General features: G+C 34.1%; 1 protein-coding gene across 2 annotated transcripts; it reads right to left on the reverse strand.

Annotated features, from left to right (window-relative positions):
• Positions 1-1,955: 1,955 nt before the first annotated feature.
• On the reverse strand, positions 1,956-120,401 carry LOC133089603 (cadherin-10). 2 transcript variants are annotated; one of them, XM_061187676.1, is made up of 11 exons: positions 120,171-120,401; positions 57,733-58,027; positions 56,074-56,193; positions 55,463-55,630; positions 26,427-26,614; positions 24,857-25,110; positions 20,549-20,685; positions 13,875-13,996; positions 8,694-8,802; positions 4,940-5,191; positions 1,956-2,440 (listed from the first exon to the last, which is right to left on the reverse strand). In XM_061187676.1, exons 1-11 carry the CDS (start codon positions 120,399-120,401, stop codon positions 1,956-1,958), a joined length of 2,361 nt encoding a protein of 786 aa, XP_061043659.1. The 2 variants fall into 2 exon arrangements, with proteins under 2 accessions (XP_061043659.1, XP_061043658.1); XM_061187675.1 differs by having other exon boundaries at positions 1,956-2,446.
• Between the last annotated feature and the right edge of the window lie 23,778 nt (positions 120,402-144,179).

Genomic DNA, 144,179 nt, shown 5'->3' on the forward strand with positions numbered 1-144,179 from the left:
AAATTATCTGAATGAGGATAATTAAAGATATTCAAATAAGAATTCCAATTACTGACATCTAATATTAATAAAAATAACTAATGCTGGAAATTTTTAAACTAATTTTTATTCAAATGAATATTATAGTTTGAATCATAACTAATGTGAAATGCTCGTGAGATATACCTTCTTTTATCTTTTCCATTTGTTGCTGATTTTATTTGAATAAATAAACCTTCTAGCATATTGAGGGTTTTCTCTTCAGTTCAACATATATGAGCAAACTTTTTTTTTCTTAGATGTTGTCCTTCTGACAGTCAACCTTTTGGGTGGGTGAATGGGTTCTTGGAATATAGGAAGTTGACCAAGTTAGGTTTTACTGTGGTCTGATGTGTCAGCCTTGTAACATGACTGTAATTTTAATTAGACCACATGGGTTGTTTTTCTTTCGTGACTAGATTACTATGCAAACTAAAATATCTGTGGTCAGAGGGATATGTGTCTTGCAGTCTGGAAGCTGGGGAAAAAAAAGCATTCAAGAAGATTGAAATAATTAATTCTGCATTAAGGATATGTCAATATTGCCCTCTGACTCACTCCAAACGCATACCATTTTCACTAATTGGAAAGCACACAAATCTTTGGTATTGTTTACGATAAACTCAGCAGGGAATGTGACTTCCTAGTGTAGGCCCAACAAAGTGCTCCATTTATGAATAAATCATGTTTGGATCTTGAGAAAAGAGACATCAGTTAGTGGCAGTTGGCTTCCCTGAATCTCAGGAACTCTGGATAGTTAACTGCCAGTACTTTTTTGTTCCTTTCTATTGAATCATTCATTGACAGAAAAACAGACTTTGTTACCAATACGTAATATGTAATGCATTTTGGGAAACTTTACATAATTACATTGCTGTATCTTAATGGAATATTCAGCATTATTACTGTCATTACTAGGCATTTCAAAGTTACCGTGGGAGGTAAGCATATTTGCCATTAAAAGATTATTTCAGTATGAAATCTGTCTGGACTATTAGTGCCCATAAACCTGAATAGCACAAATGTCATACAAAAAAAGGAAACGTTTTATTCTTTCAGATATTATTTTAGTGAATAAAGACAAAATGAAATTACTGCATTGCTGGTGTTTGGGGATATTTAGCATAAGGCTGGTCATGTTTTACATTTGCTTATATGGTAGATTTTTAGGTGATCTGTAAATGACTATCACTCTTAATGTGAACAGTTTTTCACATATCACAGCATAGCAAGACTCATTGGAAAAATAATTCTTCCCTAAATCATATTAATTTGGTTAGAGCTCTCAATAGTAATGATAATGATTTTGTGTTCTTACCTATATTCAGCATAATTTTGTACCAAGAAATTTAGTCTGTGGAGAAACTTTTTCTCCCTAGAGAAAAAAGAAGCTAGAGACAAGGTAGTTGTAAAAACTGGTTTATTTTTTTTTAAAAATAAATACAAAAATATAAATATAAAACATTAGCAGATAGAATTTGATGAAATGAAATTGCACAAACGTTTGTATACCAGGTTGCATATCACACCTACTAACACCACATGTACATTTGTTTTTTTTTAATTTAACATACAGAACAGGATATACCTTAAAATTTTTCTTCACCTTTAAGAAACGGAAGTGGCTTGTTCGTGAGGCTGCTTAAGGGAGAACTAGCCTGTTCATGTTTCTGAAATTATCTTTTATTTCCTAAGGAGGACAACACTGAATTTCCATAGCTTTGGCTCTTGGAAGTGATTAAATAAAATGTCGTATATATTCCATGAGACATCCTACAGGGAAGAATTAATGTAATTAATGAACAAATTAAAAAGGAAATGGGAAAAAAAAATGGTGCTGAGTGGCAGGAAAATTTTCCTGAATATCAAATATTGTGAAGTGGAGACGGTGTCGGTACAGTTACTTCGTCTTGCTTGAGCAGAACATATATCCTAGGTTAAGAGTCTTTGTCACTTTCCCCGCCACCGTACATTTCCGCCAGCTTATTAAACCGAGGCCCCCATTCTCGGAGGTAATCGTAGTTTTGGTCTCCGTCAGTGGTACCTGATTCTAAAGAACTCAGAGATTCCGCGATGGAATCGTTTCCTTCGTAGGCATACGTTGCAAGTGAGTCGTAGGGCGGTGCGGTGGGATCCAGATCGTGCTCTTTTAGCCTTTCATTAATGAAATCCCGGACATCCGTGTTATCCGGAGCTGTCGGAGTCCTCCGTGGGATAAATAAAGTTTCCGGAATAATATCTCGCCGCAGCTTTTTTTCCTCAATAGCTGCAGGATTCCTCAGGGTGCCGATATCAAAGGCCTGGGTGTCCTCCTCTCCGCCACCTTCATCGTTATAGCTCACAATGTTGTCTCTGATATCTTCTTTAGACAAGATCAGAGGCTCTTTTTTCCGCTGTCTTTTCAGAGCTGCAAACAGTACTACTATAACTTGAAAAAAGAAAAAAGATGCATTAGAGGTCCATCTGAAACACATATTAATAAATAACGAGTGTAAGTACTATAAACGAGTTTGTTATTTAGGTTTTCCGGAACTGGTTAGAATTTAGGGTTAATTTTGTATTTCCATAATTTTTTTTTTTGCGGGGCCTGTGGGGAGGGGGAGGTGTGAGAGGAGAGGGGAGTGTTGAAGGATTTAGCCAGTATGGTTACAGTTTAAGAACAGTGATTCTAATTTACTTTTAAAGCAATGTGAAAGGTTTTTTCAAATACAGTGACTTATTTTATCTATTTTTCTAAGAACTGTTTAAAGATAGTTCCTGATTGTACAGACATTATTTATACTTTGCATTAAATAGTGACATAAGATGTTGTTTAAAAAATAGACACAAATCAAATTCAGCTTCAAATAAAACAATGAAGAAGGGCAAAAATACGCCCATATTTTTACATCCTTATGCAATATTAAAAAGGCAGCTTTCTTCACAAGATATGGAGTATCCATATCTGTTAAATAGCTTTGCTGATGGATTTACATATTTTTTTCCCTTACATGTTACTAGAAGGCCTTAATTACTGGGAAAAAAAGACCACATTATTTAGACATTATTAGTTTAGAAATTTATGAGGTTTTCCATGGAAATATATATCACTCATGAGATCAAAAAAAAAAATTGCTGGATCACATGATGGCAAAGAGTAAATTCAAATTACTACACTGAATTAACCACAAAAATTATGTATGAATTTCAGCTATATGTATCTTAATGAGTATAGATCCACAAGTAGAAATGTGTATCATTCAGACAGGACATTTCCCTACTTCCATGGGAAGGTATCAATAATAATAATAATATACTTATTATTTTAGTAATCATAATAATGGTAATAGCATAAAAGATAGGAGAAAGCTAAAATCATTTTCCCTCTGGTTGTATTAGTTTCCCACCCTCATTCTTTATCCCCAAACATTTTGGTCATAATCCTTTAAAAATGATGATTTAGAGAAACAGATGTGAATTCAGTTAGATGAGGAAAGGAAGGGAAAATATCTTACCAGGTATATGCATGAAGAAATATCTATATTCATTTAGCCTCATTAGAACAAACATTTAAAGGATATGGGATTTATTACTGGTCTTGACTGAACGTGTCCCCTAAAAATTCATATGCTAAAGCCTAAATAAATTCCCAATGTGATGGTGTGTGGAAGTGGAGTCTTGGGGGAAGTAATTAGGTCATGGAGGTGGAACCCTCATGAATGGGATTAGTGCTCTCTTGACATGACACAGGAGAGATGATTGCTTTCTGCCCCTTGAGGATACAAGAGAAGACAGCGGTCTGTGAAATAGGAAGCATGCCCTCCCCAAACATGAAATCCGCCAGTGCCTTGATCTTGGACTTCCCTGTCTCCAGAGGGTGAGAAATAAATTTCTGTGGTTTAAGCTACCAGTCTATGATATTTTGTTATAGCAGCCTGAATGAAGGCAATTATGTTATTATGTAAAGTGGTATTAAGTTATGTTTTCTGTTTTATTAACTTAGAACAGTAAGACTTCTTGCCCTCAAGCTTGTGTGAGAGGGCAGACAAGGGACTTTTCTTAATGCAACAAAAAAGAAAGTTTTAATCCATTGACAACTGTTCTTGACCTTCAAAGTGATTAAAAAATAAATAGGCCACCACCAAGAGAAAGAAAATGTTTATTCTTCAAGTTTTTGAGAAAATGTGACCTTTTATTTTGGCTAAATTCATCATTTGTGCACACACATAAACTTGTGATGTAACGATTTTAAACCTCAGATTGCTTATGATCAACTAAAGGATCTTAGCCAGTAAAAAATGTTTTAATAATGAGGATAATGAAACTTACTAAGATTGGCTTCAAAGTCCCAGTTCATTTCACTGCTTCTTGAAATGTCAGATACAGTGTTTTTGATTAGAGTCACAAGAATACTCACAATAGTTTTAAGATAATGCAACTAGAGAGTAAACAATCTGATTTTTAACTCAAAAGCAGTTAAAAAGCAATTTGTTCTGGGTTATAAAATCAAGTATTGTTGTTTTAGGGACAAGTGAACGAGGTAAAGGGCTATGTTAACATTATATAAGTGAAGAGGTAAGCTAGTGAGGCCATTGTCCAGCTGTAATAAGAACCAAAAACAGTGGAAATAAACTTTAGATTTCCTGAAAAACTACGTATAAAGACTGACGGCAAGGTGCCTTGCCTTAGTTCAGCCACTCAGAAATTGTGTAACCTTGGAAAATGTTTAGAACATCTCTAACTTTCAGTTTCATTATTTAAAAAGGGAAGGTAATGACTCTATCTGATCAGATAAAATATTTTAATACAAACAACATTCCACTGTTAATTGCTGTCTGTCTTAAATGTGGGGGTTGGTTTTAGGGGAAGTATTTTAATAGTAACATTTCTACTTACAAACACAGTGACGTAAGCCATCTAGGAAATAATCACGTTTTCTTACCCAGCAGAATAATGATGCAGAGGAGAATGGCGACCAAGGCGCCTGTGCTGAGACCCGCGGGAAGGAGCAGGGCCTCAGCGCTGCAGGACTGCATGTTGCCTTGGCTGTCACACGCGCACACTCTGATGGTGAGTGTGCCAGTGCTGCTCTGAATCGGGTAGTCGTTGTCCGATATCACCACAGGCAAGAGATAGGTGCTTATGTCATGTCTATTGAATCCATTTTTTCTGGTTAAAATTCTGGCAGTATTATCTAAAATAAATTTTAACATATTACACGTGGCTTGGGACAATACATTTGTCTCATCCTGATCACCGTGGTTTGACACAAAAATAAAAAGTTGTTTGTGTGAAATACAAAATTGATATCAATTTCCCTCTCAAATATATACAAGGCAATTCAAATATAGATAAGATAAATAAGACAGTTTGAGGAATCTAATACCATTATTACTTATTAGATTTTTAACTAATTTTCAGATGTTTTCAAAATGGTGAATTTTTATAAGTGAATCATTTATCAAGACGATAGAGATGGTAGCATATTGTTTATCAGTTTTCAAAAAACATAAATATTATGCATACCAAAGAAAAAATTATAGTAAATGTTTTTTATTTACAAATGTATGTGTGTGCACATACACAAAACACACATTAATCCAATATCCATGAAGAAAAATATGATTGGGTAAATTTTAACTATAGTTGTACTTTTAAAATCAATTAAGCATTCAGAAACCTTCAAGAGTCCCGATGTATGAAGAACAGTCAGCAAGTTACTTAATATTTTTGAACTTTGATTTCCACCCATTAAAATGAATACAGTGTGTAACTCAAGGTATTGGTGGAAGACACTAACGTGGAGTGCCTAACAGACACACAGAAAGAAGTAGGGACTTTATCAAGGCTAGCATCCTACTACCTAGTATATTGCTACTGATATTTCCTTTATCCAATAACTCACCCAGCATCCTTAAATGCGGGTTGTGCATCTATATAATAATATTGAAAAATAAAATCAATATATACTTGGATGATAATTTCCTATGCTGTTTGTCCAATATGCTGGGTCTTGTTTAGCCAATCCCATAAGGCTGCTTAAAATGCCAATGTAGGGAAGGGAGTGAGTTAGGCAATTGCTAAATCAAACCAACAGGATAGCAAAATTTAAAAAAAAGAAAAAAAAGTGACAATCTTTTTGCAGGTATAGTGGTTGAACATAAAGTAATCCTTTCCTAAATTTTAGCAAGAAGTTAAATCTTAGTACATCAGTTAACTACCGCGTAATCTAGGAAAGTAAATTAGCAAAATAGAAGATGTGCATAAGAAAATTTAAAAAATAAAATGTAATCCTGATAATTTTGCAATTCTGACTTTTCTTCCAAGAAGTATTAGGATACAATTCTTCCTTTCTCAAACCTACACTAAAACAAACACTTACATGCATATCGGTATTTTCAGAATCTTCTTGCCTTACACTTTTTTAACTTTTCAAAAATTTCTAAATCTTAATTTTGCCTGCAATAGCTTTGATACATTGAAGAGCCAAAAGAAGTTTTACCCTAAACTAACAATTCTGTTTGAATCATTTTATTAAATATCCAGAAAGTCATCATATAATAATGCTTTTGACCTGTAAGTTAGTGAAAAGTGAGGCATTTTTAATAATGTGATACCAACTGTGGTATCACAGAAGCAGGAAACATATTTTAAGAAAGATGTAGAATTAAAGATTTTTAAGAAGAACATATAGGGCTTCCCTGGTGGCGCAGTGGTTGAGAATCTGCCTGCTAATGCAGGGGACACGGGTTCGAGCCCTGGTCTGGGAAGATCCCACATGTCGCGGAGCAACTGGGCCCGTGAGCCACAACTGCTGAGCCTGCGCGCCTGGAGCCTGTGCTCCTCAACAAGAGAGGCCGCGTAGGTGAGAGGCCCGTGCACCGCGATGAAGAGTGGCCCCCGCTTGCCGCAACTGGAGAAAGCCCTCGCACAGAAACGAAGACCCAACACAGCCATAAATAAATAAATAAATAAATAAAATTTAAAAGTGTTAAAAAAAAACTTTAAAAAAAAGAACATATAGACAAATGCAAGGGTATTGTCTCAAGAAGGTCAACTTTAAGGTGATGTCTATGTCATTGGAATTTCTTTCAAAATTCACCCAATAACAGAAAATAGTGAATTTATGCAAGATTAGATCAAATATTCCATCAGACTTTACTGGTATTCTATTTAGTGTATGTTCAGGTTTGTATTCATATGGTTTCAGCCCTTGCTTTGAGTAACTTATGTAGGATCAGGAACTCTACCCAGTATAGGAAATTGCTACTATTTATCAAAAATTAATTAAGATTAGCCTTGAGTTGTTTCCCCAGTAACTGTGAAGTGCTGTGATAAGATAGTACTATTTCAAGTCTCTATTACTTTTTAAAATTGAGAGGTGGCTTGTTGAGATCCAGGGCTCAGTTTAACAAGAACATAAAACAAATTAAAATACAATTAGAAAGTGGTACAATACAATACAATATTGTCAGCTCAGTACTAAGAACGTCCCGTCTAAATTCTATGTTTAGGTTACCAGATACAGCGAATTAAAATGATGGGTCCTTTTCTGATATTCAGATATTACATCTGATATTGGGCATTTTGTATTTTATTTGCCAATTCTATGTTAATATTTCCAATCACAATTATTTTAGCTGTCCAGAGGGACAGAAAAGATAGACATTTCAGAAGCTCAGATTTAGTAAACAGATGTTACCAACCGATGCCTCTCTTCAGCTGATTTGTGCAAAGATCCTACTATATCAAATATCTCAAGTAGTAGTTGCTCTGTGTAAAACTATCCATTATCTTAAACTGCTTTCTGACATTCTGAAAGCCACCTAGATATGCTATAGCAACCTGGCTCTCCCAGCGTACATACACGGTTAGGAAGGTATTGTAAATATGCCAGTGTAGTTATTAGATTTATTTTAAGAATAGTTATATCTATAGTAGCTCTAAAACAAGTATGCCTTTTTACCAAAAACTACCATATATAATTAGTTTTAACATAAATCTGTTGAAGAGAGAAAACTCTGATTACATACTTTTGTTTAGCCTAGAATAATTACCATACATATTTTCCAAAGAATAAAGCTGTTTGACTTTTTGAAAATACTGACCGTTTTTGTATTTTTCCTCAAAAATATGTTTCTGCTTTTTTTGAGAATGCAAGAAATATGTTTAGTATTTTTTATCACAGAGACATTATAAGATTCATATGTTAAACAGAAGAATAGTGCATCTTGCCATTGAAACTATGTTTTTGCACCCAATCCCCTCATAGGCTAATGTGGCTACTTTTTTTTTTCTTTGTCTTTTCTATGCCTTTTTGGCTTTGGTGAATCTGCTGCTGCTAAATCTCACTGAAGTTTACACAAGAGTCTCATTGAGCCATTCATTTCTCTGTGTGTCCTACTATTTTGTTATAGGAACTGATTATTCCGGCCTTTCTAATGTTTGCAAGATTCAGTCTTTGCATTAGAACCCATATAGAGTCTTCTTTCACATATTTTATAATCTTAAAATTCAAGAAACTAACCATTGTTAAGTAAGAAATTACCATAATAGCTCATTAAAAACATAATGAAACCAAAATTTTGTAACACAGATCTATAAATGAACATATCATGTATATGCTAATTGTTACTTCGGGGAAAATTTCTTGTTAATGTCACCTTAAATCATAATGAACACGTTCTAAAATTTACCTTCATTGTCTTGTACTGTGAAGTTTGGATTGACAGCTGCTAAACTGAAGAAAAATTTTTGTCCACCTAAAGGATCATCTTTGTCTACTGCACTTATAGTCTGTATTAGCTGCAGAAGAGAGAAAAATGTATATTTATCAAACTTCCATGGGTAGAATCTGCTTTATAATATGTAATTTTTTAATATCCAATTTTGTCTAACATTTTTTTAAGGACAATTGATTTTCTTCCTTGTGTATGTACCTTTGTTTGAGTTATTCCATCTTTTTATTATTACTTAGATTTAAACAAAGTCTCTCTCTCTCCCTCCCACTCTGTTTCTGTCTCTGTTTCTCTCTCTAATTTCCCCTAAATACTATTTATTATTTTAATTAAAATAATAAATAGTAATTAATTTAATACTAAATTAATTAAATTTAATTATAATTAAAATACTAAATAGTAACATTGTATTCTTTACAGTTTTATTAGATATAGCATTTGAAATAAGTAGGTATTTCATGTATATTTAAACATTTATCTAGAAGATAAATGTATCTAATGTAGGAAAATTTAGAAAATTATTGTGATTAGGGCTTTCCTCTTCATTAAAAGTAAAGTGAAAACTATTCAAAGAATGTAGAGATTTTATAGACAATTACATATAACTTTATAAAGGAAAGACAAACATTACAGTATTATCTACTTTAACAGTAACTGTTCACTTCATTTGCACTGTCAATAGATTTATATATTTTTTAATTCAACATATACATATAATACTATAGGGATTGGTTATTTTAAAAGGGTCAACTCTGATTTATTTTAGGGTAAGAGAATATAAGAAGCTATCTAGTAACAAAGTAGAAAATTTAACACCTTATACTATAAACAGATGACTGCTTTGAACATATTATACAACTAATTAATATTATACAAATATATATGTAACAGATTACTATGTATTTTTTGCATATATATCCATTTTGTCCTTAACTTATTTATACAACACCATTTTATATATTTTTGCATATTGTAATTTTGCAAGAAGGTTTCAGAAGTTGTTAAATATGTGTTTCAATGCCTAGATAAATGGTCAAATTTATGCTTAACTGAAAGGAATATACTTTTTACTGCATTAACTCAATTTAATATTCTCTGGATATTTGATGTAAATATTTGTTACTGATGTTTTATTAATTTAGAAAGGATTTTTAAGTTTAAAACACTATGTAAAATAATTAGAAAAAAATAAGGAAATATTTTAAGTATTCCATATTAAATTATTTTTCTTTTAAAGTGTTCTATAAAAATTAAAATGTGGTAAAGTTGAGGTACTCCCTAATCATTTATTTCAAAATGATACAAGAAATATAATTGGACCAAAGATAAATGTTTATCGTCTAGAAATAAGTAGCAAAACAATCATTTAAAACTTTAAATAATTTAAAATATATATTTAAAAATCTAACATTATGAAATTTTAGTGGTTATTTAAGATTAAATATAAGCAAGAATTTATGGCTAATGGCTTATCCATTCAATCAAAAACCAAAAGGTGGTACATATATCAAGGAATTCAAGAGAAAAATGTTAAAATAATCTTAACTAATACCCTTTAAGATGTATCTATTCAGTTACAAATATATTTCTTGACTGACTCTTGTTTGTGGAGCAGTCTAAAAGATTTTATTTTCAAATAATGATTTATAGAAATAAGTTGAAGAGGAAAAAAATGGCATAAATGAAATAACATATCAAGAAAGATAGTAGACGAATAGAAATTCTTATGTTTATATATATCAGTATTAATATATTAACTCTCACATACAGATGCATAAAAATTATAGAAATGTGAAAGTAGAGCTAATGGTCTTTTAAAATAAAAACTACAATGTCTCATAATAAATTTACATTTGCAACTGTGATTACAAATTACAATTCCAGTTCATTTTTATGGACAAAATAACACAGTTCAGAGAATGAAATGGCCACATCTTTACATATAACTATAAGAAATTATAAAGGTTTACATAAAAATTCTCAATTAAGATGTATTATTTTAATAAAAGACAGTAGCACTGTATATGGTAACAATACTTCAGCAATTTGCTAATGTATCTTCATTAAATGTTATAAAGGGAATAAGTAAAACTCATTTAACAATGCAGACAAAATAGAATGACATGCTGCAAATCAATATCATATCACAACATACTTTTATGACCAGAAGACTTCTCTATGCAGGTGGAGACACTTACTCCCTTTACAAGATTGATTTTTTTTTCTTTGAGATATAACTTGGCTTCTAGCATCCAACTTCCCCATATTCAGCATTTACCTTTTAATATAGTCTTCCTTTGCATTTCCAGTCATACATTAAAAAGTCACAACATTTTATTTCGGTATTTGTACCATAAAGAGTTGCAATAGAAATCAGAAGATGGCAACAAAAAGGAGGTAAAACTGTTTCTCCTGTCTCTCCCTATAAGACCTCACTATTTTATTTCGACTAGAGACAAATTCATTTTGACCCACTGCCAATAAAAGAAGTTGCCACAGTTAGGAAAAAAAAAAAAAAAGTGATGTCCAGTATCCATTTTGAGCATATGAAAACTAGACACAGACAAGTCATTTATATTTTATCTCCTTAGCAATTATATAATTGGTTTGCATGTTCACTAAGCTATTCTAAAATAATCTTAAATGAACTTGAAGGGTGTTTCAGGGATCATAAGATAATGGAGTGTGGGATGACAAATGGATTTTAAGATGTTTAGTTAGAAAACTGGTCACTGAGTTTTAACATTTTAGTTTTTTCGGTGAAAAGACTAGTAGTTTCCATTGATGCGAAAATTCCCTTTGCTCTGGTAAAAAAGCACCCTTTTTAGTTGTTAGGGAAGTAACTAAACACTGTTCTATGGAAAATATGTAATAGGATTTTGGGGGTTGATAAGGGCCTGGAGCTTAGATACTATCAATGGGTAAATATAAGCAGCCTGTCTCCCCAGAGAGACTCCCTGGGAAATCTCTTGTGAGACTGAAATGCTATTGCCCTCTCATAGAAATTAAAAATTATTAAAATATATTTTATTGACTAAAGGAGTAAAGCCTGTGTGAGGGAAAATGGAAGCAAAGAGAAATAGCCAGTCCTCTCTTCTGCCCTCTCCCAAGGTCCCCTGACTCTGTCTGAGATGGAAAAGATGGGCGTCCAGTTGCCTAGTTCAAGCATAAGACGGGACTATTCATACTACATCACTTGTAAATTGCATCCCTTTCCCCGGGGGAAAATCTTCTACCCTTAGGCCAGGGAATAGGCAAGAAAGGAGGAGAGGGTGGCAATTAGCTTTATTTCTGTCTCATTGAGTCCACACACCAAGTGAATCAGAATTAAGTTCTATGTTGTTCTAAGGGCTGCTCTTAAAGAGCACTTAATTCAGAGGAGTGCTGGGTGGACTAAACTACTCTATAAATAACTAAAGCACACCCAGAAGTTCCAAAAAGCTCCTACTTCCCCGGAAGGAGGGAAGACAGACCTAACAAATTAATTTCAAGAAAGGCTCAGTGAAGAAGGACTTTATCAAATAGCTATTTTGATTTTGCCTGCTAGGATGTCATAACCTAGAATTCCATCAGTGAGTATATTACAGTTCAGTTCAAGCAACAATTTTTCAGCATACGAGACCAAAATGACATCTAACAAACGAGTCTTATTAAAAATAACTACTATGGGAGGCTTTTGCACATGCAGCCAATTAGACAAAAATTATTAATCATGTTCTTCTTGTCAAATTTGTTAAAATAGACTACTTTTTAAATTAAAATCAACTTTGATTTGATTATTTTCCCTCAATATACCAGCTTGTTTTTAAAAGTTCAAAAAATATGAAATTACTGAGCCAGATATAGGTTAAAAGAAAAAAGGCATAAGAAAAATAAACAAACACAATCCCTTATTTTGTGTATTTTGAATACATTTGGGAATGAGTATTTATAATGACACATGCTCTGAAAAGATATCTCTTGAAAATCAAATAGAATAACCATAGAGCGAGCAATGTATGCAGCAGTTGCAAAGTGGGTAATTCATCTCCTAGAGAAAAGGCTTCAACTCATATCATGCTGAGCCTGCCAAGCAGAGGACTATTTGGAATTGTATTTTTAGGGCACACTCTTTCATTAAGAAGTAGGTTGGAAGCAGTTTAGTCCTTTAAATATTCCAAATTAAACATTTCCATAACTCTTTCAAATAAAAACATGAATCCAATTGCAGCAATTTTACCATTTCGAACAATAGACAGGCTATTGAATTCCTGTTAGAATCTTCTGAAGGAAGAATTTGAGTTATTTCACGATGTAATTTGCATAAAAATGTACCAATGACATTGATGTTTATAAAGAGCATCAAATGATGTCAAAACGCAATACAGTTTCACGATGGCTTCTCTTTCTTTAATAAAACACATTTGATTCCCAATTATTATTTATAACATGCAGCTTCCTTCTGTGAAGATGGCATTCAAACCAATTAAGGGCATCTCTTTCAGCCATACAGGCTGGGGCTCTTCAAACAACAAAATGAGTCCACTGAGGAAAAGACTTAAAGAGTTATAAACAAATTTGGTATAGGAAGAATGTTTTAAAGGATGAAAACGAAGTCATTAAGCACTTTATGTGTTGCTACGATGATGAAATGCAAGTATAAGTCTTAAGAGTGAACTCTGCGGCTCTGCTTCAAAATCGTATTTGCATACATTGGAATATTGATGGAATGTTTTGATGATCCCAAGTATTTGTCTCTGTTTTCCCCAACTTTCATTTCCCATCTTGTGAGCTGTTACCAATATTTATCTAATGGCACAGCAGGATTTATTTTTCCTTTTGTTCATTTATTTTTGTTTTTGAAAGTTTAAGAAGTTATTTCTTCTTACACTTTAACTTTTGTGGCTACAGTAAAATCTCATATTTACATTAGAACTTTACGAAGGACATATGAAATGTGTTACACTATTATTTAAAACATTTTCAACCCTAAAAACATCAGCCTTTGGTTTTGTTTTTTGTTTGCTTTTAATCATACTACTGGGACTTTATATGAGTGATTTTATCTCTGTTTACTCATTCCTCTCAAGATTGGGAAAAGAAAATACTTAACGTCCCTGTTAAAATCTTCCTACACTTTAAAATCCTATGGGTGCTTACCTGTCCTGGTCTGGCATTTTCACATACAAAAGTGTCATAGAACACAGCAAATTGTGGGGCATTGTCATTAACATCCAAAATTCTCACAAAAACAGCCACCCGAGTCATCTCTTTGGGATTGTCTAGAAAAAGGAAAGGAAAAAATCTATTTAGGAAGACACATTTGTACACCAGATTTAATTTATATAAGCCTCTTGTGGATATTAAGTGTTCACATACAAATAAGCATCACCTTCATTCTACTAACGTAATGAGCAAATGCGATAAAAAAAATTACTGCAGAGCCTAATTAAGTAGTCATGAATTCAGTTATTAATGGGCTCAAGAGTATTATTAATATTTTGAAAAATCTTTTTAAAAGCACAATCCAGTATAATTGAGTTCTTATTATATTTGTGTCCTTATTCTCCAAATACACAAAATAAGAACAAATATTTATTAAATCTTTATTATATGTCATTATATTTCTTAATTTATACCATTTTTTTGGGATGAAGAGTGGTTTTAAATAAATTAGTAACTTGCCTGAGGTCATCTACGTGGTAGTTGTTATATTACAACCTACCCTTCTGACTACTTTTATCACTAAAATCTATTCTAACAGCTACTCTCATCCCTCCTTTTGGAAATTTTAATATATAGCTACTAATTTTACAAATTGGATGGAAATTTACAATGAAATACAAGATTTTAAATGTTTCATTAATACAATTGTTACTGGTACCATTTCAACAATCCAGGCTCAATTTTGTATAACAAAATTAGTTCAATAGTAACATGTAGTGTAATAATCATTTTTTTTGGCTAAAATCAAGGGCATCAAAGTTTTCACATAAAAATATGTTTTGATTTGTAAATGGAATTTTAAAATATATCTTAGCCTTGGGTAACAACCACATATTAGTCATAATTGCATTATCTCCACCAAGAATTTTTCTAGGCACTTGCACTGATATCTGAGGTGTTTGGGCATCTTAAATTCCGGTTTATATTCATCAGCCTTTGTGATGTCAAAATCTCAGTCTCTGGATATAGTTCAACTTCTTTGTGAACTTCGGTAAAGTCAAGCTCAAGATCGATATAAAAGGAGAAAGGAGATAATTCGCTAAAAATAAAGCAAAAAAAAAAATAGCAGATAAGCTGTGGGACAGTAGTCATCTTACTAAATGGCCTCTACCAACATGGGTTATGAATAATATGATTTACCCTTGTGAAATTTATCTGATTTTCTAATTTTATCTAAATAATTTTCATATACAAGGGTTAAAAAATATTGTCAGGTACAAACAGGGAGTATATCACTACTCAAAAGAATTTATTTCTCCTCCCTTGTCTCCATGTAATTGTAATGTTACTAAAATAATTAAATCAGCATTTTAAAAAAATAACATGTAAGAACTGATTACTTGGCAGGGGCGTTTACAAGGCTGAGTAGTATGAAGCAAGGCAGACACTTCCATCTGAAGTGTATTTACCTTACTTTACTCTTTTCAAGGGAAACTTTAAAGTGCATCTCCTCTTTAACACTCTTGTTTAGTCTTCCTTCAGTCTTCTTAACCCATATGTATTCAGTTCTCAGGTTCTGATTTCATATTTGCTAATCTATTGCTGCATATTATTCACTTCTTAGTATGTCAGGTGGTTAGAGTTTAGATCCTGGAGTCAGAGTTGACCTGATTCCCAGGTCTACCACTTATTCATTGTGCAACTTTGGCCAGTTTACACTCTGTCTCTAATGCCTCAGTTTACTCAAAATGAATCAAAATAGAACTTCTGATCTTACAGTTATTTGAATAATTAGGTGAGCTAATGCATGAAAACTTCTTATCGAAGTATCAGTTTGTTGGTAAACACACAAAACCAATACATGTTGACTATTGTTATTAAGATCATCTTTATTATCACTGTCATATCTTCCTTTTTTGAAATTTATTTATCTATTATTTATTTTTGTCTGCGTTGGGTCTTCGTTGCTGTGCGCAGGTTTTCTCTAGTTGCAGTGAGCAGGGGCTACTCTTCGTTGTGGTGTGTGGGCTTCTCATTGTGGTGGTTTGTCTTTGTTGCGTAGCATGGGCTCTAGGTGTGCAGGCTTCAGTAGTTGTGGCACGTGGGCTCAGTAGTTGTGGTTCACAGGCTCTAGAGCGCAGGCTCAGTAGTTGTGGCGCATGGGCTTAGTTGCTCCGAGGCATGTGGGATCTTCCTGGACCAGGGCTCAAACCTGTGCCCCCTGCATTGGCAGGGAGATTCTTAACCACTGCGCCAACAGGGAAGTACCACTGTCATATCTTATTTCCTTACATTACTTAAAAGCTTAAGCTATCTTTCTCCATGCAAAGCATATACACAATAAAAATGTGTTAACTAGCTTTCCTGCAATTCATGTGGGTCTCAAGAGGAGTACATTTGGGAAAAAGTGAGGAGAGGAGAAAAAAATGAGAAAAATGTTATTCTGCTATTTTCCTGCCTCCCTCACTCCTAAACAACTTGCTAAAACCCAGAGGCATAGTGTTCACCTCCAAATGAATCCTCAACTACCCCAAGTTACTTGATGCTATGGGGAAGAGTGGGAAGGTATGATTCTTCTGTATTTTCTAGAATGTGCTTTTTAACCTACTTTTATAGTTAGTGGACATAAGCTAAATGTTTTCCTTCAATACAAAGTCTTGACATAAAAATAACTCTTTTGTTGGTAGCAATTCAGTTTCTAACTGTGCCACAGAAGCCAAGAAAGACAGAAAGTTTCACATCTAAAAAACTTCATTGTCAGTCCCTTCCCTAACACAATATGGAGATTCTCCAGCTTCTTTACACATAACTCAAGGCTCTTCAGATCAAAAGCTAAATCCACAGGGATAAACACGCTTTGTAAAGCGTCAGGCCTGGAGTCACCTATTCAAAAAACAGTGCTTACACTAATCTTTTTACTGGCAGATGCGGCTGCTTACGTATAAATAAAAATATAAAGCCTTCCAAGGAAGCATCATACTGAATAGGAGCTGGCATATATTTACCACCTGAGACTCTTGGTCATCCAGCAAACTCTACTGTAGTGAGAATGTGTGAGCAACAAAGGATCTTAAAATGTATGTCCTAAGGTAAAACCATGCCACATATTCACAGGCTTTTCCATACCTCCAGGAAGAAGAAAGTATAAATCGTTATCTAGAAATCCCAGGCTTTAGAAAGAGGTATCTTTTCTACCTACTGAGGGCAAGGATTTCTACTAATGAGGAAGCAGGTATAGAAAATGGAGTCCTTCAGTCATAAACTTTGCTCTACTGTTGTCAGAATATATTGCAATGCTTATAATTTAATTTTCAGATGTGGTTATAGGAACTCATTGGTTTCTACAACAATGTGTTTTACAATCCCTGATTGTGACCTTAATTTTAGATTTTATATTCTCCACATGGGATTTAAAAATACTTTTTAAAGAAGAAAAAGAGAAGTTATTCCATGGTATAGTGCATTAAATGATTACCTGGAATAATACTTGCCATACGATGGGATACACTGATATGAATGTAGAATTAAACTGTTAGAGGCAGAGCCTGGAAACATTGGTAAGAAGTACATTTCTAGGCCATTCTGCACTACTCTGGGCTTGGTGTATGGCACGCTTACCACAAGCCCAGTGTTTAAAAATCTAGCGAAAACAATTCCTTACATGATGTTTCCCTCTCACCCTCATTCCACTTGATAATCGGAACAGCATGATGGGCCCCTGACTGTTTGTGGCTTGACAGGTAGGCATTTCCAGCAGTTACTCCATAGATTGATTTTATTTAAGGGCAGAAAGTAGGTTTAGTTCTTAAAAAGAAGAACATAATTGACTTCTTAGCTTTTTACAGAATTGTCATTACTTCAACTAGCTTTAGAAGTTAAATTTCTCAAAGTATCTGAAATAGAAAATGCAATTCCTAGCTCATTAGGCTTGAATAAGGAGTTTGAATCGAGCAGAGAGCACAAACAATCATGATTCTGGAGTAATCAGACTGGATCCTGTTGGGCCCATCTAAACATTGTGATACGGATACAGATAGAGAAATAAAACTTTCCTTAAGAAAAACTCAAAAATTCTTCAGTTCACCCTGAGAGACACAGCTATTTATATCTCATTATGGAAAAACTGGATTGTTTGGATGGTGCGGTTAATCTATATTTCAGAGGCAGATTTAAGAAAAAGTTAAATCTAGTACTTTCTCTTGAGGCATTAAGTTCATTGCTGATGATCAGTCTAGCCCGGTTCCATCCTTCTGAGACTCTTCGTAATTCAGCCCCAATGCCCTGCTTTCCAAATCATGGAATGATTACTTCGAATAACTTGACGTTGATATATGTTTGTGGATTCAGCTTAGTTTTTCAGATCTGAAATGTATAGGCTTAGTTTTTTTTGTTTTTTTTTTACCATGATTCAGTCCCTAATTTATGCTTCTTTTTAAAACAAACAGTTGCTCTATTCCATGCACATATCATAATACAGGAATCAGAAACCATGAACAGGTTTGTGTGTGTAGACAGGGCTGGCTCATGGGCATGTGTAACTGAGCAGGGCCTCACACTCAGAAGGGCCCCACCCACCCTTATTTAATGCTCTGCTGTTGCCATCTTTTTTTTTTTTTTTAACATCTTTATTGGAGTATAATTGCTTTACAATGGTGTGATAGTTTCTGCTTTATAACAAACTGAATCAGCTATACATATACATATATCCCCATATCTCCTCCCTCTTGCATCTCCCTCCCACCCTCCCTATCCCACCCCTATAGGTGGTCACAAAGCACCAAGCTGATCTCCCTGTGCTATGTGGCTGCTTCCCACTAGCTATCTATTTTACATTTGGTAGTGTATATAAGTCCATGCCACTCTCTCAGGTCGTCCCAGCTTACCTTTCCCCCTACCCATGTCCTCAAGTCCATTCTCTACGTCTGCGTCTTTATTCCTGTCCTGCCGCTAAGTTCTTCAGAACCTTTTTTTTTTTTTAGATTCCATATATACGTGTTAGCATACGGTATTTGTTTTTCTCTTTCTGACTTACTTCTCTCTGTATGACAGACTCTAGGTCCATCCACCTCACTACAAATAGTGCAATTTTGTTTCTTTTTATGGCTGAGCAATATTCCATTGTATATATGTACCACATCTTCTTTATCCATTCATCTGTCGATGGACACTTAGGTTGCTTCCATGTCCTGGCTATTGTAAATAGAGCTGCAGTGAACATTGTGGTACATGACTCTTTGAATTATGGTTTTCTCAGGGTATATGCCCAGTAGTGGGACTGCTGGGTCGTATGGTAGTTCTATTTTTAGTTTTTTAAGGAACCTCCATACTGTTCTCCATAGTGGCTGCATCAATTTACATTCCCACCAACAGTGCAAGAGGGTTCCCTTTTCTCCACACCCTCTACAGCATTTATTGTTTGTAGGTTTTTTGATTATGGCCATTCTGACTGGTGTGAGGTGATACCTCATGGTAGTTTTGATTTGCATTTCTCTAATGATTAGTGATGTTGAGCATCCTTTCATGTGTTTGTTGGCAATCTGTATATCTTCTTTGGAGAAATGTCTATTTAGGTCTTCTGCCCATTTTTGGATTGGGTTGTTTGTTTTTTTGATATTGAGCTGCATGACCTGCTTATAAATTTTGGAGATTAATCCTGTGTCAGTTGCTTCATTTGCAGATAATTTTCTCCCATTCTGAGGGTTGTCTTTTCGTCTTGTTTATGTTCTCCTTTGCTGTGCAAAAGCTTTTAGTTTCATTAGGTCCCATTTGTTTATTTTTGTTTTTATTTCCATTTCTCTAGGAGGTGGGTCAAAATGGATCTTGCTGTGATTTATGTCATAGAGTGTTCTGCCTATGTTTTCCTCTAAGAGTTTTATAGTGTTGCCATCTTAAATTTCTTAATCATGTTTTAACATGAGGCTTGATACTTCCATTTTATAATAGGCTCTCAAAATTATGTAGCCAGTCCTGTGTATGGACAAGAACTTTTGCAATTAGAGACAGATATGATTTTGAATGCTGGCTCTGTCTGTTACTAGTTGGATGAAATTTTGTAAATTTGGTCCAGAATTAAGTCATTCTAGAAACAGAATGACTAGTTTCAAATCCCAGTTTTACTACTTCTGGCATTGTGACTTTGGACAAGTTACTAAAATCCCTGGAGTCTTATTTCCTTCTCTGTTAAATAAGGTCAAGAAAAATATTAGGAGGAAAGAATTAATTTAAAATTCTTAGAATAATACCTTCACCGAGTGTTTAATGTTAGCTCTTATTACTAATACCTTTGTTTCTTCACCTGTAAAAAGGAAGTAATACTATCTATCTCTGTGTTTATTGTTAAATAATGGACTCCCAGCATTTTAGCATAGATTTTAATTCATGGCATCCAAGCAACAATTTTAATACATTTCCCTTTCTCCCAAAGAGAATATCTTTAGTTTCCAATTCTAGACCATTTTTATTAGTTAATATTAAATGTAGATTTGTGGATGCCTACAGCTATTTCTCAGTATATATAGAAACTATTGAAAAAAATTATAGGTGTTGAGAAGCCTTTTAAAACCTTAGATTGAAATTACAACTCATGTGTGCAATGAGAAGAATTTATTCTTAATACAAAATAAAACCTAAAATTATGCTAAATATGATATACATAAAATTCATCTTACTGATTTCAGCAGCGATAACAGTAAGATTGTGCCACTGAGATAGTTCACGGTCAAGTGGCTTTGATGTATAAAGGGATCCATTTCCAGAATGTATGTTAAAGATCCTGTCAAGGTCAGTATGGCGATCCAAGGAAAATCTGAACATAGAGGGCAGAGAAAAATACATGGCAGCATTACTGATGGTTTGCAGAAGAAAATGGTGAAATGCAAAGACACATATATAGTGATATATAATAATTTCAGGAAAGTACATAGTACTGATCCAGGATGCAGTCTGTGTCATGGATTTATCACAAACACACACACACACAAACTGACCCTCTCCCATCCCCCCAAAACCTCTTCCCAAGACCTGAAATGACCTTTGTTCTGCATTCAAATGCTGGTCTTCTGAATGTTTGTTTAATTAAATCATTGTCTATTGCATATTCAACTGACCTTGATGTATTTTTCCATAGAACTTGGAATTACAAGTTTTACATTACCAACTGACATTACCTAGTGATTGAGAATTCTGTTGAAGAATTATTACAAGGATCAAATGCAAAATATCATTCCCACTAGTAAAGTCTTTTAGTAAGAATATTGGAGACAACATTAGTTCCCTCAGAGTAGTAGATCATCAATTTATGATGGTGTTCAGCAGCTTCAAAGTATGATACCCAGGTAGCTTTGGTTTCTTACCCACATGTATCATTATAAAATGTATACATTTTAACTAGAAATGTTTTAAAAACAGAAAAGTTGGGGATAGGAGTTTTTACATGTTTGTATCAAATTAAATCTTAGTATATATATTACAAAACCAACTATTCTGCAAATTGATTAAAGGTATTGTGTCGGGTGTCATTCCAAAGCCCAGCTACAGGTTTATCAATCAGGATGATGTAGTTGGGGTAAGTTCCATTATTTTGGGGGTTGTCAGCCAAGGTTTAAAAGAGCTGTACCCCTCATTGGTGGTTCCTGCCACTTCACAATCCTAGTTGTTTACAAATGTTTCGTAATTCTTGAGTTAGCAAGCATAATCCCCCAAGTTATCTTTAATGTTCCCTATTTAAAAATTTAAAAAACAAAGCAAAATAAACACAACAAAACTAGGAGTAATATCTAGTTATGGCATATATTTTCCTAAGCCACAACTGTCATTTATTTGAAGGAACAAAATATGAAATATTATTTTTAAATAGTATTTTGTAAGTAATAACACAAAATAATTTTGAAAGTGCCATAAAACTTTTTTCTTTTAGTGTTCCAAACTTGTATAATATTTCCAAAGATCAACTGAAATTTATGAACTTTTTGTGGGGTTTTTAATAAATTGCGTTAGAAGAATAACTTAACATTTTGATACAGTTAATATGATTTTATTTTTGAGGATTGCTTATTTTAGATTTTTATTTTAAATCAATTCTAAGTAGAATAGACCAGTAATTTACAAATTTCCTTAATAAACCCCAGCCCTCTCTATTAACACAATATGAATTTAGTTTTGTATTCAAACTACATGCTTTAGCCATTCACAAATAAAGCAAAACATTGTATCTCTATATCTGGAATAATTCACAAATTATATCCCAGGTTGACAAAATTCTTTTACTACTGAAAGATTCAACATATATTTTACCTCCTCCTTGGACTGTTCCATGATTACCTGAAGTAGAAGCTATTTGTCCCCTTCCATCCTAAAGCACCTTGTACCATCATCTCTGTCATTTACCACATTGTATTAGGAATTCATTTCATCTCACATCTCAAACAGGAAATCAAACATGAAATCAGCAAGCGTCATACTTGGAATCTAGTAGATACTCAATGAATCTTATTTCTCATACTGAATCTTCTTTCCTAACAGACTGAGAATTCCCTGAGAAACAAATTAGTAACTGACATGGTGACCCACAAATATTTGTTGAATGACTTCTTTGGCATTTTGGCAAATGATAAGTATCCTTATTTCTATAGAAATATGACAGGAAGTTGCATTATGTAAATCAATATAGAGCATCATTGTCTTTTCCAAATCCATTTTATGTGTGTTTTGTCTTTTTTCTTGTAGTTCAGTTTAAAAGCTAGTGACAAAATTTAAAGGATTATGTGAAATTATCTTGAAGATACAGAGAGATCCTGGTTCTTTTTCAAACCTGATATAATTATAGTTGACACTTGAACAACATGGGTTTGAATTTCCTGGGCCTACTTATATGCAGATATTTTCAGAAAATATAAACTAGAGTCTGTGTTTATTGAATAAATAAATCTGAGGTTGAATCCTTGGACGTGGAACCACGGATGCAGAGGGCCAACTATAAATTTACACTCAGATTTTTGACTGTGGGGAGGGGGCGAGGGGAGATTTGCACCCCTAATCCCTGAGTTGTTCAAGGGGCAACCGTTTATTTTTCAATTCTCTATCGGTAAATTATGTTTATTACCTAACATTTTCATTTTAAAAATCAGTTCCAAAAGACCTATTTTAGGTAAATACCTTTGATTATTGCATTAACATCCACAATACATGACATGGACAGTTTATAACATGACCAGTATTATCCGATTATCCATCCCTAAATACATTGCTTTAGTAAAACTACTTTATCTCTTTGATTATATATATACATCTTTTTAATCTGAATGGTCTATCAAGATTAACATCCAAAAATATTCATTTGCTTTTTCTATATCAAGTTAGTATAAATTCAAATATACAACAACGATCTTAGCTAGACTCTGTCATTAATAAACAATGAAGTCATTAATTCTGTTGCTTAGTACACATAAATGGATTCTTTTCTCCTGGTCCTGAAATTTGCATCCTGATGAAAAATTTAACTTAAGAAAGAATCCACAGACATATTTTAACATGTAATAACCATTAGTCTATAAGAATATTTGGAATCTATTTCACTGTGTGGCAAATATATTGCCTCTTAATAATGCCACGATTTAAACTGAACTTTTAAAAAATATTATATTTTATTTTAAGAAGGCCATTTTAAAACCAGGAACACAGAACACAGGCTATTAAAGTCAGTTAGGAGCTCTGCCAAGGGAATGCTTGGTAGTATTCAATGGGGAAGAATAAGAGTGTATGTTCAATAAATGTCTACCGAATGAATGACAAGAAAAAAAAAAAAGCTTTAAAGGAAAAAATCCAAGGAATGCAGCAATATCCATGAAGATAAATGGATGGGAGAGGCATTTATGGGAAAATCATGCTGACAGATGGGAGCTGTACTTGACTACCATATGCATGTTTTGGCTGCCAATATGTAACCTGTCATGCTGTATGTGACTATAAGAAAATATTTAGGTAAAATTATATAAATCAAATAATAATTTTAATATATATGCATGTAAATATATATATAATATGAAGTCACTTGATATGGCAGAACCTACAGAATTTTAAACTTTGAGCTAGAGTCACATGGTGCATAAAAGTAGAGGTTCTGACATTCCACTGCTGCATAGTTAGGAGTCAGAGAAGTGTGTACTTGGAAATTGTACAACCACTTGAACTCCTACTAGACTGGCGCACATTGTAAAAAGGATAAGCAAAATCAGTCTGCTGAGGATAAGGAAACAAATGAAATCCAAAACAACTGATGGACTAACAGTTTAAAGTGAGCAGTAATTTTGAGCCTGAATATTGTATATAGATATTTGTACTTTTTTAAAATGAGAGAACAAATGTCAGTGAAAACTCTGTCTTTCTCATTTGTATGTTTTTATCACATCTTATATGTTTTTAGGTGCCATAAGGAAACAAAGCAAAACAAAAATTTGAAAGGACTCTGATCTTTCTGGAATGTTCTAAACTTTTTGATATAGCCAAAAGAACACCAAAAAAACTTCCCCCTTTGCTGGTAGGAGTATAGAAGTTTCTAAAATCATAACTACATTGTAACATTGTTATGATTATATAATTTTTAATTATTAAAACTCCTCTCAACCTCACATATTATTTAAGAACCCAAAAGCACAGATAAATTGATTTTGTTACATTGCAAATGCACAGCTGAAATAGTCCCCTTTATCTGTGCCAGGCATCAGAACAACAAATATCTTAAAGAGACAGGCAGATGATACAAACCAAGTGTCAGTAACTGGCATGATTAAAACTGAATCAAACTATGAAATTTGTGCATACCCTGCCCCAGAACACAGACAATTTATTTTAAATACTTGTGCTCACCCAACATAGGCACAGCTCTATCTTTTAATGCATTAAACGCTTATATAGAATTTCATGCTCTCTACATTTACTTCAATTCACTTTCTTTTCATCCTAAGCATAAGCATAATTACCTAATGGGGCTAGAAGCAGAATCTGGGTCCCTTGCCATCACAGTACCAATGATTGTACCCACTTCAATATCTTCATGAACCTCAAACAGATAGGAGGATCTGCTGAAAACAGGTGGTTCGTCCACATCTTCGATAGAGATTTTCACAATTGTCGTATCTTTAAATGGTCCTAGGTAATAAAAACGTGGATCCACATGGGTATTTTCTGCTTCAACCTTCAGAGTGTAAAGCCTTCGGCTCTCATAGTCAAGTGGCTGTATTAAAAATAATTAAGTATATAAATCATCAAATTAGATTGAGGGAAATTGAATTATATGTTCCTTCCAAGTTACAGTATGATTTTTAAAGCCTAGTTGAGTTGTCAAGTTGTTTATAAACTGTAAATAATTAAAATTAATAAAAATATATAATCTTTACACATCAGGTAGAATTCAATTTTTACTTCTTATGTACTTAAAATGTAGTACTTCAGAACATAGGAAAATGAGATTTTAAATCTTAGAAAAATTGAAAAGGATATTAAGACCTGTCTCATATAGTGGTAAATCATTACAAAACATGGGCTGGTGGATTGTGTGTGTGTTTGTGTGTACGTATGTGTGCTGAGGTGTTGGCTACTGCTAAGTTTTTCTAAGTAAAAAATTCAGTAATCTTTTAAAATATATGTTGTGATACTTCCATTCCGTTCAACAGGCTCATGGCACTACATAAATTTGATGAAATTTTGAAGACTAATACAAAACTTTTCAGCAGTTATATGAAATATTGAAAATAAGAAAAACCTTGGGTAAAGAGAAAAATTTTGATAGCTAATTGGTAACTAGGTTACATTATGAAACAAAAAGGAACTTAAATATTCAGTAGGTCACTGCTTTGCTGGTCATTGTTTAAAAGTGGTTGTGTACCTTGAACTTCGCAATAGACTCTGAAGGGAGTTCCGTGATTAAGTGATGGTTACTTTATGCAAATAGAGTGTTCAGGACATTTCATTAGGACCTAAATTTTACTGGGCCTTGTTTTTTCTTATAAGGATGGTACTGAATGTACAATAAAAAACTAGTTACCTTTAAATCGTATCACTGAGCATATGTTAGCAGAAAAGTTTAATTTATGTAGCAGAAGGGAAAATGTGAACAATGAAATTATTTTCCAATCCATGCTGTCTCTTTTTATTAGCAACTCTAATTATTGCTTCATACATCTGGATAGATGGCATGCTACTTTTTATGCCTCCAACTGTGATGATATATTACTATTATTAGTTATTAACTATTTTTTTAAGGAAACGATGTTAATAAGGGGCTTTTATTAACGTGGCTCAGAAATACAATCACATGTATATTAACTTGCCTTTTAAATTTTGTAAAATCTCAGGTTTCATGTTTTAATTAACAAAAACATTTGGTCAAAACATTCAAGGAGATCTTTGGCTTTATGTCTCTCATACTTATGCATTTACATTGGAACATGGTAGGGATATTTCTTAATGGACAGAGCATGAGTGGAGAATACATATCAAAATCCCTACTTCCTAAACAGTCAGATGATTATTTCTATTGATGTTCTGCACCTTTTTCACAGTGATGATGCCTTCCTGTGTGTCCTTCTCAGTTCTGATGTCAAACATATCAGTCCCATCACCATCAATAATTCGGTATTCTACTTCAGCATTTTTCCCAGTATCAGCATCAGTTGCTTTTACACTTCCAATGGATGTGCCAACTGGGGAGGATTCAAGAACTCGAAGATGGATGGTGTCTGTAAAGATTACAGGAAAGAAGAGAGAGAGACAGAGATCTCTCAATAGAGTATTCCAAGGTAAAATGTGTATGAGAGAATATTATAAATCTTAAACTCTACATTAGATGTTGACTAATAAGTTGAATACACACAATATGGATAATATAAAGTCTAGGAACAGAAAAAGTGGAAACCTGGGGGATTTGGTCTGTGCCTATTATAAATAGTGAGACCCAATCTCTAATTGTATCAGGAGTGCTGTTTTTAAAATGAGCATGTTGTCTTTTTTTGCATTTGCACAAGTAACTAGATATCAGCTTTGAGTGCACATATGTACATGTGTGTGTTTATACAATCACAACAAATCACAGAATATACTGTGAATATTTATATATTGCAGTGAACATATTTTTAAATTGTTTTTCTTTTGTTGTTTTTAGTTATTTACTGCTCAGTTTATTTCAGCTGCAGGGCAGAACATTACAAAATTCCATGAAATCAGCCATAGTGGGGAAGAATCCCACTTCTATTTGTGACAGGAGACACAAAGGATACTCTGTGGGAGAAATACAAAGATGCCCTTCACAGTGTCAGTGTAAAAACACTAAATTCTGACCAATTCCCTTACATTTCAGAGCAAAACAAGAATTTATCTAAGCCCCTGGTACACCTACTCGTGCTTCAGCATGAACAACCTCTCCTGCTAATGAGATCTATATTTTAGTACCTGATCATAAACTACATGCTACTGACAGATTAATCGACCTGAGGGACACTTCTGGTTAGAGCACCTTCTTGCTCATAAGCCTTAAGTAATTCTCCTTAATATACATAATAAAGTCCAGACCTCTTAGCTAGTCATGCTCTTGCCTGACTATATCTTTCCTAATGTGTCTTTCTGTTAGTCACTTCCAGGAAAGATCTGCACCAAACTGGACTTTTTAAAGCCTTCTTGTCAAAAATTAATTTCTTATATCTCTATAGTTCACATACTATTTCCCTCACATAAAATTCTTCCCCCCCCCCACGACCCTCAAATAATCATAACACAATTTATCAAATCTGAGAAAATGGGTCTATTACGTGCTGAGTGTTTAGGGGGCTATGGCCCTCAAAATTCCTATGTTGAACCCCTAACTCCCATTCACTACCTCAAAATATGACTGTACTAGAAGATAACGTCTTTAGAGAGGTAATTAAGGTTAAATGAGAACATTAGGGTGAGCCCTAATCTAACATGACTAGTGTCCTAATTTGGACACAGACAGGCACAGAGGAAAGCCCATGTGAAGACAGGGAGAAGATGGCCATCTACAAGCCAATGAGAGGCCTCAGAAGAAACCACCTTGATCTTGGGCTTCCAGCTTCCAGAACTGTGAGAAAAGAAATGTCTATTGTTTAAACCATACAGTATGTGGTACGTTGTTATGGCAGCCCTAACAAACTAATACAGGCATCTATATCTGCTCAGTTTGAAAAGTCCTTTTCTAGGAGACATCATTAAGACTCAGTTTCTACCACACCCTGGTTAGTCACTTAATGCGTACTTTTTAATTCTTTTTGTACATTTTTTCTCTCCATTGATCTCTGGTAACACATTGTTGAATGCAACTCTCAATTCATTCCTTAGCTACTGTCTTGTTGGCTCTCTTTGCCTTTGCTATTTCTTCTGCTAGAAACAGCTGTTCCTAGATATTCAGATGGCTCATTCACTTTCTTCCTTCAGGTGACTGCTCAACTCTGACCCCTCAGAAACTTTCACCAATAACCTTACTGAAAACAACTTTATTGAGAAGACCACTCCCAATCACTCTTCATATCCCTTGCCACTGTTAGGCATTATATTATTTACTTGTTTATTTGTATGTACCATAAGGATGTTGTATTGATACAAGACAGGGACGACCTTGTATTTTTTCACCTTTATATTCCCATTGTATTTCTTTGAATGTAGCAGCCTCTACATACTTATTCTTATGTTGGATAACTGAGAAGCTTCCTAACTCGTCTACCAGGTGCTATTCTTGGCCAAATCCACTCAAATCTCAGCTATTCTCAGTACACATTGCATCCATATTATCCCTTTGAAAACAATAATTTAATCAATAATTATTCAGAACTTCAAAACCATTTGATAGCTCTCTTTGTACTTAAAATAAAACATACATAGGCTGGCCCGCCACAGATTGGCTCCTTTTTCTTGTCATTCCCTCCCTTAATCAATAGTCTCCATAACACTCCTTTAGGTTTAGGTCTCCTTTAGGTTTTTAAAATATGCTTTTCTTCTTCAATTTAATACACTTTTCTCCCTCATGAAAGATTTTCTACACAATGCATTGCCTGGCAACCTCTAGCTCTTCCTTTTGATATACATTTATTTTCACTATGCTTCTACCACAGAACACCATCAACTCTAGCCTACTTACTTCAACAACTTTCTTTTAAATATTAAATGTTAGAGAAGTAGCATCTCAATGAATTGATTTACTACACTGGAGCCGAAGTAGCCTTTCTAAAAGACAGAAATGATTTAACTTCTCTACTGAAAGCACTTTTTATTGATGTTAGGATAAATTCTTAATTTCTTCATTTGGTTTATAATGTCTTATAAAATCTGGGTTTTAAAAAAAATCTTCAGTACCATGCTTATCTATTCTCAAACCTAGAGTATATGTGGAATACAGCCAAAAATAATTTTTTTCAATAAATGATCAGTCAACCAGACTAGAAACATTATAAATACATGGAATATTTAACAAAATAAATCAAGTAATATGGATGTTTTGACTGACATTTATATATATAAAACCTGCATGCACCATCTAGAGAATATAGATTCTTTTCAAGCAGGCATGAAACATTGAACCCAATTTGATCAAGTATTAAGTTATTAGACAAGTTTGAATACATTTTAATAAATCAGTATCTACTAAATTCTCTGACCAGTATACAATTAAGATAGAGGTTAAAACAAAAAAGATAATCCCCCAAATACTCATATTCTTGAAAATTTAGAAGAATGAAGAATAACTTCTATGCAACTGATGGTTCAAATAAAATACAAATTGGGAGACAAAAAAATTGAAAAAGAAATTAAAAGAAACTCAAATATGTGGTGAAGAGAAAATGATTCTACTTAAAGAAGGTAACTTACAACTTTATGTGCAAAGTCTTCTGGAGAAAAGAAAAATGAGGACTGTTTTCCAACTCATTATGTGAGATCAGTACTATATGCCCCTGATACCAAAACCAGACAAGAAAAGTCCAGTGGTTATATAGTGTGGGTTAAAACTCAAGCTGCACCATACCTGACTGTATAATATTTAGCAAGTTCATTTTTAATTTTTAATTCATAATCTCCTATATAGTATAAAGCTTAGTATGTGAGAGACACTATTCTAATCACTTTACTATTAACTAAATTCCAGACTTTGTTTTAACTTCACCAGCTATTCCATTAAAGTCTTTTCAGAGATCTTACTTTGTATTTAGTTGTCATGCCTATTTATTTTCCTCCAATCTGTGAGAGTTCTTCAGTATTTCCTTGCTTCCTATGACCTTGACACCTTTAAAGAATACTGGTCAGTTATATTATAAAAATTCTTTAAAATTAGGTCTGTCTCATATTTTCTCATGATTAGATCGAGGTCATGCATTTCTTTTTTTTTTGTCAAGGATATCATAAGAGTGATCTCTTTTTAGTGTAGCATTGGATGCAAATATGTCTTATGACTGATGATATTAACCTTGATCTCTTGGCTAAGAAGGTGTTTCTACCAGTCTTTTTCATTTGTTAAGTAAATATTTTTTCTTTATAATTAGTATATATCTTGGGAAATATACTTCAAGATTATGCAAATATCCTGTTTTTCCTCAAAAGTCTGCTCATTAATTTTATAATCAATCAATGATCTTCCTTGCAATAATTAATGGTGCAATTATTCTAATGCACCATTAATGGTGATCTTCTATTTTCTTCATTATTTCCACATATATTATTTGGAATTCTTCTATAAGGAAAAGCTGCCCTTTCTCCCTTACTTATTTATTTATATCAGTAAGGACATTTATTTTATTCTATGTGTTATAATCTAATAATATGGCTATTTATTATTTTGTGCAAGTTCTTACAGGCTTGGTCATTGGGTGATCTTCTAGGTTGGCTCTGGTGTCTTTTCAACATGCCTCCATCATTCATTTACTTTTTTTGGGGGGGAAGTACTTCCTTAATTCCCAGCATCACAAAATGTTATGGGTTCATCTTATATGGGTTCATCTTCCCTGCCCAAGCCCTGAAATCAACCATGTCTCCAAGTGAGTCCTGACTTCTTTTAGTGAAAAAGAACCATAATTTTTTTAATATAGTGTAGTATTCAAAATTTTAGTAAATGGAGCAACTCTTCTTTCATAACATGCAAATATGTCAAAAAAGGCAAAAGGGGGGCTTCCCTGGTGGCGCAGTGGTTGAGAATCTGCCTGCCAATGCAGGGGACACGGGTTCGAGCCCTGGTCTGGGAAGATCCCACATGCCGCGGAGCAACTAGGCCCGTGATCCACAATTACTGAGCCTGCGCGTCTGAAGCCTGTGCTCCGCAACAACAGAGGCTGCGATAATGAGAGGCCCGCGCACCGCGATGAAGAGTGGCCCCCACTTACCACAACTAGAGAAAGCCCTCGCACAGAAACGAAGACCCAACACAGCCATAAATAAATAAATAAATAAATAAATAAAATTAAAAAAAAAAAAGGCAAAAGGAAGCTATTTGTATTTGAAATGTAAGTCTAATTATGTTTTTGATATAAAAATTTAAATAACAGTAAGTTATTGCCTGTTAACATATTAGTTGATCTTTGTTTTAGAAATAAAATATCTGTACACTTCAAAAGGAATTTAGAGTGTTATGATTTAAAATATTAGTATTTAAGGCTTTTCAGCATAAGAGAAAACCCTGTAGTACAATAGAATAAAAATACTTAAATAGAAACACTGTAATATTAGAACTGAATACACAAATCTTTATTTATAAATTTATACTTGTAAAGTAGTTGCACATTTTTGTTTTAATCATAGTCACTGAAAAAGGCCTAGAATTCCATTCCACTAGAAAAAAACAAAACCCTAATGGCCAAACACTGGTCACTAATACAGTGATTTTCTATAATATAAACAAATTCTTTTGGAGATTTACTGTCTGAGGAATAGAAAGGAAAGTGAGATTAGAATTCCTTGAGATAGAAATTAAATGAGGTATCAGACATTACTGGGATCATAGAAAAGTACAAAGAACCCAATCAACTTGCTTCTACTGTACAGTATTTTGAAAATTTGATCCTTGATAAGTAAATAATTATTTAGTTGATTAAAGCACATAAAATCAGATTAGGTTTCTGGAAATGTAAGTTAGTGAATTCAGTTGAACTTTTTAGCTGAAAAACAATACGTGGATCACAGAGATAGAGATACACATTTGAAGGAGTTAAAAAAGTATAAGCTCCAAATTGAATGGAAAATGAGAACCTAGAGAAGTAAGTAGAAAACTGAAGCCCACTTTTGGTCTGAAGATATTTGCCATTTTCAAAAATTGATCCTTATTTTTATGGCCTCTTGAAGCAAGAAGAATAAATATCAAACTCCAAGCTATCTGCAGGGTAGTTACACAACAGCAAATAGTCTCCACAATAAGTGTTTTGCGTTCAGTGGAAGGGTGATCTAGACACAAGCCACCCTTTATGACATTTTGCATTCATTGTGTGGGTTTGGATGATCCTGAAGAGCTAAATTTTTACAGATATAAGCAACTTTAGCCACTAGGGGAGAAAGATGATAATGTGGCCTTCACAACACAAGGGGTGAAGGCTCACAAGGCAGGCTACAATTATTTGGCCAAAAAGTTCGTTCAGGTTTTTCCCTAAGATCTTACAGAAAAACCCAAACGAAATTTCTGGCCAATCCAATACTTCATGGAGAATCTATGTGGACAAGAAAACCACTGAGATTATGTTACTGGGAGGACCCTTCCTCGCTACCTCTCCTCATACCTTTCTCCCTCACGTGCCTTTTCCAAAAGTGAGAGACATTAATAGCCCTGGAAAGATGTATTACATAGCTCAATGAAAATACAGTTGTAAATACTTGGCTCATAAAGCCACAAAGAAAGAAAAATGATGGAGTCAGGTGCCATAAGATATAGAACAACATGCCAAATGCCTGTTGGAGTATACACACACACGCGTGCACACACACACACACACACATATACATACATACAAATGTATGCATATAAGCTAGTAGAAAATTTAGTCAAGGGTGTAAATGGAAAAGAGTTTACAGTAGAATAAACAAGAAAGACAAATAAACATAGAGAAATATACTGGATCTTAATCAAGCAATGCAAATTAAATTAAGGACATGATGTAATATCGTTTTACACCTACTAAACTAACAAAAATAAAGTCTGACAAAACCAAATGTAAAAAGTATGTGGTCTAAGAGGAACTATTATGCAGAGCTGATTGGTGTTAAATTTGACACAATGATTTTGGGAAATTTTCATTTCCTGGGTTACTATAACAAAGTACCAAAATCTAGGTGGCTTTAAACAGTAGAAATTTACTGTCTTACAGTTTTGAAGGCTAGAAGTCTGAAATCTAGGTATCTGGCAGGGCCATTCTCTCCTTGACAGCTCTAGAGAAGATCTTTCTTTCCCTTTTCTAGGTTCTAGTGTTTGCCAGCAATCCTTAGCATTCCTTGACTTGTAGATGCATCATTCCAGTTATATAGCCATCTTTTCCCTGTATGTTCACATTGTATTCCCTTAGTGCGTGTCTCTCTGTGTATCCAAATTGCCCCTTTTTTTAAGGATATCAGTCATATTGGAAAAGGGTCCCAACCCTAATGATCTCCTTTTAACTTGATCACCTATAAAAACCCTATTTCCACATAAGGTCACATTCTGAAATACTGTGGATTAGGACTTAAAAGTATATTTTTAGGGGACTCAATTCAACCCATAACAGGATTATATGTTGTGATGTTAAATATTAGCATAAATAAAATCCAGCAATGTGCATGAGGAAAATAGCTGCAGAAATGCCATCATTTGTAAAGTTATGTAAAGTTAAACACGCAATTATTGTTTGTAAAGTTAAAAAAAAAAAAAAGAGGAAGGGAACCAAATGTCAAACAGCATGAGAATAGGTAAATAAATTGTTACATTATCAGACATCCCAATGTAATACAAAATTGAAAACCATGAGCTATAGTTACATCAGAAAAAATGTGGATGAATCTTAGTTGCATCATATTAAGTGGAAAAAGGCAAATTTCAGAAAATTATATATGGTGTGATACTATTTTTATAAACCATAAACAGGAACTCAACAATATTTTGTTTAGAAAAACATAAATACTATGTATATATATTTATATATGTGAATAATCTCTCTCGAAAATGTACATATATGAGCACAAAATTCAAGGATCATGCATGTGAATGCAAACTATTTTTAAAGTCCTTGTAATGCATTAAAGTGGTGCTACTTATATTCTCTTGTAGTTATTACATACTGCATGAAAATGTAAAACAAACAAGCAAACCCATATACATCATAAATAATTGTCAAATTAAGCATTGCTTAAAAGTGTTGTTAGTGTTCCTGGTACTTGATGGAAGTAAACATCTTCTATTTAAAATTCAACTTCAGGAGGAACCCTCTAAGATGGCAGTGTGGGAAGACGCCGAGTTAGCATCTCCTCCCAACTAGGGCACCTGCCAGCTGCTGGTGGGGGACCCTGAAGCCCAAGGGGACAGGAGGAACCACCAAGTGAACTGGTAAGACGTGGAGGACTGAGCGGGGAGGAGAGGTGGAGGTCAGACAGGATCAATGCCCCTGAGACCAGGGACATCAGGAGAGGCAGGTGGGAGGGGCCCTCTGGGAGGAGCGGGAGAGGAGCAGAGGGCATTTGCCCTGCCCACTCGAGCCCAGGAAGCCTGCTGGGCTCCCAGGTGAGGTCCCCTGCCCTCTGAGACAGGGGTGGGGGGCACACCTGGGCCCCTTCTGTTCCTTGAGCCTAAGCTCCACCTCCCACAGCCCCCAGGGCCTTTTCCAGCTTGTGGGTCCTAAGCATAGGCCCCACCCACTGCCCAAACCTCACCCTTGCTTAGGCCCCATGCTCCACAGTCAAGGCCTCCCACCTACTTATTTTTTTTCTTTTCCCTCCTCCTCTTTTTTACTATTGTGGTACTGTTGTACCTTCCAGTTGTTGTTTCATCTATATTTTTATTTTTATATTCTTTCTAACATATCTGTTAGTTTCCTAGTCTAATTTTATTTTTTACATTGTTATTGTTCTCTTTTTTTTTTTTTTGCCACCCCACATCGCTTGCGGGATCTTGGTTCATAAGCCAGGGGTCGGGCCAAAGCTCCTGCAGTAGGAGCTCTGAGTCTGAACCACTGGACTAACAGAGAACCTCAGACCACAGGGAATATTCATCGGCGTGAGGTCTCATGGTGGTCCTCATCTCAGTACCATGACCCAGCTCTACCCAACAGCCAACAAACTCCAGTGTTGGAAGCCTCAGACCAAACAACCAGTAAGACAGGAACACATCCCACTCGTAAAAAAAAAAAAAAAAATGACATGGCAAAAAAGTATGTCACAGATGAAGAAGCAAGGTAAAACCTACAAGACTAAATAAATGAAGAGGAAATAGGCAATCTACTTGAAAAAGAATTCAGAGTAATGATAGTAAAGATGATCCAGAATCTCGGAAATAGAATGGAGGCGTGGATTGAGAAAATACAACAAATGTCTAACAAAGATCAAGAAGAAATAAACAACAAATAGAGATGAACAACACAATAACTGAAATGAAAAATACAGTAGAAGGAATCAATAACAGAATAACTGAGGCAGAAGAACGAATAAGTGAGCTGGAAGACAAAATGATGGAAATAACTGCTGAGGAGCAGAATAAAGAAAAAAGAATGGAAAGAATTGAAGATAATCTCAGAGACCTCTGGGACAACACTAAACGCACCAACATTTGAATTATAGGGGTCCCAGAAGAAGAAGAGGGAAAGAAAGGATCTGAGAAAATATTTGAAGAGATTATAGTTGAAAACTTCCCTAATATGGGAAAGGAAATAGTCACCCAAGTCCAGTAAGCACAGGGAGTCCCAAACAGGATAAACCCTAGGAAAAACACACCAAGACACATATTAATCAAACTAACAAAAATTAATTACAAAAGAAAATATTAAAAGCAGCAAGGGAAAAACAAAAAATAACATACAAAGGAATCCCCATAAGGTTATCAGCTGATTTTTCAGCAGAAACTCTGCAGGCCAGAAGGGAGTGGCAGGATAAAGTGATGAAAGAGAAAAACCTACAACCAAGATTACTCTACCCAGCAAGGATATCATTCAGATTTGACAGAGAAATCAAAAGATTTTCAGACAAGCAAAAGCTAAGAGAATTCAGCACCATCAAACCGGCTTTACAACAAATGCTAAAGAAACTTCTCTAGGCAGGAAACACAAGAGAAGAAAAAGACCCCCAAAACAAACCCAAGGCAATTAAGAAAATGGTTAATAGGAACATACATATCAATAATAACCATGAATGTAAATGGATTAAATGTCCCAACCAAAAGACACAGACTGGCTGAATGGATACAGAAACAAGACCCATATATATGCTGTCTACAAGAGACCCACTTCAGACCTAGGGACACATACAGACTGAAAGTGAATGTATGGAAAAAGATTCCAGGCAAATGGAAATCAAAAGAAAGCTGGAGTAGCAATACTCATGTCAGATAAAATAGACGTTAAAATAAAGACTGTTACAAGAGATAAGGAGGGACACTACATAATGATCAAAGGATCAATCCAAGAAGAAGATATAACAATTATAAATATTTATGCACCCAACATAGGAGCACCTCAATACATAAAGCAAGTGCTAACAACCATGAAAGGAGAAATCGACAGCAACACAATAATAGTAGAGGACTTTAACACCCCACTTACACCAATGGACAGATCATCCAAACAGAAAATAAATAAGGAAACACAAGCTTTAAATGATACAATAGACCAGATAGATTTAATTGATATTTATAGAACATTCCACCCAAAAGTGGCAGAATACACTTTCTTCTCAAGTGCACATGGAACATTCTCCAGGACAGATCACATCTTGGGTCACAATCAAGCCTTGGAAAATTTAAGAAAATTGAAATTGTATCAAGCATCTTTTCTGACCACAATGCTATGAGATTGGAAATCAATTACAGTAAAAAAACTGTAGAAAACCCCACAAATATATGGAAGCTAAACAGTGCGCTACTAAATAACCAAGAGATCACTGCAGAAATCAAAGAAGAAATAAAAAAATACATAGAAACACTTGACAACGAAAACACAACAACCCAAAACTTATGGGACTCAGGAAAAGCAGTTCTAAGAGGGTAGTTTGTAGCAATTCAATCTCACATCAAGAAACAAGAAAAATCTCAAATAAACAATCTAACCCTAACTTAAAACAACTAGAGAAAGAGGAACAAAGAAATCCCAAAGTCAGTCAGTAGAAGGAAAGAAATCATAAATGTCAGAGCAGAAATAAATGAAATAGAAATGAAGAAAAAACAATAGCAAAGATCAATAAAATTAAAAGCTGGTTCTTTGAGAAGATAAACAAAATTGATAAACTCTTATTCAGACTCATCAAGAAAAAAAGGGAGAGAATGCAAATCAATAAAATTAGAAGTGAAAAAGGAGAAATCACAACTGACACCACAGAAATGCAAAGGATTATAGGAGACTACTACAAACAACTATATGCCAATAAAATGGACAGTCATGAAGAAGTGGACAAATTCTTGGAAAGGTACAATTTTCCAAGACTGAACCAGGAAGAATTAGAAAATATAAACAGATTTATCACAAGTAATGAAATTGAAACTGTGATTAAAATCTTCTAACAAACAAAAGTCCAGGACCAGATGGCTTCACAGGTGAATTCTATCAAATATTTAGAGAAGATCTAACACCAATCCTTCTCAAACTCTTCCAAAAAATTGCAGAGGGAGAAGCACTCCCAAATTCATTCTACAAAGCCACCATCACCCTGATCCCAAAACCAGAAAAAGAATAACAAAAAAGAAAATTTAGACCAATATCACTGATGAACATAGATGCAAAAATCCTCAACAAAATACTAGCAAACAGAATCCAATAACACATTAAAAGGATCATACACCATGATCAAGTGGGATTTATCCCAGGGATGCAAGGATTCTTCAATATATGCAAATCAATAAATGTGATACACCACATTAACAAATTAAGGAATAAAAACCATATGATCATCTCAATAGATGCAGAAAAAGCTTTTGACAAAATTGAACACCAATTTATGATAAAAACTCTCCAGAATATGGGCCTAGAGGGAACCTGCCTCAACAGAATAAAGGCCATATATTTCAAACCCACAGCAAGCATCATACTCAATGGTGAAAAACTGAAAGCATTTCTACTAAGATCAGGAAGAAGACAAGGATGTCCACTCTTGCCACTCTTATTCAACATAGTTTTTGAAGTCCTAGCCACAGCAATCAGAGAAGAAAAAGAAATAAAAGGAATACAAATTGGAAAAGAAGAAGTAAAACTGTCACTCTTTGCGGATGACATGATACTATACATAGAAAATCCTAAAGATGCCACCAGAAAACTACTAGAACTAATCAATGAATTTGGTAAGGTTGCAGGATACAAAATTAATGCACAGAAATCTCTGGCATTCCTGTACACCAACAATGAAAAATCAGAAAGAGAAATTAAGGAAACACTCCCATTTACCATTGCAACAAAAAGAATAAAATACCTAGGAATAAACCTGCCTAAGGAGGTGAAAGACTTGTACTCAGGAAACTATAAAACACTGATGAAAGAAATCAAAGATGACATAGCAGATGGAGAAATATACCATGTTCTTGGATTGGAAGAATCAATATTGCAAAAATGACTATGCTACCCAAAGAAATCTACAGATTCAGTGCAATCCCTATCAAACTACCAATGGCATTCTTCACAGAATTAGAACAAAAAATTTTACAATTCGTATGGAAACACAAAAGACCCCGAATAGCCAAAGCAATATTGAGAAAGAAAAATGGAGTTGGAGGAATCAGGCTCCCTGACTTCAAACTATACAGTATTCAAGACAGGATGGTACTGGCACAAAAACAGAAATATAGATCAATGGTACAGGATAGAATGCCCAGAGATAAACCCATGCACACATGGTCACCTAATTTATGACAAAGGAGGCAAGAACATACAACGGAGAAAAGACAGCCTTTTCAATAAGTGGTGCTGGGAAAACTGGACAGCTACATGTAAAAGAATTAAATTAGAACACTCCCTAACACCATACACAAAAATAAACTCAAAATGGATTAAAGACCTAAATGTAAGACCAGACACTATAGAACTCTTTGAGGAAAACATAGCAAAAACACTCTTTGACATAAACCACAGCAAGATCTTTTCTGACCCACCTCCTAGAGTAAGGAAAACAAAAACAAAAATAAACAAATGGGACTTAATTAAACTTAAAAGCTTTTGCACAGCAAAGGAAACCATAAACAAGACAAAAAGACAACCCTCAGAATGGGAGAAAATATTTGCAAATGAAATAACGGACAAAGGATTAATCTCCAAAATATACAAACAGCTCATGGAGCTCAATATCAAAAAAACAAACAACCCAATTAAAAAATGGGCGGAAGACCTAAATAGACATTTCACCAAAGAAGACATACAGATGGCCAAGAAGCACATGAAAAGATGCTCAATGTCACTGATTTTTAGAGAAATGCAAATCAAATCTACAATGAGGTATCACCTCGTGCCAGTCCGAATGGCCATTATCGAAATATCTAGAAAGAATAAATGCTGGAAAGTGTGTGGTGAAAAGGGAACCCTCCTGCACTGCTGGTGGGAATGTAAATTGATACAACCACTATGGAAAATAGCATGGATGTTCCTTAAAAAACAAAAATAGAACTACCATATGACACAGCAATCCCACTACTGGGCATATACCCTGAGAAAACCATAATTCAAAAAGAGTCATGTACCACCTTGTTCACTGCAGCTCTTTTTACAATAGCCAGGACATGGAACCAACCTAAATGTCCACCAACAGATGAATGGATAAAGAAGATGTGGCATATATATAATAGAATATTACTCAGCCATAAAAAGATACAAAATGGAGTTATTTGTAGTGAGGTGGATGGACCTAGAGCCTATCATACAGAGTGAAGTAAGTCAGAAAGAGAAAAACAAATACCGTATACTAATGCATATATATGGAATCTAAAAAAAAAAAAAAAAGTATTGATGAACCTAGTTGCAGGGCAGGAATAAAAATGTAGACGTAGAGAATGGACTTGAGGACACGGTGCGGGAGGGGGAACCTGGGGCAAGGTGAGAGTAGCATCGACATATATCCACTATTGAATGTAAAATAGTTAGCTAGTGGGAAGCAGCAGCAGAGCACAGGGAGATCAGCTCGGTGCTTTGCGATGACCTAGAGGGGTGGGATAGGGAGGATGGGAGGGAGGCTCAAGAGGAAGGGGATATGGGGACATGTGTATGCATATGGCTGATTCGCTTTGTTGTGCAACAGAAACTAACACAGTATTGTGAAGCAATTATACTCCAATAAAGATTTATTAAAAAATATAAAGTAAAATTCAACTTCAGGTCTCACAAATTTCAATGATTATTAATTAAAAAACATATATATACATAATAACAACAAAAGGAAACATAAGTGAGTGTCAGCAGGAAAACAAAAACAAAACATTGAAAAGCAACAGTAAAATAAAATTCAAAAGCACAAAACAAAACAAATTAAACACTTTAGCTGAATCATATCAACAAAACAACTAATGTGGAGTCATCACATGAAGAATATTTTTAAAATATATTCATTATGTTTTAAGGAGTAAAAGTTATAATATCTTTACTAGACAATGAAAAGTGGCTGGCTATATTGTTATGAAGCCAAATACAAAACATAGATATTAACAATATAATAGTTGAAGTCAAAACAGTTAAAAAATAATGGATGGGTTAAACAGAAAATTAAAATCACCAAAGGACAGAATTGGTGAGCTAGAGGACAATGGAAGGAAGTACACACAATTAAAAATTAATATATAATTGTGTGGTTGGAAAAAATAAAAGGCACGGATCAAAATGTCAATGGACCTTTCAAGGTAACCTCTGATCCTAGAAAGATATTGAGCAATGTCATCAAAATTTGATGATAAAGTTATTTTGAACCTCGAATATTCACTATAGGCACCATATTAATCAAGTATGATAGCCCAATAAAGATAATTTTAGACTCAGCAAATTTCTCTGCCTTTGGGCTTTTTAAAAGAAACTAATGAATGTATTTCAGGAAAATAATGGGCTAAATCAAGATACAGGAACACAGGAGATCTACAGAGCTACGTATCCAAGTTACAAAAGTGAAAAAGAAATGTCTGGGATGGCAGATTTTCTTGAGCTATAGAGATTAGCCAGCCCATACTGGAAGGGGAATACTGAGGAATCTAGGTTTGCAACTCTGAATGTTGCTAAAATGAAGCTAAGTGCTATAGGGTTTTTCACTAACAAATTTTGAACAGCTGTACCCACTGCACATCTAAAGCACAAACCTGTAACATCTCGGAAAATACAACTTTGCTAAAGAGGATCTTTAATAGTCAGTAGTTGAAATCATTACATGGGAAATAAAATGTCTGGCTTTTTTCCTCTAAGACTTTTGAGAGCCAGTGTATGCTTTTGTATACATTTTTGGACTAAAGATCAAACTTTTACAGGTAATAGTATAGTACTTTGAAAAGTGTATTTTAAAAATTATAGAGCTTTTTTTTAAGACAGTTAAAAGGTTCTTAAATATATTTAGTGCTTCAGTGAGAATGCTGTTGGAACAGAAAGACAGAGAGGAAGGCTGAGAATGGTGGATATTAAAGAAATTTCATAACAATTAAATTTGCTAAGAAAACCAATAGAGAAATTTTAAAAAGTGTTATCATAATTATATTAAGGGGAGCATAGACTGAGATGCTACCGAACTCCATTTTCATGAATAATGAAAAGAAGTCAAAAGGTAATGTAAAAAATATTTTTAAAATAACAGGAAAATATTACTTAAAGAATTACAGCTTAACCTAGATGAACTAAAAAGAGTAACAGTTTAAAGTTGTTTTCTGTGATGATTAGAGCTATGGGTGAGGAAGAATGGAATGGGTGGCTTATTTTTCATTTAAAAATTTTATCTATGAATTTAATACTTTGAAGCAAATTATTTTTATTTTTATTTTTATTTTTGGCCAGGGTACACAGCACATGGGATCTTAGTTTGCTGACTAGGGACTGAACCCACGCCCTCGGCAGTGAAAGCACCGAGTCCTAACCACTGGACCACCAGGGAATTCCCTGAAGCAAATTATTTTTTAAAACATTAAATAGAAAATTGACCTGATATTATCGGAGATTATCAGGTTATGGTAAAAAGTTTCTGTATCATGGATCTTTTTACCATGCAGAGAGAGAGAACAAAAGAAAAAAACCAGTTTTTTGGTTTCATTAATTTTACTGTCACATAGATTTCACTGGGAGTATTCTCTGGGAATTTGTTCTCCCACTTTTTATTTTTAGCTTGGACTTTTTTTGAGATTGCTTGGATTTCTAGGCACAGGCTTAGATTCTGAAAATCTGTCTGCTTTGAAATTGTCATAATAGTTCTGGTCAAGGATCCAAAATCACTTATTACTTCATTTTATTTCTTGGTTGGTGCAGAGACGATCTCCTTCACAAAGTTTATTTCATTTTGATGACAGTAAGCATTATCCATGTTAATTTTCAGTACTTTCTGAGGTTTACCAGGGAAGTGATCATGTTCCATTGATTCATATTATAATAAGCCTAAATCATTTTATATATAAGGGATACACACACCCACACACATAGTGAGTGTGTGTATATACATGCACAAAAGTATATTTATTTATCCTTGAAATACTAATAAAAGTGTTTTCAAGGAGTTCCATACTTTGCAGAAAAGCAATGATTAAGACTGAGGTCATTCATCAAAAATAGCATAGATCTAGCTCTTCTGTTAAATAATTCAGATAGCTATATTAAAGGTATATATGTTGTATACACATATAGAACACACACATTCATGATCGTTTTGATTATATGGTAACTTTAGTAATTAAGTCATTCAATAAATATTTATTCAGTGCCCAAGATAGATAATTGGATAATGCTTTCTCTGGAATTGCGTTTATGCTCAGAAACCTATTCAGGGACGAGATTTATTGGGTTTACTTCAAAGTTTAAAAAGTGCATTTCTATATTTTAAAGGTAAGAAAGAGCTATTCATTCATACTTTTAAATGTTTTTCCAAGACTCATCTGTTGAACACAAGTATCTTAGTTTGTCAAGCAAACTGAAATTGCTTTAATTAAGAGCATGCAAGGGTGTTGACCGTGTAGGGGGTCCAGAAAGGAGACAGATTGTACTGCACACACTGACAAAGGCAAAGTAGCACCTGTCACCCATCGTACGTTTCATGTTTCCTTCAAGACATCTATTTGCATGCTCCTTATTTTTTATCTTACAGTTGATGAAGCTTTAATTATGTGGTACGCTTTCCTATCAATTCCAATTTATAGTTGTTTTAAATTCATTCCCAGGTGTCTGATTGAATCATTTGCTTCTCTTTTAATGTTTAGGGCAGATAAATATTTCTTCCCAGTGAGTATGTTCTTGGTTTGGTTATCGACTTAAGTGCGAGGCACAAATGCAAGGAGGAGAAAGGTAATCGCCATTTCCATATCACCTATGAAAAATTGTATTTAGAAATAAAAATCTAAATGGTAATACCGCAAAGAATACTTCCTAAGGACTGGCCAAAAGATAAGGCTACTTAATTAAGTGTATTCTGAGACTATTAACGACCTCACATAACATCTAAATTTTCATTGTTAAAGACTTAAAACAATTTTAATGCATTTCTGTTTTGTTTTTTTCGTTTGTTTTTTTCATTCAAGATTAAGTATTCCAGGTCACTTTTTCCACCAAAAATTTGATCAATAGGACCTTTGCACTTGAGTATTAAAAACACTGCAGATTTGTGTACTGGAAACAGAAGTAACTGACAGCTCAATGTAAGATACTTTGGAGGAAAGGCATAAGATGGGCACAGTAAGAGATGTGACAGCGTGACTTCCTCAGGAACAACAAAATAGATGCCAGAAAACAAATGGGAGAGCGAAGAGGGCAAACATAGCTTTGGAAGCTTGGCAACAGACAGCTGCCGTTTTGTTTTGTTGATAAAAACCAGTAAGTTTCCAAGAAATACAATTTGACTCTTTCCTTTGTTCCCTGCCCTTGTTTCTATTCACATTTACATTAACTCTCTACTTTTCCAGAGTTGTGAGAAAAAAGCACCACATATGTGAATCAACAAAATAATTTAACATTAGTTTAATTTTTTTATTTGCTTTGTGTGTAATCTTATTGTCACATCTCTTCGCTGCATAATAATCTCAAACAACACTTGCTCTAAGAAAAATGACACAATTATGCACATTTATAAACCATTCCATTGTATAATGCTTAAAAGATGTTTTTTAATGAGCTTAACAGGAAGAAATTAAAAATAAGATAAAGCTCCTGAGAGGAAACTGCAGAGCAGTTAAGGAAATTATGCAATGCTAAATGGGCATTTAGGAAAAGGAGTGGAGAGCTGAAAGTCACACCAGAGACTGACAGAGGATTGAGGGTTTGGAATTGAAGACCCCCACCAGAGGAAAGGCAGAAACCTATTCTGTGAGCACTGGAGACATGATCACCAACTTAGCTTTGGGCATTTAAGTTAAATTAGAGCAAAATGAGATGCTGCAAGATGTCTTAGTTTCCTGTTCATGCCATTGAAGAAAGCAACAGGACAAAGCTTTTAGAGAAGCTGCCATTGATCCCCAGAGATTAGGGAATCCATCTCGATTCATTTCTTTCAAATTGTCTCCAAGTTAACTGGCATCAATAAATACACACAATTGCAATGTGTAGGAACATAAAAAGTATATAGAATCAGGGGAGGTTAAGATAACCTTAGAGTCATTCATAAACATATTACATTGTACTAGGTACTCAGTCTCTTTGCAATGCATCTTCCCTGAAATTGTAGGCTTACTAAAAACTCTGTAGCAGCGGCTTAACTGAGTCTAAATATATTTGCACAGCTAGTTCTGTTTCTATATATCTCTCTCTATACCTACCCAGGGGTATTTTCCAAGTGTGTTCTAGAAGATACCATAACACAGAGGGACTTCGAATCCCATGATGCAAAAATGTCAAATCGTTTAGTCTAAGGCAACTTTCCATGGGAATAACTGGAGAGCTCCAAGTGGATTTTTGTATAATTTCTATTTTTCTTAGAGAAGTATATATTTCATCATACTTGGAAATCGTACATTTCCTCAGTTATGTCACTCTAGACGTTTAGCTTAGCTGAGATCATCACGTCTGTTCTCACTTATATATCGTGTGTGTACATCAGATCAACATAGTTCACTGTCTCCTAGGTATTTAAAACCACTGTCTTTCTGCAGGAATCTTAATTTAAAACGTTCGAATCAAACTGAAATCCCTGTCTCTCTTCAAACAAGCTCTTCTGGTAGAAAACTACAAAGTATCTTTTGCTCTCTTTCTCCCTCGAACCTTTTATCGACCTAATTACTATGTCCTACGGCTCAACTACTTAACTATATCTCAAATCCCTCCTCTCCTCAGCTTCAGTTCAGACTCTCATCAACCTTTGCTCTTCCGATCCAAGCAATGTGCTTCGTTGCTGCCAGAATAATTAGACAAAATGAAGAACTGTGCCTGGTGCTCTCCTAAAAAATACTCCCTTACATAACATATGTTGCATTTTATTTTTGTATCCAACCCTTTTCATGATGCTGACTCTGCTGTATTTCCATTCTCATTTCCCACAACACCTGCTTCAAGCCCTGGGATCCAGCCACACCAAATCACACGCATTTCTCTGAATGTCACCTGTGTTCATTCTGTCCTCCTTAACAAAAACGCTCTCCCCCTCAATGCCTGTTTTCCTGCCTGGAAAATACTTAAATATTTTTCTCTTTCCTGGTCCCCTTACATCTGAAGGGTTGATCATTTTATGATTTAGGCTTTAATTGACAATTATAGCGTGAATGTTATTATATCATTCTCCAGTTATATGTGTGTATATAAGTTTACATGCATATGTGCATATATATGTGTATATGTGCATATATACTTACATTTATGCAACCTATATACAAACTCCACCTATATACACAAGCAAGCAAAAGAATGAAGGAGACTGTGTGTGAGGGAAACTATAATAAAATAAAAGTGTATATATGTTTATTTGTGTGTGTGTATGTGTGTGTGAGAGAGACAGAGAGGTGTTGTGTTTTATAATCTTTCAAAAGGCAAACCATTTATGTATGTATTCTGTTTCTTATTTCTCTCTATAAAATTATTAGTTTATTATTTCCTATCATACATCCTTCCACATAGTATGGCTTCAATCAGTGTTTAATAAATCAAAGGATGCTTCAATAACATTCTTTCTTTGTAATTCTTACAAATTCTAGGTACTAGGACCATGGGGAAAAATCCTACAAATATTTGAGGCTATTTTTGTGATCACGGTAAAAATCAGAGCTATATCTAGCCTATATAAATTGTAGAACAGTGCTTTTGAATATAAGACTATTCATTTTCTTTAGATTAAAAAAGGGAAAAAGAGACATTTTTAATTTCATTCCCTTCTTTCTCAGGCTAAAGCATCTTCCTTGGGACATACCTGACTGTTGCTCTACTTGAAATGTGCTTGATAATTTTAAAATATGCAGATCAGCCTGGGGCCTACATTACCTTAGAATCCCCAGTAGAGGCAAGGTTGACTCTATTTACAAAGCGAAAATCAGCACTTATTAAATCAAACCTCCCTTGTACCAGGCAGGGATAATGGTAGTCTCACAGCTCACTGAAAGTACGTGTCTTAAATCCCTGCGTCTATCATATAGACATTTCCTTGAACGACCTTGTCTCATGTAAACTTGTTTACCTATCCGCCAAGCAGCATAAGGATCCCAGCAAAGCAGTCACTCATGTTTGGTCCTTGGGTAATGCAAAAGCACTAACAAATAAAGGTTTCATTTTCCTGGGTTTGTATGAAAATGCATGGACATTGTAAGAATTCAGTATGTCTTACCTAAAGTTGTTCCTGTAATCTATATACAAGTAGTGAATCACTGAATTAACTAAAGGCAAGATGTACCAGGGAAGATAAAGAGAGTCTTTGATGTACCAATTTCTTTCTTGGTATAGTGGTTAGAAGCACAGATTTTTGAATCATCGAACCTGGATCCTCAACCTGGCTGTTATTTCTTTTCCAGCTGTAGAATCATAAACAAGTGATTTAAGTTTCATGTTTCAGTTTTTCTTGAACTAATAAAAAGGGGTAAATAAATATATTATGTTATATTATAATTATACAGATATGAAGATTGAGTTAATTTTATATTTTACCGTGTTTAGTCTATGCTGTAACACTGTGCCTGTTACTATTATTTTTATACTGTTGCTTTATTTTATTTAAATGTAGGCAAATCAGACAATCCATATTTATGTAATTTAATGAGCTAAATAAAGTCCGTAGCCAATAAAGGTCATGCAGTTAAAACAAACAAACAAACCTAGGTATGAAATCTCTTCTAGGCGCTGAGTGATTCTACAGTTGCATAGTATGGCATCTGAATTAGCTATATTTGTGTATACTCTTTAAATATAATTTGATGGAAATATAAAGTGTTGGCATCAAGATACTCAGGAAATTAGAGTCTCATTAAATTTATTTGTATACCCAAGTGCCCATCATCTATAATTTATCTTAAAAAAAACCTTTCCTATAAGTGAGAAATTCTGTGTTAATTTTCAGAACTGACAACGAAATGATAAAAAACGGATTTTTGTTACCATTCTCAATAAGTCGTGGCAAAAAGATATAGTAAGCAGCAATAACTTCACTTTTTTGAGTGCACTTGGGATAGATCTGTAATCTTGCATAATAAATATCATATCAAATTCTCATAAATTTGATATTGATTACCTATATACATAATATTCTGAAACATCTTAAGAGGTCAAAGATAAATAAATACAAATAAGACCATCACTCAATCATATTATATTTTGTATGCAGTTTATAAATTTTCTCTCCTCATGAAATCCCAGCTCAGCTATTACATAAATGTGTTTGTTACTGCTTCCTGACTTCCACTTTTCCACCTAAGCTGTCTGCAAACATGTTTGTGACTCAGTGCTAAGTAGATCAGGGGCATGGTTCTATGAGAGCTGGATTTCTCTGGAGGCCATACTCACTGTTAAGTAGGATAAGAAAAATAATCTCCTCTCTCTTCTCTGTGATATAATGTGTGGGAAAGCAGCTACATATGAATAATAAGCTGTGGTCTTCTCAAACTATGTTCTAGAGTTGGCTCTTTTTGTGGGTTGGAATTTTTTGCCTGATCTCAGATGTTTAGTTTCTTTCTTTCTTCTTGAGTCCTAGGAACTGTCCCATCCAAGTACCAGAGCCAAGTCCTAGGCACCAGCTGGTTGACTGGAACCCTGACCTTCGACATCATTGCTTTTGTAAACTCTTTTCCTCTAGGCCTGGACCTTCCTTTCCGATGTCTATTTTTCATTTTTTTCTTTTTCTTTTCTTCTTTTTTGGGAATGGATTTGAGAGAGTCTTACCATACAACATTCTCTTCTGTATTAAGGCAAAGATGTTGGGAGCTGCAATTCAGTACTCACCTCTGCAGATCAGCTATTCCTTAATCACTGATTCTGGTCTAGATGAAAATTAGTATCATAGCATTTTTCCAGAGCCGCTTTTTTAAAAGGCCATTTGGGCACAAATCCCATTGTCCTGGGTGTTTTTGCCAAGCCCTACAATGATCAGGTTCCAGTAATTTAATCTCTTCATAGACCTTTTCCATGGAGCCTATTTTGTTTTTCTGATGTTAGGGAAAGAAGGAAGGATGTGAGGTGAAAGAGACTGAAATATTCAAGTGAAAATACCAGGTGGATAGAATACAGGTGATGGAGTATAACTTTTGTCTCTGTTAGCACAATGAAACATAGTGAAATTCAAGGACCATTGAACATTTGACTGCTTGGAGAGCAGGAACATTTGCTCTGGAGTCCTCATCCATGGATGTTCATTTGTTCATATGAGGTACATCGCCGAGATTATAGGTATCTCCTGGCTTAAGGCACTTTTATTTCATCTTTTGTGGGCCATTAATGAATAGCAGCACAGCATCAGAGCAAGAAAAACAAGATTTGAAACACTGGTCATATTCCTTGAGAAGGAAGAAGGAAGGGGAGGAAAATCCTTATGTATGGAGAACCTTTATATGTTAGTTACTATTGAAAACATTTTATATATGACCTTATTTCTTAATTGTAGCACTCTAAGTATTTTCAGTTTTTAAAATTATTCAGGCCTCCTTAAAGAAGTCTCCCCTATTCATGCTTCCTAAAATAGCACCCCTGCCATTCTCTAGTCCTTTATTCTGCTTTCTCTTCTGCACGCACTTACCCCATTGCCAGACACCATATTATGTATTCCTGTGATTATCACTTTATCTTCTACACCTTCCTCCAGTAGTTCATGTCCTCGGTTGGCCACTGAAGGCCTAACTCCTGCTTTGAGCCTGGACAAAGGAGGCTCTCAAAATTATCTACTGAACCACCCTTAATCCAGGATTTATTTTTAACTATTACAATATACTCCTTTTCTATTTAATTTTCTTGTTCACCTCAGCTTCTTAAAGTGCAGGCATTATTTCTTTGATCGTCTTCCTGACTTTCTTTTATTCCTCAATTTACTACCCTCCGGCTTCTTTGAAATGATTTCTACTAAAACCAATTGGGAAAGATCACCCACAATTACCCCCATTATGCTATTCAGCACTCATTTTATCTGACTTCGAAGCAATTGTCACGTTTGTCCTTTTTGTCCTTTTCTATCCTTTGTTATTCTGGTTTTCTTGTATCAAGTTACAAAAATAGATAAAAAATAGAAAAGCAAACATTAAAGGCATCACCAAAGATAACGCTCACCACCGCTTTGAAGCAATCCTTTACCATTTTTTTTTACCTGCACAGAATATGCCCTTTGCTAATATCCTACATTGGTAATTTTGCTAATTTCCAACTTCATGAACTCTCCTTCCTTTCCTGCCCTTGTTGCTTTTAGTAGTCTGAAGAAAGGCTTTATATCAAAAGAGAAATTCTCCAGAAAACCTTTCACTGTAAAGGATGCACTCAATCCTCCTTCCCCATATTTGGAAAAGTGCTGCTCTTCTGTACGTCCATTAAATTCTGTCAGACATATCATTTCATATTGAAATATTCTCTCCCCTCCAGGACAGTAAGCCACTTGTAATCAGGAATCAAGATGTTAGGGAACTGCTGACGGAAACCACCCGCCCTGGCCAGGCACAATAATAACTGCTTGCATGAGTTGTTTCACAACAGGAGATCTCAGTAAGGAACACGGTGCTGCCACTGAAACCTAAATGGGAGAATTCAAGAGGGGCCAAAAGGAGGGAGGAGATGCCAGCCCATAATACGTCCCGCCAACCTCCCAGAAACCCTCATGCTAAAACCCATCTTTGCTGAGATGCGTGCACCACCAGGAAGTACCCTGAGTCAGAGCAAATATGGGCACAAGCAAGATGATTGACCAGAGGCAACCGGGAAAGCTAACCCCATTACCATAAAACCTGAGACAGTGAGCCACATGGCAGAGCACTTCTCCTGGGTTCCCTTACCCTGCTGCTCTCCGCCCGGATGCCCCTTCCCAATAAAGTCTTTTGCTTTGTCGGTATGTGTGTCTCCTCGGACAATTCATTTCAGAGTGTTAGACAAGAGCCCACTCTTGGGCCCTGAAAAGGGTCTCCTTCTGGTAACAAAACTTATTAACCTTCATGGGCTTAATTGCAAGCACAGTGCTTATCAGTGGAAGGTAAGCAATAGACTTTTTTCTTCACTAATTGTTTTTAAAATTAAAGTCACTTGAAATAATCCAGGATTCTGAAATAATTTCAACAGAGATATTGTTTTGGTAGTGAAAATACAATTTAATATCTGGAGCAAAAGAACCTAAAAGACTTTTGGAACTCAGTTTTCAGGTGCACCCCAGCCTTCTAATCCATTGCCTCTCTTTTAGAATCATACTAAGGTGTACATGTCCTTTTAATGTTCACATATTTATATACCTCTAAAACCACAGGAATATAATGGTAACTTAGATCGGGCACACAGTTATGCGTTTGTTAATTCCAACAATAATTCACTATTGCCAATGTTCCTGTGAGTGTAGGGCTCCCTGATCTAATCTCCCACTAACCTCCTTGTTGTTTGGTAAGATCCAACCACACTGGTCTTCATTTCTTAATATTCAGCTTCCATTCAACATCATTCAACTTCCAACTCAGGGTTTTCCATATTCTGTTCCCTCTGCTTGAAGGACTTTCCCATCTCTTTGTATGGTGAGTCTATTCCATCTTGCAGTGTTTGGATGAAATATCACCTCTTGAGCAAGACGTTCCCTTATCCTCTCCCTTGGAACACTTGTGTTCCTCTTTTTAACCAGAACTGAGCCAATACCTTGCATGTATAGAATTGTTTTCTTATGTATCATCTGCCTCCCCTGCTTTAATGAAAGGTCATAGGGACAAAAAAACAGTTTTTTTTAAAACAATATTCATATGTCTTGTTTCTAAAATAATGTTTGGTGCAAGAGTGTTCTCAATAAATAATTTTAGATAAAAAAATTTCTGATTTCACTTGAACAGTTCCTCAGATAATATCAAAGTTTCTCAACCTCACCTCTGATGACATTTTGGGCCAGGTAATATTTTGTCATGTGAATTGTAGGGATGTTGAGCAGCATCCTAGCTTACACCCAATAGATGCCAGTAGTTACCACCAGTTGAGACAAACAAACATGTCTTAAGACCTTGCTAAATGTCCTTTGGGGGACAAAACCGTCCCTGATTGAGAATGATTGTTACAGACCCACACAATAATAAGCTAAACAATGAAGGAGGACATGTGGGCTTTCATTTGTCCTTGTCCCCTCCAAATGATGGAGATTTTTATCTTCCGCAGATGTACCATATTGGGAAATGTGGAATTTGGATCAATCTGTCTGAAAGTTTAAGTTTTGACTCTACTTTTATAATATTGAAAAATAATAATAATACAGCAGTACTTGCACAAATCAATATTACTGAGCACATAAATACACTAGGGCCAGCCACTGAGTCAAGCGTTTCATATGCCTTAAATCAGCGGTCCCCAACCTTTTTGGCACCAGGGACCGGTTTCATGGAAGACAATTTTTCCACGGACGGGGCTGGGGGGATGGCTCAGGCAGTCATGCGAGCGATGGGGAGCTATAGGGAGTGGCAGATGAAGCTTTGCTCGCTCCCCCAATGCTCACCTCTTGCTGTGTGGCCTGGTTCCTAACAGGCCGTGGACTGCTAGGGGGTTGGGGACCCCTGCTTTAAATTATTCGGTCTTCCCACTTCATGGGGTAGGCACTGCTCTCCAGTTTTACTGAAAGGCACTGAAATGGCACCTTTCTACTAAAAGGTCGGTTCAGTGGAGCAAGGTGAAAAAGCTACTAAGTGAAGAAGACAGCATTGGGATTCAAGAGGATGACTCCACAGTCTGTCCTGAACTGTCCCATATGGCAGCCACTAGCCAAGCCGCTAACCCTCATGCAGCTATTGACTGGAAATGTCATTAGTCTGACTTGAGCCTTGATGTAACTGGAAAATACTTAATGAAAGAGGGTATTTCAAAGAATTATGGAACAAGAGAATGTAAAACATCTGAATAAGTTTTATATTGATGATATGTTTAAAGGATAATATTGGGTTAAAATATATGATTAAAATAAATGTCTTTCCTGCTTATTTTATTTTTTTAATATGGCTGATAGAAAATTTACAATTACTATTGTGGCACACATTTTTGGTTTGCATATTTCTATTAGGCAGTACTAGTGTGTCCTCTTTATTATTTCCACTCTGAACCTCCTTTACTTCTTCCGTATATTGGGTATAATGATAATAACAATGAGTCTACACAAGTTAGTTGTGAGTTTCAGTGATATGCTACATATGAAGGTCTTCATAAACTGTGGAACTCCCTCCAAACCTTGGCTATTTAATGAAATGATATGAGAAATTAAAAACTAGTTTTCCGTATGTTAGGTGACTTAGACTATCAAGTAACATTTTAATTGCCATGACTGAGTGTTCCCAGCAGTAAGATATGGTTGCAAATATTCATAGGAGAAAAGATAATTGAGAAAATAAAGATCTGTAAATTATGTTTCCATCTATAATTAAAAAATAATGAGACAAGACACAGGATGCTCTAAAATTTCTCGTAATATATTGTGTTGTACATCTGGAGTTGGTCATGGACTTCAAACCACCTCTGCCATTACTTGCAGTTAGGCCTTAATGTCTATAATGTTCGTTTTCTCATTTGTAGAATGGAGATCAGAATACTGACCTCAATGAGTTGTTTTGATAAAATAAAGTAGGTCAGTAAATAACCTGATACAGGGTGAAATAAAAACGCCATTCAGAAAACATGTTATGCTATTGCTGTTTCTTTTTTTTATTATTATTACTATTATTATTATGTCAGGCTTGTGTAATGTGCCTACCAGATACCAACCACAAATTCTGACTTAACAAAAGAAAAGAAAGTAATTAGTGAATGAATTAATAAAGGTGTTACAGTAGAAGAAAAATGATAAAATGAATTTTTATCAGATATTTTCATCTTTCAAATGTCTAGTTTTTCCATTTAATTAGAATCTATTAATTTGCTTATCAAATGCATAATTTTTAAATGGACTGTATTTTGGACACATGTGTATATATGTTCCTGAGAATTTAAACTATAATAATCCTCTTGATGGTCATTTATGACTCATAAAATACTTTTTTCACAAATATTTTTGCTCATTGTGGATTATGCAACCACTTAACGGTTTGTTCTCCTAGATTTGCATGTCCATTCTCCTGGTAACAGGCTCATGCTAAGAGGTGGTTAGAAATACATATAAAATGTGAAATTTAAATTGTAGTGCAACGAGGCGTGTCTTTAGACCTGTTCTACAAGAACTATAAAGATTTATTATTGGTTTGCTTTTCCCTGCCGATGCTAAAGGTAACCTGAAGTTGAAACCTGATAATTTGAAAACAGCATAAGCGAACACCCTTCTCTGTGTTTTGGGCCAAACACCACAGTAGCAATCCTGAGGAGCATGTACCTTAAATATCCAACAAAATATCATAAAAATACATAAGCATATGCTGAGTCCACTCAAGAATATTCTCTCTGAATTGTATAATCTTTCCACACATGTGATTTTAGACAATTCAACTAAAATCATGTGTAAAATCAAAGTTACATAAAAATAGTACAAGAAAAGAGGTGAAATGCTTTTAAAGAGTCAAAATAATACAGTGAATTCTTAGACTATAATTCTTTCTGTGCAATGGCCTTTAGTATAAAGATATAAATATCACAAAAAGCTATTGCTTTTTACCCTTTAATACTTTATCACAAAGTTATTTAAGGCAAAAAACAAACAAACTAAAATTGGGAGATCAATTTAGAAGTTAATACACAGCAAATGTTAAAAATTAAAAACACAGATCATACTAAAGCCTGTGTTTTAGGCCCCATTTCCTAACAACGTGAGATTCCATCTTGAAGTAAAGGGTCTTTTAGATTAGCAGGAAATTGGCGGAGTCTTGGTGGTGTCCACTGAGACTCAATACCATCCTCTCTAGCTGCATGCCTACCAAATTTGCATAAGAAAGGAGAATAAATAAATGTAATTATATGGTCAGAAGCTAATGGTTCTTAACCTCTTCTTGACCTATTTTGAGAATTTGAAGGTTTCATTCTAAACCACAAAGTAAATCTAAAAATAAATCAGAAATACAAAATGTTTTAGTATGATTGCCATTCCAAACACAGATATTACATGCAAGTCTGACACAGTGATATTAAATGGAAGTCTGATTAGTTTGTAAGGTTCCCCCTATGTAGTTCTTTCTGGCTAAGTTCTTACAATATGGCAAATTAGTTATTTTATTGAAAAATTTTACCCTCAAGTTAGAATCTTCTTTATTAAATTCTAAGTAGAAATAAACACATTCATTGTAGAAGTATAATTTAGTTTTTTTTTAAATAAAACATTTCCTTTGCTGACAGAAATAGTTCTTAGATGATAGAGTATATATATGTATATATATGTATATATATATATATATAGAGAGAGAGAGAGAGAGAGAGAGAGAGAGAGAGAGAGAGACAGTATATATGTAAGCTTGCATGTGTATATGTATATATATGGAGAGGTTTTGTGATCATAGATCCCTCTGTCTCTGAATGAACTATGTTTGAAATATTTAACTTTTATCTTTTGATAACAGTGAATTCATCAGCATATACATCTTTTTTTTTTTTTTCTTCATTTTTGTAGCACATTTTTGGTCTGTTTTAAATGAAATGATTGACAATTGCTTTTTCTCCTCTTTTCTTTTTTTACTCTAAAGCTTTTGCCCTGCAGAAACACCATTAAAGACAGCTTACTCTGGGGGAAGCGCGGTGGATTGTCATTGACGTCTGTCAGCGTGATGTTGACCGTGGTGGTCCCCGATAAGCCTCCCATCTGGCCACCCATGTCTTTGGCCTGGATGACCACTTGATACTGCTCCCTGTTTTCTCTGTTCATGTTTGGTAAAGCAGTCCTGATGATACCTTGAAGAAAATGGAAAAACTTTTATTATGCTCATTAAAATCTCAATTATTAGTTGATTAAGCTCACAAATTGTAAATCCAAAATAGTAGTGATTTTTGAAAGATGAAAATGCTTTTGCTATTAATTTTTATTGTCTAGAAATTGTAAAAGTGATTCTATGTAAATATTTTCCGATTTGTGATGTTTTTCTATTTCCTAAAGAATATCGTATGTGCTGTCTAGTGCCCTAAACCCAGATGCAAAAACATAAAAGCAGGTATATTCCCATTAGCTCGCTCGATCATTCAACTTTGAGTTCTTAAATCTTTAACTGTGGCATCATCACTCTTCTGTGAGTATTAATGTTAGGATTTTGTTCTTATTTTCCCACCTTTTTTTTTTTTTTACTTATAAAGATCATAAAGACTACTAAATGACCAAACACTGATTCATGATTCCTGACCTGTTTCAGGTTCCACAGAGAAATATGGCTGCCCTTGAAGTATGCTGTAAATGACTCTGGCGCTGTTCCCATAGGAAGGGTCATCGGCATCTGTAGCTGTGACTTGCACCACAGAAGTACCTGAAGTATCCAAATTCAGCTTAGTTCTGCACAGTACCAGAAGGAGGAGCAAAAGCACTGGTTTTCATGGAAGACTTCAATGATTTTTGGCTTTAATAATGACCTCTTAAAGAAACATTCATATATAATTTAGATGAAAATAATACATATATAGCGTATTAGAGGTAAACTTTGAATTCAACAACATAGTTTATTTAGCCAACAGGTGTATTTTCATGCATGCAATAGATAATGCTACAGTGTATCAGATTATAATAAATGCAGACACTTTACAAATGCTCGGGTTTGATATTTAAATTCATTTTCACATAATAGATTTGTTTTGTGTAAAGGGCATATCTAATCACAAAGGAGTAAGTACGCTGTTTTTTCTCTCTCTCCACTAATTAACTATAAAAATAATTAACATCTGTTCTAGAATATGATTTTATGAATAGATTAAATTCTAAATTTAGAAACAATCCAAGATGATTCCAAGTCCCAAGAACTATTAGAAGCTATTTAATAAAGTTCAAAATATATAAAAGGTCTTTATATTAAGGTGATTGCCAAAAGTCCTTGGGATTTAGTGAAGTAAATATTAAATAATAATCTCTGAACAATGCTTTTGAGAACTGCAGTTGGATATTTTCTATTAAAATTGTTACAAGGAAAAAATGTATCAGAATTGTTTCATCAGTTTATACTTCTCCCACATTTGAGAAATGATCTATTCTACTAAATCCAAATACATTATCTCTAAAAAATGTTATTGTTTTTTGATGTTTAATTTTCTGTGGTTCTCTATTTAGCAAAAACATGAAATCAATCTTAACTTTCTTTGCCTACAAATACACCTTCTATTTATTTACATTGAAAAAGGAAGTCTATTTTCTTGAATGTTATACTTCCAGTGTTTTCACGCCTTCTGTCTTACTGCTTCTGCAGCCTAACTTTAAATTCTGTATCAGTTTGTGATTAGCTGTTGATTTTCAACTGGTTTATTTGAATAAGAGATTTATATCAGCAGAGTTTTATATATAATGGTTAAATTGAAAGGATGTTTTAAAATATTTAATATGAAGTGATAGAAAATCTAATTAACTCCAATGTTCATAACATCTAGGTAATCCAGACAAACTCTTTAGGCAAATTATGACTAGAGTATATATGTAAAGACTCTAGATTACATTTATGGTGTTCTAAGTGTACTTCTTATAATATATTTGGAGTCAGGACTTTACACAGCTGTTCTCCAAATCCATGTGACAAAAATCTGCATTTTCATAGTTTTCTACTGAAGGTCAATGGTATTTTCTTGGATTTTTGAAGGAAGTGTCTATTTATTGTATTGTAGAAACTTACAAACCCATAGGAAGTGAGAAATGCATTCATCCTTTCTTTTTCCTGACTCATTTCATAATTCAGAAAATTAAACACGTACTCTTAGCAGGGAATCAAATATGATTTCAAGTAATTGATCATAATATTTTAAGAATTTCTTGATAATTATTTTTTATACTTTTTGAATACCATCATAAACACTGTAAATGAACTTACCTACAACAGACATTTCGGGAACACTCGCCGTATAAATTTCCTCTGGGAACGTTGGCTCATTGTCATTGATATCATGGATTTTGATCACAAACTCAGACTCCGGTTCTACTGGCCTCAAAGTTCTTCTGTTAATAGCTTGTGCACGTAGAGTATAAAAGGCCTTTTCTTCCCTATCAATTCTTCTTGTGGCATGAATGTCACCTGTTTTTTCATCAATAATGAAAAGAGTACCAGCTCCATCTCCAGATAAAATATATTTGAGGGATCCATCTCCTTTATCTTGGTCTGAATGAAGCTAGGGGGAATAAAAATGAGCATATCCATGATAATGTCTAAAGATACATAATGCAGAAAGAATTCAAAGAAGGTCTCTCAAGTCACATCTTTGAAAAATGGGGTCAGTTATCTTAGTTCTTGAAATAAGAGTTGAATAAGTATGATCACACTCATCTATATACTGTAAACAATAGGACTAGCCTTTTACATATCAGTGTAATTTTTATTCTAAATGGAAAAAAGTAATAAAAATAAACCAAACACAGCTCCTTTCTTTGCTTTGCTTGGTAAATAACCATTTCTGCAGGCAAATAACTCCTGACAAAGACATAAGTCATTAGTCTTGATATGCTGGTGTAAACATTGCTTCTCTCATCTCTTTCTGTGAGTGGAAAATTCTTTTACTCTCATATTATGCAAGAAATTTATTTCCTGTAAACTTATTATTAATTATTGTATTTCTGTTGGGGAATTAGCAATTATTTTAAGAACTGTAAGACAGGCAAAGTTGCATGAGACATGGCTTCTATGTTAGAAACTCTACCCATCATTCTCTGATTCACACGAATGACAACAACTGCCCCAGAAATATTTGTGGGGTTCAGAGCAAGAGTACGAATAGATGTCTATATAACACCTGCCTATATATTTTAAAGTTATAAATCAAATTAATAAACTATAAAATAAAATTTGCTCTATCTAGTCTCCTTGTCAAATCTATCTTCTTAACAACTGCAAACAACAAGTTCTGTGTAGAAACAATGCAATGTAGGGCAAGCCTTTTTCTTGCCTCCTTGCTTATGCCCACAACACTAATCTTCCACAATCTAGTCATCATGTCAAAGAGCTTGGCATGCATTCATGTGGATATATCAGCCTAGTCCACATCCCATCCCAGTGCTAACGCTTGTCCAGGAGCCCATGTGTCATGGGCAAATTCCATCCACAATTGCCCTGTGGTATCTGCGGGGGATTGGTTCCAGGACCCCCGTGGATGACAAGATCCAAGGATGCTTGAATCCCTTACATAAAATGGCATAATGCAGTCAGCCCTCGGTATCCATGGGTTCAGCATCCATGGACTCAACCACCCATGGATTGTGCACTATGTTTACCACCTGCGGTTGGTTCTATCTACAGACACTGAGCCCACAGATGTGGAAGGGTGATTGTATATCCTTTTTTAACAGATGCACACTAGGCCAGCCCTCAGGATTAAGGGTACATATAACAATGGGTAAACCTGGCCGTTGGTAGACTGACTTGGAGAAGAGACTCTCCAGGATCTAGAAGCAAGTTCAAGGATGTTTGGGCAGGGAATAATGGGTCCCGAGTACTTCAAGGATGGTCTGCAAATGGATGTGCGGGTTCCAGATGTGAATATCCCTTTGCCTGTCATGGAATTCATACCCTGAGGGAGAGACTTAGCCATGCATGGCTTTGTAAAACACAAGGATTGTAAGTTTTTCTCTAATTGTACCACCACACCAATAAATATTTTTTTTAATGCTAAGATCATGTTTCCTTATTTGCAGTAAGAGATTATGCTTTAAAATTTTTATTTTGCTTTTTATCTGCTAAGAAATAGAAAAAGAATGTGTAGATTTTCTAAGTTTTGATAAAGCATATATTATAACTTAGATATCATCATGCACATGTTGTCTTTTTTAAATTGAGGTATAGTTTTACAATATTGTGTTAGTTTCAGGTATACAGCAAAGTGATTTTGTTATATATTCTTTTTTAAATTCTTTTCCATTATAGGTTATTACAAGATATTGAATATAGTTTCCTGTGCTATACAGTAAACCCTCATTGTTTATGTATTTTGTATATAGTAGTGTGTATCTGTTAACCCCATACTCCTAATTTATCCCTCTCCCTCCTTCCCCTTTGGTAATAAGTTTGTTTTCTATGTCTGTAAGTCTGTTTCTGTTTTGTAAATAAGTTCATTTGTAGCATGTTGTCTTTTTTAATATTCATATAAAATATAGTAATAAATTGGAATAGGCATACTGACCTGTAGCCTAGAAAAATAAAAACTGGAGACAACATCCTTCCATTATGCAAAATATTATAGAGTTAGATATTTATCTAAGTAGGTTTGACTTTTGCTCTTTAGATTATTAAATCAACAAAAATTTTTATCTATTTACCTGTAGAAGTATTACACTGATTATATTCTCTTTAAAGTAGAATTTTGTTACTTTATTTGAAAGTTTCTTTTTCTTTGTAGGAGCTTATATCAATGAACTTGGCTGTGAAAACATTTTTATGTGGATATCAAAATTGTTTAAATTAAATAAATATTTAACCCCCTTCCCCAATATATTTTATTACTGGTTAGGTAATACAATATATAGGTAATACAATATATTATATACAACTGCTGGGTTTACAAAAGCAGTCTATATTTTTGTTAATGGTTTGTAATAATCAGCATTTAACCATTAAATATGGATCAAACTCCATTTTTCTGATTTTTGGTTAAATAACTCATTATTACAGATATAATAGGAAAAAAACTCCAAATGGATATGTACTTGGAGAAAAAGATATAGAAGTCAGGTAACAAATAATTTTTTACTGCATTTTTAGCTATTCATAAACAACAAAGTAAGGTTGAGAAACAAGAAATATCTGCTTTTAACTGAACGGCTCTCAGAAGTAACATATGACTGTGTTGTCCAGGGAACTACTCTCAAAAAGTCACAAGACTGAAGCTTTTTAGTAACTGAAAATGCACATAGTTGCTGGGAAACTTTCCAATTATATAAATGTACAATAATGTGGCAATTTTCCAAATGACAGATATAAGCATTGCATATTTCTTATTCTGTCTGGGAATCAAAATAGTTCAAGAAAAGATTATTGATATTATCAATCATCTGATCATATAACTTTGTGATTTGTACTGGACAGTTATGATGTTTATTGTCTATTCATTCAACAATTTTAATTGAGAAATATTTATTTACTCTCATAAGAATCAGGTAGTTCTAAAAGTAAATGAACAATTCCATCCTAGTGCTATGGAAGATTCAAACACAGTGTGTAATGGAAATTCACAGGATAGTCCCTAAACTAGCCTACAGGAATGAGTGAGGATTTCCTTAAGCATATATCACCTAAGTTACGTGATAAAGAATGAGTAGAGGTTAAAACCTGGGAATTATTTTTGCATTTTACAAATTTTACACCTCATAAAGAACACTGGATGAATATACAATGTAGATTCAGAGTGGAGAAGGAAATAAGACAAGATGGGAATCATTAAGACCAGTTCTGCTCTTCTAATTGGTTAGATGTGCAAAAAAAAAAGTTGCTAGTATAGTGAGATTTTAATTTTTATAAAGCTCAGTTTTGGAACGTGAATCACAGCAGGATTTTTACCTTCACTTATACTACAGAGAGTGAAAATTAAATCTTGTAATTGGATCACATAGGGTGGCAGTTTCCGTTGGATTAGAAAATTGAACATGATAGTTGGGAATCAAAGAGATGAGGGTTGGAAGCTGGACTGTTGGTTTCGTGAGTCGGAAATGAAAGGATTTCTACCTTCTCATAATTAAGAGAAATGAATTAGATCTATGAATTTATAAATGTTGCTTTTAAGAGACCAGACATAATAATTTTTTATTGAACTGTGAGAGCCTGAATAAAAGAAAAGAAAAAGCATTTTCTTTTCTTACAGAGGGAAACAATGGAACACTAACACTAGAATAAAAGGACAAAAATGACCATATTTGGGGGCTTGACATTAGTCTGTTTATTGAAATATTATTTAAATAAACATATTTGAGAATTGGACAAGTAAAGAGACTGCAATAGATATGTACTATGAGGCAGAGACATGCATTTCTAGATGTCCTAAGACTTGGGAAGTTGCTTTCTGCCCTAGATGAACCTGATGGCAGACAGAGTTAACTACTAAGGGGTATGATGATGATGTTGATTTTCTAAAAGTTACAGAAAGAGACCAATGGACAAACTTCTTTAATTATAGTCCTCCGCCTAAGCTCCCTCTCTCTTTTTCAAGTTTCTCTTTATTATTGTAATTATTTCTTCTTTTGCATACTCTTCCCTCCTTACCCTGGTATTGTCTCTCTCCGTCATTCCTTGTGTGTGTGATAAAATTTTATTTTACATTCCAACTCATTTACTAAGCAATGATCAGACAGGGGTTAGTCCTTATAACTGTAGCTTTCTCACTACTCTTCCTTTTTTCATTTGGATATTAGTTATCAATACTTGGATTTATTAAATATTTAATTAAACAAAATCAGTTGTTTGTGTTCTTGAGGAGTGGGATTATGGATCAAGTGCTAAATAACTTAAAGTGTCTACTCTGAAATAACTTTTATATTGATTTGACCTTGTGCTATTTTATTATGTGAGATATTAAGGTTTCTTTAAACATAGAAAAAAATATCAGATTATTGTGGCTTTAGTTCCTCAGTAACCCCTGTGTGAAACATTTGTGCCACAAATCCTTAAGAAGAATTTTATGTTAATACTGACCTTTTCTTTCCTTGAGGAAAGCCTATTAAAAATTCACAACCTGCTGTGTTCCTTGTAAATTCACAAGCAGATAAAGGACATGGCAAGGTACATGACAATTAATGAAAACAGAACAACTGGTACTATGCACATTTATAAGTCATTTTCCTATTATTTAACTTTTAAATTTGGATGTGGTTAATTATAACTCATTTGCTTATATTGATTAGTTTAATACTTAAAACTAAACAATCCACTGAATTTAAATAAATATTTTAACAACAAATTATTTAATGAAAGCCTAGTAATTTTAAATGTGGCAGGTTTTTATAACATTTCATGTAAAGCATTCATTTTAATATATTTGTCTAAAACGAAGTTTGTAAGCTAAAAGGGGTCTTGTGGCTTATCTAGTCTAAGGCCATCTTTACTTTTAAGAGGAAGAAACTGAGATCCAATCAGTTTTTTATCACACAGGAGTTAAATTAAGATTACACTTGAGGATCAGTGCTTTGTTGGTGGAACTTTTACTTCTTAATATCAGTTCATTTTTATTTTTCAGTTTCTCACATTAAGTTTGGAAATACTATAAAAGCAATCAAAGTATTGATCTATGAAGTACAGGGAATTTAAGTAATTTGTTACCAAAAGGATAACTGATAAAAGATTTTATACTTTCCTCCTTGGCTGGAAGAAAAATGAACAAGTTTTAAAACGTAAAAAAACGTATCTATCAATACTGCCAGTAAAAGTCTGATTACTAGTTCAGAGGAATTTATGTTGCTGTGTGAGATTCTTTCTCATTCAGAATACTGATACACTTTTAGATATTGGTCATTGTTGGTATTTGGTTTGATCCCCAACACTGGGAAAAGACAGTAGAGAAAATTAGAATTATATTTGTAGAATTATATTAGGATTGTATTTATAATGGTTAGACTAGTTCTTTGAAGGATACATTTTGATAAATGAATCCAAAAGACTATAAGATACACTATCTGAGTTTAACAATTTCTTGTTTGTGTGTGTTCATTAACTTCAGAATATCAGAAATTGTTGAATAGATTTTCTAATGTACAGTGATAATTTTATGCCTGCTGTTCTTTCAAACAGCCAATATAGTCTATATTTGTTTTTTTTTTAAAATCCAGAATGTGGCTAATATGCTATGCTATTCTGGTACCATCATCATTAGCATTTTGCTCTAATTGCTCTAGTGAGTAACATAATATCAAATGGAAAATAAGGCATTGAATCAAGTAACTTTAAGTTTGCATCCAATAAAAAAATACCAGTGAAGATGGTCCAGCACCAGAAAACAGCTGAAAGCATGTTAAAGCAAATAAACACAATCTGCTCAGAAATAAATAAGTAGTTACTCATTTTGTTGAGACTAGGGGGAAAAAGGGAGGGGGGGCAAATCTTGAATTGAAGTGTGTGACATTTACAGAGTAAGATGGAGCATTATTTTAATATTATTGATATAGAAAAATATACATCAATTTTTATGAATCCCAATGAAACAATTTTTTCTTCAAAACTAGAAACGGAGAGGAGAAATAAAGCTTATCTATCAATGGAATGGACTGTAAAAACAACTACAGTAATTTAAAAATACCCCATATATATGACTTAAATTAATAAACAATTTTCTGAACAATTTCTTTCTGGGACCAGAAGCAAGTATAGAGGATTAAATGATTGACGGGCAATGTTGTCTGTTTAATTTAGTGTCTGGCAAAAAAAAATCAAGTGGTTTGTTGTCCACATTTGACAGAGTTCTCTGGAGATCTCCCCCAGGAGTACAAACTCCAGTGGGCGTCCAGATTCAAAAGCTAGAGATTCTTCTTCCTGTTTGGTCTTCTGAGAGTGCAGCCTATTGAAAGTTGGCCTTGTGCTTCTGGGCCACCCTGATTGATGAGTCCAATCTTGGATCATCCTGCAGTTTGGGGGGCTTTCTTCGACGCCGTTAGGAATGACTCAAGACCCTGCAGCAGGTCAGACTTCTTAGCAGAGAGTGCTATAAAATTCTAAAGACATCTCCTGCTAGGACTGCTGCTAATTCACATCTTACAGTGTCTCAACTTGTACATTTCTTTCCTGGTACTGTAAAGATACCAAGACTACATTGAAGGCATTTATTTAAGTTTTCCATAAACACAGTTTTACAGGGCATTATCTGCTTCACGAGCATAAATGGTATGCATAATACACAGTAGACACATTCTTTCTAATTATTGTATTAGTTTTCCTTTCCAAAGAGAGTTATTGGGGAAATATTTTAGAGAAGGTTCATATTCTTTTAGAAGCCTGGCATCTTCCTTCTATAGTTTTGAAGATCACTAAATTATGCAGAGTATTCCCTTGCAGTGTGAAAATGACATTGAACATTTCACACCTTATTTTCCCCACGACTTGAAGTCTTCTTAAGCATCTTAGATTTATAATATGGGAGTATGTGTAAATGCATGTCTAAAAATTGTTAAGTAAATGCAAAATATTTAAAATCAAGAGATTCATTTTTGATTAATAAGGTCTACAGAAATCAGAGAAGAAAAAATAAAGGGTGATCATCTCTTTTTTATGGGCTTCACAGGCAGCTGAGAATCTTTCCTTCCTTCTTTTAGTCAAGAAAGGTATAATGATAGGCGGTATGAAAGGAAGGAGAGGGCTAGGGATACCTATTCACTGAAGGAGTTTATTTAAATAAGTATTTTTTGAATCAGATTGAACTAAACTAAATTGAGGAGGGTAATGAGAATTCTGTGTGCCATTTTAGGACTTAGAAGTTTTGGAGATTTTGCTACAGAGGAAGTATTTGAAGCTGTTGAGTTTCTAAGTCTTATTCATAAAGATGCTTTTATCTTGAAAACTATAGACTGACAAGTACATAATTGGATGCCCAAAGGAGAAGGACTAGGCAGCTGCCTGCTGTCTCTAGGGGTTATGGTCAAGGCGGGGAAAATGAAAAGGGGTTTGGATCTTTACATTTGTTGGATTTTTTTAAGACACTGACTGAAATGGGAATCTGAAAAAGGGCTATGAATGCTATCCCCCCCTCCAAATCGTGTGTGTGTGTAAAATACAAAAAGAATGTTAATATGCGGCATCAGGGAGTACAAATATAGCCCTAGACCACTAAATTAAAAACTTCTATTCTAGGTAGATTTTATATGTTTTTCCACATACTCACACACACACATACGAAAGGAATTAAGAAATCAAGGTAGATGTTCTCCTTATGAAAGGGGATTGCTCATTTGGTGGAGAAACGTTCATATCTTCATCAAATGAGGAAACCTAGCCCCCAAACTTATCTGACAATATCATGCCCCTACAACTTGTGTCCTTCCCCACTACCTTGATTTATCCACCCTGAAAATTCTTACTCATCGATAAAGATCCTATTTATATCTTATCTCCTATATGAGGCATTTTTTCAAACTCCTTTGTAAGGCTGAATTGACCTCTCTTTCCTTAGTGCCCCAATTATCATGTGCGTCTGTTTGTATGAATGTGTATATAGGTATTATATATATGTATATACATATAAAATTTTATAACCACTTCAAATTTTGAACTATTATTTTTTTAAGTGTTTATGGAACTACAAATATATTTTGAGGATGAGAACCGAGTTTTCTATTCTTATGGACTCCTAACATTTCACAGTACATAATAAGGAATTATTTACTTGTAAAAGGAAATGGACATCAGAGTCAAATACCACAGACATGAGGAATAAAGAGTTCATTTTGCGCTACTTCTTTGGAAAGAAGTGAAATTCTTCTGAATGGAGTGAAATGGAATTAGAAGTCCATAATGACAAGTGGGGATCAGTGATTACTCTACATTGAAAGCATAAATGTACATAAATAAAATCTTATTCTTCATATTGAAAAAGATTGGGGCTATAAATTAGCTGGAAATTCCAGTTAACTATGAGATGGTATCAGTGGGATATGATATATACACGGATTACCAGGAGACATATTTACATTTTTCAGTGAAGAGCCAGGGAAAGAAATGCAAATCCAAATTTATCTCTAAAACCATATGGTAAGTCATTGTAGACGTCTGTAATTTAATTAAGAGTAGGATAAGGTAGTTAGGTAATAATAGCAGGATGACATTCCCACTGACAACATATAGAACATCCAGCTGGACTACAAAAAAAGAAAAAAAGTCATATTGCTAAGGCCAAATTGCTGTGTAAACAACAGGAACTGAATGGATTAAAACCTGGGAGGAGAGGATTGTTCAGAGGTGAACAGAGGACTTGCAGCTGCTTTTTCCCCAGGGGGATTTGCCAGTTCCGAGCCTGGGTTTGGAGGTAAGAATCTGTGATTGTCCCAAGAGGAAGGTACTTCTGGAATAAAAGAAGTCAGAAAAGAGTTTAGAGTTCACATGGTAGTGGAGTGAAAATACTGGGGAAGTGAAGGTCCTCAAATGCATTGCCAGTCTTTCCATAAAACAATTGTTGAATTATGAGTCTGTAGATGGCTAAGGGCCAGGCTGAAAGCTTCTGAAGGCCAGAATGTAATTGTCACATTCCCAGAGACTGGTGGTTCTTAGGTTCAAAAAAAAAAAGACTCATGAGGAGGTGAAATTTGAAAGCCCTCCAGGGAATGTCACATTGAACCTGAGGATCTACAGGGACTTTGCACCTAGGAGTGTTCAACAATTCTTAGTGCCTCTATAGGCTAAAAATACAGACTCACAGATTTGGTCCCTTGAAAAATGGTCACTGCCAGAGAGAAAAGAAAGCAAGAAATGTATTGTTCTTCATGCAAAGTGGCAAAACATACAGATTATTCCCTCCTGGAGAATTCTGTCAATTGTTGAAGGAGCATCAAGCAAACGATTAAAGATCTAAACTGAGAATTTCTGAAGGGCAAAACTAAATATCCTGAAGAATTGGGGGGCAAAAGAGACAGGACCCACTTTCATTTGGAGGGTTCACCATCTTGGTAAGGGATAAACAGTGGTAGACGTAGGCTTACCAAATAGCAATTCAATCTGATCTTCCTCAATCCTTGATTGAACTGTAGTGATATATCATTTGCCTTATAACCAAAGAAACAGAACCAATAGGAAATCTATATTTTTATATATATATTATATATATATATCCATCTATTTTTCTATATATCTACGTATTGTTTGGAGAATTTTAAGGAATTGGCTCATGGGATTGTGGAAGATACAAAGTCTGAAATCCATCAGGAAGGACAGCAATCTCAAAATTTGTAAGAGTAGATGTTGCAATTTTGAGTCATAAATCCACAGGCCAGACCAGTAAGCTAGAAACTCAGGCTGGGTTTCTTTGTTACAGTTTTGAGGCAGAAGCCATTTTTCTTTGGGAAACTTCATGTTTTGCTCTTAAGGTCTTCAGTTGATTGGATGAGGCCCACCCACGTTATGGAAAGCAATCTGCTTTAATTATAGTTTACTGATTATAAAGGTTAATCACATTAAAAAAAAAAAGCCTCCATAGCAACATCTAGATTAGTGTTTGACCAAACAACTGGTCACCATGTCCTAGTTGACACATAAAATTAATGATCACAGATGATAAGCAAATAATCCAAAAAACAATCAAAAAATTCTTTCCAGTGAAAAATAACCCATTATACATAATGTATGGTAAGAAAAGTTACTATTCATGCAAAAAGGCAAGATCATATAACCAATACAAGGGTAAAAACAGAATAGAAAAAGACTGTATATGATTAACATATTGTATTTAGCAGACAAAATTGAAAGATAACTATGCATAATATATTTGAAAATGTAAGGAAAAAGTGGAAAGAGCAGATGAAAAATGGAGATTGAGAAAAGAATCAAAAGAACATTCTAAACCAAAAATACAATGCCTGACGTTCATAAATCTATAGACAGTTTTTACAGCAGATTGGATATATAGTAAAACACAAGGTTAGTCTGTTGAAAGGTAAGCAGACATTGCCATCAAGGAGTTAGGTATATAGAAAATACAAACCTGAAATGCAGAGAGAAAAAATTATGAGAAAAAATAGATAAGATCACTGGATGCCTGTGAAACAGAATCAAAAGTTGCAACACACATGAAATTGGATTCCCAGAATGAGAGAAAGGAGAATGGAATGCAAATTATATTTGAAGGAAAAAATGGGTAAGAATTTTTAAAAACTGATGAAAGATACCAAGAAACAGATTCAGTAAGATCCGAGAAACTCCAAAAGGATAAATAAAAGTAAAACAACAAATAATCCCATTATAGTCATATTTTTGAAATTTGAAAACATAGAGAAAACTGTAAAAGTATTTGGGAACAAAAAAGATACATTAACTTCAAAACAGCAAGTATTAGTCTGATTGCCTGTTTCTGAAAAGATATGATGGAAGCCAAAACATGATGGAAAGATATCTTAAAGCAGTGATGGAAAATAATGAGCTACCTGAAATTCTACACTGTGCAAAAATAGGCTTCTCAAAGGAAGTTGAAATAAGTATGTTTTTGGACAAAAACTAAGGGTATTTACCCGAATAAGTATTCAGTAAAAGGAATATTAAATTGGAGTTTTCACAGAAGAAAATGATCCCAAATAAAATTTGTGAAGGGAATGAAAACACCAGAATGATAATTATGTGGTAAATATAAAGAATTACTGAATATACAAAACAATAATAGTAATATTTTTGGATGCTGGAATAAAGTACATGACAATAACATAATAGAAATAAAGAAGAGGGAATAAAATTTTAAAGGATTCTAAATTTAAACTGGTTGGTGAAAATACATTGAAATGTGCAGTTTTGATATGCACACTTTTCTGTATGATTATTATTCCTCAATACAAAGTTAGCATAATTTATCTTGATGTCTTCCCACCTTCCATCGGACCCTACCACCTTCACCCACTACAACGCTAGGCTTGTAAGTCTGGCTATAATTCCCAAAGGAAATGGATGCCAATATAATGGAATATAAAGAAAAACATAGAGAATAATAAAACAAACAAGTGAGTGCCAGAGTTCCATAAATGTCAATATTTTGCAAATTTATGTTGGATCTTTTTGCCTAAAGAAAGAAAATAAAATTAAAATAAACTGTAATTCATTAGTTGAAGCCTTCTCTGCCCTTTCATTCCTTTCCTTACATCTTTATACATATCATCATCTTGAAGTCTGTGTGCCTCTTTTCCTTCCATATTTTATATTTTTGCAATGTGAGTAATAGCACCTATCCTAAACAGAATGCTTCATTTCCACCTTTCCCACAAATTTAACTCTTATTTTAGTAAACTGCATGATTATCAAGCCAGTTTTTCAAACTAAAATCCTAGGGGCCATTGATTTTTCCCCCCCAACTCTACCTATTTATTCCATAAGCAAATCTTTTGGACTTCAAATGTATTTCCAACTGCTTCTCACAGCCTCCACTGCTGTCATTCCAATACAAGTCACTGTAACCTGTCACTTGTTTCTACCTAGTCTCCCCACCTCTATTTCCATCCTTCTATGGTTACTCGCCACCCACTAGCCAGAGTGATCATTTAAAATGCAGATCGGTACAGCCACAACTCTGCTCAAAATCCACCTGTGGCTTCCCATTATATTTAGAACACAGTCTAAACAACGCCTTACCCTCATTTACAACATTCATTGTGATGTAGTCCTAGCCTGTCATGCTGGCCTCAACTCTTTCCATTCTCCCTTTAACCACTTGAACTCACACTGACCTTCCTATTTCTTGAACATGCTAAGTTTATTTCTACCTCTCGCTTTAGCACTTGCTATTTCTTTGAATGATACACACTTCCTCACTTAATATCTATAGGTGATTTCGTGTATCGCTTTTGTGCTTTCATATCTTTTTTCCCTTTGTTTCTCTCGCTCTGTCATTTTCTTCTCAATTTGTAAGAAATTCTTTATATATCTGAATATTAATAATCTGTTGTTATATCATTGCATGTTTCTTCTTTTAGTCTGGGATGTTTCTTTTAACACAGGTAATAGTTTCTTTTGTCCTAGAGAATGTTTAATTTCAATGTAGTTAAATTTATCAATAATTTATTTTATGCTTATTCCTTTTTGTACCTTATTCAAGAATTATTACCTAACCCAAAGTCATACTTATGTTTTCATATAATCTGTTCACTTTTAATATTTTTAAAGCTTTTCTTTGACATGTAGCTCACTTTTACCATATACACACATTGTTGTGTGAATGTGTGTGTGTGTTTGTGTGTGTCTGTGTGGTGTTAGGAACAGATCAACTTTTTCTAGTAAGGATTTACAACAGATATTTATTAAAACATTGATCTTAATTCCAACTCATCTAAAATTTTTCTATATAAGCACAGGTGTGTTTTATTATTTATTTATTTTGACCATTATGTCAACAAGAAGAGCATGGCCAAGGCCTAGCTCATGCTGTATCACGCTGCTAACGGTGACTGCCTCCCAGCTGAAGACCATCATGGAGCAGGGTCCCAGTTCACCTTCTCCAACTCCCTGGTGCTGCAGACCTGCGTGGGCACGGTACTCACCTTCCTCGTCAAGTACGACCTCAACAACCTGGCCACTGGCCTGGTCTTCAGCATTGTCCTGGTCAACTCTCCCTCATGGCCTTTGGCGTCTAGAAGCCCATGATGGATGTGGTACCCCCGGATCATGCTGGGCCACAGACATCCAGTCCCCAGAAGCTGCCTTGTCCTTGGGGCCCACCTCTCTGCCCGACAGTCTCCAATCCCCCAGAGCCAGGCAGGCTCCCACTGGACTGCACCCCAGGATGAGCCACATGTGGCCGGCCACCCCAGGTGGCACAGGCCTGATCCGGGCCTTGGTTGTTCCTCCTGGATCATGGGGAGGTGAGGCCCAGAGGCAGGACTGGAGAGCCCCTGAGAAAGGTTTTGGCCACTCACAGACATGCTGCAGGTTCCAAGATGGGCCGCCAGGGATCCACGGCTGGCCTGGGTCTCAGGACATTTCCAGAGGGACGAGAGACAGACAAAAATTTCTATATAACCATGGGTACATTTAAGAGCCTTCTATTTTGTTCCATCTGTCTATTGTCACAAATATAGCATTATTACTAATAACACATTCAATTTCTGAAGCTCTGCAATGATTGTTAATACCCATTCAAATAAGTACCCTTCCTTATCTGTCCTTTAAAAAATTGTCTTGAGAGTTCTTGGTCCTTACCACATGTAGTTTTACATCAGCATGTTACTTTCTACTAAAAAATAAAGAACAAAAGTCTTGCTAAAAATCTGATAGGAATTGCAATGAATTTACAGATTAAATTGGAGAGAGTATCATCTTAAACATGAACACCTCCTATTCTCAAAAATTGTGTATATCTCCAGAGCCTTAGCTGCACAGTAGAAATACCTCATGGAGTTTTTAAAAACCCTGATGCCTGTACTACACCCTAAGTCAATTAAATAAAAATTTCTGGGACCTTTCCATGGGTCCTGAAGTTAACGTGGCAAGCTTCAGCTTCTTCGGATACCTGGGCTGGGGGGCTATAATAATTACCATACTAATCTCTGATTGCTGATCTCTTAGGTGCTTTAATATCTCACTGAAACTACAAGCTCATATCCACAGTAGTTTCATGTTGACAGACTGTATATTTCTGAAAGCTTAAGGTATTTTACAAAGAAACATGCCATGTGGAAACTTTGAAGCATAAATCTGCCAAACATCTGAATAAAGAATTCCTCACCTGGTATGTAAGGGAACTCCTCACCACCACTACGACAAACCAGGAAAAATGGGCCCACCTCAGCCCCTCAGAATTTTCTTGGCTTCAGAAATATGTTGAGTGGGGGTGACTTGTACTCGGTTTTCAAAGCTTCACTTGTGTCTGCTGTTTCTTAAAAACAACCAGCTTAAAATAATCAATAAGCCAATGAGGTATATTTTGGGGTTGTACATTTTGTTCCTATTCAGCTCCCTTCTAAAACTCAACTTTCATTTCCTTTAAATGAAATGTATGTGACAATGACCTCCAAATGTATATATGTAACCCAATCCTCTCCTCTCAACTTCAGCTCTAAATATGCAGCTGTCTAGTTGACATCTTCAATGGGATGGCTTATTGATATTTCACATTTAACAGATCCAAAACAGAATTCTTGTTTCCCTTCTGTTCCATCAAAATAAAACAAAAATTAAAGCACATTTCTGTTACTCCCTTAAAGAAAAAAAATTTTATATATCTCCATTTATTAAGGACATATACTGCTATTTTTGTTTATATTTTATTGTTTTTATTGTTTTCTATAATAAAATGTTTTTAAAAATTAAAAAAAAAGGACATATAGCTGCCCTTCAGTATAATTTTATATTTGTTTTGATATCTAGCTCACTTTTTCCATCTGAATTTGTGGGACTTGTTGTTTGGTCTCTAGAGACCTAAGGGCACTAGTTGGATGAGTCTATAAAGCCTCTGGAAGTAAACTTCGATGGCTACAAACAAGTGTTATCCACTAAGGACATGAGATTGAGATATGGGGCATTCAAACGCTCACCACAAAGCTCCTTGAGTCAATTTTGTCCATCCCTCTCCCCCAAATGAAAAAAGTTACATAAATTTCTAGGAGCAACTGGTTACTACAGCCAATGGATTCTTGATTTTGCTGCCCTTGCCAAACCTCTGATGCCCTCCTTCCAGACACCACCCAGAGCCAATTTCCTGAGTTTCAGAGGCATTAACTCCCTTTGAAGCCTTAAAATTAACATTATCCACACCCATAGCTCTCAGCTTACCTAATTTTGACAAACCTTTTCATCTTTACTGCCGTGAAAATAATGGGATTTTAAGACAATCTTTTGCCTCTCAAATACATCCTATATTTCTCATGCCAGTTAGACCCTGTGGCATCAGGTGTCCAAACATTATTTCAAAAGGGGTTAATCCATGTCACCTATTTGGAGTATTTCGGAATTTTATAAGGGCCAGGAGTAATGCTTCTGGCTATTTAAGTCCAGTTTCATGACAGATCTTTCCTAAAGTCCTTTATATGTCTAAATTTTTATGCTTACTGGCATCACTAAACCTTCTATTCCTGGGTGAAGTGAATATTGTGGGAATTTACATGAATGATCTGATGCTGTGACTAGCTAATAGAAGAACTAACTAGTATCTTGGAGCATACTGCCAACAGGTGAAAGGGGCATGATCTCCACCGATTGACAAGCCTTCCATCCCTCTCAACCAGGAGACCAGGTGTACATCAAGGTCTTTAGAGGAAAACACTCACTGTCGACCAGCTGGGAAGGACCTTACAAGGTATTGCTAACCACCTAGTCTGCCAACAAAATAAAAGAAAATCCTCCTGGATTCATACAAGCCACACCAAAAATAAACCCATATCACCTGACAATTGGGAGACAATCCCTACAGGTGATCGATCTTAAAGTAAAGCTTTTCCAGGGCCAATTCCCAGTCTCCAGAAGCAGATGGCATTATGAAGTAGACAACTTTCCCCTAGATCAGGGATCAAGAAACTTCACTTTTACCTATTCCCCACCTTTAAAGACTCCCCATACACAAACCAAAAAAATAAATAAAACAAAGAAAAAGCACTTTTTCTTATTAATGAACACTTTTTTTTTCTTCTACATTAATTAATCATTTATTAGAAGGCTGACTAGAGGTTGCTTGTTTCTATCTACTGTCCCTCTACGCTTCCACTATGGCTCTCTTTCAACCTATGTCTTGCTCTTATTAACACTTACTTTTTCAACATGTCAGGGGCAAACCAAACACTCCCTTATGCCAGTTTACCAAACCCTGGTCATGTTAACTAATCAAGCTGACTGTTGGTTATGTCAGCATCTATAGTGCAAAAGAATCTGAACTAGTTTTCATTCCTTCCAGTATGGAAGGTGGAGGAACAGGGTATGGTATCCACAGCTAGAAAAACATCAGTCTGCCTCTTCTTCTAGTGAGTTATTTGGGCCCAGGAAAACCTCTCTAGAAACTCAAGGGCTTTTCCTTGCCCTGATAAAGACAATAGGTGAAATCTTTTCCCTTGGTATTGAAAACAGATGTGCCACTGGACCTTTCCTGGTGACATATCAGGGTAATATTGCAGTCAAACTCTGTGGCTTGATTCCATGGATGGCATATTCAAACCTATCAAGGAGATGAAAAGTGACTCCAGCACTACCTTTTATGGCACAGATGTTTGCCAAATCACCAAATGCCAAATCACCCTTGCACGACTTGGGGTGTCTCAGCTGCTCCTCTGCTTAGACTGTCCAATACCCCAAACTATACATGGATAGATCAAAAATCTGGACGAACTTGGCCAGATGACAAAACTAAGCTTTATAGTTGCCAAAGCCAAACTGCAGGCCTCCTCTATCAGATATTCCACAACTTGTTCTGCTCTTATAAACTGACAGGAGTACATGGAAAGTAGAGATATGCGGATGCTAATTTTACTAGTAGCATGGAATCCCCTGATCTAGGAAATTACAGATTCCACTCTGACCTTGCTTTTGAAGCACACTGGTCTTTTTATCTTATGTGGTGACAAGATACGTAAAAGGTTCCCACCTAAATGGTCAGGATGTTATGGACTCAGATACTTAGCTTTTTCTGCCACCAGAAAACTCTACCTTAAATACCAGCCAAATTACAAACTTGAGCTCCTTTGTCCATAAAGGCATGCCACATAAATGGATTAGATGAGAAATCATAGAAAGTCTGCTTGTGTATCAACAATCCAAGTTCTTTGCAGTGTTGAGGACCTTATTCCCAAGCTTTGGAACTCATGCATTGGAAAAGGCGATCTTAAAACTTTTTACAGTAACAGAAGCAGAGTTCAATACCACTACGTGCACTCCAGCACCACTCCAGTCAGTAGTCAACAGCTTAGCCTCCGCTGAACTCCAAATCAGCATGCCCATAATAGATACACTGACGGCCCAGCAAGGAAGAAATTATGGGGGAAAATGCTGCTTCTATTCATTCAAACGGGACAAATAGTATCTAACTTACATCTGTTGAAAGATAAGATTAACACTTTCCATCAGATAAATGAAGCACAGCCATTTTATTGGACTGATCTATTCCTAGGATTGGGAAGCTGGTTTAATGCGGTGTGAGGAAATGTGCTTCCATTTGATCCTTCTTGTTTTTTCATTCTCATTTTAATCTACTTTCTTTTCTCCCTTTGCAGATCTCTTACCATTCAGCTACTAAACCAATTCTGTTCTCCACAGTCATCAGCTAAGCTTTAAATATGTGAAACTTCCAGGGAAGGTTCAGAAGAGGGGCCTGATGGGGTTCAGTGCAGGCTGCTCCCAAATATGTCACTTTGGTATATTGATTATTCTGAATTAAAGTTACTCAAGAAACAGTTGTTGCAAGGACATTCGGACCCTCCTTTGTCCCCCTGAAAGCTGGAAATAAATCCCCCACGTGAAGGCTGCCCTCCCTGAACCTGGAGGGCAGAAGGCATCCTTACTGCCAGAGATAGGGAATTCAGGACCAAGGAGGCTGTGTAAACAAACCTTGTTACTTCTTCATTAATTTACTACCCAGAGCCCAAGCCCCTTTGTTTTTGCCAATTCTTCACAAATTATTGTTTCTTTGTCTAAAAAGGATAAAAGATGTTTGCTTCTGTCACGTCTGTGAGCCTCATATCTTTAGGACTCTGGTAGTCCAAAATTAAATTTGTTTTTCTCTTGTTAATCTGTTATATGTCAATTTAGTAATTAGGCCAAAGATCCTAGGAGGGAAGAAGGGAAATGTTTTCTTACCCTAAATATTACTTTCAAACTTTCTTTGTAAATATAATTAAGGTAGACTTTTAAAAAACACAGAGTTGATTTTGGTTCTATTCCTCCAGCCCCACAATGATTAATTTTCCTTTCCAACACAACATCTTTGACCCCACTCTTACTTTCTCCTTTCTTCACAAACACAAATTGTCTAAATTCTTCATTTTCTGTGTTTTTTTTTTTTCTTTAATTCAACCACAAACTCTTCCACAACTGCCTTAATTTCCTCTCAAGCTGCTAACATTAAACAGCTTTCATCTTTCTGAAGACAATCTCCCAGAATCTTCTGACATGTTCCAAAAGGAACTGTTTGAGATTCAAACTTTGCTTACAGCTGTTAGCCTCTGATTTTTCCTCATCAGAATCCTTTGCCTCTCCAGTCTTTAGTATGTTTTCTTTATTTGGTTGTTTTTCACTCTGATTTTTGATATGAAATCCAAATACTGAATTGTACATGTATTCTCTTGTTGGACAAAGAAGTCAAGGCTGGATATTATTTTTCTTGAGGATATGGAATACAATACTCCATTATCTTCTTCATATTAGTATTGCTGTTAAGAAATCTGTAGTCTTTCTGATGCCTGATCTTTTTATAAGACCCATGGATCTATTTTTCTCTGGGAGCTTGTAGAATCTTTTGTTTGTCCAGATTTCTGAAAATGCATGGTATCGTTCTTTGGTGTTTGTATATTTCTATCAAAATTGCAGGTTACACACCAGGCCTTTACATTCTTCAATCCCATACCATTCTATTCTAGAATATTCTAATGAATTTTTCATTGATATGCCCTCTCTTCCATTTTTCTTGTTCTGGAACTCTTATTATTCAGATACTGATCCTCATTGTTTTTCCCTTAATTTCATTATCCTTTAGCTCTGATTTTCCATCTCTTTGCCTTCTTGCTTTACTTTCTAACTTACATTCTGAATGTTATTCTCCACATCACCTACTGGGATTTTTATATTTATCATACCTTTAAATTCCAAATACAATTTTTTTCTTCTATGTAAATTCATTTTTTAAAAAATTATGTGTATGTAGCGGATAGTATTTTCCACAGGTGATTGCAACAATATTTCCATTCTATATCCTATTCCAAGAACTTGCTACTCCCTAATCAAGAGGAAGTGCCCAAGAGCCCTCCTCTTGAAGCCCCAACAAGAGGTAGAATCTAGTTCCTCACCTCTTGAATCTTGTAATAGACAGAATGTAGCCAAGGTGATGATACCTGATTTTCGAGGCTGAGTCAGAAAATGTGAAGAGACATCTGCTTTGTGAGCTGTAACACTTGGACTATACCCCTGAGGCACTGAGCAAGCAGTCCAGCTGTTCTGAAGCTACTAGACTCTGAGGAACCCCTCAGAGTAGGGGAGAGACCACATGGAGAAACACAGAGACTAACAGAGAGAGACAGAGAAAGGTCCAGCCCACCTCAAGTACTCTATCTTTCCACCTACCATTTGCCTGAAACTTCACAAGAAACTCTAAGCCAGACACACCCAGCCAAGTCCTTCTCAACATCCTGAACCACAGGAACTATACCAAATAATAAAATCACCGTTGTTGTGGTAAGTCATTAAATTTTACGGTGTTAGGCAGCAATGGCTAGCCAGAAAGGTAATCTATTTTATTTTATCAGTGAAACATATGTTAATTAATATTGAATTATATATTAATATATATTAATCCTACATACCTGGAAACTGGTGCTTGTTTATGAGTTTTTTTCTCTACATATTCTCTAATTCCTTCAAATTGCTTTTTCTCCCTATTTTTCTGTGATTTATAGTAACAGCTTTTTTCAAATGTCTTGACTGATACTTTAACTAGATATGTAATGCTATATTACAAATAATTTTTCTCTCAGAAAATTTTAGAAATTGTGACATTCTTTTAACACCCAATATTGTTATTGAAAAGTCTACTCAGAACCTGATTTTCATTTGGTTATAGTAAAAAAAAAAAAATAAAATCTGGTTATATAGTATTTACACTGAAGATCTTGTCCTTGTAGTTTTAAAATCTTGTGATAATAATTCTAGAGATTAAGCTCCTTAACTTTAATGTTTTATGGAGTCCTTCCAGTCTGATCATTGATGTTTTTCCTCAGCTTTGGGAAAAAAAAATTATATTGTTTAATATTTGATTATCTCTACATTTTCTGATTTCTCTCTCTTTCTTTCCGTCTCTCTCCTTCCTTTTCTTCCTCTTTTTCTACGTTTTCTATTAGAAGCTTATTAGACATTCTGGATTAATCTTTGAGTGTTTGATTCAGATATAAATTTTAAATCTGCTTTGATTATTTATAATTTGAAATAAAATTTTTGTTTCAAGTAAGTCTTTTTATAAAAATGTCCTACTTTTTTTCACTTTCTTAGAAGATATAATTTCATATTCTAAAGTTCTTTACTTTTCTCTGACTTATTTCTTGTTCCCCAGAGAGTGATGCTCTATCTATCAAATGAAGTTCTTCTTTTTTGCGTGTGCTGTGGGATTTTTCTAAAGTGTTAGTGACATTTTGTTATTCTTTTAAATTTGTGTAAAAGGTTCATTAGAAGCTTAAATGACTTTTCTTCTTCCTTACAAGCCTAACTATTAAATGACCCCGAGCACTACACGTTATCCAAATGGGATTGTCAAGCAGCCAAGCAGTTGGTAAGCAGTGCATGGTGGCAGCTGCTAGGTTGACTTGCCCCACTTCCATAGATTTGTCCACTAAAGACACAATGAGCCAAAATTGATTTAGACAGTTTATTACTGTAAGCAGAGCAGGTACCTTAAGCTTCATGTTTGTATGGTTTCCCTTGCTTCCCAGATCCCAAGGGCTGGTGCAGCATCACAGATCCACTGTGTGTATTGTGGATCTGTGTCACAGAAAATCCCCAAGGGAATTTCTAGCACTACCTTAATTTCCCTGAGATGCAAGCTAACACTCATCAGGAATGAAAGGGAGAGGTTTTTAATCTACTGTCCTGGAACATTGCTGGTGAGTGAGCTATTTTCTATTTGTACTATTCTGGAATGTAAATTAACCTAAACAAATTGGCTGTTAATACCTGAAAGTGAAGAAATGTGAGAGATTTATGAAAAACTGTCTTCCAACAAGGATAGGATCTGTCTATGGGGATTGAGAACTTCAAAATAAACTGTGCAAATGAGATGCATGATGGTGATAAGCTCCCATCTCCACTACTGTACCCAAATACTGGGTATTAGTAACACCCAGTAAGAGAGCCATAATCACTTCTAGGAAGATATCTGATTGGATGTTTTGCTTATACTTAGTCGAGGTAGGAGGTGGAGGGGTAGGAAAGAGAAGATATCAAGGTGGTGGATTGTTGAGGAGGAAGTAAACTAAACAACCAATGAGTACGAATTAAAGTTGAAAATAATACTCACTTCCAAATAATACTCACTTTCATCTCAGCTTTCTCCCATACTACTCTCATAAATGTCCACATCTATTCTGTTGTTGAGTGGACCTATCACCATGACCCACTGCACTTTTAGTTGCCCGTAAAATCTTCATAATTTTTGTTCATCTGAAATTTCATCAGTTTGTTCCCTGTGCTTCTTATTTATACATATCATTTTCTTCTTCTTTATGTGGGAAAGGAAATAATCAAGAGTGATGAGGCTACCATGTTAAAGGAAACCTGCCTTTAAAAAAAATAGTCCAGTTGTACTGAGCCAAATTAAAACTGTAGGCTCTAATTGCTCCACAAATAATTGTGGTTTAACTTACATTACAGTAAGCCCCCTACATATGAATCTTCAAGTTGTGAACTTTCACAGATGTGATCGTGCTATTTGCATGTCCAATCACGTTAGTTAGTTCATGTGTTCGGTGTACATTGTCACGTGTGTGCATCCTCTACAAGTGGTTGTGCTTTTGTGTACTTTACTGTAGTACTTTACTTTTTGTGTTTGTTTGTTTTTTATGTATTATTTGTGCGAAAAGTATTATAAACCTATTACAATACAGTACTACATAGCCAATTGTGTTAGGTGGGTACCTAGGCTAACTTTGTTGGACTTATGAACTAATTGGACTTATGAACTTACTCTTGGAATGGAGCTCCCTCGTATGTAGGGGACTTACTGTATTAAATAAAATATAACTGTGAAGTTGTGTTAATTTTTTATTTTTTTGCTGTAGAATATCCAAATTTCAAGGATATTTAAAATCTACAAAATGTAGTAGTTGTTTTGTATGATTAGATCAAGAGGTCTTTTTCATAAGGTTTAATTAAAATCACTATGCTCCATCCTTACTGAAAAATCTCTCAAAGGTCCCTTTACCACTAATGGTTAAAAAAAAAGTTTGATTGAACTACCCATTAAATAGTAATTACTTGGATGATTATTTTTAATTTAATGAATAGAAAATTATAAGGAATAGATTTAAAATATTAATACAATTTAATAGAATATATAATACATCTTTATTACAAAGCAGCACACTGGTCTATAATAGAGATCAATGAATGACAGTATGTATGACAATCTATTAATAATTGAACATAATTTCTTATTATTATTACACATTCACTTGTTTTCTAGAGTTGTTTGCAAAAATATTTTTATATATGCTTTCATATTTGAAATGATTTAAAACCAAGTTGATAAGTTTTTTGTTTTTTTTTGTGGGTTTGTTGTATATGGCCTTTATTATGTTGAGGTAGGTTCCCTCTATGACCACTTTCTGGAGAGTTTTTATCATAAATGGGTGTTGAATTTTGTCAAAAGCTTTTTCTGCATCTATTGAGATGATCATATGGTTTTTATTCTTCAATTTGTTAATATGGTGTATCACATTGATTGATTTGCATATATGAAGAATCCTTGCATCCATGGGATAAATCCCACTTGATCATGGTGTATGATCCTTTTAATGTGTTGTTGGATTCTGTTTGCTAGTATTTTGTTGAGGATTTTTGCATCTATAGTCACCAGTGATATTGGTCTGTAATTTTCTTTCTTGGGGTATCTTTGTCTGGTCTTGGTATCAGGGTGATGGTGGCCTCAGAAATGAGTTTGGGAGTGTTCCTTCCTCTGCAATTTTTTGGAAGAGTTTGAGAAGGATGGGTGTTAGCTCTTCTCTAAATGTTTGATAGAATTCACCTGTGAAGCCATCTGGTCTTGGACTTCTGTTTGTTGGAAGATTTTTAAACACAATTTCAATTTCATTACTTGTGATTGGTCTGTTCATATTTTCTATTTCTTCCTGGTTCAGTCTTGGAAGGTTATACCTTTCTAAGAATGTGTCCATTTCTTCCAGGTTGTCCCTTTTATTGGCATAGAGTTGCTTGTAGTAGTCTCTTAGGATGTTTTGTATTTCTGCGGTATCTGTTGTAACGTCTCCTTTTTCATTTCTAATTTTATTGATTTGAGTCCTCTCCCTCTTTTTCTTGATGAGTCTGGCTAATGGTTTATCAATTTTGTTTATCTTCTCAAAGAACCAGCTTTTAGTTTTATTGATCTTTGCTATTGTTTTCTTTGTTTCTATTTCATTTATTTCTACTCTGATCGTTATGATTTCTTTTCTTCTACTAACTTTGGATTTTGTTTGTTCTTCTTTCTCTAGTTCCTTTAGGTGTAAGGTTAGATTGTTTATTTGAGATTTTTCTTGTTTCTTGAGGTAGGCTTGTATTACTATAAACTTCCCTCTTAGAACTGCTTTTGCTGCAACCCATAGGTTTTGGATAGTCGTGTTTTCATTGTCATTTGTTTCTAGGTATTTTTTGATTTCCTCTTTGCTTTCTTCAGTGATCTCTTGGTATTTAGTAACGTATTGTTTACCCTCCATGTGTTTGTGTTTTTTACGTTTTTTTCCCTGCAATTGATTTCTAATCTCATAATGTTGTGGTCAGAAAAGATGCTTGATATGATTTCTATTTTCTTAAATTTACTAAGGCTAGATTTGTGACCCAAGATGTGATCTATCCTGCAGAATGCTCCGTGTGCACTTGAGAAGAAAGTATAATCTGCTGTTTTTGGATGGAATGCCCTATAAATATCAATTAAATCTATCTGGTCTATTGTGTCGTTTAAAGCTTGTGTTTCCTTATTAATTTTCTGTTTGGATGATCTGTCCATTGGTGTAAGTGAGGTGTTAAAGTCCCCCACTATTATTGTGTTACTGTCGATTTCCTCTTTTATAGCTGTTAGCGGTTGTCTTATGTATTGAGATGCTCCTATGTTGGGTGCATATATATTTATAATTGTTATATCTTCTTCTTGGATTGATCCTTTGATCATTATGTAGTGTCCTTCCTTGTCTCTTGTAACATTCTTTATTTTAAAGTCTATTTTATCTGATATGAGTATTCCTACTCCAGCTTTCTTATGATTTCCATTTGCATAGAATATCTTTTTCCATCCCCTCACTTTCAGTCTGAAGAGGGTCTCTTAGAGACAGCATATATATGGGTCTTGTTTTTGTATCCATTCAGCTAGCCTGTGTCTTTTGGTTGGAGCATTTAATCCATTCATGTTTAAGGTAATTATCAATATGTATGTGCCTATTACCAGTTTCTTAATTGTTATGGGTTTGTTTTTGTAGGTCCGTTTCTTCTCTTGTGTTTCCCACTTAGAGAAGTTCCTTTAGCATTTGTTGTAGAGCTGGTTTGGTGGTGCTGAATTCTCTTAGCTTTTGCTTGTCTGTAAAGCTTTTGATTTCTCCGTCAAATCTGAATGAGATCCTTGCCAGGTAGAGTAATCTTGGTTGTAGGTTCTTCCCTTTCATCACTTTAAATATCATGACACTCCCTTCTGGCTTGTAGAGTTTCGGCTGAGAAATCAGCTGTTAACCTTATGGGAGTTCCCTTGTATGTTATTTGTCATTTTTCCCTTGTTGCTTTCAATAATTTTTCTTTGTCTTTGATTTTTGTCAGTTTGATTACTATGTGTCTTGGCATGTTTCTCCTTGGGTTTATCCTGCTTGGGACTCTCTGTGCTTCCTGGACTTCAGTGGCTTTTCCTTTCCCATGTTAGGGAAGTTTTCAAATATAATCTCTTCAACTATTTTCTCGGGCCCTTTCTCTCTCTCTTCTCCTTCTGGGAGCCCTATAACGTGAATATTGTTGCATTTAATGTTGTCCCAGAGGTCTCTTAGGCTGTCTTCATTTCTTTTTATTCTTTTTTCTTTATTCTGTTCTGCAGCAGTGAATTCCACCATTCTGTCTTCCAGGTCACTTATCCGTTCTTCTGCCTCAGTTATTCTGCTATTGATTCCTTCTAGTGCTTTTTTCATTTCAGTTATTGTATTGTTCATCTCTGTTTGTTCTTTAATTCTTCTGGGTGTTTGTTCTTTAATTCTTCTAGGTCTTTGTTAATCATTTCTTGCATCTTCTCGACCTTTGCCTCCATTCTTTTTCCGAGGTCCTGGATCATCTTCACTATCATTATTCTGAATTCTTTTTCTCAAAGGTTGCCTATCTCCACTTCATTTAGTTATTTTTCTGGGGTTTTATCTTGTTCCTTCATCTGGTACATAGCCCTCTGCCTTTTCATCTTGTGTATCTTTCTGTGAAGGTGGTTTTTGTTCCACAGGCTGCAAGATTGTAGTTCTTCTTGCTTCTGCTGTCTCAAGTTGATAAGTTTTTAATCTCAAGATTTTTTCATGTCTTTACTTTAAAAGCATTAATATAAGCTATATTTGAAGGTATTCTTCTTTTCAAGTTTGGTTAAATCACCTCATTTCCTTTGCCTAAATTCTATGAAAAATATTAATGTGTATGTGTGGTGGTGATGTGGTGACAGAATGGATAGCTTTCTGTTGTTAGTACTATATACTACAACTCTGAACACAGACAAAAATGGGGTTATTAAAATCTATTCCTTTTCTATTTTGTATTTACTATTTTATTTTCTATACTTCAATTTAGATGCTTTCTATTTACCACTAATATCCTGAAAATTTTTTAAGTTGAAATTTTCTGCTTTTTTTGCATTACTTGTAATTTTATTTTATTGCCAACTGTGAAAGGCTTAATATTTTCCTCCTATTTTAATACCTTAAAATAATCATTCTTATTTCCCATCGTGTCATTTTCAATTCAGAGCCATTCTGTTTTTAGTAAAATAGAACTGAATGCTGGTTGAAAAAAAAAGGTTCAACATATTTCCATGTAATTTTGTGTTTAATTTCATTTGTGATCCTCTTCACATAAAAATAAAGACAACACATCATTAAAATTCCATAGCTTAATTTCATTCTTCAGCTAAATTGTTTGCTTGCATCCTTTAGTCATTAGTCAAGGGAAAAGAAAATGAGGTAAATTCACAGAGCTTATTTCCAGTCAGTTAAAAAAGAAAATAAAAAAGGCCCGAGGATGCCAATAAATATCTCTGTCTATAAAAACAAATAATGACTTCAGCTTCTGCAGCAACTGGATGATGTTCCAACTAAACCCTCCCTGATGAATTGAACAATTACTTAAAAATTGTTACAGTCACTAAACAAAATAAGGTGAATGGAATGGATTGAAGATGCAACTAATGATGCTTAGCAATTTTCTCAAGCAATAATTTAATTTGTTTTTAACTCCTGTGAGAAATCATTACATAAATTTTATATTTTGCTTAAAACTTAACCAACCCTAGAATTCAAGTGTTTTGAAACAAGAGGGAAAGTATAAAAATAAAATACTTTTGTGCTTATTAAAATTTTATGTGATATTAAGCAAAATAAGCATAGGAAAAAGAAAAAAATACAAATTATATTTTTAAACTGAGAGTAAAACTTACTGAGTGTAACCAAAGATTATTTAAGTGTTAAAAATCTGTAAGACTTTCATTAAGTAATGTTGAGAATTATTTATGTTCTTGGGCAAACTTTCTGTAACTGAAGCTGTTTAATACAATGCCAGTATATTTTATCATTTCAGGATATTTGTTTATACAGCAATAACATACAATTTACATCACTAATTTTGTTTGAAACTTCACTGTTATAAGCTATGGTTGGGATTCTGAATTTCCCAGAACATTCAAAATTTCAAATATTCTTCCAAATTATTATTTATGTTTAGCAAGCAAGGACACTATAGCAAAATAATTACAAGAATTTTAGTAAAGTAATAAAATCTATTGGGATGAAAATTTTAAAAATCATAATTAGTCTGGAGGACTAATTTAGAGAAATATATTTTTATTTTAGATGACCACACTTTATATGGACAACTCTATTCAATCCCCAAATGGAGTAAGTATATATTTTAAGAGATATGAAAATTCATGACCCTTCTCAGGGTATGCTTCTAAGATTGAACAACAACAACAAATCAGAGTCAAGAAATAAAGGTGTCAGCATAAAAATTGGAAGAGAAAAAAGGAGCAGAGAAGAAAAAAATCAAAGAAATACTGTAAGAAGGGATATCCTGATTATTACAATTTATATCAGTTTGGTTCAAAAAACACATGTGTGCAATGTTAGAATCCAGGTGTTCAATGACAGAGAAGACTATATTTTTACCTTGCAGTGACCTGTCAATATGAAATTTAACATATATTAGTTATCAAAATATTTTACATTTATGTGTTTTAAGATCCAGTGTATTTTCTCATGAGCCTAGTTCTACCTCAATCAGCACCCTTCTTTTATTTAACTTTTTTTTTAGCAATATTTTAATCTTATCCTTTAAAAGCAAATATTTTGCTTAGGGTGTGTGGTTGGGAGGGTTTGCCTAGTATGAATTATTTGTTTTAACTGGTCTTTTTAGCAGGACAATTCTCATAAAAACATACATTTGATTCCTTGTTTTGTTTTATTAGTGCACACAAATAAACATGCTGTTAGGTACTAATGGAATTATTTTTCTCTTGCTTAGTAGAAATAAACAGGTAAAGAAAACAGGTAAAGAAAAAAAGCTGTGGTCATTTTACTCTTCAGGCAAATCATCCTACAAACCTACTTTAACCAAGGTATATATCCCAGCCAATTTTAGTAATAAATAGACATCTTTTGAAATTTATTATTTAGTTGTGACATTTCTTAGTTATTAATTCGTGTATACAAAGGTATATCTGAGCACATAAAAGAAACTAACTTTTTAAAAAAATCAACTGAATGTAGAGCTATACAACATGCATAAATTGACCCTAGATCAATATCCAATCAACAACCCTTCCTTCAGACATTTCACTATTGGTCTGATCACACTGGAGTACTTTTTTTATCTTGAGAAATGTGTTTATTGGAAGAGAAAACTAAGAAGGTTTCTGAGTGACTGAAAACATATCAGGGACAGGAAAGAGAAAGTGTGTTCTTAAAATTTGGGTTAAGATATTACAAAAAATGGATGCATTTGAAAATGAAACAGATTATAAAACAGTAAATTGAAAGGTTTTAAAGAAAAAAAACTGGTTGCAAAGTGAGGCTTTGAGAACACGGTCCATATTTCATAAGAAAGAACTATTACAATCTAGTTTTAAATTATTCAAAAAATGGAGAATGAAAATTTCCATTTGGAACTGCTTTAACTGATTAAAAATGAAAAAAAAAAATCAGTTTATCTTATAGGCCAGATTTCAGTTGCTATATTGCTTTTGGCCAGAGAACAAATTAAATGTACAGTCATACATTTATTTCATGCTTTTAAAGTGTGTTTTAACGTATGCTTAAAGTCACGTTTTAAAGTATGACTTTTTAATACTTTGTTACTTTCTTTACATTGATGTTAAAGGACTTACCAGTTTTCATCACTTTATCTCCAAATTTGTGCCCAAGTGACTATTTCTGTCTTGCCTTTAACTTAACTTTTTTGGATGATTTTACTTTAGCAATCCATGATCCCAGCTGCTCAGCTAAAAGCAAGATGCTCTTTACTTTCTGTTGATTAAATTAAAAAAAGATGATGTTTCATTCGGAAATATTTCCAATTCTGTGTGTCTGTATGTGTGTGAATATTCTTCACATTTCTTTTGGTTCCCATGTTTCCAGCATGTTAAACTGGCCAGTAAAAAATTATGTTGGGAAGAAAGCCCATCCACCAACATAGCACATGGCCAACATGTAATTACTACTTATGCTGCCACTTCCATTTCTGAGTATTTCCTTTCGATTCCTCTTTTCATTTATGTAATTAAAACTGCACTGAATTAAACATTCTTTTTGTTAGAATCTGTTGTGCTTTTTCATTGACGTGTGCCCTAAACTGCAATAATGCTATGCACTTGGAAGGGGCTTGATAGATTTTAAAGAGTTTGCATATTCATCTCTTAATTTTGATTTCCAAAATTACAACTTGCATAAATAGATGTTATTATTTCCTTTAAAAATATGGAAACTGAGACTCTGGGAGATTAGGTTATATTTTCAAGGAATCTTGGCTGCTAATGTGCCCTGAAGTTGAAACTCCAGGGTTCTTTCCTCTATAAATGGTTGTCACTATTTTAAGAGTAAAGCAATTTCAGTTTGAAATTTATTGCTGATAGATTTGTGCATTCAATAAGAACTCTACCCACAAAAACAAAATAAAGTGATGTTGTGTTTTCTCTCTGATGTTTTACAACTATTTACTGATATGCTAGTACACTATAGTGAATTAATCCAAGTTTCCTGATAAGATAGTTCTGAATCCTAGCTGTAAAATTTATTAGCTAAGTAAAACTAGATATAATAACTAGCCTCTCTAAGCTTCAGCTTCCTCTTAGTAAAGTAGGAATAGCAATCCCTGTATTGCAATATTACAGCATCTAAATTGCTTAGCAGGGGCTTCCCTGGTGGCGCAGTGGTTGAGAATCTGCCTGCCAATGCAGGGGACACAGGTTCGAGCCCTGGTCTGGGAAGATCCCACATGCCGCGGAGCAGCTGGGCCCCTGAGCCACAATTACTGAGCCTGCGCGTCTGGAGCCTGTGCTCCGCAACAAGAAAGGCCGCGATAGTAAGAGGCCCGCGCACCGCGATGAAAAGTGGCCCTCGCTTGCCACAACTAGAGAAAGCCCTCGCACAGAAGCGAAGACCCAACACAGCCATAAATAAATAAATAAATAAATAGCTTAGCAATAACTGGCACACATTATGCCTTCAATAAATGGTAATTTGTACTACTTTTATTATTTAATGCTTAAAAGCATTACATATATTTCATTTTTTGTAAATATAGGGCTAATATTATGTTTATATACATATAGTAAAAATGAATAGAACAGAATATTTATGTTATTTTAAAGTAGAAATCTTAGGGGGATTAAGATAAATTTCATACCATATATTAGTCACTTCAGAAATATGTGTTTGATATAAATTTGCGTTTGATTAAGATGGATCACAGACCTAAGTGTAAAACACAAAACATTTATAGAAGACAGCACAGGAGAAAATGTAAAGAAACTTGAGTATGTTAACATTAAGGTACAGTATCAAAGGCATGATCCATGAAAGAAAAAAATAAATAAGCTGGACTTCATTAAAATCAGCAAAAGACATCGGCAAGAGAATCAGAGGCCAGACCACAGACTGGAAGAAAATATTTGCAAAAGACACATCTGATTAAATATAAAATGGTCTCAAAATCAACAATAAGGAAACAAACAACCTGATTAAAAAAGGGATTAAATTAAGGGACACTTCACTAAAGAAGATACAAAGATGGCAAAAAGCACATGAAAACATCCTCTACCTCATATGTTATCAGGAAATGCAAATTAAAATAACAGTGAGATACCACTGTACACCTATTTGAATGCCCCAAATCTGGAACACTAACAACACCCTTGCTGGTGAGGATGTGGGGCAATAAGAACTCTTATTCATTGCTGATGGGAATGCAAAATGGTGTAGCCACTTGAAAGACAGTTGAAGGTTACTACACATACTTTCACCATATAATCCAGTAATCATACTCCTTGGTATTTACCCAAAGGAGCTGAAAATTATGTCCATACAATAACCTGCACATGGATGTTTATGGAAGCTTCATTTGTAATTGCCAAAACTTGGAAGCAACCAAGATGTCCTTCCGTACGTGAATGGATAAATAAACTCTGGTATATCCAGACAATGGAATATTATTTAGCACTAAAAAGAAATGAACTATGAAGCCATGAAAAGAGGAGAGAACGAAGCCAAACTGGAAAAGGCTACATACTGTTAGATTTCAACTGTATAACATTCTGGAAAAAGCAAAATTATGGAGAAAGTAAAAAGATCATGGCTGTCAGGGGTTGGGGGCAGTGGGCATGACTAGGTGAAGCATAGAGAATTTTAAGGCAGCGAAAATACTCTGTATGATAACATAATGATGAACACATGTCATACTTTTGTCTGAACCCACAGAATATACAACACCAAGGGTAATTATAATGTAACCTTGGACTCTGGGTGATTATGATGTGTTAATGTAGGTTCATCAGTTCTAACAGTTGTAACACTTTGTGAGTGGTTTTGATAATGATGAAGCTATGCATGTATCAGGGTAGGGGGTATGTGGGAAATCTATACACCTTACCCTCAATTTTCTGTGAACCTAAAACTGCTGTAAAAAAATAAAGTCTTAAGTTAAATAAATAAATGGACAAGTGATAAACAATTCTATAAGGAAGTTATGAAGACAAATTTCAGTGGAAAGAGAAAAAAACAATACTATATACACTTTTAGTGGTGTTACAGTGTTTTCTCTGAATTTAAGGGTAATTTGGTGATCAGCTCGATACATGCCATAGTAAGTAACCCTACTGCATTCTTCTTTTCCCTTATCTCTTGCTGTGAAATTTATTAGGCTTGTCTCAACTTTTATTCATCCCCTCTCTAATAATTAGGTGGAGATGAAAGAATATACCTAAGGAATTTTTAAAATAAAAACAAAACAGGCAAACAAAAAATACATCTGGCTCTTAATGTTGACCAATTGAATCGAAATCTTTCTGAGTAGGACTGATTGTTTCTTTGTTATTTTTGTTTATAATTTTGGTAGATGCATATAATGAAATACTGTGCAACAGTTAAATTCAACACTGTAAGTATAGAAATAATATTATAAATCTTTAAAATACATAGTGTTAAAAAGAAAAAAAGAGAAATGGATTAGTTTAAGCAAAATATCATTCATATAAGTTTTAAAAATACACAGTATTTTTAAATACACTATATTAGGACATTTTTAAAAGGAAACATACCATATGTAAATTATACCTCAATAATTTAAAATTCTTTGCTTGACCAATTGAATCGAAATCTTTCTGAGTAGGACTGATTGTTTCTTTGTTATTTTTGTTTATAATTTGGTAGATGCATATAATGAAATACTGTGCAACAGTTAAATTCAACACTGTAAGTATAGAAATAATATTATAAATCTTTAAAATACATAGTGTTAAAAAGAAAAAAGAGAAATGGATTAGTTTAGCAAAATATCATTCATATAAGTTTTAAAAATACACAGTATTTTTAAATACACTATATTAACAATTTTTATAAGGAAACATACCATATGTAAATTATACCTCAATAATTTAAAAATTCTTTTCTTGAAAAGATTTATAGAGAAACATTAAATAAGTTGAGTTATTATCTCCTCTTCTTATACCTATGAATGCATTTTTTCTTTTTATATTATTAGTCATGTTAATTTAGAATTACAGAATGTAACCGTGTCTCAAATTTAACCTCACCCAACTATTTTGCTTTTAGTCATGATACAACCAGAAATCCAAGGGGTTAAATGATTTGCCCATAATCATAATGATAATTATGGCAGAAGCATGGGATACAACGTCTCCTAATATACTCTCCAGGAAAATATCTACAAAACTGTTAGCCTTAACTATGTGTTTTTATTTTATTTTTTCATCATAAGTAACTTCAAACCTTATTTTCTACTTATTCTACAAAATTCCTATGGTTAATATCATATAAAATGTAAAAAGGCATAATGATTTCCTTGTAAGGTCAAAAGAGGAGAAGATTTTCCATTCTCATCATTTCCGTTTAACATAACACTGGCAATCTTAACCATTACAACTAGTAAATAAAAATACAATCACAGGTGTACTAATTGCAATGGGAGAAATAAACTCGTTAAAAAATTTTAAACAAACACTTACAAACTTATAGAAAGTTGGAACTACAGTATAAAAACCTTCTTTTTCTATTAGCCATTTGAGGGTAAGTTGTCAACTTGAGGTACCATGATTCCTGAGTTCTCTAGTTGCCATTTCCTACCAACAAGTGAATTCTCTTGCATATCTCAAATTATCTATCAAACCACTAAGGTAGCACAGATATAATATTATAATTCTCAGGCTCCATTTAAATTTCACCAATTTTTCCAATCATATCTTTTGTAGTAAGATAGCTCAAATTATGTGCTGCACTTAGGCATTATGCGCTTTTAAGACATACTAAGAACTAACAGTTCCAGCTTCCATCTTTGAGACTGGAACAGTTAGTTTTTCCTTAACTTGATGATTTGAACAATTACAATCATCACCCATGAGTTATTTTGTTGTATCTTCCTCTTTAGGTTTGTCTGAAATTTCCTCGCGTTGTGATTTAGGTTAGGCATTTTTGTTTGGATTATTTCAGAAGAGGTCTTATGTTCTTATTGCATCCTGTCAATAAGGACAAATTTCATTTATCTCTTTATTGATGATTTTTGCTTTGATCAACTGATTCAGTCTTCTCAACTGGAAAATTATAAATTTTCCCTTTGCATTAATACATGTTTTATGGGAAGTGTTTTTAAAAAGCTATGTAAATATTCCACTCCTCATAAAATTTTCTAATCAAGTAATTAATAAATTATATCTTCATGAACTAATGCTTTCCATCTTCTCCAATGGGTTATAATCCTTTACTAACATTATTTATTTTGATGTTCAAATAGCCCCCAGTTTGTCCAGTGGGATCCTATTCAAGCTGCTTCTGTGTCCTTTACATGTTTCCTTCATTCTTTGAGAACTTATTTGCTTTCTGACACAACAAGATGGGTCAGGTTTGTCTTGTACACACCCTGCTCCAGCTGTATAATCATCCGTCTGTTCCTCTTCATCAAAATTGGTATTTAGAAACAAATATCTGGGGTATTTGATGCAGTCACTGTTATTCAGATATTGCTTTCCCCAGGCTCTTTCATTGGATACAACTAAGGAATATTTGTATACTACTATACTGCACACACTATAATGCATACTATCTATTTATCTATCTATCTATCTATATTTCTAATCAATACATATCAATGTATTAGAAACCATGAGTTCCCACTAATATTTCTAATTGCAATCCAACAGCATAGAAGTGATTCTAGTTTTATTCCTTTCCTTATTTGTAACTCCTTTCTATTAGAGAAAGAATATTTGCTATGATGATTCTTAATATATTTACATATTTGGTCAATCCTCCTATAACAAATCTCTCATATCTGCCACCATCACTTCTCTCTCAGGGGAGTTCAGCTATGTAACCAGGCTCGGATACATCATACTGGTCTTTCCCATGAAGAGATGTCCTCCTCAGCCCACACTCTGACTCTCACACTGGGTTACTCCACAGTGAATATGCCCACCTCATCCTTTTCTGACTCTTTCTGCCCACACCAGTCCAAATCCTTATATAATTTTCTTTACTATGCTCAATCTCTGACACTCCACCTCTGGCTGCCATCTCTTAGAATACCTACTTACTCTGATTTTGTTCTGAAACCTCAATGTGTGCAACTGAGACTTTTTTCAGCCCCGAAGTTGATGTTACTTTGCTCTGTCCCTAGAAGATTTCACTGAACAGTCCAGCAAGGGAATGAAAGGGAAGGAAAGGAGAAGAGGAACGGAAGGTGTGTAAAATTATCTTTATTCACACAACTTGATTGTGTAGGAAATCCTAATCAATCTTTTTTTTTAAATGTTAGGTCTGCTAAATAAATTAATCAAGGCCACAGTATGCAAGGTCAAAATATAGTTTGTATTTCTACATACTAGCAAAATACACTTGGGAAGTGAACTCTAAAATTCATGCCTTTTACAACAACATTAAAGAACTTAAAACACTGAGGTAAAAATCATAACAGAATATATGTAAGATCTCTACACTTAAATTTGCAAAAAATTATTGAGAGATTTAAAGAAGTCCTAAACAGATAGGAAGATATAACATGTTCATAGATTGGAAGATGTATTATGGACTGAACATTTGTGTCCCCCTCAAATACATATATTGAAACCCTAATCCTCATTTTGGCTGTATTTGGAAATGGGGCCTCTAAGAAAGTAAAGTTAAATGAGGTCATAAGGGTGGGGCCTTGATCCTACAGGATTAGTGCCTTTATAAGAAGAGATACTAGAGAGAGTGCACATGCGCGCTCTCTCTCTCTCTCTCTCTCTTCCTCTCTCCTACCTCAACCCGTCTCTATGGGACAACAGACACCAAGGAAACACCACATGAGGACATAGTGAAAAACTGACCACCTGCAAGCCAGAAGTAGAGCTCTCAAAATAAACCAAACCTGCTGCACCTTGATTTGGAAACTTTAGCCTCAAGAGCCATAAGAAAATAAATTTCTGTTGTCTAAGCCATTAGCCTATGTTATTTTGTTATGGCAGCCCAATCAGATTAATATGTCTATTCTCTCCAACTTGATTTATATATTTAATAAAATCCAAACCATAACCCAGTATATTTAAATATATTTTGATGAAGCTAATATTTATATAAAAATGCAAATGACATAGAATTATCAAAAATACTTGAAAAAATCAAAATTGGTGCACTTACTTGATTTCAAAACTTACTCTGAAGCTACAATAAGCAAGATAACATACACAATATACAAATAGATCAATGGAACAGAATCAATCATTCATAATTAGAATACAATATAAATGTTCAATTGATTTTTGACTAAGGCATATGACATTTCAAACAGGAAAGTGTTTTCACAAACTATGCTAGCACAACTGGTTCACTATACGGATCTCCATATGGAAAAAAGAACAATAGTAAAAAAAAAAAACACTTTTCACATGTTACACTATACACAAAAATGTATGAAAGATCTAGATGGAAAATATAAAACTATAAATTTACCAGAAGAAAATATGCGGGAAGAAAAACCTTATATGGTCTTAAGGTAATCAACATTTTGTTAGACAAGACCCAGAGAGCACTAACCATAAAAAGAGAAAAACAGCGCTTCCCTGGTGGCGCAGTGGTTGAGAATCTGCCTGCCAATGCAGGGGACACGGGTTCGAGCCCTGGTCTGGGAAGATCCCGCATGCCGCGGAGCAACTAGGCCTGTGAGCCACAGTTACTGAGCCTGCGCGTCTGGAGCCTGTGCTCCGCAACAAGAGAGGCCGCGATAATGAGAGGCCCGCGCACCGCGATGAAGAGTGGCCACCACTTGCCGCAGCTAGGGAAGGCCCTCGCACAGAAACGAAGACCCAACACAGCCATAAATAAATAAATAAAAATAAACCCAAAGTTAAAAGAAAAAAAAGGAGAAAAACAAAAAGAAAAAATGGACTTCATTAAAATTAAAAACTTCTCCTCAACATAAAGAAAATGAATGAGCCATTCAGAAACTGGGAGAAAATTATTTGCAATAACTATATATCTGACAAAAAACATATATCCAAATATAAACAACTCCTACGACTCAATTATAAAATCTCAACAACCTAATAAAATATTGGGCAAAAGTCAAAAAGACACTGCATAAAGGGATTATATATATGTTATATATCATTAACCATTTTATTAAGCTATAGTAAAGATGCTCAACATCCTTAGTCACGAGGGAAACGGAAATAAAGAATATATTGCAATTTTACTATGCACTCTATAGAATGGCTCAATATAAAGACAATACCAACACCAATGTTATCCAGAACATTGAATAATAGGAGCTCTCATACGTTAGTGGTAAGAGTTTAAAATGGTACCATATCAGAAAATCAGAATTTTCTCGCTAAGTTAACCATATACCTAATCCATGACTGGAAACTTCACTCTATGCATTTGCCAAACACACACACACACACACACACACACACACACACGTACACAAAAGGACCCAAATACCTATTAACAGGAGATTGGATTAACAAGTTGTGGCATACTAATACAATGAACACCACTCAGCAATAAAGAATAAACCTCTGATAAATACAACAGCATGCAAAAACCTCAAAAAATATTATGCTGAGGAAAGAAGTTACATGAAAAAGAATACATGCTCTGTAAATTCATTTTCATGAAATTCTAAATGAGGAAATACCAATCTCTGTTGAAAGAAGTCACAACAGTGGTTGCCTGTTGTGGGTAGGAGGTTGACTAAGAACGAACACAGGGAACTTTCCAGGGTGATGGATATTTTATATCTTCATGTGATTGCAGAGGTAGGTGCATTTGTCAAAACTCATCAGATCATACTTAAGATCAGTGTGTTTTGCTATAGGTAAGTAAATTATACTTCAAAATTTAAAAATGCTTTTCTTGAAGAGATTTATTGAGAAAGTTTAAATATGCCAACAAATATTATCTCCCCATTCCTATGACCATGTAACTATGTGTACATTTCTTTCTTTCTTTGCTTTTAATTTATCAGCTATGTTAATATAGAATTATAGAGTGTAATGATATCTCAAATTTGATCTCACCCAAATACTCCATTTTTAGTGATAATAAAACCAGAAACCCAGGGAATTAAATGATTTTCCCAAGTCTTATGATCTACTCTCTCTAAAAATATCTACAAGACTGTTTACTTAACTGTATATTTTAAATTTTGTATTTAGCATGAGCAATTTCAAAAAACTTTTAAAAAGTAGGCTTGTTACAAAAATAAAGAATATAGAATACAAATCAAAGGGAAAAATATTAATATATTGAGTGTACTTCTATAAAGAAATATTGGGCCTAGAGAACATATTCTTAATTCACATTAAAAATCATTCAAAATAAAATAACTTTAATCATTCCAATTAAAAATGGGCAAAGAACTTCAATAGACATTTCTCCAAAGAAGATATACAAATAGCCAATAAGCCTATGAAAGAATGTTTAACATCACTAGTCCTTAGGGGAATTCAAATCAAAACCATATGAGATCCCATTAGGATGCCTATTATCAACAAAACAGGAAAAAAAAAAAAACTGTTGGCAAAGATGTGGAGAAATTGGAACCATTTTGCATTGTTGGTGGGAATGTAAAATGATGCAGCCCCTGTGGAAATACTATGTTGGTTCCTCAAAAAATTAAATATAGAATTACCATATGATCAAGAAATTCCACATCTGGGTATATACACAGGAGTATTGACAGCTGGGACTCAAACATATATTTGTACAACAGAATTATTCCCAATAGCCAAAAGTGGTAACAAACCAATGTCCATCGACAGATGAATGGATAAACAAAATATGGTATGTACATACAACAGAATATTATTCAGCCTTTAAAAAGAATGGATACCTGATACGTACTATCAATACAATATGACTGAAACTTGAAAACATTATGTTAAGTGAAATAAGCCAGACAATGAAAGACAAACATTGTGTGACTCATATGAGGTACCTAGATATGCAAATTCATAGGCAGAAAATAGAATAGTGCTTACTAGGGGCTCAGGTGAGGGGGTAAAGGCAAATTATTGTTTAATAGATACAGAGTTTCAGTTTGGGCTGATGGGAATTCTCTGGATGGATACTGGTGATGGTTGCTCAAAAATACGAATGTTTCTAATGTCACTGTATTAGAAACTTTAAAATGTCACTTAAAATGATTAAAATGGTAAATTTTATGTTATGTATATTTTACCACAATAATAAAATAATTTTACAAACTTTATTATTTTAATATAGTTGATGTGTAAAGCCTTTTATACTTATGTGAAAAGAAATGCAATAAATGCATGCCTCTAAAGATTTATTATTTTGAAAATAATTTTTATTGTCAAAAACATAGCTTTGCCTCAGAATCATTAAGGTAATTTTGAAAATAATTTGTGCACATTTATATTATTTAAAATGACTCCATACTGTTTCTTAAATTATTTATTTTTTTACAAAATTTTAGTAGACTTAGTAAATGTACTTCAAATATATAAAGTTTTCAAATTGTTATTCTTTATTGGGGAGATATTGTCATCTGTGTGTGTTTGTGTAGGCAGGTGTGTATTTTCTTTGAAATATAGTTTTGTCTGAAAATGATCCAATTTTCTGTTGCTTTGTGAATCCGTTATTTTCTTAGAGATATTAATTTATAGAAACTTTTGCTATGTTTTTAACAGTGATAAAAATCTGTGTATAAATTTTGTTTTCATTGAAAACAACAAGGCTAAAAATATTTATTTGTGGTTTGTGTAGAGTTGTCAGCCCCAGTTCTGCCTTGAAGAACAGAATGTTGCCCCAGCTGTGTGAAATCCCCTTCACGGATTGTCTCAACTCCAGAGAGCTGTCTCACCCAAAGTCACCATTTCTGAGGGAAGCTCACATCCAGAATCTGATGGAGGTAGAGGTGTAAGGGGTTAGCCATTTCAGTTTAATGAAAGAAGATTCTGTTGGGATATTTACACTCCAGAGACCCCATGAGGTGGGCTGAGGCCATAAGGGCTGCATCACTGACTAACTCTTCATTCAATCCAAATTCTCACATCTCCCTTCCACAGGTGTTTATGCCAAAAAAACTCCTTATATGTGTTGTGAAAGGCTAGATTGTGCAACACCCAAAATATACACTGCTGAAATTTATACTAGTAAAATGCTGTCTGCATTTTTATCTAATCAGATCCAAAATTTAAAAACTATTGCTACAGAATATCTAGAAAATGTATGCTTGTGGTACTTCTGTGCTCCATATTTTTAATCAAATTTGCTTTGGAACCATTTAAATGTTACCAATAAGGAAAAAAGCTACTTTTGTGAATGCTTTGAAATAGTGTTGATTTTTCCAAAGGAAGTTGTGATCTGACCAGACTCACTGTACTGTGAGATGAAGAATTTATTAGTAGCTGCTGATTTTGAAGTCCTACTGGCTTATTACCTATTTTAATAAAGATTTGTTCCTGACATAGCCTTTTTTCAAAGTTTGTTCTAAAAGAAAGAAGAGAAACAGTGTCCATTAGCTCCTTCCTTCTCTTAGAAGTTGCAAATTACCCAATATGGAATTCTGCATCAGTAAAGATCCAATTTAAGAGTTTTGGAGGAGAACCAATCTTTTCTCACTTTATTGTGGCGCTCATCATAATCAGCATCTCAGTGGTCAGTTGTGGGTTGTATATGAAGGGTAAATATATTAATAATTTATATGCCTCAGCGCATTTTAATAGTGAGATTCATGATGAACCTTGAAGTTGTAGAGACACAGGGAAAGATTTTAGGAAGTTGGACCAAAAAAAAAAGATGTAAGTAATAAGAGGAACAGCTTCAATTAAACTAAGAAGAGATTAATTAATGCTAAAGGCCACAGGGGTCAGCAGTAAGAAAATGCCTCAGAGAAAAGAATGAGTGAAGAATGATGTGACAGAAAAATAAATTAATTTAAGTCAGAGGCCAGGAAAGCATTATTATTCAGTTCTGAGTCAAGGTCAGTATAAGATGAAAAAATTAAGAAGAAATTCCATGAGATCCATGAGAACTGAAGTTAAGACACTGGTTAGCAAGCAAGAAAGAAATTAATAATGTTTACTGAGTATTTACAATATGCCAGAAAACATACTTAATGTAGTCCAGAAATTATTATATTCAATTCTAGCAATACCTTCGTGAAAAGAATGCTACTGTACAGTGGTAAACTGGCAAAACTTTAACAACTAACTCTCCAGGGAAAGGAGGCCTGATTTGTACTGTCTGACAATTTCTGTGGTGTAAATACCACACCATACTCAATTTAAAACTACCACCATGGCATTAACTGTCATGAGAACACCCTGAAAAATTTTAAATGGGCTCTTGCAAGCAGGCATGAACTAGCTCCAGCACACTACTACTGCTATGTCTGGTTTAAAAATGAAAACACTAACACAAATCATAAATCCAGGCAAGGGTGGACTTAAATTTATGTAAAGCTTTTCTGATTCAAAGTTCCATGATATTTTTGCTAAACAAGTCTTCAGGAAAAACAAAACAAAACAAACAAAAAACTTGTTGTCTGGATGGCCTTGGGGAAGTCAATATTGTCCTAGTGCTGTGCCTGGGCTAGAAATTAAAATTAATTAAGAGCTTAAAAGGACCTGAGAAACCCAAGAGATGGAGTTAGAAGAATAAAATTATCTATCCTCTGGGCATCCAGAATGGAGCTTTTGAAACTTGCATTACAACTTCTAGTTTAAAAATAACAATATGTAGAGAAGATTTCCCTCTTCCTCTTCTTTAAAACACATAAAATAATTTAGGAGATCAATACGAAAAAATGCTTGCCTTATCCTTGAAGAAACTAAGGAACTCCCTAAAGTTACCTATATGCAGTGAATTTTTAAAGGCAGAAAGAAAAGACACTAAGAAAGAATACACGGAGCTGAGTATCTAAGAAAATTTTAGCAGAGTTGAATTTGACAAAATATTTAATATTACATGGAAGAAAAAAATCAAGACCATTTTATTTAGAAAAAAGGTAATGGTTATGTGGGTTGATGACAGGAGAAAGGGGATCAGTTTTGGCACAGAAATGGCAGGTAAAATGAATCAAACAGGAAAGTCATATTTGCAGGAAACTATGTTAGCATGAGACTGAAAGAGAAAAAAAATTATATTTTGAAAAGTCCAAGAGCCACTAATTTGAGCTGGCTGCAAAGAAGTATAAAATCAAACAAATGAAAGCCTTGCCTCTTATTCACACCACACTCACATTTAGCTCACATCATATTCACATATACAGAGAATTCCTGTCTTGCACTCTTGCCTCTGCTTCACATATTACCTATAAATAACTGGACTAGGACAGACATTGTATTCAATAATTACTAAAAAGGGACCAGATTGGAATTTGTATAATTGTACTAGAATAAGAAAAAAAGAGCAAAAGAATAGGATCAATAGATCAATACAAAATGTGGTATCAGGAAATTATGATGAAACAGACATGAACTGTTTTGTTTTGTTTTACAGTGTAAAACAATTTTTATGGAATTCCAAAATACCATACAGATAATGATTTATGTAGTAAATTGTTTTAAACCACATAAGAATGATGAGCACAACATTCAGGATAGCAGCATGAACTGTTAAAAAAAAAATAACAAGAAGATGGGTTTCATACAATGAGTCCAAATATTGACCTAAGGGTTGATATAAGATAATCTAATAACAGAGGAAGGGGTTAAAATATAAATGGACAGGATTAATGGGGGGAAAAGTGAGGAGAGTAAAATGAAAGAACAGAAAGGCAAAATTGGAAACAACAAAAGAGAAAGTAGAACTTGCTATAAACATGGTAGATAAAAGAGAAGACTAGACCCAGAAAAGCAAGCAAAATGAGTTAGAAAGATAGAGCCAAAAAGATTTAGAGAGAATAGGCTGAAAAAGAAAAATCACACGATCATATGAATAGATGCACAAACACTTTCGACAAAATCCAGCACCCATTCATGTTAAAAATTTTAAGTACACAAAGGATAGAGGGAAACTTCAACTTGATAAAGAATATCTGCAAAAAACCTACAGCTTACATCATACTCAAAGGTGAGAAACTTGAAGCCTTCCTACTAGGATCAGGTACAATGACAGGATAACCCTCTCACCACTGCTTTTCAACATGATACTGGAAGTTTTAGCTAGTGCAATAAGACAAGAGAAGGAAATAAAAGGTATACATATTGAGAAAGAAGAAATAAAACACCCTTGTTCACAGATGACATGACTATCTATGTAGAAAATCTGAAAGAATCAACAAAAAACCTCTTGGAACCTATAAGTGATTATAGCAAGGTTGCAGGATACATGGTTAATATACAGAAGTCAAACATTTTCCTATATACAAGCAATGAACAAGTAAAATCTGAAAGTAAGAACACAATACCATTACATAGGAACCCCCCAAATGAAATACCTATGTATAAATGTAGAAAGGAGGTACAAGATCTATATAAGGAAAACTACAAAATTCTGAAGAATGAAATCAAATAAGAACTAAATAAATGAAGAGAAATTCTATGCTCATGAATAGAGTCAATATTGTCAAGATGTCAGTTCTCCCCAACTTGATCTATAGATTCAATGCAATCCCAATTAAAATCTCAGCAAGTTATATTGTGGATAATGACAAATTGATTCTAATATTTATATAGAGGGGCAAAAGACCCAGAATACCCAAAACAAAACTGAAGGAGAAGAATGAGATTGGAGGACTGACACTACCCAACCTCACGACATTATAAATTTACAGTAATCAGGACAGGGTGGCATTGGAGAAAGATTAGACAGATCAATGGAGCAGAATAAAGAGCCCACAAACTGACTTATGTATATATATTTAACTGGTCATTGACAAGGAGCAAAGGCAATACAGTGGAGCTAAGACAGTCATTACAGTAAGTGGTGTTGGAATAACTGGACATCCACATGCAAAAATTAATCCAGACACAAACTGACATCCTTCACAAAAACAAACTCAAAATGGATCATAGACTTCATTGCAAAATGCAAAACCATAAATCTCCTAGAAAACAGCACAGGAGAAAACCTAGATGACCTTGGATACGGTGATACCATTTTAGATACAATACCAAAGGCACATGTATGAAATAAATAATTGACAAGCTGGACTCCATCAAAATTAAAAACTTCTGCTCTGTGAAAGACAATGGCAATTGAATGAAAAGCCAGGCACAGACCAGAAGAAAATATTTGGAAAAATGATACTTCTAATAAAAGACTATTATCCAAAATACACAAAGAACACTTAAAAATCAACAATAAAAAAGCAAAAAACTTAATTATAAAATAGGTCAAAAACCTTAAGAGATACCTCATCAAAGAAGATATACAGATGGCAAATAAACATATGAGAAGAGTCCCACATCATATGTCATCGCGAAAATGCAAATTTAAATGACAATGAGATATCACTACACATCTATTAGAATAGCCAAAATCTAGGACACTGACAATTCCCAGTTTTTGGTGAGGATGTGGAACAACAGGAACTCTCACATATTGCTAATGGGAATGCAAAATAGTATAGCCAGGTTGGAAGAGAATTTGTTGGTTTCTTACAAAACTAAACAGACTCTCACCATTACGATCCAGCAATAGCGCTCCTGGGTATTTAATGAAATGAGCTGAAAACATGTTTACAAAATACCTGGACATGGATATTTACAAAAGCTTTCTCTATAATTGTCAAAACTCAGAAGCAACCAAGATATCCTTCAGTAGGTGAATGGATAAAACTGTGGTACATCCAGACAATGAATATCATTCAGCACTAAAAAAAAGAAAGAGCTATGAAGCCGTGAAAACACACAGAAGAACCTTAAATGCGTATTACTAAATGAAGTAAACCAACTTGAAAAGCTACATACTGTGTGATTCCAACTATATGACATTCTGGAAAAGACAAAACTATGGAGACAGTAAAAGATTATTGGTTGTCAGGGTTAGGGGATGGGGAGGGATGAGCAGGTAGAGTACACAGGAAGTTTATGTCAGTGAAATAGTCCCTATGATTCCATCATAATGATACATGTCATTATACTTTGCCCAAACACATAGCATGTACAACATGTACAGTGAACTGTAAACTATGGACTTTGAGTGATTATGATGTGTAGGTTCATCACTTATAACAAATGCACCACTCTGGTGGGGGATCTTGATAATGGGGAGGGTATGCATGTGTAAAGGCAAGGGGTATATGAAAAATATCTGTACCTTCTTCTCCATCTTTCTGTTAACTTAAAACTCCTCTGAACAAAGTCTTAAAAAGCAAATTTAAATAAAAAGAGAACAAGTTATGAGAATAATTTTACAGTGAAGATGCCATTTTAATCCAATAATCATAGTGATTACCAGTAATGGCACAAATTGAAGTCTTCCACCCCCGGTAAGATGCAATGAGAAGAACAGCATCACTTGTGTGATTTCCTGCTGAAGATTCATAACCCAAATCTAATCATGAGAAATCATCAGACACACACAAATTGAAGAACATTTCAGAAGATAAGTGGCCTGTAATCTTCAAAAGTGTCAGGATCATGAAATCAAAGAAATATTGAGAACTTTATCAGAAGACAGAAAGAAACCAAAGAGGCATGACAACTAAATGCAATGTATGATTGTGAACTGCCTTGTTTTTTTATAAAGGATGATATTGGGATAAGCGGCAAAATTTGAATGGGGTCTGCGGTAGATGTTTATAATCCATCAATGTTAATTTCCTGATTTTGATGGTGTGTTGTGGTTATATAGGAGAATATCTTTGTTTGAAGGAAATAAACACTAAATTATTTGGTTGTGGAATAAAGTGATTTAGAGAGAAAATAAAAGAATGGAAGGAGTTGTTTCCAAGAAGAGATCAGAACAATGAGGGAAACAACTTAGAAGACAAAAAGAAATAAATAATTTAACTTCATACAAATAATCGAATAATCTGTTTACAGATACATACTCAAATGGTAAAATACAACATATACTAGGGAAAATATATTTGCAACTCATAATAAAACTCATAGGAAGAGACTCCATTTTCAGACATGGTAGAGAAGTTATTTGGAAAAACTTATGTTAAAAACAATTTAAAATACTGGAGCGAATATAAACAACAGTTCCTTTAAGGTAATAAAGACAAGATGTCAGAACGAAATGTAACAGGAAGTAAACACCTAGGTCAGTAAGTAGAACAGCAGATCGTAAAGCTGCGTTTTCTATGAGAATATGTTTATAGGAGAAAACTTGCTTTTCAGCTTTGTTGCACTTCTTGGGTAAGAGGTACACAATTCAAGGTCAAAGATGCAGACTCAACATTCAAACATTAAACAGTTAAAACAAGTTGTTCATGCTATGGAACTGGAGAGAAAATTACCTTACTGTAAGCAAAGCTAGAGGAATAAAGGAAAGAAAATACATAAGTAATTAAAGGTAAAGAAAAAAATAACTGGCCCTCGCCAGTAAGAAGCTGGCCCTCGCCAATATTTTGAGCCAGATTAAAAATGTGCAAGTAAACCAGAGAACCCTAAGATTCAAGATAAAACTTGAAAGCAGTCAGACAAAAAGGAGCTAAATATCTTCAAAGGAGAAGCAGATTGCCAGCTGATTTCTCAGTAACAACAATCCATTCATAATCCAGGGGACAGAGAAATGTTCCTTGACGTGGCTGTCACTCTCACATTCTATACCCACAAAAATTAACTTTTTAACACAAAGCCAAAAATATCCTCAGATAAACAAAGCTGAAGATATCATCATCAGCATATATACTAATGAATATACTTATTTCATAACAAAGGCAAATGATCTCTAATTGAAAGTTGATATGTAAGAAGGAATAGTGAAGAAAATGTAAAATGTGTGAATAAATCTGAACAAACAAGGAACATAAAAGACAATGACAGTATAAGTCATATTGGAAGGGAATAGCGCTAAAATATTCTGTGATACTTTTACAAACCAGCATCCAGGTAACGTTATAGATTAAGGCAACTCTTAAAAAGATATTTCACAGCAACAAACTTATAAAGGAGTATGAGAATTTGACGAAGGCATTAAAAAAAATCGTGTATATGATGAAAAGAATGTAAACGCGAATCAAACTACTGTAATCTTTTTTTATAAAATAAATGATTTAATTATCAATATTTCTAATCTTTTAAATTACAGCACACTCAATAATATTAGTTTTACATTTTTTACTTCCTGTAAACTAATAGCAAGAATTAGAAGGGTTTTGGAGCTTTGACAAAAAAAAAAAATCTAAGGTAACAGAACAGTTTTAATTTTCCCCAATGATTATTAAGATGATGTTGCATGGTTTCAGCATGCAAAGACATTTTTATGGTCCCATATGAACCCACGAAAAGAGGACTTTCTGTACTGTTACTCCTAAAGAAGCCACTAACCCAGGCTCAGCATACTTTTCTTGTGCGTGTAAAGGGCAGAAAGTAAATATTTTAACATTGAGGGCCACAAACAGCCTCTGCACCATATTCTTCCTCTTTTTTCCTTTTTTTAAAAATCCAGTCTTAAAAACGTATACAAATTCTCTTTAGACCATGAGCTAAGAAGCCTTCTGAATTTAGCCCACCAGCTTATTTCAAAAAATATTTAACAGACGCCAAAAATGCAATTTACAAAAACTAAGTCAAGGAAAGAGAACCTGAGTAGCCCTATAACCATTAAAGAAAATAAGTCAATAGCCCACGTTTCCCTATAATAAAACTATTGTATCAGAAGGTATTTTTAATGAATTCTAGACAACATTCATAAAAGCATTAATTCAATTACACACACAAATTATATAAAGTAATAGAAAAAGTGGTAATATTTCCTATCTCATTTTATGTGACTATCATAACTTTGATGTCTAAATACAATAAAACAGTTAAAAGAGTTAAAAAAAGTAATTTTACTGAGTGATATCTTGTATGAAAATGAATGATTTTAAAAAAGTAGAAATTGCAAGCAAAGAAAGAGCAAGTGGAATACGATAATGAAAAGTTTTATATCATTACCAAGGTGAACTCTTTCCAAATCTGCAAGTTTAGTTCAAATAACAAAAATCATTTAAGGTAATTGCTTGGATTAACATATTGAAGGGAAAATAAACAGTTCATTATATGCATACATATATTTGACAATATTTCATATTCACTTATGATTAAAAAACATAAAACACTCGGATTAAAAGGAAATCCCTTAGTCTGAAAAAAATACCTTTAAAAACAAACTTAAGAAACTTCACAATTAATGACAAAATGTTGAACATTTTAAAAAACTAAGAACAAAATAAAGAGGTCCCTCTCATGTCATCTATTCAATATTCTATTGGAGTTTTTAATCAATGCAGAAAGACAAGTAAAAAAAAAAATGTTTTTCTTGATCCCACTCACGCTCTCCCCATCAGACAGTGCTACAAACAACTGCTCCCTTTTGCAGCAAGACTCTAACGCTGCCTGTGTGTACTTGCTCCAATTTCTCTCTCTCCATTCCCTTCGAAATCCACTGCAATGAGAATTCCGGGCCCACCACAGCACTGAAACCATAAACACCAAATTCACCTAGAATCTCCATGAAACTAAAGTCAGTAGTCAAATCAGAACTCTCTACCTCCTTGACTTAGCAGCTTTTGACTCAGTTAACACACTCTATTCTCCAAACATTTTCTTCACCTGTCTTCTAAGGCACTCCCAGCTCTTAGATTCCCTTGCAGTTCAAGGAATATTCATTCTGTTGTATATGTTGGTTTTTCTTCTTTCCTCCCACATCATCCTCCACCTCACACATGTCTGAATGTGAGTTTGTTTCTAAATACAGCCCTATTTCCACTTCTCACTACATTCACATTCTTAATATCTAACAGTCCCATGACTTTAAATACCAGCTATATGCTGATGGCTTCTAAGAGGTCCCATTTTAGTTTTCCTGAACTTGTATTTGGGCTGGCCAAAAAGTTCCTTCGGGTGTCCATAACATCTTAATGGAAAAACCTGAACGAACTTTTTGGCCAACCCAATACAATCTCAAAGCTCCATTTATCTTCATACATCTGAAGATGAACTCAAGCTCTTACTCTTAATGCTCTCTAAATAAAAACAATCAATTTCTCAGTTGCTCAGGCCAAAATGTTTTGAGTCATCTGTAACAATGCTTCCTAACATCCATGCATAAATACTACATAGATTTCTATTGTACCAATTTTAAAGCCAGAAGTCAGACTGATATTTTTAAAACTTATTTCATATAACATCAGTCTTCTGCTAAAAATTCTACAATATCTTCCATCTTAGAGTAAAAGTCAAAATCCAATGTCTTGTTTATTAGTTTCCTATTGCTGCTGTAAAAATTATGACCAACTTAGTGACTTAAAACACCACAAATTTATTCTCTTATAGTTCTGGAGGTCAGAAGTGTAAATGCAAGGTGTTGGCAGGGCTCTGTTCCTTGTGGAGGCTTCAGATGAGACCGTTTCTTTGCTGTTTCCAGCTTCCAGAGGATGTCTGCATTCCTTGGCTCCTGTTTCTATCTTCCATCTTCAAAGCTTGTTACTCTAACCTCTGGTTCCATTGTGACATCTCTTTTTTGCTGACTTTAACCCTCTTGCCTCACTCCTATAGGGACCCATGTGATCACATGGGGATTGCATAGGAAATCCAGGGTATAATCTCCCCCATCTCAAGATCCTCAATTTAATTACAGCTGCAATAGTCTCTTTTTGCTATTTAAAATAACATATAATGAATTCTGAGAATTAGGATGTGGATATCTTTGGCGCAATTATTTTGTCTACCACACTTTGTAGGATCTGGGCATCCTGTTATCTTTCTGCCTTTCCCTTCTACCACCTGTCCCTTGCCCCCTTTGCTCTAGGCACATGTACCTCCCTGCCCTTTCTTGAATATTCATGAGGAATTTCCTGATTTAGAGCATTTGCAGTAACTATTTCTTCTTGATGCAAAAAATATTCCTCCAACAGCTGCTTAGTTACCCCTTTCACTTCCTCCAAATCCTTTGCTTAAATATCACCTTCTCAGTAAGAAAGTACTGACTACCACCACCTGCTCTGCTCCATTCCTCAATATTCCTTACCTTGCTTTCTCTCTTCTTTTCTGATAGTAAACTTCATCGTCTAACATACCATAAGAGTAATATATTTATTATGTTTATCTTTAATTTTTTGCATTTTCCACTAAAAATGTGAGCTTCGTGACACAGGGTGTGTTGTCTTTTACTCAGTGGTGTGACCTGGTAACCTAGAGAGTGCCTGAAAAATAATTGGTGTTCCACACCTATTATGGATTTGGGAATGAAGCAATCAATAAGCAAAAAATAGATGACCTGAAGAAACAGTCGATAAAACACTTGAAAAACTTGTTCACAGACATGAAAGTTCATTGTTATTTAGGAAAATGCAAATTAAATCACCAGTTTTGAAAAAAAATTTCTAAAAATATCAAGCTTGGGTCTCTTTGTAGAATAGAAGAAATTCTCGTATACTGCCAGTGGGAGTAGGTATTGGTTAAAACTTAGGAAACTAAAATGGCAGTATTTGGAAAAATTGAAGCTAGGCACACACTAGAGATCAGTAATTTTATTCCTAATTATATACTCTGAAGCTATTCAATGTACATAAGTATCAGGGTGCATGTACAGAAATGTTCACAGAAGCATTGTTAGTAAAGCCAAAGTAAGGGGAAGGGGCAACATCGTATCTCCATTATTGATAGAATGTATAACTAAATCCAAACACATTCACATAAAGAGATCCTCTGCACAAAAATATGGTTTAATTTCATAAACCTATCTGAGTGAAAGAAGAAAGACACAAAAGAATATATGAACTGTGATTACACTCAATTTCAGAAACATTTAAAACTCCAGCATGTTGTTTATGAGTGGCTACATAGATGCTCCGACTATAAAGAAAAGAAAGGCATTATTAACCCCAAATGAATCTTATTGCCACCTTTAGAAAGGAGAAATGATGTTGTTACTAACAGACCCACACAGAGAGTTTCTTAGGGGCCATGAGTTTTCCATTTCTTCACCTGCGTTGAGGTCACCCGATTTGATTTATACTTATTCATTAAAGTTTATATGTGTGTTTTATTCAACTTTCAGCATGTATTACATTTGAAAATGAAAAAAAAGAATTAAAGGTCAATTAATAAGGAGAACTTATGGATCAAAAGAAAAAAACTAGATTATTAATAGAAAAATTGGTGAGGGATATACACACTCATTTAAAGAAATGCGAAATGCTTTAAACATATGAAGAAATGTTCATTCTCACTTAAAATAAGAGAAATATGTTTTCATTTACAAGATTGAAAAGCTATTAAAAATGATGATAATACAGAGATTGGATACAATTGTGGAGAAATACTTAACTTTCATACCTTGCTGTTGGCATGATAAATTCAAACTGCATCAGTGGAGAGCAATTTAGCAATACCTATGAAAGTTTAAAATTTCCAAACTTTGCTTCAGCATTTCACTTCTAGTCATATTTCTAAAGGTATACCAGCACTGTGTGAAATAACATGTCATATTATTGTATTACTAAATATTTTTTTAAAATGACTAAAGGTTCTTCAAAAGAAAAATGGTAAATTATGATACATCCACTGGAAAGAATACTATGCAGCTACTATTTTTTTTTAATGAAGGATATCTTTATGTCCTGAAATGGAAAATGTCCTCAAGTTACATTTTTAACTAAAAACAAACCAACCATGTTTTATAACATGGCATAAAGTACACCACCATTTATGTAAAAACAAAATCATAAATACTTATTAAATAGTTCTATAATGTCTCTTGGAATACGTACAAAAATACAAAACAAAACAAAAACAAAACAGAACTGGTAAATGCAGCTGTTTCTTAGGAGGAGAACTATGGATGCCTGAGGATCCTGGTGGGAGTCTCAGTTTTAACTATACACCCTATTTTGCCTTTTAAATTTTATTCAAAGTGCATGCATTATCAATTCCACATATAAATTAAATAATAAACACATAACAACTACAAAAATAAATTTGACATCTCTATGAAGTAGCAGAAATATTCCTGTTACCTATGCAATTTTAGTTTTGTAATGATATCATTCAGAAAAGAAAGTCAGCTAACTATCCATCATTGTACTGCTTAAATAAGAATATAATTGCTTCTGGTGAAGCAACACATAATATTGATAAAATAAGAATATTACTATTAATAATGGTGCAATGAGGGGTAATGATGGTTAGTATATACTCTGGAGTCATAATTTCTGGGCTAGAATCCCATCTCTACAAGTTACTTGATTGGTGCCCTTAGACACCTAATTTAGACAAGAAGGACATATTTTCCTTACTTGTAAATACGAAACAATAAAAAACGGTTGTTGGACTATTAAGTAATAATAAATAAAATACTTTTTAGAGGATCATTATCAGGATATGTCAGGATGTTTCAGAATATTTTATATTATTTTTCGTTTAATTCTCACATTAAAAAAAAACTGTATGTGATAGTTTTTACACTGTTATTTTGCTTCCAGAAGTATGTTAAATATTAGTAGTGAGCAAAGTGTTTTTTTAAAACTTATTTCACTCCTGTTGGTAATTTAAGTGGGAATACTCTGTTTAGTAATTATGCATGATTCTGGCTGTCAGCTTAATAGACAAATTTTTAATTTTAATTTTTACCAAGAGTGAGCTCACCTGTTGCACACATTCACATCCTCTCTTTCTGTCCATATAATAACGTCCCATCTCCAGCTCTTCATCATTTCAAACTCTCTCTCACTCCTACTTATTTTATCTTATTGATAACATGCCTACGACAAACTGATGTGTTGCTTCCTTCTGTGCTAAACCAAAGCCATCTGACTCCCATTTACGTCAGATTGTTGCAGTGGCTCTCTCCTTGGTCCACACTGATCTCTAAATTGCTACAACTTCCTTCTTGATGACTTTACATCACTCAACAGGATTAGTCATCAATTCTTTGGAATTTTGTTCTCCTTTGGCCTCTATAATAGTCCTAGTCTTGCCTCTCTGCCCCCCCCCGCCCCGCCCCTTTCTACTTCTTCTTGGATGTTCTCTATCTCTGCCTTTATGTTACTTGACTTACAATCATAGGTCATGTCCTTGACCTTTGCTTTATCTCTTTATTGTCTCCCTTTGGAAGCTCAGCTCTTAGGAATGCATGTATTCAGTCAGTTCATGATTCACAACCCTATCCCTCTGCTCTGCTGGACTCAGGATAACCCAACACATGCAAACTAGATTTGGTGCTAAGCTTTTGATGCTGGTTTGTATATACTGACAGAATTGGTATCAAGGAAAATTGAAAAATTCAGTGGTCTTGGAGTTTTGGGGGGTATTTGGAAGACACAACACTGAACTGAGGAGTTCACTAATGGAATTTAAGCTAAACATCAGCCAAAATAGGAAATGTTCCTTTAGATAAAAGGCTATAATAGTACACATTCTTACAGCTCAATTTCCTACTTGGTAAAACAATTTTAAGCCTGGGCTGAGATTTAAGACCTTCATTTAAAATTCTAAATTTAATAGTTTTATGTAATCTATAAATGCTTAAAGTATAGCTTTAAAAGTGAGGTTAGTGAAAGAATTTTACTAAAGAGAGAGTCTGAAATTTGCATAAAGTGCTTTTCGTCTTGTTGATTAGAGTTCTAAGGAGAGAACCAAAGGTTTGTATATTATATCCCAACAAAATCACTGTTCCCTTCTCTAAACTTAGTCCATCTTCCTGGCAACTTTTATGTTTTCTTTATTTTAACTTTTATTTACAATTACCAGGAGCCATGGAATGCAGTTACCCATTAGCAACACAATAATAATACCACCAACAACAATATTAATAATGATAATAAAAAATTAAGATTAAATAATATTCTTTGATAAAACAAAAGTAGAAATTTAACTATATTATGTGAATATTTAAGAATTCACTTCAGAAAATTTATTGAAGTGCTCCCTCCTTTTCTATTCATGCTTTCATAAGAAGCAACTGAGAATTTGAATATTTGAACATATTCTAAGTATGAGACATTGATGAGCAAACATAATAACATACATCCACTTTCATTTTCTTTACTGAAAAGAACATTATTCTTTAGTACAAAAGGGACAAAATTTAATTGAATATATAATTGTATATTGTCTCCAAGAAAGAAAATAAGAGGGCTTTGGTAGAAATTCATAATACCATAATAATAATTTCCCATGCTTCACGGCCATTACACACTCACCTGTTACTGATAAATTATATTAAGATATTTTTTGCAGAGCAAATTTTTATGACATTTCAATACATTTTTCATCTACAGAGATTTCTCTCGAGCTTTAGCTAAAAGTCTGGCTCAATTTTCACATAATCTTCATTCAGAGATTATTGTATTTCTTAAAAGTTCTATATTTGAAAAATGATGGGTTAAATTGTAGATTTAGTATTTTTGAACTTTAATATTTTTAAATAATAGGTAAAGTTTTTAAAAGCTTATTCATCACAGAAAAATTCTTTGAGGTTTTTTTTAGTATTATTAGTCTATTATTATCATCAAAGTCCTTTCATCTACTTCCAACTATTACTACTCTATGTGAATTAATTGGCTTAAAACCACAGAAATAATACTTTTTAGAAAATAAATTCATAATTATCTCATCTAAAACATAATCCAATAAAAACACATTCAAGGGACATAACATAGAGAGGTAGATTTTAAAAGATGCTGTGTGACAAACTGAAGAAGCAGGAAAAAGAGATGAAGAAGCTTCTGTGTGGAGGGGGTTATAAAATGGTGAGTACAAGAGAGGGATATACAAAAATAAGACTATGATGGGAAAGAAAAGATGGAAACACAGCATCTCTGGGTTACTAATTCAAGAGTAAAAAATGAGTGGAAGGGTGGATTTCCCACAAATCACTAGAGTACAGTAAGGGCAGAGAGTGTGGTAAATGTGTTTAGGTGGTGCAGGTATACTGTTGTTTCATGAAGGTTATACAGTGATAACACGTTATGTAAATAACTTCATGGAAGAGTTTAGTAAACATGTTATCACTACTACCAGTAAGAACTTTTAAGTAAAAGAATGATTGTAGTTATTTATATATGAGTATCCCATACTTAATTCCATTTATCTTTTTAAAAAGAGTTCAATATTTGACACTTTGCTTGAAAATGCTAACAAGAAGTCTATTTCCCAAAAAAGTAACTAAAACATAGTAAAATCTCTATATATGAATAACACGCTATAATGTTAGTATAGAAAATGCTTAAACCAGTGTTACTTGATCACTTACAGGTTAACATGAATTAGCAAGGCTTCCTGAAGGGCTTACAAAATCTTAGATGCACATTCTTTTTTACAGCCTCTGTTGGTTTCAAAACATCTATGGGTGGTTTTGATGTTCTACCAAGTGTATCTGGAATGAAACTTAAGATCTTCCTGAATACTGCTTTGTTAAAATGTTATAGTGAGCTTTGAGGAGGTGAGCATATTTTTCCAATATAACCTCTGGCTGAAACATTGAGAGATACAGACATTGTATGCATTCTGAGAGTTAAAAACCAAGAGGTGGTCTGCCTGGAAAACATTATCAGGGTTCTGCAGGACATGCCTCTATTTAAAAATGCTTTAATTACCTCTTGCTTGAGGATTAGTATAAAAAGTCTTTATAAATTCTAATTCAGGATCATCGTTTTTTTGTTGTGGTCTTTACCTATCAGGGAAATAATGTCTATATTCACCCCAAAAGTCCAAATGTCTCCTCATCAGGAAGGTCTTTATTAATCATTTAATCTAAAGGACTTTCTGTTGATGTCTATCAAATCATCCTGATTTATTTTCTTTTAGGACATTTTCTAACTAAAATCACTCACTGTATTAATTTGTTTTGTGCTCAGTCCTTTTATGGCTGTCATTAATAGGGTTCAAATAGAAAATAACTATATACCAAGCCCTCTCCTACTCCCATCTCACCACTAAAGCAGGCCTATATGTTTGTGTGTGTGTGTGTGTGTGTGTGTTTTATGTAGATTATCTTCATCATGTTTGTATTAAAAAAAAGTCACCTGGAAACTTTTAGTCTCAACAACATTACAGTTTTTAAAAGGTCCCAGAGAGTGTTCCCAGCTCTCTAAACTCTAATAAAACATAAAGTTCTTCCATGAGTTCACTTGAGATTTCCTTCCCCTGTAGGAAAACTGCAGTGGGGAGGTCAGGACAGCTTCTTCTATCTTAGTTCCAACTACCCCTTCCCCTGTTGCAACCAGGTTTGACTTGATTGTACCCATATTATTAAGGGCAAAATGCATACAGTCTAATATAGTGGGCACAGTTGGTATTGCCAAACTTTGTGAATGTTTAAAGTCAAGTTATTCTCTCATGAATAATGTTTTTTCAGTTTCTGGAAGATATCTCTTCTAGAAATTTCCAAGAATCACTTCATTATAAAGCATTGCACATTAAAAAACTCTTCCAAATAAATAAATAAATAAGAACTTGACTCTCCAGTTTCAACATTTAATAACACACAGATTCGTGTAATACGAATCCCCAAACTATTTTATTTCCACCTATTTACAAGTACTGCAGAAATGAAATATGGCAATATTTGGCACTTACTGTTTTGTTCGAGGCTTTTGGGGTCTGTGCTGTGTCTGAGACAAAAAGAGTCCCATAACTACCTGTTATCCTTACTTATTATTCTCCCCTTCTCTTAAAGGCAGACATTTTGTGAGTAGAGAAATTATATTTTCACCACAGTACTTAATATCAGAGTAGTACCTGAGTAGTAACAGGTCTTCTAGATATTTGTTGACAGAATGAATAAATAATTCATTCATAGTGGGTGTGTGCAGCTCACAAGTCTACAGAGAAGAATGACCAAGAGACTGGAGCCAAATATATGCTTTAAAGATTAGACAGAATATGAATAGGAAAGCAGGTCTTGAGAGAAATCCAAGTTAGGGAAAGCAAATTCTTACAGCAACTCCGAAGGGAAGAAACATGATGATAATTGAGAGCATATTGAGAAACAAGAACCCAGAAAGAAGTAAAATAAAGACTGAGCTGTTTAGGAAATGTAAAAGGCTCTGGCAAACTAAGGAAGTTGAGGACAGGGCTTCTCAGTCTCAGCACTATTGACATTTAGGATGGCAGGTCTGCCCTATATATTGTAGGATTTTTAGCAGCATCCCTGGTCCCTGCCAACTTGAGGCCAGTAGCAACCCCCTCTACCTAGTTGTGAAAACAAATAATGTCTCCATATATAGATGAATTTCCCCTGGATGGCAAAATAACCTCCAGTTAGAATCATTAATTGAAGGTATTTTGAACTCATCATGCTCATTAAGGGGCCATGAGGGCAAATAAGACAGTACTAAAGGTATAGAGTTGAGATAGACCAGAAAAATATATGGCTCATTCTATCATTTTCAACCATGGAACAGGTTAGAGTCAGAAAATGAAATATTTAATAGTGAATTGAAATATTGAAAAGTCGAGTGACCACCAAGATACTTGTGCAAATAAAAGCAGTTGGTTCCAAAGAGAAAAACTTGTTAGGGACAGGGAGAAAGTTTCTATTGGCTACTCAAGAAGGGGGATGAAGGTTCATATTGGGTTATAAACTATGGGAGGACAAAGCCATGGTAGACTACGGGGAACCGTGTATCCCTTGGTAGAGGTGAGCTTAAGTAATCATCTAAGGACAGAAGAACTATAAATACCTATAGTATTCTTAATCTGCTAAAATAGAGAGCACCATTATTGCTCTAGCTCTTTGAAGCCATCAATTCTTCAGGAAAAGGGATATGAAATTAAGAAATAATTAAACGTGGTTTCTGTTTTTCAAGAATGCTAAACAACTGAGAACCCAACAAGACTTACAGACAACAATATCATATGATATTGATTATACCTGGAATCTAAAACACGATACAAATTAACTTATGTACGAAACAGAAATAGACTCACAGACATTGAAAAAAAACTTATGGTTACCAAAGGGGAAAGGAGGAGGGGAAGGATAAATTAGGAGTTAGGGATTAACATATACACACTACTATATATAATATAGATAACCAACAAGGACCTACTGTATAGCACAGGGAATTATACTCAATATTTTGTAATAACCTATAAAGGAAAAGAATCTGAAAAAGAATATATATATGTATTATATATATGTATAACTGAATCACTTTGTTGTACACCTGAAACTAACACAACATTATACATCAACTATACTTCAATTAAAAAAAAAAAAACTATCATTGGGGAAAAAAAAAAGAATCTATGTGTCAAATGTATTCTGCATTTAGAGAAGGATGATATCAGTGAGGTACTATAAGGTCTGAACGGCCTGGAGGCCCCAAGAATCTCTTTCATGTCTCCAGATGGTACATTTTTTCATTATACCAAGAAGATATAGACAGTTGCCCCGATTATTTATTAAAATTATTATTATGTTTTTACTTCCTGGAGTGAATTATTTTACTATGCTGACTCAGAATCAGGTTTATCATTGTTCAATTACGTTATTAATTTTTTGGTGTTTTTTCTTAATCTCTGGTTTTGATTAAAAATCTATTTTTAACATGTTTTGCTCCACTTGAGAATAATTATTATATAAAGTGCAAAGTTTGTACAGTAAATAAAATTAGTAATTCACTTAGAACTGTATGTTTGTTGCAGCTAAAAGTAAATTCAAGAATATCTAGTTTATTGTCATTATTTATTTGAATATTTGGAAGGCTAAAATTTTGAAATTATCTAGGCAACTGAATCAGGCAATGGGAACCTGTGATAAGAAGCTACATGTAAAAGGACATTAATAAAAATAGCTTATAATCACAATGTTTCTCAAATCTTAAATTGGTAAATTTAAAGATGTTTATAAAAGGTTGAGATATGAAAGCAACATAGGGCAAAAGTAGATACTTGAAGTTCAAGTTTTAAACCTCTTGCTTTGGAAGGTAAAGAAAGGTTAGCAGGCATTGTCCTATATAGGAAATTTCTTAAAGGTCAATATTCTGATTATCTCACTGAAAAAAAAAAAAAGAACTTACACCAAATATATTTTGGTTTAGAATACATTTGACTGAATGATTTAGAGGAAGATATTTTTTTGCTCATTGAGAGATGAACAAAGAAATGCTTTGAGTTCACTGCTGGTTAGCTAGTTTCTTCATAATAGTCATGGCAGTGACAATTCAGCCACTAGCTTTCTTTCTCTTTTTCTCTTTCTGTCTCTCTTTATTTCTTCTTTTTCTTTTTTTTAAATATATAAATGGGTTTTTAAATGCTCAAACACTTCATATTTATAATGTAATCATATAAAAATTATATATATAAGTACATTAAATATATATATATATATAATGACTGACATGATCATACTATAGATGAGAAAATGAAGGCCAAGAGAAGTTAATTGATTTAACCACTGAAAGCAAAAACAGTGGCAGAAGCAAGTTTACATATAGGTATTCTGATTGGCAGTTATATGCTTTTCCTAAGCTTTCCTCGGCTTTAATCCAATGAGAAGTAAGGGGATTTTCCCTTTGCTTCAACCCCTTAAGCAGTAATGGGTTTTTATCTAAGAAATTATATGCCATCCATTCTTTGTAGGATTTATTGGCTAATTGTTTGGTATTTAAAAAATTTTCCCCCTCTTCATGCATGTGCTTTTCAGTCTTGTCCTCACTCAACCAGTGTAATTCTCTCCATTGTTCCTACTCTGAGCTCCCATCATGTTTTCCACAACAATGGAGAGTTTATCATTGTCTTCCCATACGTCTAGTAATTGGGACATGTATTACTCCTACCTGTGAACTAACCTAGAGACATTGAATCTCTTAGCATCAATATCACATGCCTACTTTAAATGAAGTAAAAACTGAAAGTAGAATTTCTGAAAGGATGAATATGTAATAAATTTATTATAAGTAATGTTGGAAAGAATATCCAGGGAATTTAAAATTTTTTATACTTCATGAAGAAAATATATCTTAGCCCCCAATTATATTCATTAAAGTGCATGTTTATAAAAATATTCTATATCTCATAATTGCCTTTTCGCATATACAAATCTATATGTTACTTCTAAAATAAGATCTTTAATTGTATAAGTAATTAATGCAATATAAATACTTAATAAAAAGTAACACACATATGTACTACAGACAAGGGAAATTTAAAAATAACTATTTCACAGGTCATGACATGAATAAATGATAGAAATACAAAATTGACTTGAAATACAAGCGAAAAAACAGATGCTTTGGGTATTAGAAGTAAACTCAGAGCTACAGCATCTAATATATGTCTGTTGATCTGGTAGTTCAGGACATACTTATAGAAGAAACTGGTGAACACATTCCATAAATTCCTTATGCCTATCCTCATTAAAGACTTTCCTGGCTTGCTTTTATAGAGCAGAGTTAGGAAGAATAAAATTTGAGTTGCATATCAAGATGCATGTATCTTAAGTATTTACCAGCTTTAATAGCCCACAGTAATTTAAACTCTACATTAGTTTTCTCTGCCAAAGAGCTAAGTGGTACCAGATGACTCTGGGAATTCAGTTCAATACAACTCAGGTTAATTCAGCCAACTAAATATTAAACTCTACTCTAAGAGCTAGAAACAAAGAGAGATACAAAGTAAAGTTCTTGATTTCAAGTTATTGATTTTCTTTGGGGAAAGAACAAATGAAAGTACATAGAAGTACCTTGATTATCACAAGAGAGTACATAATGCAATGATAATTCAATTTACCAACATTTATTAAATCCTCATTAAGGACTAGGTGAAGGAAAATCTATGCAAATAAACAAATAACCGCTATGTCCAGGAAGAGCCAAATGAAACTATTTATAGTTTCTATGGCTCGGATTTCAGTTATTATATTTTCATGTGGTTGGTTTCATAAACTGAAAGTTGCCTATTGCAGCAACCATAAAATTTACCTTAACCCTCTGATCTCAGGAATTCTATCAGATGACCCTGTGATAAGGCCACTACTGCATGCTTTCTGGTAAAATTGCTTAGGTTGCTGGGTTTTTTTCTTCTCCTTACAGTCAATATGACATTTAACCTTTAATGCCATCTTTCTCATACTGCCAGACATTTTTAAAAAAAACTGAAATAACTGGAACATGAAAACACATATCAAAGTGTTTTAAAAATCAATGAACATGTATTTTCTCAAAAATAGTTCTTCTTAGAAGACAAAAACTTTAAAAGCCCAGTTTTAATTATGTGAAAGAAGCTATTAAAGTTGAGGTTGATGCAAAAGTCGCCAACACAATCATGGATCTATCATAATTTTGTACTGTTGACATGTGATATATGAACATGTGACTATATCTGTTTTCCTTTTGTGTGTTTAACTTTTTTCTTTGATATAGTTTCATAAACTGTCCATAAAAATAACACTAGTAAAATGATTTTTTTCTTTAAGATATTACCTAATTTCGATTAGATTCGGATAGTGCCAAGAAAGAAAACTGGAAATTAATACAATCTAGTGTATAAAAGCATCCATTGTAACTTTTATGTCGTATTTGTCCCTCCAGTCCTAACCAAAGCTCATTTTCCTCACTATCTTTTATAATTGAATAGCATGAAATCTCCTCACGTCACCATATCCCGACAAGTAAACTACTTTTTCCTGCTTGTCTTCCCATTTATTCTTCCCTTATTTAAATGTACCCATGGTAGGACTTTAGAAAAATAAGTAACGCTCATATCTGGAATAAGTTTTCTTATAAGTAAGCATTTTTTTGGCCTTAGGTCATATTTTTAATGACATTTGTTTTCTCATTCTGTAGAATATTAAACAACTTTTAAATACATCTTTTCTTCCTCACTGAAGTCAACGGCAATGTGAAATATATATAGGCATATATATATATGTATTATATACATGCATTGTTATTTTAAATACTAGATTGCCAGATAGTTTTCTCATGATCATTGATTTCTAACTACAAATTCTGAAATTGCAATTTTTAGTACCTCTTTAATACATGAGGTAGTAGGCAGAATTAATTCTAGTGAATGAATTCATACATTTATAATGCTATATTCATTACATAGTTTTTCAAATTATAATTTGTATTCCATAAACAAAAACTGGTTTAGGGATATTTAGAGAATCAAATTTGTAAGAATGGCAATCTTGATAACCTTCAAATTTTCTTTATGAGACAAATGAAAAACTGGAATGTAAATATTTGCCATTTCAGCACAGACTTACCTTGCCTACGTATTGATAATCAGATCCTGTATATTCCTCCAGTAAGAAAAATTGATTCCACATCCAACCACGCTTTTGACGGTGCAGAATTTTGCCATCACTTCTAGGTACGCGTGCACCTAAAATTCTTTTCTGGGGCACAGAAGTCCTTCTGAACATTATCTCTGGAGAACAGAAATGTGGCAGGCATACCCAGAGTAGAAACAGTAGCAAAAATTGGTATATTGTCATAGTTCACTTCTTGACAATTCCCAACGTGGATGAAGAAAAAGCAGTCCTATGTTATTGGGTTGAATTTTACTGTGTTTCAACTGGTTTCCAGCATTTCATCAATGTTTTGGACATGTTTCCAAAAGCTTCAAACAAATAAACAAATAAAAGAAAGTCAGTTGACAACATTATGAATGTTACCTGTCACTTTAAATTTAACATGACAAATATTAATTAATAATAGTAACCAAAATATTTGCTTCTCCTCTTTTACATAAAATAATTATTAGTTTGGGAACATTACTTACCTAGTAACATGTCTACAATTTAAGAAAAGATAACTGTAAATAATTTCTTTCAAACAAATTCTAAAGAAAGGACATATTTAGCTTTTATTTCTTTTTTTCTTTTGGCACTTTACCAGTTTTCAGGAATTATAACCCCTATATAGAGTGGAGCTGTAGTTAATTTTGCACGTCAACATTTCCAGAGTAACTTAACATAATTAAAATTTTGAAAATAAAATAGTGATATTAATAAACTACAGGAACTATGCATCTGTCATGCAGTGTAATGACATTTAAATGATTTTTAACCAGCAGCACAGTTTCTTCAAATTTAATCCAGCTCAAAGGTAAAAGTAAAGCCAAAAACAAAACCAAAAAAACTTAGTGTCTTCAGCTGAAGACCTCTCCTCTCTCCCCTCTTAGGTCGGTCTGTGGAACACCTAGAGCTTCATAGAGTAGAAAAAAAAATCACTACTACAGTAAATCAACATATGACATAATTTACACTATTATGTAGAAGGATTTAATCATGTTGTCAGCTATACCTTTGATACATTTGCACAATGTGTCCACTTCTGACCACCTCCCTGTCCCTATGCTGATCCAGAACTCCGTGATGCCCCAGGCTCCTCACTGCTCTCCACCTGCAATTATTTTTTCTCAACAATGTATCCGAGGTAATCCCACTAAAATGTAAATCAGATCATGTCACTTCTCTGCACAAAACACTCTGATGGCTTCTTACCTCACTTTGATTAAACCTAGCATCTCACAAATACCTACAATTCTGTATTCCATTTCATGACAGCTGGTCACTTCTCTGACTTCATGTTATACTTCAATCCCCCAGGCCACTCCTCAAAATTGACTCCTTTCCAGCCAGTGTCCTTCTTGCTTCAGCCTGCAACACACTTCATATGCTCCTCTCTTCAACCAGGACCTCTTTACTTCTTCCCTCCACCTGGAAGGCTTTTCCGTGTAGTTATCCACGTAGGTAGATCCCCTGCTTCCTTCGGTTCTTTCTTGAAACCTCACCTAATTTGCATATCCCAATACACTACATGTGTTTTATTTATTTATTGTGCACATATTCTGTCTCCCTACCATCATCCCATGAAAGAAGGGAAGTTTGCTCTTTACTTTGCTACTGTTTTCACAGTGTCTATAACAGAACCTTGCACATAGTAGATGCTCATTAAACAGTTTGATTGAATTAATGAATTGTAAATTGATTCAAACATCTGAGTATCATTACCGCCACTATGTAGTTAAACTCAAACATTTATGCATGAAAATAGTATTTTTAAATCATAATTACTTTTATTTTATTCTTTATTTATATTATTGTTAGAATATTTTTATTTTAAAAATTTCTTTGTATTTTTTTTGTTTTGTTTTCTGTTTGTTAGCTACGAATTTTATTTCAGGATATGATAAAATACTATAAAAAAGTGGTTGGAGGACCAAAAGGATTGAGTTTCATTTCTCAAATATGACAATGTGTTCTAAGTACTCCAGCATTTACATTTATGCTTTCATTTACAAAGATTTCTAAGCAATCTGTTTACTTTTTTGTGTGCTTGTTTTATTATTAGGACGATTTAAAGGTTAATGCAAACATGCTTTAGAAATAAGATTAATGGCGAAGCAGTATTTCCCCAGAGTGTACTAAATGACAGTGGAGCTCTCCACAGCACATGAAGCATTCAACATGACAGATGTAACCTGTATTAAAATATGTCATGTAAAATGCTGTACTTGGAGTATAGAAATTATCTGATGCATAAAATGGTTTTACATCACAAGGCACTGACTTTACAGAAACTCAAATTGATTGGATTCTAAGTAATAGGAACATTTACTAAAATGATATATGACTTTTAAAATGTATCAGGACATGCTAGACAGTATTCTCCAGAAAAATATACTGTTCCTAAAAGTTAAAAGAGAGTTTGCATAATTGAGGGTTTCTGCTAAAAGCTTTAAAACTTATTGAAGCAACATTCTCATTTCAATTCTCTTTTTTCAATTTAGAAATATTTGCAAGCAATTATTTGCTATATTGGTGACCATTTTCAATACAATTACAACCTTACCTATAACTTTAGAAGCTTAAGTACCAATATTTTTAGGAAGGAGTAGGTGGAGATTGCATCTGTAAAAGTTGTTAGTAAATAATTGGAGCATCACAAAAATATAGAATCATTTTTCTTCATTATTGTTCTAGTTTCTATTATTTCATAATAAATTTTCTGAAGAGTCTATCGTTAAATGCATTTTAATACTGATTTAAGATAATTAAAATGTTTAAAATATATTTTACATAAATATTATTTGATAAAACCATTTCAAACAATGACAAGATTAAATTAAAATAAGAAATTTAATCTTGATTAATTAGATTTTTGAATTTATTTCTTTAATAGATTGGGCTTTTTGTCTCGTGTCTAAAAATCTCTGCCTAACTCAAGGTCAAAAACACTTCCTCTGTTTTCTTTTAGAAGTTTTATAGTTTTAGTTCTTACAATGTAGGTCTATGGTCCAATTTGAATCAAGATTTGTATATGGTGCAAGATATGAATTGAAGTTCTATGTTTTACTTATGAATATTCAATTGCTCTAGCACCATTTGTTGAAAACTCATCCTTTCTCCACTGAATTGCCTTTGTCCCTTTGTAAAAAATCAGTTGTCTATATATGTGTGTCTATATATTTTTGGACTCGCTAGTCTATTACATTCTATTTGTTCATCTTTACACCAATAGCACACTGTCTTGATTCCTATAATTTATAAGTCTGGAAATCAGATAATGTTAGTCCCCCAACTTTGGTCTTCTTTTAAAAATATTTTTTGGTTATTTCAGAACTTTTTGCATTTTCCATTTAAATTTTATAGTTACCTTGCAACTTATATGTAAAAGTCTGTGGGGATTTTGATGGGGATTGCATTGAATCTTTAGATAAATTTGGGGAAAATGGACATCATAGCAACACTGACTCTCCTGACCTATGAACACTGTATGTCTCTCCATTATTGAGTTCTTCTCAGTCACGTTTTGTAGATTTCAGTATATAAGACTTGTTCACGTTTTGTCAAATATATCCTGAGTATTTTCATTTTTTCATGCTATCACTTTATTTTATTTTTGTTTTCCACCACTTTATTGAGGTATGATTGAAATACACAGAGCTGTACATATTTAATGTATACAACTTGATGAGCTAGGACATTGTTAAGAGAAAACACAGACACACCAGAGCTTGGCAGAAATATATGATAACAGATTGCAAATCATATCTGATTATAGCCTTACATCCATATATATAAAGAATTCTCAAAATCCAACCATCAAAAAACACAAAACCCAATAAAAATGGGGAAAAGATTTGAATTGACAATTCACCTAAGAAGATAGAAGGCAAAAAAGTACACAAACAGATATTCAACATCATTCATCATTTGAGAAATGCAAACTAAAATGACTGATGATTAGCAAGTGTTGGTGAGGATGCGGAGGAATGAGAAATCTTTTACACTGTTGATGGGATTGTCGAATGATATAAACTCTTTGAAGACAGTGTAGTAAGTTGAATAATGGCTCCTCAAAGATGCTTATATCCTGAATCCTGACACTTGTGAATATGCTACCTTGCATGGTAAAAAGGACTTTGCAGATGTGACTAACTTGGGGATTTAGGAGATTATCCTGGATCATTTAGGTAAAACCAATGTAATCACAAGGGGCCTCATAAGAGGGAGGCAGGAGGATCAGAGTCAGTAAAAGAGATGCTCACAGAAACAAGAGGTTAGAGTTTCCTGAGGAAGAGGGCAGTAGCCAAGGAATGCAGGCAGCCTGGAAGCTGAAAAAACAAAGCAATGGATATTCCCCTGGAGCCGCCAGAGGGAACACAGCTCAGTGGAAAATTTGATTTTAGACTTTTGACCTCTAGAAATGTAATAGATAAATTTGTATTGTTTTAAGCCGCTCAGTTTGTGGTAAGTTGTTAACAGCAGCAATAGGATAGGCAGATTTTTTTCAGTGTAAAAAATATATCTATAATGTAACTTAGGCTTCTACTCCTAGACATTTATGCAAGAGAAATGAAAGTATACTCATCTAAAATATGAATGTTTATAGCAATACATGGATGTAGGGAAAGCCTGGAGACAAGCCAATGTCACAGGTGAATGGATAAACAAATCATGCTATATCCATACAATGAGCAGTTAAAAAAGAATGACATTTTCAGTTCACATGTAAGGAGCCTGGAAGCTAACACTCCATCCTAACAACAACAAAAAGCTGAACGGACTAAAAAAAATTAACAACTCTTCTTGGATTTGTAACAGAGGAGAGGACTCAAGGCAAACTACGGCTCCCAAGATTGGAGAGACAGGTGAATAGAAGGAAGCACAGCTTAGCAGACCAGAGACTCATGAGCAGAAACCATCCGGAACCAGTAACGGAGTAATTAAACTGAACTGTAATTGATAAATTTCTGGACGTTCAGTGTGCACAACTCTGAGAATTAAAAACTCCAGGGGGAGGGTCCTTGACATTGTGAGATTTACCTCCAGGAGCTCGACCAAGTTCCCACAGTAAATATCTGAGAAAAATCCCCTTGTGCTTTCCACAGGGAGAGGGGAAAAGGAAATATCTGGAAATACCTCAGATCACTCTGTTCTTAACAAGGCCTGCCCTCAGGGGAAACTACTTAACCAGAGCCTAACCTGCTGGAGTATTATCAGAGCCTAATTTACCTGGGGGAAGAGAAAATCCAGTCCAGCCCACAGTGACCATCCAGTGCCTCCTAAGGAGTGAGAAAATCTTGAGAAACATTTGTGACGTTCAGTCCAGAGGAATAGGCTCAGTGAAAGACTGAGAACTCATCACAGGCTATAGAATGTGTCCCCTCCCCCATCCCTACTATCACACTATTAAGGATTATTTACAGCAGCTCCATTTCCCAGTACATCACACCCTGCTATCAAGAGAAAAATTACAAGGCATGCCAAAAGGCAAAAAGCATAAACTGAAGAGACAGAGCAAGCATCAGAATGAGACATAGCAGGAGTGCTGGGATTATCAAACCAGGAATTTAAAGCAACTTTGATTAATATGTTAAGCGCTCTAAAGAAGAAAGTAGACAGCATGTAAGAACAGATGGGCTATGTAAGCAGAGAGATGGAAATCCTCAGAAAGAACTAAAATGAAATGTGAGAGATGAAAAACACTGTAAATGAAGAATACCTTTGATGGGCTTACTGGTAGACTGGGTATGGCTGAGGAAAGAATCTCTGAGCAAGAGGATGTATCAGTAGGATCCTCAAAAAACTTAGACATTTGTCCCTAAACATTCGTTCAGATCCATAAGATGTACAACACCAAGTGTGAACTCTAAGGACTTTGAGTGATAGTTTAGAGTAGGTTCATCCTTAGTAAAAAGTGTACCATTCTGGTTATGGATGTTGATAATGAGAGGGGATACACATGTGTGGGGGCAGTGGGTATCTGGGAAGTCTTTGTATCTTCTCAATTTTCTTGGAAATATAAAACAGTTCCAAAAACAAATGAACAATTGATAAACACTCACAAAAAGAAATAAAACTAGGAAATTATGCAAAACAAACCAATAGTTAATTTGCTCAATGATAATTCTTCCTAGGTATGTTCTATGTTGCTAGAAGCCTACTTATTAACCTTTTCAAGACATTGTTCCTTCAGTATAAAAACCACAAATAATCATACTTCCAGTAACCTGACTCAAAATATAGAACATCTTTGACACTTCCATTTAACCAAGTACACCTCTTCCATGGTCAGTCTATATTCCCTTGCTTTTGTTTTCTTTCTCCATGGCTCTCAGCTCTCTTCCCCCAACACCGCCCTCACCGTTTAATGTGCCACCACACTGTTTTAAATCATCATTTCATGCAAATGAGTGAACAATATCTACTAACAGGTTTCTTAACCTTAATCTTTCTTATTTAAAATATATCATAGAGGGCATTATTAATATATAAATTAATTTTCAAAAACCCACTTCATCAAGACCCAAATCAATTAAAAATTTTAAACGTGTCTATTACTGGGAAGATAACATCTGTACTTGATAACTCATTGCAATATCTCGAACCAGATGATTTTTAAAATTTATTTCACGTTATTTCCAGTTGTTTAATTTCAAGTCTGACATGTAACTTCTTATGTGTATAAACTACTCCTCCACTAATATATAATTCTCAAACATGTCTAAGTAATTATATTTTATTGACTTTCCCTCACTGGCGAATAGCATGTTGCTATGTATATATATATGTGTGTGTGTGTGTATCAGTAAAACTTTCTTGAATTAAGTAATTAATACGTTATACAGGAGCCTTTCTGAATAGGTTGGACTATTTACAGTGAAAAACAGAAGCTAAATTTTAGAGTATAAAAACAGTATGTAAAGAAGCTGTACTTGTTTGAAATTGTAAACAGTTATAATTAGAAGGAATCAAGTGGGTTGAGACTACAGTTAATAGTCATTTTCAGTTAATAAATTTCATTTTCAAGAACTTCTTACAAAACCACATTTCTTTATTTTAATCTTAAAAATAATTTAATACGAATACCACATGAAGTTTAAGATTATTAAATCATCCCTTAGCATTCTGCATTCCCATAATTCCAGTGCTTCCCAAACTTTAATGTATATTCACATCTCCTGGGGCTTTTGTTAAATGTCTGTTCTCATTCAGCAAGTCTTGGGCGAGGTACAGATTCTGCATCTCTAACAAACTCGCTTGTAATGTCAACACAGCTGAACCACAGGGAGGTTCATCTTCAGAACACGTTTATGACTTTTTCCTATTTAGTGCCTCACAGCCCTAGTATGTTGCTTATTACACTGATGGGAAAATAATACATAAAGTGACTACTGTAGGAAGATCAGAACATTTTTTTCTAAATAATCGGTCGTTTTCTGGATTTTTTTTAACTAGAAGAATCTGTTTGATTCAAGTCAGCACACACTACAGCAATTATTCTCATGATCATATTACAAACTATGTTTTCCTTTATATGTACATTTTAAAGCATCTGTCCCACTGAACCTTATTGCATGTCTGTAATCACAGAGTCTTCATTATTCTTCTGAAATATTTATCACTACCATTATTTTCTCTATAGCATGTTAATTTTATTATATAGGAAGCCAAGAAGAGCAGATCACAAAATACAATATAATAGTCATTTTGACACATCTCAATTATTAATTAGGTCTCCACACATAACAGGTGATCAATTAAGCTGTAATCCATTCTCAATAAAAGGAATTAGTCATTCTTCAAGTTGGTTGATTATGTTGATTAGAATCTTAATGTTCCAGCTTTTATTCCCTTTAATTTTACCATTTATAATCATAATAGAAAGTGCTAAAGATTACTGAGACCATACCCAAGCCTCTATGGATGAACAATTTTAATCCTTTTAGAGTTTCATAGCACCAATACAATCTAATGAAATTTCAACATTGAGAAAAAAGGAACATTTTTCAGGTGTGTTTATACAATTAAAATGAGCCAGTGCACACTAAATACTTCCTTTTTATGCATCTGATACCATTTTATGCATCTAGTATAAAGCACTTTGTGAGATAATTGAATCAAAGCATTACACTAAGGACTCAAATAATGAGTCCATATGCTTGATCATATTTTTCCAAGAGTTCATTACACATTACCTACTGTGCTCTAATGTCATAGAAAATATATAATTCTACATTGAATATTTATCACTCTAGTTTAAGTATGCATTTGCATATGTATCTCTGTTTAGACTGTAAGCTTAAAGCAGGGCCTATGTCTTGAGTCCAAAGTTGCTAATATAGGGATTGCACAAAGTGTTCAGTAAATATTTTTGAACTGGATTGAATATTATTATTTTTTCTAAAATATTTCAGTGAGAAGGAAACTTGGTCCCTTCCCCTAAAAAAGCACAACAACATGTCGAGGACCATTTATACCATTTTGTGCTTATATCCTATTTATATATAACATCACAACACTCACACAAGACATTAGTCAAATAGGTAATCAATATATCATTGTTGAATGAAATATGAAACATAAAGGTTTGCTAGTCTCAGATAAGTTATCAAACATTGTTAGGATTGTTGTCAATACAGACAGAATTCCAAGAAGCCTTGATCCTTGCTATTCTCAGATTCAAATCCCCCTTCAAGAGAGACCTTTTGAAATTAATTTTATTCTCCAGGAATGTGACCTGCACATAAAACGGTAATACACTTCTCTAGCTATACTACGTGCTAAGGTCTTAACAAGATAATTTGCAAAACCAGATATAACCCATATAAATTCTGGGCAGTGGGTGGATAAAGCATATGGCAGGAGTAAGGAGAAGCATTGCTGAGTGAGACACATAACTTGGTGTGGCCACTTTTCTCTACGATTCTTGCTAATAAGCTAAAGAAGAGCATCCAAGAGTTCTTGCTACTCTCTCAGCAGCCTTTTTAACTTTAGCAGCCAGTGTGACAGTCCCAGATGTAACTTGATCCGCACTAATACAGCTGTGACATTACACCTGCTGCTTCCTGGAAGTCTCATCCTGCTGTAGTAGGATTTATTTCATTACGTGGAAACTGGTAGCAAGAATGCTCTCAGGGTAACTTACAGATGTTAGGATAAAAGCCATCTGGTACCCAATTTTCTTTGATCCAAGACTTGAACTGTTTCTAAAAAGCAATAAGTGAAGAGATAGGGAGAGAGAGTTTGGGAGTTTGATTAGGAATTCCTACCCAAGATGGGGTCATTCCTCACTTACACATTATTAGTAGAACATCAAGAAAAAAATCCATAGCTGGAAAAAAGAACCCGTTAAACATCATTCCCATTCAAAGTTTTTTCTATGAAGACCTTCTGTGCATGCACTAATAGTGTATAAACAATCACTGCACGCTTTAGCTTGTTCTATGTGAATATGTGAAATATGCACTAAAGTGGGTATTGCAAAATGAGTTCTTGCTGTTATACCTGAAAATGCAAAAACTATACCTGATACTTATTTGTGAAAATTAGTCAAAGGTGCAAACATGGAGCTATATTATTGGCCATTAAAAATATACTTAAAAGTATAGTTATTACATAAGAATAAGCAAGTGATCATAAGACAGATCTTTGTGGCATTGATGAGATAGTCAGGCTTAAATAAAAGCACTAAATTTTATCAGCACTACTTTTTTTTTTTAATTAAGTAATTAATTTATTTATTTTTGGCTGCTTTGGTTCTTCCTTGCAGTGCGTGGCTTTCTCTAGTTGCGGCGAGCGGGGGCTACTCTTCATTGCGGTGCACAGGCTTCTCACCACGGTGGCTTATCTTGTTGTGGAGCACAAGGCATGCGGGCTTCAGTAGTTGAGGCACATGGGCTCAGTAGTTGTGGCTCGCGGCTCTAGAGCACAGGCTCAGTAGTTGTGGTGCACAGGCTTAGTTGCTCCGCGGCATGTGGGATCTTCCCAGACCAGGGCTCAAACCCATGTCCCCTACATTGGCAGGCAAATTCTTAACGACTGCACCACCAGGGAAGCCTTCAGCACTACTTTTTAACTCTATGCTTCAATATTTGCACAATACTAGAAAGCCCACTTGTAGATAGCCTACATTACCTCTACGTGGAAGCCCATTACATAAAAAAGGATTAGCTCCAAAATTATGTATCTGTAGCTGAAATATACAGCTGGCATAGCATTGCATTAGTTAAATTTCAACTTCTGAGGGCAGAAAGAGACTAGATTGTCATTTATTTCCACCTTTCATAATGCTTGGCTCAATGCTAAGTGGTACTTTCATCATAGTTTTCAATTGAACTAGAAAGAGAATACAAGGTTTCTTTATTTTCTAATATTTACTTATTAAACTTTTTAAAAAGTATCAGTGCCTAAGTATAGACTCTAGACTAAAACATACTATTGGCTTTGTAAATATTTGGAGTAGTAAGGTATATTATAATAAGCTCCCCAATGAACTAGTCATACAAATTGGTGTGCATGTGTTTTTACTCATCTCAGTAGAGTGTGTTTAGAATTTTCATTCTATAAATGGGCCTACTAAGGTTTAGAATTATTCTCTTGGCAATGTTTATGGAGTATTGTCTCTGTGCCTTACATTTGGCAATATGAAAGTTGTTAAATTTTGGTGAAAAGCAAGATGGTTCTCACCATCCAAGAATGAACAGTGTGGATGGGTGAAAAGAGCACCTAATCCAAACATGGGTGGGCTGAGACATCTTTTTGGAAGAAATCATGTCCTAGCTGACACAGGGAAGAGGAAACAGGATGTCATTGTGTGTGTACATGTGTGCATGTTGTATGTGCATACATATGCACAAGTTTGCACATAAGTGCAGGTATTAAACTGAGTTGTGGCAATGCAGTGGGATGGAATTGTGTTCCATGAATTGGAAAAATGAGTCATGAGTACATTACGGGTCATGAACATGAAAAATATGTGCAAAACTCAGAGGAAAAAGAAGCATATGCACTGACGGAATGAAATGATATCACTTTGATTGTATGATATAATTCTAAGACGAGTAAGTTCAAATCTAAATTTAGCTCTAGGCCTGTTACAATGTGAAGTCCAAATCTTCTAACCCTTCAGCCACAATTTTCTCAACCATAGCCAGGGCTATATTATGACTTTTATGGGCTCTAGACAGTTTGCCTTCATGGGCTTTTTTGTTGATAAAACAATATTAGAAAATACGTTTTACAACTGCATTCATATATAGACACATATATTAATATTATATATTAAAGCATTGTCTTTGACCTAAAAATTCAATGTTTTCTCTTATTTAAAAAAAAACAAACATTTTCATGGGCCCCTCCCTTAAAAATCGTGAGGGTCCTAAGCCCTCTGTGCCTACTCTGCCTCATGGAGAAATCGACACCGACCTTAGCAGCAAAACATACGATCAAGTACTTTTAACCTGAGCTTCAGAGATAAATTTTTTCTCCTATAACTCAAGCTGACAGATATGGGAACAGCTTCAAGAGTAATGTTATGTGATGTGCTCAGTCTCAAACAGTTAGTGTCATAACCAGAACGATAACTCAGGTCACCAGATTCCCCTTGCACTCTTCTGAAAGGTCCTCCATAATTTAATAATGAATAGATGTTACTATGATTACAACTTACACTTTAATCCTCTTATCTAGAAGACATCCTGGCTAGCTTCCAGTGTGCTGAGCACAAATAAGACAGACCCACTGGGAATGGGCGATTTCTGATACCGCAGGAAGTGGGTGAACTACAGACCACAGAAGTACTGGGACACATACAGTAAGATTCTGGGTAAAGAATATTATTTAAAATGTTAATAATAATGTATTTAGACATGTAAATTCCACAGATTGCTTTCAACTTGAAAGACATCATTGACATGTTGAATTTTATATATAAATGTGCTATTCAAGTCCCCTTGAGAACGAAGATTCAGTAGCATATATTTTTTCAAGAATTATGTCTCTGGAAGGAACGTTGGGATTGGCTAAGATTGTAAATTAGTTAATAAAATGGGGATTTTTAAAACTTCCTTTAAAAGCATATTTACATTTAGTGGTTTCTGCCCCCTATCCTCGCTAACTCATACCCAGGATCCTGGTCTTACCACTACCAATCCCCTGCTAGGCCTCTTGGAATTCCAAATGAAATACAGCTTGCAGTCTTTCACATGATAAGTTTTATGACAACCTAGTTTAGAAAATTTCGATGCTTGTACACGTGTATATGACTTTTTTTATAGTGCAAACATCAATGGGGAAATTACTACCTGTAATTATTTTTAATCTTTAGAGAGTATTAAAGTTGATAAGTCTGCTTCACTGAATCAGTTGGCACCCAAATCCAGTGTAAAAAAATCACTACAACAAAAAAACCTATACCTATTGAAGGTAGTAAAATTCGTAAGCTTTTGGACATTAAAAGAGGTTATACATTAACCCCTGAAATAATTATATGCTTGACATATATTCAGTCACAATCACTGTAGGAACCAGGATTCATCATTTCAGTGAGAATTTAGCAGGTTAAGATTGGTGTCAGAAAAAAAGTAGTACATCAGAACTGGACCATTAAGACTTAATCTATAAAATGCCATCTACTCAGTTAATTGCAAAATATTATTTCAAGGCAGAGTGCTGCTCAACATTTCCTAGCTCCCTTGGATAACTGGTATACATTCTATGTATACCTCCATCCACATGTACCTGATACCTTCTGAATTTTTGCATGGGGATACTTATTACATGGTATTACATCCTGATTTTTTAACCATTCCTCTAAATAGGTATTCTGCATCTTGGGGAAACACATCCTTCTATTGCTCTGTGTGTGTGTGTGTGTGTGTGTGTGTGTGTGTGTGTGTGGTAAATGGCCTTTGATTGACTGAGTTAATCAAAGGAAGTATTATATACCATGCATTTCCATTTGAAGGCATTTTAAGTTATTTTATTGACTTCTACCATCACCTAGGAAGATGGAATTCTAGATACCTGGAGATGGGGAGGTAGGAGTGGGATATAGAAAAGAAGCTAAGAGTTTATTTAGATTGCATTTTCTCACTTTCCTTCTCCCACCAATAAGCTATGGAATAAGAATAAAGTGTCATAAAGGCACGATATGTCTCAAGTTCTAATTTCCTAGAATGCGAGCCTCCTGCATTCATTCAAGATTTCTCCTGATTTCTTTTGTAAATATGTGTATTCATCCTTTTAAGTATAACCTTTTGATCATTCCCATAATTTATCTTGAATTATAGCAGTTTCATTTGATAATAAAACCCTAAAACCTAGCCAATTTCATTTTAAAAAAAGAAAGAGTAAGACAACCACAGAGAAAAAATATATGTGGTATATCCAGAGGAACAGAAAACATTGTGTGATAAGGAAGTTCAGGACTTTGTATAACTAGAGGTATCGGTTTCTGTCCTCCTTAGCATCAGTTGTAAAGCCCATTCAATTAAACTTGGAATTTTTATCTTTGGATTCTAATGCAAACCAAGCAGGCAAGATATATATACAGTGACCTGTAGGCTCATACCTCTAATATTGAATTTATAATAAGGCTCTGAAGAATAAAAATATATGGCAGTGAGAAAAGGATGATAAGGCTATATATGGGAAGACACAAAAACCAAAATATAATTTAAGATCATAAAGCTTGTAGTGGTCCTTTCCAGTTTCCCCATCCCCCATCCCCCAAATATTGGCTATGTCTGGAGTGTAGCACAAACATGCATTCTAAGTTTGCATTGTAAAGTGTGATTACAAAATGCATTTGAGCAATTGAAAAAAATTAATTAACTTTGGGGACTAATCAAAAATATTTTTACTACACTTTTCATGGGATTATCTCTTCCCAGAGTCAGTGCAAATAAGGTCTATGAATGTAAAAAGCAACATTTTACAATTTGCAAGCAACAGTTTGATTTTTCATTTGATTAGGTCGAATTATCCCAGGGAAAAAAGATGGATAATAAAAATATGATAAACTATAGTAAGCTTACAATAAATTGCATTGTACATTTAGAGTTAATTACTAGGAAAAGTAAATTGTTTCCAAATACTAGGAAGCTTAGTATCCTAGTTTGTAGGCTATCACAATGGGTAATAATGTAAAACCTGAAAATATACTATGTAAAAGAAATTCATTTGGAATAGAAAGAGATAGGTTGAAAGAAAGTAAAAGAATGAAAAATATTTATCGTGCAAATACTGATTATAAAAGTCTGGATTGGCTAAATTAATATCAGATAAAGTAGACTTCAGAACAAGGAATATTGCTAGAGATACAGGCTTTACATTATGAAAAACAGCCAAATCACATAGAAAAGACATCATAAACGTGTATGCAGAGCTTCAAAATACATTAAGCAAAAACTGATAGAACTGAAAGGAAATAAAAAATTAAAAAATACACAATTATGGTAGGAACCATCAACATTCCTCCCAACAATATCAGAATAAATATTTGTTCAAGTACACATATGAAGTGCAGTAAGAAGACCATACTCTGGGTATAATACAAGTCATAGTATATTTAAGAAGACTGAAATTATATAACACACCTCTGAGTACAACAGATTTAAATTAGTAACTAATAAGAGGAAGAGAGATCTGAAAATCCATAATACTTGAAAATTAAGCAACAACTTTTTCTTTTTTTTTTTTAATGGGCCCATGGACTATACTTTTGAGTAGCACTAATCTCAAAATCACATTTCCCTAGTAGGTGACCACTGTGTTCTTTAGTATTTTTAATCCAGGATCCAATCAAGGATCACACATTGCATTTGGTTGCCATTTCTCTTTGATCTTTTTTTTTTCACACACACACACTGTATTTTATTTTTACAAGAGGTAAATAAACTGACACCAAACATTGTAAATAGATAACCACAACAAAAGCAACAATGATTGCAATTACCAAACATGAAACACACTCATACTATGTCATAATATTAACATTCAGTCCAGTAATCCTCCACTGTAATAGCTCCTTTACTTTAAACAACAACTTTTTAAAATCCCATGCATTAAGAAGGAAGTCTCAAAAGAAATTAGAGTATATTTTGAATTGAATAAAAATGGAAAAAATCCTATATATTTCACAATTTGTGGGATGTAGCTAAAAATTGCTTAGAGGGAAATTTATAGTATTAAATATCAACTTCAGTAAAGAGAAACATGTCAAATCAATTATCTAAGCTTCTCTTTTAATAGACTGCTAAAAGAAGAAATTATTACCCAAATCAAAAAGACAAAGGCAATAATATGTGTGTGTATGTACACACACATGCATATGTATACATACACACACATATGCATATATATGTACCCATGAGTGAGACTAGAAACAGAAACAATAGAGAAAATTAATGAAACCAACAGTAGAAGAGTAAAATGGGTTATCACTACAGATCCTACAGATATTAAAAGATTATTTAAGAACCATTTCTAAAAGTTCCACACTCATAATTTTAAAAAGTAGATGGAATACGCAAATTCCATGAAGACTCAGACAACCAATCTCAGTCAAAAAGAAAAAGATAACATCAATAGGTCCATAAATATTTAAAGATTGAATCTATATGCTCCAGACTCAGAAAGTTTCACTGGCGAATTCAAGCAAACATTTAAGACATTTACCAGTTCTACACAAAGTATTTCAGGAAGTACTAGACTGGAAGAACACTTTCCAATAAATTTTACTAAGGCATCATTACTCTGACTCCAAAATGATAAAAGCCATTACAAGAGGGAAAACAAAACAAAACAAAAACAAAAAACTGAAGAGCAATAACCTTCATGAAGATAGAATACATATTCATACCAAGATATTAGCACATGAAACTCAATGGTATATAAAATTATAATATATCTTGACTTTACCCCAGTAAAGTAAGTTCAACATTTGAAAATCAATCACTGTAATCATATTAAATGATTTTTTAAAACCTATGATCATTTCAGTTGATGAAGAATATTTGACAAAATCCAACCTCCCGCATGATAAAAATTCTCAGTAAACTAGGAATAAAAGATAACTTCTTCAACTCATACAAAGCACTTACAAAATCCTAACATACTATCATACTTAGTGATGAGAGACTAAATGTTTTTCCCCATATGTTTAGGAGCAAGTTGTGGAGATGTGCTCTTACCACTTACATTCAACTTTAAACTGGTGGTCCTAGCCAAAGAAGCAAAGCAAGAAAAAGAAATAAAAAGCATACATAGAGAAAAGTAAGAAATAAAACTGTCTTCATTTGCAAATGGTATGATTCTGAACATGTGAAATCACAGGCAATTTATTTAAAAAGCTACTAAAACTAGTCAATGAGTTTAGCAAGTTCACAGGAATACAAGGTCAAACAAACAAAAATCAATGGCATTTTTACATATTAACAATTAGCAATTATAAATTGAAATAAAATTTAAAATCATACCATTTACAAAAGTACAAAAAAAATGAAATATTAGGTAGAAATCAAACAAAATCTATGTAAGATCAATCTACTGTTATTTACAACAGCCAAGACATGAAAACAACCTAAGTGTCCATGGATGGATTAATGGATGAAGAAGTTGTGATACATATACATAAAATGTAATATTAAGCCATAAAAGTGAGGAAATCCTACCATTTGCAACAACATGGATGGACCTTGAAGGCATTATGGTAGGTGAAATAAGTCAGAGAGAGAAAGAAAAATACTGTATGATCTCATCTATATGTGGAATCTTAAAAACAAAACAAAACAAAACAAACACAAAACTCATAGAAAAAGAGATCAGATTTGTGTTTACCAGAGGCAGTAGTTGGAGGAGAGGGAATTAGAGGAAGGTGGTCAAAAGGTACAAACTTACAGTTATAAGACAAATGAGTACTAGGATTGTAATATACAACATGATGACTATGGTTAACACTGCTGTATGATATATAGGAAAGTTGTTAAGAGAGTAGATCCTAAGAGTTCTTTTCACAAGGAGAATACTTTTTTCTTTTTTCTTTTTTTGTATCTATATGAGGTAATGGATATTAACTAAACCTCCTGTGGTAATTATTTCACAATATATGTAAGTCAAACCATCATGCTGTACACCTTAAACTTATACAGTGATGCATGTCAATCATTTCTCAATAAAGCTGAATAAAGTATGTCCAGAAATGTTTTGACAACCCCCCTGTCAAAGGTAGAAGTCTAATTCTCCTCCTCTTGAATGTGGGCCAGCCTTAGTGACTTGCTTGTAGCAAATAGAATGTGGTGGAAGTGATGGTATATGACTTCTGAGGTTATAGAAAGAATACAGCTTCCTCCTGGTACTTTCTTACTTTTATGTCACTCCCGCAGCGGAAGTCATGCCACATTGTGAGGTCACTCAAGAACCCTTGTGGTAAAGAACTGAGACCGTCCCCAAACAGCCAGCATCAACTTGCCAGCCCCTGGAGGAAGGTACCTTGAAAGTGGGTCCTCCAGCCCTAATCAGACCTTCACATGACTACAGCTTGGGCTGACATCTGACTGCAACCTCATGAGAAGGCCAGAACCACTGAGCCTAGTTGCTTTCTGTGATTATTGTTGTTTTAAGCCTTTACGTTCTGGGGTAATCTGTTATGCAGCAATAGATAACTAATACGCTAGGTTTTCAGTAAATACTTACTGAATAAATTTTTTAAAAAAAGATCTGTATGCTGAAAATTACAAAGTCTCATGGGAGAAACTGTAAATAAATAAATAAATAAATAAATAAATAAATTTTATTTATGATCTGGATAGAAATATTGTTCAAATGTTAATTCTCCCTAAATTGATGTGTAGAGTCAAAAAAATTTCCAGCAGGATATTCCTGTAGATGTTGACAAACTGCTTCTAAAATTTATATGTAAAATCAAAGGAATTAAAATAGCCAAAGCAATTTGAGAAAGAGAAACAGAGTTGCAGAACTCATACTATATGGTTTTAAGACTTATCATAAAGCTACACTAATCAACAGAGTAAGATACTGGTGAAACATTATGTACATAGACCAATGGAAGAGATCAGAGAGTCCGGAAATAGACTCACATATATGATTTCCTAGAAAGCTACAAATATCATTCAATGGATAAAAAATAATCACTTCAATGAATAGAGCTGAATCAATTTAAATGCAAGTCATATTTTATTCCATTTATAACAAATAAATTGAAGTGGACTATCAATCTAATGTAAAAATCTAAACTATAAAACTTATAGAAGAAATCATAGGAGAAAAACTCACGTTTTTTAATTCATAAAGATTTCTTAGAGATGATACCTAAATCTTGATTTATAAAAGAAAAATAATTGACAAATTTGTTTTTATCAAAATTAAAAGCACTATCTCTTCAGAAGACATCATTAATAAAATGAAAAGACAAGTCATAAACTTGGAGAAAATAATTGCAAAACACATATCTGATAAAGCATTTATCCATGCTACATTAATTAATATCAGAAGTCAATAATTAGAAACAAACAATCCAATTAAAAATGGGCAAAAGACTTGAACAGACATTTCAACAAAAAATATACAGATGGCAAGTAAGCACATAAAATGATGTTTAACATCTTTTTTCATTAGAAATGAAAATTTGAAAATCGAAACCATAATGGGTACCACTACGTTAAAATCACTAAAATAAAATTTTAAAAAGACATTACCAAGTGTTGGCAAGGATGCAGAGCAAATGACACTGCTATTCCCTGCTGGTGGGAATGCAAAATATTATAGCCATTTAGAAAACAAACTGCAGTTTCTTAAAATATTACACATGCATTTAGCATTTGCTATAATATTCCTATCCTAGATACTTGTCCAGGAGAAACAAAAACATATGTTCACATAAAACTATATGTAAATGGTTACACCCACTGCACTCATTATTCATTATCATAACAAACTGGAAACTACCCAAATGGCCTCAAACGGGTTAGTGGACAAACAAACTTCAGTGTATCCATACAAGGTCTTGCTCCTCATCAATCAAAATGTCTGAACTATTTATACATGCAGCAACATGGATGTATCTCAAATGCATTATGTTAAGTGGAAGAAAGCAGGCTCAAAAATCATATATAGTATATGATTCCATTTATATCACATTCTTGAAAAAGTAAAAGTATAGGGATACAAATCACAGCAGATTAGTGGTTGCTAGGGCCTAGTCACCACAAAGTAACATACAGAAACTTTTGGGGGAGATGGCAGTGTTCTCTATCTTTCTGTGCTACTTGTTATAAGTCTGTATATATTTGTAAAAATTCATAGAATTTTAGATTAAAAAGGATGAATTTTACTGTATGTAAATTACACCTTTGTACAAATGGCCAACAGGTACATGAAAAGATGCTCAACATTACTAAACATCAGGGAAATGGAAATCAAAACCACAACTGAAATCTCACCTAGCACCTGTCAAGATGGCTATTATGTAAAAGGATAAATGCCATTTTTAAAGGATATTTACCTTCATTGCACTTTCCTTTATTAAGTATTAAATCATTTAATACTTAAAAGCATTTAAGAATGTGTACTTTTATAAATTATACAGGAAACAAAAATTACTGCATACTATTTATACATCTAAATATGGAGTATCGAAAAAAGTTTTATCACTTTGAAATTTTATTCAGATAATGGATCCTTTATTTTACTCTGAGACACTGGTGTTCCAAAGAAAAAGATGCCCTAAATGATATGCCCTGTCTTGTTTCCTGTTATTCTTTTACTCTAGCTAGTTATCAGTTGTCAAAACAACAGGCCAAACCTAACACCTAACAGTGTGCTGAATATCTTTTGAAAAAAACCTCCATAATCTGATCAGGACTTTATATCCTCAGCTTGGCCTGGATACTCACAGTTTCTGAAAACAGGGAGTCCGTGCAATAGTGCATAAAATGTGAGGGCTCTGAAAGCCCATGCCTGCCTAGGGGAGTGTGTAATTTAATAAAGTGTTCATTGATGTCAGCACACTGACTCATCACACTTGTGTTGATGTCGCAGCCTGCAGCACAGAGACTCCTACTGCTAATTAGATGACTGAAGTCAGATTACATTTCCCTCGGAGACAGACACAAAGGTGGGAGAGTTATTCTCAAAGGGATTTTTGATTTACAAGTATCTGATGGAACAGAACAAAAATAGGGTAGGGCACACTTTAGGGACAGCCAACAAGGGAAATGAACTCAACAGAGTTGCATTATTTACAAGAGCGAAAGTTATAAAAGACACCACCAGGCTTCTATAGTTCCTACTTTATTCAGACACAAATTTCTAACATAAATTATAAATAAGGAATAATATTTTTATGACTTACATGCTAAGCTTTTGAACAATCCCTTATAAATCCCAGAGAAATTCAAGAGCTATGAGTTAAACTTCCACATGTTGGATTTTACGCTTTATTGTCTAGGGATGTCTGTTAGTTTTACCTTTTATAATTACATTCAAAAAAGTCAAATGAATGATTTCTCCAAAAAAGTTGAAGTATGTATCAGTCACAGAGCTAGGAAGGACTTTGCATTTAAGATCATACAAATGAAAGTTTTGCTCATATTGAAACAAAAGCAAATATTCTATGATGATTTTCCTAAAAGGGTTATAATACTTTAAATATTTTATCTATAGCCTGACCTAAATATTAAAAGATTATCTGGTGATAAAAATTTATTAATTTAGTATTGTTGTAAAGATAATTTTATATTTTTTAAGCAAGTCCTCTATTTTTGTTTGCTTTTTATTTGATAACCTCAAAAGGACATTTTAGCTGCCTGACAATGTTTTGAATCCTCAGTTTGCTGTTGAAATACCTTGACAAGAAATGTTACTATTAGAAGAAAGGACACTACTAAACATTGTGTGTGAGGCAATATTTTGTATTTTTGTAATACTAACCTAGACACATTCTTACAAAATAAAATAGATTGCAAACGGAATTATCCAATTTTAAACTGGTGGTAATGAGAAAAGGTATGGAACAGTAATGGATTTGTTAGCAAACTGAGCCATCTCTCTTGACTTTTCTTACTTGTCAATACAATATGTGTCGCTCTTTAATGGCTTGATTTACTTATGTTTCGAATATTTTAGCAAAAGATTTTAAAATATAACATAATAGTGCATATTGTATTGTTCCCATCTTCCTGTGAAAAGAAACCATTAAATTTTTTATCATCCCATCACTTAATTAATCCATTTAATGAACAATTTATCACAGTATCAGTAAAACAGATACTGTGATAAATAATCAGGATTTAAAGGTACAACAATACTCTTTTAAATAAGCTTAAAACTCATCAGGGAAAAAAGACATATTAACATTACAAACTGAATAAGCAGCATTTTTAAAGTTATTAAAATTTGTGCATATAAAAAAATTCCCATTACATGTTTCTCATTGCTACACCCCAACTGATTTAACATTATTCTTTGGGTTAGAGGTTTCAGATGTTAGGCACCAAGGGTGTGGAAAGAATAAGACTGTGATTACTTAGCATGAAATTTAAAATTGTATTTTCTTCAGCAAAAGTACCTGTATTTGAAGAATAAGTGCCTTGAAAGTCAGTAATTGGTGAATTGGTAAAGCTACACTAAGAACCTCAGTTTGGGGAGAACTAAGGATCTAATGTAGGAGAATTCCCATACCACTGGAAAGGGAGAAATCACTATGTATTCTGAAGAAGGGCTCTCAGAAAAATAATAGAACGGCCAGTGGTCGAACAGAGTCAGTCTCCCGGCTGCTGGCACTTTCTTCCTCTTCTATGCCTTTAGTCAACATCCTTAAGGCTTGGCTGAGGGGTGGGGAGGAAAAGTTAGAAGCATAGACTGGGTAGTAGATAAAAGATAACTGGTGAATGCATCTAGCCTCACAGAGCCTCATGTAATCGAGCATGTTGTGAGGAGGCAACTCTGGACCCTGTTGGAGGAAGTCATCGAGAGGATGTGACCACAGGTTGGCCCAGGAGCTGGGCCTAGACAATCAAAGGCTCCTTACCTCCTCCTCTGTCCTTGGAATGTACATTCTGTCCACTGCTCCCACACTAGGAACTACTTCAAGGACACATCCTTGAGAGAACAATGTGTTTTTTGAGAGCATCCAGATTGCATGCATCACTGAACCCGGTTAAGGCACAGAAAACTCTTTAACTCTATATAAAGGCAAGATTATGGAGGGCGGGAGTGGAGATCCACTCATCTTGTGGCTGCCCAAGACAAGCCTCGTATGTAAGTTCCCTTCCTTATTAAAACTATTACCTACTAATCTGGAGTTATCATCTGCCTCTTTCTTCCATCTCTGCTTGCCCTCTGTGTACAGGGGCCAGTTTGAAATTTCACCTGGTAAATTCTCAAGGTTGCGAACCAACAGAACCAGAACAAAAACTGGGTGGCAGAGATGAAAAGATGAGAAAGCAGGACCACAGATTTCAGCAGCAGATTACAACAGGGCACTGCTAGAAGCCAGCACAACTCTGGGGGCATCTACCAAAATGATTACCCCTTAAATGATTACAGTGTAGGTTTTTAGGGACTAGCTAATTTGCAACAGAAAGAAATAAGAATCCAAAAGACCATGTGCCACCACCAGGAGGCTATGTGAGCTTCCTTGCAATGATATGATTTCTGCTCTTCCCTGCTAGATCTCTCCCTGCATACACATTTCCCAGCCTGGCTTGAGCCATCTATACCACTACCAGCAGTCCCCTAAGTCCACCAATCAGCTGACTTCACCTCTATGGTCAGGCACCCACCAGAATAACTCATCACCATGCTCACTGTCTGTCAGATATCTGGTCATCTCTTCCCCACCAGTCCTAGAATTCAGGCAATAATGTCTGGTTACCATTATAATGCAAGATGAGGGTGCAGAACAGAGTAACAGGGAGAGAAACCCAGTAAAAGTTACCCACCATACTTTAAGGGGCCCATGGACCCAGAAATATTCCATATTAATATAATGCACTGGACATGTTTAGCTAGTTGATCCTTGTTTGCAGGACCTAATTTTATCTTGAGACAGTTCTGAAAAATCAACTTTTATATGACCAATTATCATGTGCCAACCATTGAGCAACGTACTTTCACAAATGCTAAGCTCATTCTTAAAATTCTGTAAATTAGATTTCTAATTATATAAATCGGAGAAATAAGGCAAGGAATCCTCAAGAAGCATGAGTTGGGCTATAGAAAATAGCACCGTATTAAATAGCTTCTTACCTTAAACATAAATTGAATTATGGAATCTTAATTTCAATAAACAGTCATTTTATGGTCCATTTAAAAACTATTGACTAGGGTCATCTGTATTTTTGCTTCAATTATGCTAATTGTATTTGATTAAATTTAGAGATAGATATTTAAATATTAATGCGTTTTTTCATATTATGAATACGAATGTTTGGCTTCTATTTCGAAAACACTTATGAATAAAATATTACTTTTCCTCTGAATGGAAAAGTGAAATAGATCTACCAAATGGAATTATGATCCCTGAATATAGAGATTTTATATTGATTTAATTTATTTCTGGTGAAATCTTCATACTAAAATCAATAAATATTTCCTGGCAATATTCTCATCCTCAATGTTTTATTTTCCTCAGTCCAAAACCCCAAGATTTTAAGTGCCTTGTACTTACTTTCATTTAGTGGGCGGGGAAGAAAGACGGGAAATGATACAGAGGTAAAGAAATGCAAATTAAGCGGTGAGATTGCTGAGGAAGTAGGGTTGCTGCCCCTTTAATTGATCTCCCTCTTAAGAGTATAATAATTGTTCCTCTACTGTCACTGAAGGATCAACAATCAGTGTTTAGTAAAAGAAAATAGAAAAAGTACAAAAAACCTTCTTCAGAGCCAACATTGGCTGAGTGACTATTACATGCCAGACATGTTTCTATATAGTTTAAATATTGTTTCATCTTAGATTATT

This window comes from Eubalaena glacialis, chromosome 4 (assembly GCF_028564815.1).
Source record: "Eubalaena glacialis isolate mEubGla1 chromosome 4, mEubGla1.1.hap2.+ XY, whole genome shotgun sequence".
Classification (NCBI taxonomy): Eukaryota; Metazoa; Chordata; class Mammalia; order Artiodactyla; family Balaenidae; genus Eubalaena; species Eubalaena glacialis.

Bases quoted from the DNA above. Each gene is read 5' to 3' on its own strand.
- LOC133089603 (XM_061187675.1), bottom strand. From the start codon at position 120,401: ATGACAATATACCAATTTTTGCTACTGTTTCTACTCTGGGTATGCCTG. The intron at 56,194-57,732 runs GTAAGTTCATTT...TGGATACTTCAG, and splicing joins TCCCGAAATGTCTGTTGTAG to GTACTTCTGTGGTGCAAGTC. The intron at 26,615-55,462 runs GTAAGCTGTCTT...TAATCTTTACAG, and splicing joins TCCACCGCGCTTCCCCCAGA to ACACCATCCATCTTCGAGTT.